General features: G+C 32.4%; 5 protein-coding genes, 1 long non-coding RNA gene and 1 other non-coding gene across 9 annotated transcripts; 6 read left to right on the forward strand and 1 right to left on the reverse strand.

Moving 5' to 3' along the window:
• The first annotated feature begins 2,518 nt into the window (after positions 1-2,518).
• On the forward strand, positions 2,519-6,641 carry LOC105340879 (mucin-2). The gene is made up of 6 exons (XM_011447127.4): positions 2,519-2,678; positions 2,825-5,210; positions 5,504-5,584; positions 5,681-5,812; positions 6,232-6,315; positions 6,478-6,641. The coding sequence occupies exons 1-6, from the start codon at positions 2,573-2,575 to the stop codon at positions 6,530-6,532; spliced, it is 2,844 nt and encodes a 947-aa protein (XP_011445429.3). The 5' UTR covers positions 2,519-2,572; the 3' UTR covers positions 6,533-6,641.
• A 1,311-nt stretch (positions 6,642-7,952) lies between these two features.
• LOC105340878 (galectin-4) lies at positions 7,953-15,330 on the forward strand. Its single transcript, XM_066076859.1, has 7 exons — positions 7,953-8,110; positions 9,820-9,908; positions 11,730-11,931; positions 13,270-13,464; positions 14,238-14,326; positions 14,443-14,662; positions 15,083-15,330. Exons 1-7 carry the CDS (start codon positions 8,078-8,080, stop codon positions 15,197-15,199), a joined length of 945 nt encoding a protein of 314 aa, XP_065932931.1. The 5' UTR covers positions 7,953-8,077; the 3' UTR covers positions 15,200-15,330.
• A 4,375-nt stretch (positions 15,331-19,705) lies between these two features.
• Positions 19,706-22,850, reverse strand: LOC117680443 (galectin-related protein B). Of its 2 annotated transcripts, none has more exons than XM_034448340.2 (4): positions 22,441-22,850; positions 22,050-22,132; positions 21,398-21,608; positions 19,706-19,845 (listed from the first exon to the last, which is right to left on the reverse strand). In XM_034448340.2, the coding sequence occupies exons 1-4, from the start codon at positions 22,705-22,707 to the stop codon at positions 19,729-19,731; spliced, it is 678 nt and encodes a 225-aa protein (XP_034304231.2). In that variant the 5' UTR covers positions 22,708-22,850; the 3' UTR covers positions 19,706-19,728. The 2 variants fall into 2 exon arrangements, with proteins under 2 accessions (XP_034304231.2, XP_065932934.1); XM_066076862.1 differs by having other exon boundaries at positions 22,050-22,172; positions 22,441-22,559.
• On the forward strand, positions 19,741-32,040 carry LOC136273052 (uncharacterized). 2 transcript variants are annotated; one of them, XM_066076861.1, is made up of 5 exons: positions 19,741-19,872; positions 27,609-28,046; positions 29,574-29,747; positions 30,253-30,432; positions 31,655-32,038. In XM_066076861.1, exons 2-5 carry the CDS (start codon positions 27,734-27,736, stop codon positions 31,921-31,923), a joined length of 936 nt encoding a protein of 311 aa, XP_065932933.1. In that variant the 5' UTR covers positions 19,741-19,872; positions 27,609-27,733; the 3' UTR covers positions 31,924-32,038. The 2 variants fall into 2 exon arrangements, with proteins under 2 accessions (XP_065932933.1, XP_065932932.1); XM_066076860.1 differs by lacking the exon at positions 19,741-19,872 and adding an exon at positions 25,289-25,802 and having other exon boundaries at positions 31,655-32,040.
• Positions 32,041-66,755: 34,715 nt separating this feature from the next.
• Positions 66,756-80,383, forward strand: LOC105317450 (uncharacterized). Its single transcript, XR_010711224.1, has 4 exons — positions 66,756-67,178; positions 68,917-69,090; positions 76,185-76,364; positions 79,986-80,383. It is a non-coding gene; the product is annotated as an uncharacterized protein (transcript).
• An 11,073-nt stretch (positions 80,384-91,456) lies between these two features.
• Positions 91,457-98,090, forward strand: LOC117681272 (uncharacterized). The gene is made up of 3 exons (XR_010711225.1): positions 91,457-91,791; positions 93,199-93,378; positions 96,269-98,090. It is a non-coding gene; the product is annotated as an uncharacterized lncRNA (long non-coding RNA).
• Positions 98,091-109,250: 11,160 nt separating this feature from the next.
• Positions 109,251-114,265, forward strand: LOC136273054 (CUB and sushi domain-containing protein 3-like). Its single transcript, XM_066076864.1, has 4 exons — positions 109,251-109,679; positions 111,790-111,963; positions 112,932-113,111; positions 113,601-114,265. Exons 1-4 carry the CDS (start codon positions 109,367-109,369, stop codon positions 113,870-113,872), a joined length of 939 nt encoding a protein of 312 aa, XP_065932936.1. The 5' UTR covers positions 109,251-109,366; the 3' UTR covers positions 113,873-114,265.
• Positions 114,266-122,330: the final 8,065 nt, after the last annotated feature.

Genomic DNA, 122,330 nt, shown 5'->3' on the forward strand with positions numbered 1-122,330 from the left:
TAAACAATAAAATGCTTTCTTTGCGTTAGTGGGTTATGTAATTTTTTTCTGCAATGATTGTTACCTCCATAACCCGCATGAATCATCAAAGAAATCATCTTTCTTTAAAAAAAAAAACCAAGTTGACAGAAAAAAATAAGTGAAAATATATATAACTAAATCATTGTTAATGTACATCAGTACATTAGATAAAAGAAATACATGTAGTCAGTTTGTCTTGTATGGAAATTGGAATCTTGATATCATCCAGAATTTTTCTTAGGTTGCTGAAGGTTTCCACCGATCGATAAACTGATTAGAACTGGATCGTGTAGATGTCAGTCTTGTCAGTTTCTATATACCTGTGAATTACAACCAATATCCATAGGAAATAGAGGGAATCAAACCTAGTGGATGTAGATATTTACTAGACTAAGTATACACCGATCGACAATATAGATCTATAAGGTGATTTTAGATATTTTGTATTTTGATTTTGGCCATGCATGAATAAGGATTGTCAGGCTTTCACGTCTCGTATGAACTTGTCTCATAAGGTTGATTACAATAGTAATACATTCATAGTACAATATGAGATCATATATTGAGCAATGCAAGATTTTCACAATGATGGTATTGCATTGTATTTTTGGTTACTGTATACATTTAAGGGTTGACCTCTCCGATAGGCGCCTGCCGAGGTAACTCTGAATGGTCTAGAAATCATTTTTTACACCTTTTACTAAAAGTTATTTTACGTCAAAGTTTCCATTCATTAATTTTTTTTTATATCAGATCTATTTTTCTAAATCAATGATCAGAAGATTGGCTGATTAAAAATGGGGTTAAATTCTGCTATATTTTAGTCACAGAGACGCAAGTTGCAATCATCAATTACACATGTACCCTATACTGTTGCGATGCTATGAATTAGGGGGTACGTTTTTATTGCAGTAGATACAAGCGCCTGCTGTGTGCGATTCCCCTCCTCTACTCCTGGAACACTCGCATAAAAAGGTCAGACTTGTCAGTGGCCTGAGCTGACCAGTGCACTAAAATTACCGGGAACTGCCGGTGTCACCTACGCATTCTATTCTTTATGTTTTTATTACATATTTAATAATAAACTATGCAGGCTTTACAGATTGTTTTGTCACACCAGATATATTCTCACAGTTAAAATAATGCAGCACTGTTGAATTTGCCGCTTCGGTTGTCTCCTGATTTACGTGTACTCTAGATTTGCTGCCATTTGCATTTTGGATAATTCATATGAATAGGTCGAAACCATGTCAGAATTTTTCGTAAGATATTAACTCTTACCAAAAACATAAGTCGTAAAAATATGATTTTTTTCTAGAAAAAAAATTAATATACAGTTCAGCTAGGCTGTACTACTCGTTTTACCGAAGCAACAGTCACAGATCCATATCAAACTTCCCGGGAGTGGGGTTTAACACTTAAAAATTGTCTTTCTAAAGTGCAAAACTATTCAGAAGAAAAAAATCGAGGAGGGGGGGGGGGGTGTTTCTGGGCCCATTGGAGGCCCAAAGAGCTTTTTTCTGTGTCATGGAGTTCAAGACGCGTCCCACGGTTCATATAAACGACGATTCTTTTCAGAGGTTTTGGAACGTTTTAGGCGTAAGCTGACGTTTTAATTAAAAATAGATAAAAGAAAATAGAAAAGAACCTCTTTAATTTTTAGTAAAGTTTTATAAATTTATTTGGTAATATACATATATTTACATGATACAATATCTAAAGAAAACAGAACGAGAAAAAAATCAATTTTTTAATTCCAAAGTCAAACATAAGATATGTACGTGTAAATTAAGTGTAAACCCTTTATTGCTATCCAACACGGAAATTTTCATATTAATCATTCTGGAAAACAGTTCATTTAAAAGCTCTCTGTTATTAGCAATAATATCAAGACACCTTGCAAGGCTTAATAATTTTGCATTAGAAAATTAGAATGCATTACAAAATAACGGAAGTCCGCAACGTAGGCTGCAGAACGTAGTTAAAAATGTTCGTGCAAAAATGATACTATACATGTACTTTGATATGTCTCAAAAGACTCGACAATCATATACCAGTAACTATTAATATATTCTTTTAAATCTTATTTTTGTATGTACGTAATACATGAACAGTTAATTTAACACGTCAACTATATGAACGCAGTACCAGCGGGTTTGCGTCATCACGCGTTGAAAGATGGCGACACGATGACATTAAACTTTCAGTAAAAAAGCAATAAATATGAAATACTGGACAAACACGTACCTTTTCCATCCAAATAAAACAAATTTAGAAGACAATAGGGTACTTTTGTATTTTGACAAAGATACATGTCTTTTACAACCGTTATCAAATTAATCCATTGACTAACATAGACATTCGTGGATCATTCTGCGTGAAGCCATGACAATACAACCAAAAAAAGCGTGCTAGAGTGAATAAATAAACATATTCTATAAAGTTCAAAGAAATCCTCGTAAATGTCAAGAAGGGATGTTGTTTTGTCTGGTGGTTCACGGGGCCCGGTGGACGAGGGCTGCCCCTTTGACGTGGCGGCTAGCACAGCCTGATGAAAAACTATAAAACTCTAGCCTATTTCGAGGTCCAGTCCATTTTACTGGTCAGTTTTAGCACTATGGCGCGTTGGACTACTACTTCATTCTGTTTGTTCTTGAGTGAGTTTCTCTTTCTTTTGTCTTATTTGTTATTTTAGAATACTCTTTTGTCAATATAAAGTATACTTAGTATTTTTAATAATTAATTTGATTTAAAAAAAAATCGATTCTATCGTGTTAATATATTGTGGTCTTTTTCTGTAAAGTTTTGGCGTGTGTAGAGAGTGGATTGATCCACACGGAATTTCATGTGGATGCGGAGCTTGCATTGAGTGTGGATCAAAAGGACAACGCCAATGATACCTCACCAATGATGAGAGAGTCAAACGACGCCTCTGTTGTATCAGAAACCCGAACAGACAGCAACGTCTCTAGCGATACTACAGCCGCGGACAAAATCTTGATTATCAAGAATGAAACAAAAGAGCTTTTTGAAGATTTTAACAAGTCTCTGGTGTCCTCAAATTCATCTCCAGAGACCTCTCTGTTTATCGGATCTGCTACAGGTGAAAGTTTGATTGACGCGAGCTCGAAAGGAAATGTCGCAGCCGTCGACGATGCGAATCTGACAAGTGATAAAACAACCCAGATCACCACGGATATTAAATCCACACAAACATTTTCTTCCCAAATTCCCCCTGACTCTCCCACGCCCACGTTAAGCTCCGTGACCAATTCCTCAGTGGTTGCCAAAGAATCAGTGACCAATGCCGAACAAATTACTACGGTTCCATCCGTCTCCTCAAATATGGACGTCACTGACGTTCACACTCAGACCCCGCCATTATCAAGTACTGAAGTCTTAGCGTCTGCACCGTCTGATGATGTTCAGGTCTCAGTATCCGAGACCACAGGGGCAGCAGTCCTTGATGCGACGCTTGAAACAGTTACTACATCGGCCCCTGCTGTAGGAGACGTCTCAACCACGCCATTACCTGCTGTAGCAGACGCAGAGCTTGTTGAAAATTTATCGATGCTTTCCAAAACAATGGATGGGTTTGATTTGATTATGGACAGTGCGATCGAAGCTTCGATCAACGAAAGTAAAGGTTTATTTGATACTACCGTGAGTGATACCTCTGCAGCACCAGCTAATCAAGAAATTGTATCCACTGGCGGCCCATCACTTGATTCAGGGACAACCGAAACTGTACTAACCTCAACTGGTAGTGTTTTTGAAACCCTTGCTATTTCCGCATCAAACAACATAGGTGCTAACGAGAGTATTTCTTCCTCTTCAAATATTTCAACAGACACAACAACAAACGGGGTTGAGAACGTTGATATGGCAGCGTCGATGTCAATAACAACAGCGGTCGAAACTCCAACTGAAACAACGACCTCTGCGGACAACGTTGTTAACGCACAGATTAAGACCACGGAAAAGTTTACTGAACCAGTCATTACACCAGTTGTATCAACAGGCGAAAGCTTGCAATCAACAGAAACTCCAACGGTTCCAACTCCAGTATCAGCGACGGTGAAATCCACAGACAGCACAGACAATGTTGTCACATCTACTGAAAGAGTGGTTATATCTTCGGACTCTACTGTTGAAAACCAAATGGGAACAATAAATACAGACGATCTATCTCCCCCTACTGTGGTTGTTGACCAGGCTACTTCTGATGTAGTAGAGACAACGGTAGAGACTTTAGAAAATAAACCAATAGAAGACACAACATCGGAGACCAATGCACAGCAAGATACAACAACCATGCAGAATACTGCAGAGTCGGTCTCAGCAACGTCATCAGCCTCATCAGGAACTGGAAGTACAAAGATTGAAGGCATAATATCAACAGTTTCTGACATGACTTCGCAAGTCGTCGAAGCAAAGGTGTCATCTACAACTCCACAAGCTAAGGAGGAGATTGAAGGCACAATATCAACAGTTTCTGACATGACTTCTGAAGTCGTCGAAGCAGCGGTGTCTGCAACAACTCAACAAGTCACGAATAAGAATACAATAGAAGTAGCAGTGCAGTCAACAACTGATAACAATGTGCAACCAACAGAAGAGGTTGCAACAAGCCAGGCAACATCAAATAACATTGTGCAACCAACAGAAGAGGTTGCAACAAGCCAGGCAACATCAAATAGCATTGTGCAACCAACAGAAGAGGTTGCAACAAGCCAGGTAACATCAGATAACATTATGCAACCAACAGAAGAGGTTGCAACAAGCCAGGCAACATCAGATAGCATTGTGCAACCAACAGAAGAGGTGGCAACAGATCAGGCGACATCAAATATTGTTGCAGATACAAACAATTCGGTGACAACATCTGTCGATCTGGCACAAACAGCAAATCTAGTCTCATCCACAAGTTCAAGTATAACTGGAACTGTGGATATGACAGAATCAATAACAACAAACAACCTAGAGACAACAGACGCTCCAAGTACAAATGCACCTACAACAACAACAGAATCAGTCACAACAACGACAACAACAAAAAGGACGACGACAACAACAACCACAGAGGCCCCCTCGACAGCAAGCACCACCCCGAGACCATGCCCTGTGTACCAAACCAAGTACAACCGGAACGACCTTCTGGTGACCACTGAGCCCGAGGGCTGTACCATGTTAGTATAAATGCGACACGCAATTTAGACTTTTGATCTTAATTAATTAAATATGAAATTCATTGTATCCATAGATTTATAACTACTGATAATTTTTACATTTTTCTATATGTTTGCAATAATTACAGTATGGTACATGTATTTTTAAACAATACTTCCATTTTTAAGAGAGTACATGTACATGTAATGTATAAGAGAATATTGTGAAAAGACGTAATATAATCCCATTTTACATGCAAATCATAGTTTGATTATATACATACTTCATTACTTTTTGTTCTTTTATTTCAAAGGATTTCAAAGATAGTGGACTTGAGAGGTCAATTTAGGGGGTCTAACCGCATGATATGGAGAAAAATGCACGCAGGCCTGAGGTACACAGAAACCGCTATGAACTCTCGTAGACATAAAGTACAGTACAACTACTTGATGTCGTAATTTTGCTGAATTATAATCCAATCTTTTTTCAGAGGACTGCGGTACCCCGATGTTTCCTTCAAATACGAGGGTGAAGATGGTGGAACCGACGAGAAGTGTCGAATGCCCACTAAAACAGTGGGGCCCTATATTGTTGTAGATACCATACCGGGGCGATGCCAAATGTATGTTCTTCTCCTACTGAGCAACAACATATAACATTCACCGATTAACATGATACAGCAGACATGTTTTATAAATATTTCTTTTTTTTTTTAAAAGATGACCAATGACATCTTTCGTTGCTTGAAAATACAATGCATTTTACTTGGCGCTCCATTTGTTTTCCATACGAAAAGCATCTAAATGTTCATTCTTTATAATCAATAGGCGTCGAGTTATACGAAGACGTTACGCTACGTGTATTATATTGACAGAAAGACATTCATTTTATTGCATTTGTATATTGCCGGTGCAACAAAACCTTTAAAGATATCCCGTTGTACAAAGGAGTTGAACAATTTCCTCCTGAACAATATATGTCATTAATATTCGTTGTTAAGATGTCTTTTAAATTGAGACATTATATGAATTATTTTTGCAGGGTGATTGGTTTGAGAAGCGTTAGAGCCCCTATCCAGATAAATAACCCACCCGGAAAGAAAGGGCCACCACAGCGCCTGTTTAGGTATGTTCAAGTTTCAAACAATTATTGGAAGTTTGTTAACAATTTTCTGTATTACGAATACGAATGTTTTTTTTATCATTATTAAATCATATTTCAAGGCAAATTTGCTTAAACTTTACAACCGTACAATTGTTCACGTACAGCTTTTCTTTCTGTTCACAGATTCCGATTAGTCATGCGTCCCGTGGTGGAATATTTAGAGGGAGACTTGCTGTAACTGGTTGGCGCCAAAATTTGTGGACATTCAGATTCTCAAATTTAGATGCGAAATACATGTAGTATTGTTATTTGTTGAAATCCATAAAATAATAAACAATTTCATACATTTTTGTGTGTTTTTGGTGCGTAAAACTGCGCCGTTAATGGCCTTGATTTTTTTTAAACAAATAAGGCAGTTATGGACATAAATGTTTCATCAAACAATATATATAAGGATACATCGTCTCAAGCCACGGGTTTTGTGTCCATTCTACATCCACATACCCGGTTTGTGGAAATAGAATGGACACAAAACCCGTGGCTTGTGACAATGATAAGGATAGGGACTTCCAAAATGTTTAATTCACCATTGACTTTCTCGATCAAATAGAAGTCATTCCTTCGGAAATCTTGTAATTTTATTTTATAGTAGGATTTCCCCAAGGGAAGTTTGGCTATATAGCGGACCCCCAACCCCGAGCACATTTTTTACTTTTTTGTTCATCTTTATATAAAGGAATATTGTCGTTTTGTGAATCTATTATGTATATAACCCCGATCATTGCTTTTAATCGTACATGTACGTATCAACTTAATTATTTTGATAGACCAAGACTATCGCTACCGGTATGTAATCGCAGGATTAAGATTAACATAATGAAAAGGCGCGAAACTTTTCTAGCATTATTTATGTTTTTCAGTAGTTATATTTTTACGACATTTTACACCATTTGCCGGTTCAATTTTAACTTGATTGACAGGTATGTAATCGCAGGATTAAGATTAACATAATGAAAAGGCGCGAAACTTCTCTAGCATTATTTATGTTTTTCAGTAGTTATATTTTTACGACGTTTTAAACCATTTGCCGGTTCAATTTTAACTTTATTGACAGGCATTTTAAATCGACACGTTTTCTTGCTATCAATGTTTTCTAAAATGCAATTGCAAGTATATATGTAATTTATATCATTAATGATGAAACCCGGATTACCAGACATTTTACTGAATTATTTTGCTTGGGGCGGGGTGGGTGGTGCACTATTTGTAATATAAACTTCACCAAAGAATGTTTCTCAGTGTTGCTAAATTATGGATTTTTTTCGATTAGGCAAAGGAATCATTACTCAAGAAGTTATAATCTTTATAAAATTGTTTTTGATGTCTTTGAATGTATTTGGACGAAATAACATGGGGGTTAACTCAGTGAATAGATGCTACTTTCAACAAGTTATTTTTTCAGAAACCAAAAAAATGGACTCATTACATGAGGATACTCCCCGAAAAAAATGATGTAATTAATTAAGAATTTACATGTTTATAAATGCATGTAATCTTATCACATGTAAGAGAAAGATTAAATTCATAAATAAATTCATAACTAAATTATGAAACTTGGGCGAATATTATTTTTAGTTTCTTTTCCCTCTTGGTCATTAGTCTGAGCCAAAAATAGACCGATATTTACGGTCATTAGTGTGGACAAATCACAAAACGAAAATAGAAATAGGAAGGAAATTCCTTGAAACTAAAACGAAAGAAGAATCTGCGTCTTTTATCCAACATGACACAAACGATAGGACGGGTTGACAATCCAGTAAGTTTTTCTTATCATCAAATAAGTTACACACACTATTGGATGGTGGGATGTTCCATTCTTATTCACAAGTTTTTACTGTTTTGTTTGTTCTCCTTACCAGCTGTTTTCCACACACTGATACAGTTACAATTATTCATCATCGCACAGGGACTTGTGTAGAAAAAAGCGGGTACCTCGGAGGAAACACAAGCCCCCGTGACATACAAAATTTACAATATTATTGCAATGAAATGCAGACATAAAATTTATTCTCTTTCTAGAAGTGGACAGGCATAGACATAGAGAATAACATTAACTTGAGCTACTGGTAGTTTTTGAATTATCTCCATATTTTTGTAACACGTACATCTTGTGGAAATGAACATTGTATGGTGCCAAGAGGGTTTGTTCATATCAATTTTATAAAATATTAAATTTTGGAAATTCCTGGTATATGGTGAATAAGTATTGGAATTGACATGATCAATGACCGCCCCCCATAATGCAAATATTATACTTAAAATATAAACAGTGTGACCTAGTGCTGTTTTTTTTTGGTTTAAAAAGAGACAGTACTGGCGTGCGACCAGTTCTCGCCGAGTACCATTTCTCGCCAGTACATTGTGACGTCATTATATCAACACATAATATTATAGACGAAAAATGACGTCACAATGTACTGGCGAGAAATGGTACTCGGCGAGAACTGGTCGCACGCAAGTACAGTTTGTAACTTAATTCTACCATTTCAATGTACACTATACACAACTGGATCTTTCAGCCTACTCAAATCGTGAAGAAAACTTTGCATGCTCAGTCTTCAATTATGACATTTTTTTTTTTTATGTAAGAACAAGTGTGACCTTGGAAATATCCGAGCTGAAGCTGATTCCTAAATTAATACTTGTAAAAATTTAAAATGGTTAAGAATTGAAATATGCTACTTTAAACAATATCTAAAACTTATTAACTTGATGTATTTGTTTTTTTCCCTTTAAATGTTTTGATAAGACATGTATGAAACAAGTCGTATTTCCTAATTAAAGCACTTTTGTAACTTACATGGTTTGCATTATTGATTATTTTTATCAAAATCACTTAAGATTGAATTCTTAGAAAGATTTTGAAAGAGTTTAGGGGCAATATACATCAGAGAGCGCCAGTTATTAATGATTGAGTTGACTTTGTTGAGCAAAATGGCTGCCAATATGGTGGTTGCAATGAGCTTGAAGAACATTTTTTAGCTGTTAGTAGTAGTACCCCTGATTCAACTTTCATTTTTCACTGATTTCCCCATATCTACCTGTTGCCATTAAGCCTCGCTTTGCAAGGCGGCTTGCCCACCTTTTGTTGCACTCTGTATTAATCGAGTGTGTTTGGTTCTTGGCCATTGTGATACAAAGCCAATAAGTTACATGTATGTCACTTGGAATAGATAATATTAGATTTGGCACTGTTACCTGGCAACCCCCTCCTTTTCTAACCCCCAACACTCAACCTTTTTGAAATTTTTGGACACAAATCAAGGAAAATAACTTATTAAGTCATAAAGTGTTGTACAGGAAAGTAAAAAAGTCAGTGAATTTAAAATTCTTCTAACCCTAAGGTTTACTACTAGTCTTCCACAGCTCTGAAAAAGGCGAAAATTATTACTGATAGTAATTGGAAAAAAGGAAAGAAAATATTATAAATACAACTAAATCAACATTTATTACAATATTTTTCAGCTCTTGCCTTTTGAAGGTGACATTCCAGGGGGACTACAGCCTGGAAAACAAGTTTTTGTGCAGGGAAATATCCCAAACCATGCTAACGGGTAAGCTTTCGAATCTCCCCTTTTTGTGTCCAAGTTGAGATGGAAGTTAATCAGGCATATAGAACCATTTTAACAAGAGCTTGGACTTTGGGTAGTTGTGTCAAACAGCAATGTGACATTACGTAGGCCTGTCTATTTCATTGCTGGCCACTCAGCCACTGCTCTTTGAAATCAACAAGATTTGTCTGGCTTTTGAGGCAGGACTATGAAATCGGTGCATATTTCGCTTGAAACCGGGTCATTTTTAACTTGTTTTGACGCAAGAAGTGAAGTCCAAGGTCTTGTTATAATGGTTCTATATTGTTACATGTTATTTGGTCTGTATTTTTGTTCCAACTGCATGGATTTCAATGTTCCTCTATACTTCTGAAGAATCAGGCTTATCATTTTTTCTTACAATATACAAGTTATAAACTTCATGTTTAATTGGACGGTATTTGTTTTTTTTCTCTCCATTTTTGCCATGTACATGTATCTATTAATTAAAATGAAAAAAATCATTACTTTTTCCATATTACTTTAATTTATGATAAAACAAATCTTCAACACCATTTTGTGTTGTCTTGAACATTCTTGCACCTCCAAATTCAGCACATGCAGTCTTAGCATAAACCTGGCAGGAAATAAAGAAAAAAAGGGCATTTTTATTCAGTCTCCACTGATAAGATAACCTGGTAACACTCAATAAAATGAGCACACAGCAGAGAACTTTTTCAACCTAAAAATCAATAAGATATTGAGGCTAATTTTTGAGAGAGAAAAAAAAATGCAGGTGATACAAAAACAATAAGGACACACAGCATCCATGAGTCGATAGCAGATAATGTAGATTGATCTTCAATGTCCGTCAAGAAATAGTATTGTACTAATTGAGCTGTACTTTTTCTGTGCACTGGATATTGCAGTGGTAAGGTGTCGAAATAGTGTATAGAGAATAACTTGCAAACTATATACTCATATATTATTCTGTAGTTATGCAGAATTCATCAGTAATTGATCTGATGCCTTTTTTCTAGCAGTCAGGACAATGTGTCACCTGCTGTTAATTTACAATGATGCAATATCACAGATACTTAACAAGCTATATTTTTTATTGATAATCGCTGGAAAATTCTATGTGATTTTTTTTTTACATGTAACTTGATGTTAAGGGAATACATCTATAATCAAAATTAGACATGTAAAACTACTCCTCTTAACAATATGCAATCCAAGATCTCTTGTATAGCATATAGAGGAGTGGTTTACAAGTCTTGATTTGAATTGTACACTCAGTTAAACCTCATTATCCAAAACTCCATGGTACTGAGAAACAATTCCAAAAAATCCAAGAATGCGAGATGTTGAGTTAAAATACGAAAATTGAAAGAAAAAGTGTTAAGGACTTCCAAATCGCTTTAACATATCCATTGTATTCAAGGTATCAGTTGATTGATATACTTAGTTCAACTAAAGTTTAAATTTGTGTATATACTGTACATTCCTAATTAAACGCAAGGAATAAATATCCGCGTAAATTCGTGAGAGGCACATCTCACAGATTTTAAAATCTCGCTGTTATTTTTCTGACAAATTTAAATTAAGGAAACTATGATAAAAATCTGGTGTTTGTGATTTCATATTTTCGCGTTTTGATGCAGAACGGTTGATTCGCGGAATTAAGTACTCGCGAAAGATAAGGAATTTACAGTATATCCTTGTTTTGCAGCTAGCTGTTACAAGTTAGCTGAAATTACACAGAATTGTCCTTAATGAGATACTAGTAATCAATTTCTTATCAAACTCTAGAAAATCTGTCCAATATAAACTTTACCATGTTAGATTTGGCATCAACTTTAAGTGTGGAAGAGGGGATGGAGCAGATATCGCCTTTCACTTCAACCCCAGGGTCAGCCAGGGCTGTGTCGTTCGTAACACAATGCAGAGCGGACATTGGCAGGCAGAAGAGAAACACGGAGGAATGCCTTTCAAGAAGGAAAAACCATTTGAAATCATCTTCTTGATTGAAGAAAGCCAATTCAAGGTATTTGTCAATGGGGGCAGAGGTGTCATTAGATTAAGGGTACTAACCTGTATACATCCAACCCAAGAGACAGTCAGTCAATGGTGCTTGCGCTTTTCACCGAAGCTGTTTCATCCCATTGTAGAACACATATATATTTAAGTATTGAATCCTTATTTTTTGAAAGATATAGTCTCATAACTGCAACGGTGTGTGCATACAAATTGAATAACGCGCGTTAGCGCGTTATGAAAATTTGTTTGCACACACCGTTGCAGTTATGAGACTATATCTTTCAAAAAATAAGGATTTAATGCTTAATATATTTACATTTTTTTACCTTCTTGCCTTGGACGCAAATGCGAATTATACCTCAAGTTACTGTATTATCCTATGGGTAAGTTCAAATTAATGGAAGAGCCACAGTAACAGCCACAAGCGTGATATTTGATTTTCGCTTGTGACGTTGTATTTATCAGCGTTCAACGTTTGTGACGTCACAATTAAAACTCGTGATTTAACCTTTTAGTACCCTGTCTGTGTTATGGTGCTATATCTGCAGTAGCTTTACATGCAAAATATATGTGGAATGTAAATATAAATTGATAACTGCAGATCTGTTGCTTTACAAGAACATTGGATTGACAGGCTGTAGTGTTTCAGCTACTCATATACAAATAAATTTATAAGTTATAACCTACACAAAAATATGTACTATATTGCATGGATTTATTTCAATTCGAACAAGTGCACTGTTGTTAGTTTCTGTTGTTTATTTATCTTAAGACCCTAGAGTGTAAGCTTTCATTATTAACAGTGATGTAACAGCATGCTGAATTTTTCAAAGACAATAATTAACAGTTATGAAGTTATTCATCTAACTTCATTTAGAGAGTTTGATACATTAATATACATGTACTCAAGGGTTTTTATTACTGCCTCACCTTAATTTCATATGGAAAGAGCATATCATTTGAAACTTTTAGTGAAATTCACATGAAAATGACCATACGTGGTATTCAAATGAATTTCTACATGAAATTCACTTGAATTTTGAGTGAAAATTTACTTGAAGTTCAAATTTCAAATTGAAAGTTTGGAGTGTAATTATTTTTTTCATTTTCTTGATCTTAATGAACATATCTTTATTTTGACCGTTCAAAGAGGTAGTATTTATATAAGGTCTAGAAAATCTGCGAAATGGTCTTGAAAAATCTTTTATTCTGAAGTAGAAAAGTCTGAGTAACCAAGATTTCATCTGTGTCCCAGCTGATTATCATTAGTCTAATGATAGTTACACAACATTTTTTAGTCTAATGCATATGATTATACCTTTTTGTTTGTTTATGACTTATACAGATTGCAGTGAATGGGAGGCACTTCACAGAGTTTCAGCACAGAATCCCGCTGCACAGAGTGAATACCCTCCAGATTCCCCCGGGGGTGTCCATCTTCTTCATCAGGTTCGACGCCCCGTACCCAGCAGCCCCAGCCATGAGTTACCCATCCAACAGCAGCTACCCTCCACAACTGCCAGCCCCAATCTATAACCCGGTGAGTCTCATTATTGTCTTAGGACCCTCTATATACTAATAAAATTTGATTTTAAGCTCACCTAAGCTGAAAGCTCAAGTGAGCTTTTCTGATCACTTTTTGTCCGGCGTCTGTCTGTCTGTTCCTCCATCTGTAAACTTTTTTACATGTTTTACTTTTTTTACTTCTTCTCCAGTGTAGATTCAAGTTATTCAAATCATGATCCCTGGGGGTTTGGTAGTGTCACAATTGGGGGTCGAATTTTTACATAGAAATATATAGAGAAAATTCTATAAAAATGTTCTTCTCAAGAACCAATTGGCCAGAAAAGCTATAACTTGTGTGGAAGCATCCTCAGGTAGTGTAGATTCCAGCTTGTATAAATCATGATCCCCGGGGTACGATGGGGCCACACAAGTGGTTGAAAATTTGATGTAGGTTTATATTTATATGAACAGTTGTTTAAGATCATTTTGAGAATGGCATGGTCAATATTTGATATAACAGTTACAAAAGGTGCCCAACATAAAAACATCTGTAAAAAATTTTTGAAAATTGTTTAAAATAGGATCAATTTAACTCATTCTTTATCCCGATATTTTTGATATGGCTTCATAAAGTTGATTTTATTTTGTCTAGTGTTGTGCAGGTGAGTGATGTGGCCCATGGGCCTCTTGTTTTTGTTATGAACTTGAGAAAATCATATTTATGAGCTAATTATTTGATACATGTAGTGCAGCTTAAGAAATGTACAATCACTTAAAAGATCAACTCTAATAAATTGTACTTTTCAGCCTATCCCATACGTGGGATTAATCCCTCCATATGGGCTTCAAGTTGGAAAACTCATCTTCATTTCGGGAATAACACGAGGAACAGACAGGTATTATAGTCAACTTTCTTTAATTTCTGTTAAATTGACTCAATTAAATTGTGTGCTGCATTTTAAATATACCACTAAAATGTTTTTATAGACATTTGAATTTTTATATTTTGAAGATTCACTGTGAACATACAAGAGAGTCCAGCTGGAGGGAGTGACATAGCTTTCCACTTTGATGTCAGATTTAACTGTGGAAACAATAATATCAACGAAGTTGTCCGGAACTCCATGAGTGGAAACAGTTGGGGATCAGAGGAGAGACACAAGCCTTTCTTCCCCTTCAGACCCCAGGCTAACTTTGATCTGATGATTCTCTGTGATGCTCATGTATTCAAAGTAAGGTCATCTTTGTGTCAAAGTTTTAATCCCTATACTGTAACAAAGACTGAAATCAGTCAAAGTAAGATCATCTTTGTGTCAAGGTTTTAATCGCCATGCTGTAACAAAGACTGAAATCATGAAGTCATATAAGTGTTACCTTTGTTACATTGTCACCAATATCAGCTTTAAGTTTTGATAGATGTGTGGTATCTGTTATTCAATATTTTTTTTTATAAATGTTGATGTTACATATAGCATATACTTTTTGAATTCCAAAAGGTTAATGATCTTGACCCCCCCTTCCCCCTCAACCTTTCCCCTCTAGATCTCCTTATGCACTTCTTTCATTTAGAAGCAAGGTACATGTATTCAAATTCAATAAAAGATATTCTATATAAAGAGTATTATAGACTAACTCTTTGGATTGGATTATAGGTGGCGGTGGATGGGAAGCACTTCATTGAGTTCCAGCATCGGCTTCAGCCCTTGGGTCGGTTCCAGTATCTCAGCATTACCGGTGACATCAGGGTCACACAGATCCGATACCAGTAAACGGTACGCAGGATGTTAACATCAGAAAGAAACAAGAGACACTTTCAGAAACTAAAGGCCAAGAGAATTGAGGGCCAAGAGAATTGAGAAGTGTACCAACGATTCATGATGATCAAAAATTGCTGTTTCATTTTGCTTCTTTGTGATTTAATTCGATTTTTTTTTTCGCTTTGTAAGGTAACAATAGCAAGGTTTTGTATGCTTTTATTAGTTTTGCGGCTATGGTATCAGGTGTCAAGTACATTTTGTACTTATAAAATAAATGGCTATAATAAATGATTCCTGATATTGATATATGATATATCAAAGAGATTTTTAATCCTGCTTGGTTAGCATCAATCATTCAACATACTACACACACAGATATACACATAAAATCAATGCAAAAAATGAGCAATACTCTTATAAGCACATGCGTTTTGCCACAGTTTTATTGTCCTTTTAATTATTATCTCTCTTGAACCAATGCAAGTAGGTTTCTACTTTTTTTTTTTGAAACCCCTGAGGTACAATTGTTGAACTCCACGAATTGTAACATATAGAACTTGTCAACTTAAAACATATATTCAATTCAATTTATTATCCTTGAGCTTTACAACTCATATGCATTCATGTATCATTAGATTCCACACACCTACACACATCCCATTTTCTGCTAATTAGTTCATAGATATATAATTACTTGTATGTTCATGTTTGTTATTAACAGTATGGAGTTATTGATTGTCCACTAATTAACCCCTTCATGGCCCTTCAGCAGGACAAATTAATGTAGTTATTAGTTTTTGTTGGCAGATAATTTATTAATGTTTAATAATTAAGGCATTTTTCAAACTATCTGTTATAATTAAGGCATTTTTCAAACTATCTGTATCTGTTAAGATCAGTATTGCAGATATACGTATTGTAAAACATTGTTTAGAAAACTTGTATTTTGCTTTTTTGATTTTTTTTGTCCTTTTTTTTTTTGGGGGGGGGGGTCATTTTTGCTGTTGGTATTGAATTTTTATTTTGAACTTTTTTTAGAACAATTTTTGGCAAGCACTGAAATCTGGCTAACATTTTAATCACAAAATGTGGAAGCTTGTTAAACAGCTCAGAAATGACATCAGTTGGGATTGAGAAAGTTGTGTGATAAACAATTTGTACATACCATAATTTTCAAATGTATTAAATCTAATTCACTGTTCATAACAATTGACATCTTTAATCATTTGGTTCAGAAAATTTATCACTTGAATTTTGTTATATAATTGATCTAATTCTACATCATATATAGTTTTACCTTTCAATCTCTTCTTTGTCTGGAGATAGAAAAATGCTACGAAATGGCCCCAATCACCCAAGTCTCATAGTTGTATTTGAGTGAGGGTTCTTGCTAGTAGGTGTATTTGATATCCTTTTTTCAAACTACAGTAAATGTATCAAAATATATTGCATCACACTTACACGTGTATTCAGTTAGAATATTTAGTTCAGTGCTTTTACTAGTCTTTCCCTCAAGATTATGTTGATAATCCTTGTAATCTATCGCAGCAAAAGTTGTGCAATGGTAATTAATCAAAATAAGGTTGTATTGTGATTTATTTTAACTTGCCATTCTTGCCCTGTACTTTCAATGCTATAATATATTACTTTGAGACTCCCTTAATACCCTCACCACTCACAGACCCACACCCGGGATGATTCAGTCACCACTCACAGACCCACACTTGGGATGATTCAGTCACCACTCACAGACCCACACCCAGGATGATTCAGTCACCGACTCTCTATAAGTGATTAAAATGGCTGTATTTTCTGTGCACTGTTATTCTTGTAGAAATCTCAAATCACATAGTATGTATTATTGTTCTGAATATATTAAGACCAAAAGATGCTTTGCTTGTTTATAACTTAGTTACTTGCTAGTCTTACTTGATGTCTTTCTAGATACATGTACTTGAAGTTAGCCAGATTAACCTAATGAATTACTAATAAAGTATCTTGCTTACTACAGTATATATATGTATTTTAGATAAGTATTTCACGTATACAAGAGCATATTTTTTGTTATTAACCCATCATCTCTTTCTATGAGGGAGCTTTTTAAAGTCATACAATAATTTTTTGGAGGATATTTCGTATTACTGTATTAATTAAGTGCAGTATGATTAATTTTTAATATTAGTCTTTGAAAATATTATTGTAAAACATTTTGAATGCATTCTTATAATGATTAATTTTGATAGTTAAATTTTATATCTATGACTAATTGAAAAAAAAAAATGAAATTACATGTAAAATTCATGTATCCTGTAAAATACCTAGCATTAATGATATGTTTTTTTTTTTTTTTATGTTTTTTCTCTACTGTCAAAGACAGTTATTGTTTTGTCATATGTAGTATTAATAAAGTTTGCATGCTACACTCAGGTAGTCATTTGTTATTTTTAACATATAAGCTGTGAGGTCACAGTTGTCTTGAAGATTGCAGCTATCATATGGAAATTAGTTGATTCTAAAATAAATAAAAATATTGACTAATTACTGAGAAGAAAAACAAATTTTGGTACCCCATTAATTTGGCATATTGCAGTTTAAATTGGCATTCATTAACTAACTCTGAATAAATAAGCTACATAAAGTGCATGCTTCTTTTGATGCCATGTCAATATATAAATACACGGTCAGCTTCAACATGCGAGCGAGTCGTGCTTACTCGGTTTCTTGCATACATGTAGTTTATATACCGAAGGAGGATGCTGTCTGTAAAAGCAAAAATGGCGAGAGTTTTGATAATAAGGCAAAGTAAACAGAGAATCTTCCATTTGGGCTTGGGTTACGTGTAATCAATGGAACGATTCGCATTTATATTTGAATATTTGTACATGCAAAAGTTAAAAAAAATGTACATATTGTTCGATAATTGTTCCTTTTTCTAAATAATTTAATGAACGAAGGACTCAACTCAATAAACGTATTTAATATACACTATATTTACATCTACCAAGTACATGTATTATTTCCTCTATTTCTTACGGAAACTTATAGTTAATTCATAGCTCTATAGAAACAGCCAGACTGAAATGTACACGCCCCATTAAAATTTTATCAATTGGTCCAAATCTATAGCGACTGAAATTGACAAGATACTGACAGGACGGAAATTGACACGCCCTGTTTATCGATTGGTCGAAACCTACCGCGACGTAAGAAAAATCATGGACTTCTCGAAATAATCATGATGATATCAGACTCAAAGTCTGACAGGAGACGATTTGGCAGTTTCTTTTAGCTAAAGTACGTACTTTAACAGTAATTAAGTGAATTTTACTAACTTTTCACAATCAATTTATTCATTAGTTAAAAGAAAGATGTTGATATAAACAATAGAATGCTTTCTTTGATGATTCATGCGGGTTATGAAGGTAGCGATCATTGTAGAAAAAAATTACATAACTCGCTAACGCGGATTATGTATTTTTTCTGCAATGTCACTACCTTCATATCCACAGGGGCCAAGCCCGTTTTAACATTAATTTCAATGTAACCTTAAATAAAGAAAGTTTATGGTTACATTGAAATTAATGTTAAAACGGGCTTGGCCCCTGTGTTCATATCCCGAATGAATCACCAAAGAAAGCATTCTATTGTTTAATTAGAATTAGTACTCGTAAAAGAAGTTTAACTGAAGTATGAAGAATTTTAAAAAGAAGAGTAACTGTTGTAACTCAATAATTAAAAAGATGCTCTAATTCCAAATTATTCATGTATACTACAACAACAACTCATATATATATTGGTATACATGTATATAAATACGGATAGATTATTTATTTTTAAATCAATAAGCATAGATTTTAAATTTAATTTGAAACCCTCTTAACTTTGCATTGTTCAACTAAGCCTATATTTCTGGTCACATTATTTGAGGAAGTACCACATGTATGTTTTAGACTAGGTTCGAATCCAATATTATGTCTCTAAACAAAATTTGAACCTATGTAACGAAATTGAATTCAAAATATTGTGAATACTCCCTCAATAGGAGCAACTCAAAAGTTTACAGTTGTAATTTGTGCTTGCGTGTGGTTGTATTTTCTTTACCTATTATCCCATATTACGAAAAATTTTACAACACGTATGTATTTCTCATTCTCTTTTTCAAGATGTTGTTCGATAGCATTCATTTTATTGAATAATCATGCAATTGTTAAAAATAAAGAGAGATGGCCCTATTGGTAACTAAATGCAAATAATATAACGCAGGTTATGAATTCTGAAGTAAAATCTATACATATGGTCATACAAATATTTTAAGTTCACAATGGATTGGTCGAAGTCTATCATATAAATGCAGCTATATGTACGAGGTAATGAGTTACAAAAAATAGGTCTTCGTTAGACTGATGATGACAAAGGACGCCTTGAATTCTTCAACAATCTTTCTTTTCAGTGTGCCTACAAGTTGATATCCTGAAGTAGCACACCCGAACATCAGAAAATCAGCTGTAGATAATCCACGTCCATTTTCAAGGTAGTCTCTCTTATAAGAACTTCACGTGACAAAGCCTGACGTCACCTTCTACAACCAATGTTTGAAACTTTTCTGTTGGGAGGAGACGATGAGGGAACTCGTACGTCTGGTGGTTATTGACTACAATCTGAAATAAAACCATGAAATCCATCGGGTAAGTATTGCTTGTCGTGTGAAAGTTTAGCTATTTGATTTGGTTTGTGGAGGAGATGTTGATTTGCCTTATAGTTAAATGCTAATTAAGGAAGTTCGTTAAAACTGATTACTGTGTTTATTTCATTTCTAGACACATGATTTATATACTCATTGTCAATATTTACATGTACTTTAATTGTAAGTCTGAAATTTTGAAATATGTTTGGACAGGAATTGAACAACATGGTCGAATATAGACTGCCTTTGATGTAGATTTTGATTAACAATTATTTAGTTAACCCACATAAAATATTTGATATCTTTTGACCAAACTAGAATTGTTTCGATCATTTGGGTATAGAGAATTTTCTGACTCGAGACCGATGGTTGATGGAAAGTTTTAACGAGGAAAAAAATGCATAAGTTAAATTGTGTATCATACTATACTTCTGAAGATAAATGTTATTAAGATAAAGTATTTCAATTATAAAGTATTAATGTTGAAGTAGGAGGGTAAATCTGGGGCATTTTTGTTTCAAGTATGGATATATATTGATGACCCTGTGTTATCAATTAATGAGCGGTGACTTTATGATGCATTTTAAGAGAAATAGATATGTTGTAAAAATGACCATCAAATCTTGAAGTTCTCTTTTTTTATCGAAATAAGACTGTAATTTTAAGGAGTCTTATAATTTTTCGCAATATCGTTATGCTTTCAAAGCTGTTAATATCATTCTGTGATTGGATTTTTTGATATTGCAATCGTCAAACCAGCAACAACAAAAACCATAAAAGAACTAAAAAGAAAAAAGCCAAGCTCTCTCTCTCTCTCTCTCTCTCTCTCTCTCTCTCTCTCTCTCTCTCTCTCTCTCTCTCTCTCTCTCTCTCTCCATTGTGCATTTATAGTAATATTCACAGTTTTGCTATAGTAACATTAGCGATTTGCCTACCTACAGTCAGGACTTTGCTTTCTGCAAAGCCTGGCTAAAATCATTTTTTTCATGTTAATACCTTCTTCAAAATATTCATATAAGATGAGAACTTAACTGTAATGTATTAACGCTGTTTCGGTTTTATCTAACATAACGATGAAAGAACCGAGAAGAAAATAATTTCTGACTTTTATCCACATTTTCTCATGCCATGCAATTGTGATTATTTATTCAAAAAATATACAAAGTATGCCGGTTTATTGGTATGTACAGCTACGTACTAGTTAAGGAAATAACTAGCTTTAGGAGACTTAGGGGGAGGGGGGGGGGTGTCAACAAATTACCAACCAGATTAACATTAAATTTTTAAACATGTTGTTTTTAGATATAAACTATAATTAAGTAAGGAAAATTTTACATGTTTTTAACTTTTAAACATTTATACCGATATACTGGTATTTTCCTAAATCTTCATACAGAGCTCTTCTTTTGAAAGAGATTTATAAAGTCCAAAAATTGCCTTGGATCATTCAGTCTTCTTAATTATGTCCCTTGATACAAGAAACATTTGTAACACATAAAATTAATCTTGATTCCAAACCTGCATACTTCATATTGATCCTCCCGAAATATGATTTCAATAGTGAACTTTTCATCAGCTTCGAATGGGAAGTTGTCTTTTTCTCTAATTTCGCGCCCCCAGGAACCAGAGCAGCGGATGTTCAGTACAACAGTACCGGAGTCCGCGCCCCAGTGTATGACAGGACTAAGGAACAGGCCCACGTCGACCTGGTACGAGTCGGTCAGCTGCACAGAGAACCTGTAACAGACAAATACGCCAGTGTACAATTTTTGTTTAAAAAAATCTGGTGTTTGTACTACACATACATGTAATTATGCATGTGTATAATATTATCGTGGAGTGAAATATTGGTAATATTTATTTAATTCAGGACGTTTTAATTACATTTAAATCAAGTTATCATGGAACAAAAATGAATTATCTTTGAATCAAGATATTTTGGGGTGATAATTTTCAAAACAGGTTGTAACCTTCTTTTCTTTATTTTTTGAATCAAAAATAATGATTGTTTCTAAATCAATGCAAACGCATGTACATTGTTTTAATATTTGCAAGTTATATCATAGTGCTGACCATAAACATACATCGGTTTTCTCAAGATAATCTCACTTTTAATATATATATAATTAACTGACATAGAATTGAAACATTCCATTAAGTATATGGAATGGGTCTTACTTTTGCTGACCTGCCACGCCCTCTATAGAGATCCGTCTTCCTACTTCCGCTCCACCGGGGATCGTTGCTGACAACGGCATTGCCTGGAAAGTCCCAGAATCATACATCCAAACTGCAATCGCTCTTTTGATAAAGTTTAGTTTCTAATGCAAACGTGTTTTGTATTTTTCTTAATTAGATACCCCTCCCAAATGCACATTTTTTTAAACCCGGTACAGGCTTTACGAAATATTGATAAAATATTGTAATCATTGTATGACAGTCAAAGTGTCATTAAAATTTCAGTAATACAATATTGAAATACATTACTCTTTAACTCAGAATTCACCCAAATGTGAATGCATTATGACCATTGTAGAACTTTGTCCATTAATATCTATATGATATTTACCGGATTGTATATGTGAGAGGAGTGACTCTTCTCATCTGGACGTCTGGGGGGTCGCTGGTAGTGCAGCTTGAATCCAGACGCCGGGTATCCATACGCCGAATCCAAGGGAACCGGGGATAGTGGATATGAAACATCCGGGTACCCGTCATCCGTCGGCACTTCCGAAGAAAGGTCCTCCTCGGTCTGCCATCTTTCCGGAAGGTCGTCGCTGTCGTCAAAGTCTTGTACTTCTGGTCCATCCAAATACTGAGCTTTCTGCTTTCTCATGTTTCACCTTATCACACGGGTCATTTTCAAATGTCATCTATGTGATCTTAAAACGTATCCTCTGAGATTTATTTAACTTGTGTATCGTCACTTGTGTTCTGAATAGCGGCTATCTCTATTAAAGATTCAAAGGGTGACAGAATTAAATATTTACACTGTGAAGTATTTTAGTACGTATAGCTGGCATTGTCTGCCATTGTTTGTGTCGATGAATGTGCATCTGAATGGTTATATAAAGAATGACAGGCAAAAAAGATTTAAAGATGATTGTAGTGTGGAACTATAATCAAACTTATCAGAGCAAAGTTTAAAGATATAATCGTGTTTCAATAGCCCAAAATCGGGTTCTATTATAGTGAAATTTTGATGCTCTGTAAGCACCAGGTCTCACAAGGCAACGAACAGAAAGTGTCAGCACACGCTCCTGCGTTATTAACATTCGGTGATAAACAACTTGTGTAATAATTGCATCACAAATCAGAATGATCACTATACAATTAGAAATTATGGATATACAATTAAATAACAGCTTTAAAGATTAAAACTTTCTTTAAAGGTCGGTCGAGAACGTTGTGAGGCGTTTCAGTTTTTTGCACACCTGAGCTGAACCCTCAAGTGAATTGATGATATGTTCGTCGTCGTATGAGTTTTGTAAATCTGTACACTTTCGACTTTTTCCACAAAGCCATTAGCCAATTGCAACCGAACTTGACACAAAGTATCCGTAAGGGTTTTCAAGTTTGTTCAAATGAAGGGCTAGATCGAGTAGGAAAGAGAAAAATCATAATGTAGAAGTAAGTTATTGTTTAGAAGTTCCATGATTATATTTTACCTCAGGGGACAAAGCGATGAACAACGGGGTCCAATTTTACAAAACGCTTTAGGTTTTTCTTTAGAAAATGGAAAATACGAAGCTTGCCATTATGAAAAATTGGTGATTGGATAAAAGCGAATTATGAATTTTTAACAACACCCCCCCCCCCCCCAAAAAAAAAAAAAAACAAAACAAAAAAACAAAAAAACCTCCAAAAACCAAAACCCCACTCATCTATAACTTCACCCAAAGTTAGAGGGTCAGAGAGAGAAATTCATTTTGAAATTTCATTTAACCTCGTAAAAAGTTTCTCTTAAGACAGCAAATGAAGTCTTTTATTTTTGAAAGCTACAATTTATTTTTATTTTTGGGGAAAGGGGATTATTGAATCAACATTGAATGAAAATTTATATTTCAAACCATGCCTAAGGGCAATTTATTGATGATATATGTGTTTGAGGTTCAAATTTTTAACACAGAAAATAAAGTTTAATTTGTTATATGGTAGCAACATTTGTGTGAAATTATTATTCAAGAAAGCTCGCAGTTTTAAAAGTTATTTATTTCAAGTTCAGTTTATTCACTCAAACCAAGTAATTTGGTACAAGAAGAACAAATATACAGAATAAACAGAAATACAAATCGTCAGAGATATACATACATTGTCATACAGGAGAAATGATTGTAAAAATAGACGTATGAAAGAATCAATCTTTGGAATAAAGGATCGGGTCAGAAAACAACTAAGGAGAACAGACAGCATCGAACATATTTGAAGTTAAATTAATACACACAACGTTCTCAGAGATGATGATTTAGAATTATGATTTGACACGAGTTCAGAGAAATTTAAAATATTTGGTCCTTAATAATACATGTATTTCGTTTTTGGATATTTTTTCCTCATTTAATGAAACTCTCTGCAGGTAGACAATGGTTTGATGTTCGAAAATTTATTAAGTTTTTTCTTAGTACTGAGAAACTTCTCATAGCCATAATTACAACGAACTGTCCATATAGAACTTTATTTTTTGTAATTGCACTTGTTCCTCAATAGTTTTATATCTTATGTTTTCTTAGACGGCTTACCAATATTTATGAATTAATTGTTGACAAGATACTTCTGTGTAATCTTATGGAATTAAATATTTTTTAGACCACACACATAAATAATATGTGTACACTATCTTTCAAATTTTTGGTCAAGTAAAAAGATAAACTTGTGAATCTTTTGAAGAAGAAAACAAGAGAAAAGCTGTCAATGTGACAGAAAGCCAGGTGTTTCTATTGTGTGAATGGTATCTATTGTCCATCTGTCCACCCTGAAGTGATAAACACTACCTAACCACAGAAATGGGGTACTCTATATGCAATATTTTGAAAAATATGACCTTAGTACATGTAATTTCAACAGCTGGTATTTTTCGCAAAAAATCATCAAAAATTAAGTAATATGCTCATCTCTGATATACCGGGTATGTACAATTATTCTGCAAAAAAAAAATATTCTATCTTGAAAACTGTAGGAGGAGTTATCCGTACAATAAGGGAACCTTATATGCAATACTATGCAAAAATGACGATATTCAACAGCTAGTAATTTTTGCTTAATCATTAAAAAATCAAAATCCAAGTAATCAGCACATCTCTAGATATAAGCAAAATTGGTCTGCAAAACATTAAATTCCTATCTTAAAAATTGTAGGATGAGTTATTCGTACAATACGAGTACCCTTTTGACAGTTACCAGCTCGCCCTTTTTTCACCATTTCATAAGCCGGATTTATCCTTTGGAAAACTTATTAACACATTTCGAGATTTATGGACATTCCTAAGGTCTAATAATGGACTTCAACGATTCATTTTAATCAATAAGTTTAGTAATTATTTCAGTTTACTTTGCGAAAAATCAATTTTATACATCGTTAGACTGCTTAATTTCTTAATTATCACGGTTCAAAATTTAAGGTAAAATTTTTCTTTGATGGTGGATTTTTTTTAAACCAAATAACATCGGACAGTAACTATAGTAAGCATTGATGACGTTTCAAAACATGGATCTTATCATCCGTATCAGTTCATAATATTCGTTGCAATAGATAAAGAATTTGGAGCATAGGATGACATTCCACCAGTAAGAGGAATACAATATCATTTTATTTAAACAAAATACTGATTGGATGAAAGACAGATGTTGGAATAGGAAAAAAAATGTTACAAATGCAAAGGACATGGTCAGTTTATATATACATCTTCATCATTGGTTTTGGACACATTTATGGTAAGATACTTGTCTAGTTTGAATTTTGACTTTTTGGTATTTGCTAGAATTGGTTTATATATAATAATTTAACAATATAAAGAATACAATTGAATTTTGTTTTGTTTTGATCTTTAACAACGCATTTCACCCTAAACTGACTCTTTTATAGAAGAAAGTTCAAAGAGGTTGGTAAAAACTACACCAGACAATGTCAGATATGAAGTTCTTTCGATTGCAAAGAACTCTATCATTTTCGCAAAATACCATACAGTTGAAGTTACGTTTGGCAAACTTGCGAGAACATAAGCGTGCTAGAATTTAATGTGGTGCATCATGGTTTTAAGTATAAACTCCATGAAGTTAATAAATATTGCTCTTCTAAGCATTATAATATTTCAAAAAAGAAATGATTTAATTATTCATTTTTTTTAATAATCGCCATTTTATGAATTTCATTGTCTTATTGTTTTATTATTTTTGCAAACAAAAGAATCGTCTAGCTGAGCATAACTGCATGTCATGTAGTCACTAGATTTTCCAACGCGTCCTTGTTGTTTGAGTTTCATTTGTGCGTAGAAATTACGATTTGGTAAAAACTTATCTTTTAACCAAACGCACAGAAAGTCTGTGAACGATTTTCATTGCTTCATGCACATGTCATAAAGTCCCATCATATCCTCGTCATCGCTTGTGTTTACACTTTATATATAGATATAGATATAGATATAGACCATGAGTTCATTTTTACTAAAGTAAAGCGTTGAAAGTATAATTTTTCAGCTAAAATTGCACATTTTGTGCCTATTTGACTTATAAACTTCTTATCCATCATGCTATTTATCATAACCAAGTAATTTTCTACCGATTTGAGAATGTATTTCGGAATGAAGTGAGCCACTTTTACTAAGCCATTGCTTATTATTGGACATGTAATAACATTTAACATTGCACTTTAAAAAGTAGGACTAAACACCTGCCTACATAAATAAATGAAACTAATCAAATTTGGAAGATGAATATTTGATAAACGCAAATCGTTAATCACACAATCTCAATTTATGACCTGTGAAAAAATGCAAGTTATTCACAATTTTTTTGTGTTTCATTTATTTTTTAATTAAATTTTGTTTACACAGCATTTTGATTTATGTATTTGATATATTAGCACTTGTTTTACTCTCAGTAAATTGTATAAGATATTTTTAGCGTCATTAAATGATTTATGAACTGTAATTTGAATTGTAAAAGCCTTACTTGATGCAGTATTTTAATTCATGAAACGTTTCACATATTAAATACCAGCAAGCAAAAGAAAGGGGAAAATAATGCGAATCTTTTAAAAATTGTTTCCTCAGTTTATAATGAACATGGATCAGTATATTTTTAATTATAATTAAAAAAGAATTAAGATTTATAAACAGAAAGGTAACTATTATAAATATATATAAACAATTTTATCAAAATAAAAAGAATGCCTATATATATGGTTTTGGGGAACAACTAGGGATGTCAATTTTACTGGAAGAGGCTGATCGATTAATCGGATGTTATAGTTGAAAGGGTTAATTATAATATCATGCTTTTATTATGGAAGTTAATATATTATTCAAATTAAACAACCTTAAATATGAATGTAGAAACATTAAAAACAACCTATTTTTAAATGAACTTTAAGAAGTATAAAGAATACACATCTAAAAGAATAAAAATAAGAACGAATGCAACTGTGATGAATAAATAACAACAAAAAAATTAATCCTGTGACACAGGTACGAATGTTCTTTGACATGTTTTATTTATGGTCACCAATCTGATGTATTTTAGGATACGCTGAAATTTCTTCAGACTTTGAGACCTATATCCAGCTTAGTACTTACTGCATACAGGCGACAGGAAAAACTTACATAGAGTTTTCGATCAAAGCTTTGACTGATGTTCATGTTGCATTAATGACCCAAGACCTTTCCACACCACGCGACGATTGGAGCCAGTTTTATGAAATCGTCATCGGTGTATGGTCAAATCAAAAGTCGTGCATTCGGGCACTAAAGGAATATTGTGCATATATTGAATCTCCTGGAATATTAAACAGTGCCGGTTATGTACAGTTGTGGATCAGCTGGGATAATGGCGACGTTCAACTTGGAAAAGGACCCAAAGCGGATGGCGTCGTAGTTGTCAGTCATCCTCAGATCATTCCATATGACGTCAATTATCTTGCGGTGATGACGCATTACACTAGTTCGTGGAGATTCTATGAAGGTGGGCTTCTCCACGTAATCTAGGTTTTTAAGATCATTCATTCTATTTTAACAAAGTTTTAATGATTTGATGAATTAATCGCGATGATTTTTAAACTCATTATTAGTAGTAGAATTTTGATCAAATTTAAAATACATCTTTTACTCTAACGTCTAATTTACTATTGAAAGAACATGCCAACGATTATAATAAATTCTTCCATATTTCTACTTTGTAAGGATTCCATTGAAATAAAAAAAATTAAATGATTTTTTGATCAATTATTAATTAAGACTTTAAGTGATGTTTTGCCCCTGACCAACCTTTCCTTTTCCTTATCTCAATATCATAAGCGCACAACTCCAGTTCTGGCCATAAACTTAAGAATATACCACGCTCTGAGCAATTATTTCATCAGTACACTTTTTAATTTGTCAAAAAGCAAAGTAGACTAGCTGATTAAATGATTTCTTCGAGTATAAACCTCATCTACCTTGATGTATTTATTGCAACAAAAATTTGTCATACAAGTGTATGGAGTAGTAGTATATTGTACTAAGACACAAACATTTATTCATTTTATATTTGTTAACAGCACGGGGATACATACCAAATCGAAAAATTCTGTTATTGGGTCGAAAGTGTTTTCAATAATGCCTCAAACATTTTAATAAAACCTAACCCAACTATTGACTAATCAGGATGTGTCAAATGTTATTACTTTTGTGTAAAAACATGCAATTAAAATCATGATATATTTTTGGTAGAAATATTAAAGATCATATAAACTGGCATTACACCTTTGTTGTATTAACTGATTTCTACTCTATGATTATTCATAAATTCCTAAAACGATTGCATTTTAAAGTGATGTATGATAGCTTTGTGTATCTTGTAAAGAGACATTTTTTTGTGAATATATCTATCCCAAAAAGACCTTGTGATTACGATTTTATGTGTTTTATAAGGTGTAATAGTACATAACTTTATCCAAACTAAGATCAAATTTTAATCAGTTGCATGGGTACTATAATTAATTTTCAAAATTTTAGATGTTTCGTGATAAGTATCAAATCGTATTACAAGTAGAAGAATGATTACTTTTTTCTGAAGTAAAGATGTATTTTTCGCGTTGGCTTGTCGAGCCGAATTGAAATTTGGAAAGAAAACCTTAAAAAGGGTAGATATATAAAAAAAATAAAATATATTATTATCATACGGGAGTTAAAAAATACTTTCTAATTAACAATATGACTTTATTGTACTTAATGTCTATTGCATATATTTCGTTAAATTTTATTTGTTGTATTCTGCCTATAAAAAATATAGGTTTTTTTCTTCCAAAAACATGCTCATAATAAGTCTCGTTCAACCAAACTCTCTTTGGGCAAATTAACAATGAAGAATTTAATAAAAAGACTTTAAAACATGGTTTAAATTTGAAACAATTCTAAGGATGTTATTGAAATCAAGTTTTACATCAATTTTGATCATATTACTAATAAAAGTCCTTCGTTGGTGATTTGCACTCTTTATGTTTTAAAATAGAGACAGATTGCAAATTTGAAGAATTCAACAATACTTACATTGTAACAAATGATACCAGATGCAATGGAGTAACAAATTATGCATGCGCAAGCGGATACAACCTAACTTCCGGGAACCTCTCTCGGCTTTGTGGGACTGGACTAGAGTGGATAGGTGACCCTCCGTTCTGTTCTGGTAAGAAATTTTTATTACTTTTTTTAGATTAATTTTATAACTCATTATCTAAGTATTGTTTTTATGGAATATCGTCTAATCTGTTATATTAAAGGCTTTATAGGCAACTGATCGAGTAACGTTTTTCAAAGTATTAAATTTTTACGGATAATTTTCTATTTGTAGCAGTGTTTTTCTTGGGTAATGCCTAGATTACATTTATTAAATTTAATAAAATGTTACCGATGGAGAAGGAATTGAGGGAGCAAGCAACTTAGCCCTTCTTAGTCGCTAGAGTTTTATTTATTTTCATCAAGCTTAATTTGAACATAACGCAGGTTTTCATTTGCTAATGTAAAGTTCTACACCAATCCAATAACGTATCACTTTTGTTACGTTTTTTAAGCTGTCCATTTAAAGTTTAACCCCAGACTTAACAATACACAGGAAAAATAAATCCTTCTAGAAATTTGAAAATTAACAGTTATACACATTTCAATTGTTAACGATTTATATATTTTCACAGCAATTCCATTATGCCCTGAGATACTTTCAACCTCCTCTGTCATCGTATTAAGCCAAAACATAGAGATTGGTGGGACTCTGTTAATGACATGCGCAAAGCACCATGCATTGGTTATCGGTAACCTGTTTAGAACTTGCCTTCCTAATGCAACATGGGATGGCCTGGAACCTGTTTGTGAAGGTTGTATTTGATTTATTATTTTTCATTTTAAAATTACGACATTTACCATAATCAAGAGAGCTGAATATGGTTATGATCATTTAAAAACTATATTAATCTTATTTTGAAGGGAAGCCATGTATAAAGATGAAGAAAATACTAGTACATGTATTAAAGAAACACTACAGCTCAGTTGCGCAAACACAGTGAAATGACAATTTACGAGTTTAAAATTATATGAATGTTTTTAGCAAAGTTAACTATGATAGAATCACACTTTGTAAAATCTGAAAATTCTCAATTTATGGCTAAAATTATTAATTAGTAAATATTGTTTGCCCAGCCTTTCGTTCAACAGTATATGCTCATCGATTGCAAACATTTCGGCGTAGCTTTCAGCAAGAAAGCGTCATGTTCACACGATCCTGTATATGAGTTATTTTAATACATGTTTATTTCTTTCAAATTACCTCAAGTTTTCCATTGACAATGACAACGACTGTCATTGAAAATCACGTGTTGTAAATAAAATTTTAAAGTTTATAATTTTGAATCTCCGGAAAATTTTGAACACACAATCGCGACTATTATTGCATTAAAAATGATTCAAACTTTACATGCACAACTTCTATTCTTTTATTGACGTGTGTTTAAAAAATAGATAACCAAGATGAAGAAAATAAGCTGTAGTATCTCTACGAAAGTTAAGGAATTTTTCTTTTTTGTTTCAGAGCTCGAATGCTGTTCATAAAAATGTAAACGAAAGACTCCTTTGTGTTAACATACATGCACATGTAAACTATATATAACATAACTAAATTAAATATATTTTGGTTGATCAAACTTGAAAATATAAATGGTCATGTCTAGAATACAATAACAGTTTTAATTTAAGTCTTCCATATTCGCCCCAATATAACAAGAGGGCGCATTGTATCTGATGATGTATGGTTTTATCTCCAAACTACTTTCGTAATTAATATATAAATGCATTTATCGAAGCTTAATTATATTTATATCTAATAAGTACAACGTCTATCGAGTTTATTGGACAGTTAACACTTTTTATACACTGCTTCGCAGTTTATAAGGCAAGAGCCTCTTAAATTGCAAGCATCGTTTAAAGTAAAAACAAAATGTTACTTTATTCCTTATAATTTTGGATATATAACGTTAATTTTTGATGAATGCACATGTAAAATGTCTATGAATCTTTTAACTCTATATTTGTCATTAATTACAGGTTGCATTTGTCCAAGCGCTGGTGTAGGATATCAGTTTAACACGACAGAAGAACTCATCAAAAGAATAGAGGAAATGAAGAAAAAGCTAAAAATAGAAAGGGAGAAAACGAATGCCTTTATCCGGTCCAAGACCAGTGTTAAAGACAGCCGTACCTCCTCCACAAGAATCGGTTTCGTCCTTGGTTGGGGTATAATAGGGTCCTTACCGGTGGCTATTTGTTTGGGTGATGCCGCTTCCCTGTTACGTCATATGAGGCACGGCGTTTAATGAAAAGATGAACATCAATATAAACTTAAGTCATACAAGACATGATCTTTTAACTCTTTAACCACAACTTCCGGGCTATAAAGCTTAGATGATCTAATGTTTGATTTCGTTTTTACAAAACTAAGGCATTTATTTTGAACAGTTTGACAGATCTTTTTTTTTTTTTACCAAAACGTTTCCGACGTCAATAAAGTTTGTTCATTTAAGAAATGGAAATAATAAATTTTCTACTGATCGAAGTATCAAAGAAAAAAATGACCGGAAAACTTCATCAATGCGCGAAATTAATTTCAATCGTTGTTGTCTTATTTTATCGAAATAATTGATGAAAAGACAAATCAAATGCGAAATTTTGAAAATTTCACATTATTTTATTTCGTTTTTTTCTTCAAATTATTCGATTTATCAGGGTGAACACTTCCGTTTGAACAAAACTTATTATTTGTTCACTTTTCTAATATTTGTTTAAACAAAATATCCGTTTTCGTAATTAATATTAAAAATATTTTTTTTTAATTTCATGCTTCACTTAACGTTTGTACAAGATTTTCATTGTGTTTGTGTTATTCTATGATTTATCTACTAGTTTGTATGTTTTATAAAATATTGTATTGTTTTAATTTGAAATCCTTGAATAAAGAAAAGTGTTGAAAAAGGTTACGCATGTAATAGTGCATAAGTTGATTTATCGTAATTAACTGATAATAAGACATGTTACCTGTATTTAGGGGCAATAACTAAGAAGGTTGGATGATCAAAGCAATTTTAGGCTAGTATATAATTCTCCCTGAGAAGATGATCTCTGTATAAAGAAATAAGAAAATACCGGTATTTAAATGTGAAAAAGTTATTAAGATGGCTCAATACACCGTGAAATATTTTCTCAAATCAGCAGAAAATTACTTGATTATGATAGATATTATAATGGATAAGAAGTATTTAAGTCTAATAGGCCAAAAAGTATGCAATTTTGGATGAAAAATTACATTTTCAAAAATTTAATTCAGTTAACATGAACAAAAGCTCCAGGCAGATTCGAACTCATGATCTGCGATTCAGAAGCCCAATACTTTAACCACTGAGCTACGACGATATACAACCCAATTGAACGATATAAACAGTTTAACAAAACATTTGAATCGCCATCTTGTGACGTTGTTTCTTAAAAAGTATAAGTGTAGTTGTAGTCACTGTGATGTACCTTAAGATCAATTCTATGTAAGAATCAAAATACCTATATACAAAGAAGGGTAAAGGACGAGTGCCCTTATGAGCCCCGGTAAAAAGTGAAAAAAATGAAGATTCAAATTAAGCATAATTTTTTACCTAACCTCACCTATTGATATCTAATCAATAAGAATCAACAAGTTTTAGCGCTGAATTTACTGTACATAAAGCGCACGAAGCTTTACAACATAGTAGGGGTCAGCCGACATTCGTGATTTTGTAAAGTAAATCGAGGACGGGCATTCATTTCAAAGCCTTTGTTTACTGTCAGCCTAACCGAGTACAAACTTGTGGAAAAGATAAAATACGCATTTTACATTTAGAAAACTCCTGTGAAAATAAGAAGTTTGTAATACCTTAGGCTGGTTCCTAAAAAATGAAAAACGTATGAAAATTTCAAGGTTTATACTATAGCAAGCGAAAGCTGTTACCTGCGCGACCCATGTTTGAACGTGCATATAAATCAGAAGTATCCATCAGTGCTTAAATATTACGGAAAAAAGCAATTTGTTGATATTTTCTACATAAAAACGGCACTGAAAAAGGGCCCATTTTCTATAGCTTTAGTGCACTTGTTCTTTGAAAACTTTAACAGAAAATGGTAGAAATTGTTATTTCCTTCAAAGTAATTAGCTGCTTAACATTTAGAGTCCCCCCCCCCCCTTTTTCTTCCTTTCCTTTTGAAAATCCTGATAGTTTTTATCACATTTAATTGGAATCCCAGACAGGAACACATAGTTACAACATTTGTTGTTCTGTTTTAATTACAAATACTCAGCCTTTATTTCTGGCTTCAGTCTCTTATCTAATATTAAAATACTTTCCTTTTTAACATATTTCTACAAAACTTGATTAGTTTTATATTAAGTAAAGCAATGTTATTCATTTCAGGTGCACTCTTTCCTCTCTTCATACCTTTTACCCATCTGATTTCTCTTCTTTTCAATGATGTTTGTACAAAATGTTCACGTGAAAGTAGATTTATCTTTTATTATTCTTAATTATCAAAACTATCTCATGATAAATGATAATGATAAACCCCCGGGGACCATGATATGTATAAACTTGATTCTACACTATCTGAGGGTGCTTCCACACAAGTTACAGCTTTGCTGGCCAAATGCTTTTCGAGAAGAAGATTTTTGGAAAATATCACCAAATTTTCAATGATTCCTAATTATATCCCCTTAGAAGAGAACATGACCCTTTATTTTCACAAACTTGAATCTCCTTTACCTAATGATGCCTTGTGACAAGTTTGGTTGAAAATGACCCAGTGGTTCATGGGAGTCGAACATGTAAAAAGGTTATAGACAGACAGACATCAGACGGAAGGACGGACGGGTGCCGGACAGAAAGTGATCAGAAAAGCCGACGTGAGCTTTCAGCTCAGATGAGCTAAATTCTTTAAAAATTTTCTAAAGAACTACTGGGTCAATTTTTACGTTATTTAGCATTAATCTTCCTTTTCGAAAGGGATCGAAATATAAATTGCCAAAATCAATGGCTATTTGTGTTCCAAATTTGAGCTAATTACGAAAAAAAATAATGAAGCGGGTTCAATCAGTAAATAAGTTTAGGTTCGTTATTCCACATCTCTAAACGAGGCTCTTTGTTTGAAGCAGTCATTTTGTATGCATGTTAAAGGGGTTAATCTGACCAAGATCGATTTGTTTGTTGTGCAAGAGTTAACATATGATAATGATAATGACTATCATTAAAAAAACCGTTTTCACACCCCCAGTTAACCCCTGTTGTGATTAATATCTCGCGACTGTCTTAATTATCTTTAGAGGTTATGAATACGGGTGATGCAACCACACACTGTGCATTGAAAATTGCAACCGATATTTATTACATTTCGTGTTGATATTACAATAGTTGGCAGCTTGTAATTTTTAATAATCTGGGCCAAATTTATGCTAAAGTAATACTAAAATTGTTTGTTGAGATTTATCTTCAAAGTTGTAATTGGGTCAAAAGGTTTGACTAATACCTTCAGAATGCACAGACGTACAGAGAATAATTTCAATTGTCATTTAACTTACACAAATTACAAAAGCATTTTATCTAAAAAATGCATGAATAAATTAAATAAATGTTTGACCAATTTAAAAAAAAAAAATGCGTTGTTTTTAATTTTTTTTACTTGCTTCTATTCCAATTCAAATAAACAAATGGTTGAATCTGTGTATATCATCAAATTTTAAGTTCATTTTTTTTTCTCATAAATACCAATACACCACACAAAAAATCTTGCAGGTAAATGGTCACCACCTTATCCAGTATTTTCATCATATAAACTAGATAATGATTGAATAACCTCTGAGTCAGAAACTAATGAAAGAAAATGTGGGCATCCTCTAACTGTGCAAATTCAACTTGTTTAAATTATGATTACACGTTATAAGGTAGGTCCACAATAGGTACTGATTTTTAAACTGGTATACATCTTAAAAAATGTATGAACATGTTTATCTTTAAAAACTGCAGAAAAAAAGTGATAAATCGCAATATATTTTCACCCCATCCCTCTATAAAATATTGAATCTTACATCAGAAAAAAATATGCTACTTAACTTTGCTAAATATTATTTTTTTTAATAATTTAAAGTTAAAGTAGTTAGCCATTGTTGCTCAGGTGAGCGATGTGGTCCGTGCGCCTCTTATTTAAATGTATTGTATAAAATTATTTCGGGCTGTGTAAGGTGGAGAATTAAAATTGTATTATTAAGATTATCTTATATTTGATACACAGCTGGTTTTCTTAAGGGTAGATTCATGGGTAATAACACTCGATTTATTTATGATGTAGTGTCCTAAACTGAATTTTAAAAATTCCAGGTCTTTTAGTACTTAAATTTTTTGAAAAAGCCTTCGACTCATTGTTTTGGTCATTTATATAAATATAAAGTTCTAAAGTTTTTTTCGGTTTTGGAGAGTATATTATCCAGTTAATAAATGTTTTAAAAACAAATTCTAAGACCTCTTTTATACAGGGTGGCTTTCTATCAAACCAATTTTATACCGTAGATTCCTATTTTACGCGAGTACATAATTCCGCGATTCAGCCGTTTTTTATCAAATCGCGAGAACAAAATCGCAAACGCTGAATTTTTAACATTGTTTCATGTAGTTTACATATGCTTTAAAATTCGCGAGGTATTCTTCTCGCGATTTTACGTGGATATTAATTTCTCGCGTTTAATTAGAAATCTACAGTATACAATCAAGATGTAGAGAAGGTGACCCGGGTGCTTCTTATTTTATTCTCTGTGCTGAAATACTTGCAACGCTGATTAAACAAACCGAAGACATAAGATTCCGGAAGAAAAATGTAAAAACAATAGTCCATATCTATACTCTGTGAAATGAATTAATCATTCAATTGAGTCTTTATTTTTCAGAAAGACTTCTAAAAGGATTTGATTTGATATGCTAAATATTATTTTAAGTGAACTTCCATTGAACTGCTGTAGCTAAATTATTAGTTGTATTATTTTATCTATGAAACAGTATTTATTTTCTTGTGTGATGTAAAACAAGGTGTCAAACTTAATTAGTTTTCTTCGTCATTTAAAGGTAACAATTAATGTTGAAAAATATACTGAAATCCAAAGTTTCAAAGTGCATAAACTTGAAAAACAATGGGATGTTTGGAAATATATATTCGACTGATTATTTTCCTTCATCTTTTTTATCGTTAATATTACAACACAATTTCTTGTCATTATTTCGTGTTTTTCTACTTCTGGTATTTTGTATTAAGGCAAGTAGCCACAGCTTAGCAATATCATTACATGAATATAATCTAAATGTTATTAAAAATATATCTGCGTGTGTGAGAGATAATGTGTTTGTGTGTGTTTTTTTTTGTGTGTGGTGGAATTGTGTGTATAATTGTTCTTCAAAAATAATAAATTATTCTAAAAATGCCCTAAAATTACCCTTCTACCTTAACATTAACCTTATATAATTGAAACTCTCTGTCATAATATTTATCTACAGACGTTTAGCATGATCAATAGTTTAAGGTTTCCGTTGTTTAAACGGAAAGCAAAGCTTAACCTATTGATCATGCTAAACTTCTGTAAATTTTTTCTTCACCTAAAAATGTGTTTCATCTACAGAAATGAATCGTGCTTTTAGTTACTCAATAGTTTATATACAATTTTTGCCACTTTAAAACTTGCCCTTCAGCCAATGCTTTCACAAAAATGTGTTTTTGTTCATTCAAATGCCTCAATACTTTAATGTTAAACAGGTGCGTTTCTATGTCTTGGAATGTAGAGTACTCCCATCAGTCCTTATTGGTTAGTCAAAGAATTCTATATACCAAAACAAGTTCAGATTAAAGCATATCAAATATTCTATCTAGGTTAAATAAACACGAAATTGTTAATCTAAAGCATATTTATTTTACCCCTGTTGTTTTGTTCGATTCTTGCCCAACCATATTTAATAATTTATTTGTGACGTACAATATATAGTACATGTAAATATTGAAGATTATTATAAAACTTTGTTTAAAAATGACATTTTTGCTTAACATTTTTAATAAAAGGGCAAATCAGCATCCCCTCTATAAACCAAATAAATACTTAGTATTTTATACGACAGGTAATTATACTTACCGGTAGTTTTCATTGTTTATTTCAGATTAAAGTCAATAACCACCAGACTTACGGAACTCGTAAGTCTGGTGGTTATTGACTTTAATCAATCGTCTCCATACAACAGAGAAGTCCAAACATTGGTCGTAGAAGGTGACGCCAGACTTTGTCACGTGAAATTTTTATAAGAGAACTATACTAACCATGAAAATGGACGTGGACCTTCTACATACTCCTTTTGAATGTACTAGATACTCACTTCAGGGACATTTACTTCAAAGCATACTGTAGAAAAATACCATTGTATACTTCTAGCCGTTCCATTTTATCACCAGTTCATTCAACATATTTTTTAAACAATTTTCAAGCCTAGCAATGTGTGAAAATATTACTTAGATGCAAATATATACAATACTTTGATCAAACAAAAATATAGTTGTTATTTTCGAATCATTTCGTTATGAAGTATATTAAATTATTATAGGAATGTAATACATGTATTTATAAGATTTATTCCAGACTTCATAGTCTGTATAATCTGATATGCTTTTAGCTACCTTTATTTATCATTTTTCACATATGCAGGATTGCTAAATACATTGATAGCTGTCGAACAACATCTTGTTTTGTGTTCTACTTATACCTAGTCATAAATCGGCAAAAATATAATATTTTACACTGCTATACAGGAAAATTATCTAAATAACGTTCACAATTGTCTATTCTTTTCTAAATTAGCAATTATTCATCTTATAGCATCCACTGTACATTGTATTGCTACAGCAATTCTTAATGGTTAAAATATTGTAGAAGAAACAGTACAATATTTCTTGCACACGGAAAGTAAGATCCTTTGACCAAAAAAAGTAGGCTTAAAATGTTGTATCATCGCTGAAACATTTAATTTAGGCAAATGAAAGATTATCCCCATATCGTGTTATTACATTGTACGTAGAGTCCACGAAGAACTTTATGTTTGTAATTACAATTGGTTTTCATGAGTTAAATATTTAATTTCTTTAAATCGCATACCCATAATAATGAACTAATTATTAATTAAATATACTTCTGTGTAATGTAATGGAATGTAGCTTTTCATGACCACGCGCATGATACAAACATGTTCATCACATCTCCGATTTCAGGTAAAGTTAAAAGAATTAAATTTTTGTAATAAAAATAATTATTTAATGCTCCCAGAGATCTTTGAATATTTGTATGGTGTAATTTGAGTTTATTGGTTTAAGGTTCTTTTTTTAATATCGATAAGGTTACCCATTATTTTGATTTGCTTTCCAAAGCAATTTTGTTTATTTGTTATATTTCGTTAAATATTCCTGCAATCTTAGATTTTTCAAACCAACTGAGCATCCGTATCAGTTGATATGAAGTAAGAATTTAAATTTTATAAGTGAGACGAATACATTAGATAGCTCAATAAAAAAATATTGAAACTTTTGCAAGATTAAGGTAAAAAGCGTGTCTTTTTTGGATCACGACCCCCCTTGTTCTTTTTTTAAATTTTACATTGACATACTTAACCTTAACCCTTTTGGTGCCTCAACACTGTTTTTTGTTGTTGACGATATTATTGTAATTTTACAACACCTTTGATCAATACTGTTAGAACCTGAGAACTATTAAAATAATATTCATCACTGAAGCTGGTTGCAGTTATATATGTTCCATTCTCTTTGAACAAAAAGTACTGTTTGGATGATAGACACATATATTGGAATTGAACAATGTTCCAAATGCAAAGGACAGAGTCAGTTTGCATCTTCATCTTCATAATCGGTTTTGGACACATTTATGGTAAGATTTACGTCCAGCTTTATTGACTTTCCGTCGTTGTGCGTTAACAATTTTACATTTTTAAAATCTGCTTGAAAACTACAAGGCTAACTGTTACAATTATTAGTGTAACGCATTTCTATGGTAGGAGACATCTAAATATTACAGTTCATGACTTAACCAACCCGGGCCTCATGGGGAGGGCCAAATATGTAAAAAAAAAAAAAACAAAACCATTTTCAAAAAATCTTTTCTTCTCCCACACTTGTTGGGAACAAAATTAAATGCATGGTTATGATGCATGGTTATGAAGTCCACTACCAAATTGTGAAATCCGTGGCACCTAAATCAGGGGTTCACACCCTAAGATTGGGCCCATATTGCCATATAGTAAAAAAAAAAATAATATGACAACGTTCTGATGTTAAATTGTGAAATTCACTGCCAATGCCATTGGACAGAAAATAAGGCTTTTTATTGGAAAAAAGGGGGAGGGGGGTGATAAATATGCCCATATATTGAACATGTATGTTTACCTAGGGTAATTGCTGTGTGTCATCTAATAACAATTTTAACATCATCTTGAAAACTATATGGTAAATTGTCACTTGGCAATATTGGATTAAATATGCTTTAAAAAAAGCGAATCTACTTTAATATCATATACATTGCATACTAGTAGAAATAAGCTGTGTGCATTTTGTGTTCATTATCAATGTTACTGTGAATATTATAAAAGATTGATTATTAAAGGCCTGGCATGTCAAATTAAGAACTATATTACCCAGGTGACCTCAAGGCCTGTAGGCCTCTTGTATTTGCTAGAATTGGTTTATATGATTATAATAATTGAACAGTACGAAGAACACAACTGAACTTTGTTCTTTAACAACATTATTACCCAAAACTAACTTATTAAAAAGTTCTACGAAGTTAGTAAAAGCTACACCAACTCATCATTTCAAATGGCGTCGGGTGACAGCACATTCAAAAATCGATATGAAGTTGATTGATTGCACAGATCTTTACGATTTACGAAAAATATGATACAATAGATGTTACGGTTGGCGTTCTTGATAACATCAGAGTGCTAGAATATTATAATTTTAAGTATTAACTCAATGAATTTGATAAATATTTCTGTTATAAGCAATAACATTTCCAAAAAAAAGACATACTAGTAACGTAATGGCTGATTTACTAAATACTGTATATAGAGAGATATTTTTGTAGCAGTGTAATTCTTGCCAATCTTCAGCCAATAATTTTGCTCCGTTTTGAATTCGCCTAGACACAGTTGTGTTCTATGAGATATACTCTGAGATATTCGAATTGAATACTAAGTCTTCAATTCGCTCGCTTAGAACATGGACATACGGGGCGAAAGTAAACTGGGACAAATATTTCTCACTATACACCATACGTCATTTCATGAATTTTATTGTCTTATTGTTTAAGTTTTTGCAAACATTAGAATTGTCTGATATTAACGCATATTATGTGGTTATTGATTTGTCAACGCGTTTTTGTTGTTTGTACTACCTTTGCACGTAATAATCATTAACCAAACATTAAAAAAAAAGACAGTGAACGATTGTCATTGCATCAAGTACATATGATTATGGGCATAAAGTCCCACCATATCCTTGTCATCGCTAGTGTTTATGCTATATGTGCTTCTTTGAAATCTTAACATGTTTGTATATTTAACTTAAAAAAATAATTTTGTTCGATATTTTTAACCGAGATATCAATGTATAGTAAAAACTATTAAACATAACTTTACAATTAATACATTTCATTATGCTCAACAGTTTTAATGACTAAGATTAAATTTTAATCATTGTATATTAATTATAAAATCTTGTTTAAACAAGCCATCGCTTATTATGGGTCATGTCATAGCATTTGACTTAACACTTTAAAAGGAAGGAATGAATAAATAATACAAATTAAATTCACGATTTGTGTGAGGATTTTTTCACAAATTTTAGTGTTTCATTTATACCAAACTGCATAGTATATATTTATCATAAAAATGTGTATGAACTACTCACAAAATATGACCAGGGTTACTTATCATATCATTCTTTTATTATAAAAGTATATAATTTAAATTAAACAACCGTAAATATAGATGTCTAGACATTAAAAAACTACTAAGTTTTATAAGTTCTTTTATTTGTATAAAAATTATACGATATCAAATTAAACAAATAAAAACATATGAGTAAAATTATTAACACCTGGATAGACTATAGTCATCTTGCATGTACGAATGTTTTTTGACATGTTTTATCTATGGTCACCAATCTGATGCATTTTAGGATACGCTGAAATTTCTTCAGACAATGAGACCTACATTCAACTTAGTACTTATTGCATACAGGCTACAGGAAAAACTTACACAGAGTTCTTTGTCAAATCTTCTGAGGATGCTCATGTTGCATTAATGACCAATGACCTCTCCACACCACGCGACGATTGGAACCAGTTTTTTGAAATCGCCATCGGTACATATTCAAACAGAAGGTCGTGTATTCGAGCACTAAAGGTTGCATGTGAATATACTGAATATCATGGAATATTAAACAGTACCGAATATGTACAACTTTGGATTAGCTGGGATAATAATAACATTCAACTGGGTATTGGATCCATAATTGATGGAGTAACAGTTGTCAGTCATCCTCTGACCATTCCATATGACGTCAACTATCTTGCCGTGATGACGCATTACACTAGTTCGTGGAGATTCTATGAAGGTGGGCATCTCAACGCATACGTAGTATAGATTTTTAAAATCAATCTTTCTTATTTCTAAATAAAATACGTAAACTATTATTATCAATTTTATTGGTTCAGACGATGTTCATTTAATAGAATAACAAAATCCCTAATATCACCCCTTTGAAACGCTCCCTCTAGCTTGGGAGGTTTCAATACACGGCCAAAAATAATAAGAGGCCCAGGGGCCACATCGCTCACCTGAGCCACAATTGCCTTTAACTCTGATCAAATTAGCATTGCAGTATCAAAATATCTCGACAACTAAGTACAGTAAATTTTACTTAATTTTTTTTTAAAAAATCTGCCGATTTCTATCGACATATTTTTTGTGGTAAATATCAAGCTCCTTTTGTTGTTGTTACTGTTAGAAGATTTTTCTCTATTCCTATATAACCCCCTTCCTCCTATTTATGGCCCCACTTTTATCTAGGGATTCATGGTTTGATCAAATTTTAATCTGCACAACCCATGCTTTCACACAAGTTACTGCTTTTTGGACTAAAAACCTTCCCAGAATATATTTAAAGATTTTCTCTATATATTCCTAGGTAAAAATGCAACATTCCCCATTATAAATCTCCGTAGGAAATCTATTTTCGTTCCTGTGAATTTTTACGAGGGGTAAAATGATGTAATGATAATGTAATTATCTTGAAAATTTTTCCTTTTACCAAATTCAATTTGCACTTCTTTCACATGTATGTGTATTTTTATTAGAAATCATCCAAATGTGCAGCAAAAATATCTTGGGACTAAGTATAGTTAAGACTTAGTAAGTAATGTTTTGCTTCCGACAAACTATGCCTTTAATGATCTCCCATATTAAAAGCACACTATACCAGTTCTGACAATAAACCAAAGAATTTATCGCACTCTATCTGATTATATCAAAGCTTCTTTCATCAATGCTATTTTAACGTTGACAAAATTAAGAAGACTGGCTAATTAAATGATATTTTTTCGATTAGTAGATTATCAACCTCATCTACCTTGATGTTATTAGTTCTTTAAAAATTGTCTTACTAATATATCGTATACATGTATGATCTGGCACTGAGACCCAACCATTAATTCATATTCTATTTGTTAAATAAAATCTCGAGGTTATAAACAAAAACAAAAAATTCTGTTATTGAATCTAAAATATTATCAATAATGCCTAAAACATTGCAATAAACATTGCAATAAAACGATTTAAACTGTTGACTAATCAGAATTTGCCAATATTTATTGTACATGTATTCGCTTTTGTTTAAAATAATCAAAAGCGTGATAAAATTTATTGAAGGGGTAGCTGATATGTGAGGTGAAATTTCCTTCTTTTAAAGCAGGTATAAAATACCCCCTTTTAAAGCGCTTTTTTCTGTTATTGTTTATTACAACAGTATATAAAAATGTCAATACGCTGTTTTTATGGTGCAATTTGTAAACCATGTTTAGGTAGCTTAATCATACAGTTCACTTTACCTTAATCATACGAGTTGAGTAGATATTGAAAATCTGAAGGATTTAAAAAAAAAAAGTTAATGATATTTTTGGCATACAAAGTATAAAAATGTGGAAATACACTTTTAAGATAAATTTTATGATTTCAAAGACATTAAAAGTGCTTGACATTGTTTTTATATTTGTCAATCTCATTTAAACATCATGAAAATTTAAATGGTGGGGATTTTTTCTCCATGTCTCACTACAATAATTCATGTATATATATACATATTAATAGTTGAAACACGAATAGTTAAATAAATGCCCGACCTTCATTCAGACTGGTATTAATTCAATATCATTTTCCATTAAGATTATTACATAGATTTGCTCCAATCGCTCAATGATGACAGTAAATAATTTCTCTAAATTAATCAGAGGTGTAACTAGTGCAATTTAATTGATCAACACAACAGCTAAAATATCAAGCTTTTTTTTAGAGATAATATTCTGTATTTTGCCTCATCTCCTTCTTTACAGTTCTTGTTACTTAATTTTTATACAAACTATAAAAAGATCATACAAATCTGCATTACACTTTGTTGTATTCATTAATTACTACTATATGAATATTCATTATCTCTATCTTATGAATATTCATTAATTTCTACACTATACATAACACTAGATGATACCTGGCACAAGTGCGGACATTCACACTTAATACATTCATATGATAAAATGTTAAAATGTTGAACCATATTCTTTTTTCATTGTTGTATATACTATGTCCTAATTTTTTCTTAGTTGAATTCTTATCTTAAATATCTTTAAAATTGAAAAAAAAACCCAGCTGCATGGCTGGATATTTAGAGGAGGGAAAGGGATGAAAAAGAAATTGAAATGAAATCGATGTTTTATATATTTGTACATGTACATGGCCTTAATTCTTTTTGTTGCAGAATTGGAAAAAAAATCTTCTTTATAAATTATTTCAAACCAGTGATGAGGTATTTAGTGAATCGTATCTCTTTAATTTGTTCTTCTTAAATTATGATAATATTAATTATGTCATGATAAGAATTTCAGATAAAAGATGTTTTGAAAATAATGTAAAGCGACCCCCTTCAACTTCCCAGTTTTTGAAAAATCTGTTTATTGTCTACAAATTAATGTGTAAGGTTGACTACCGATCTGTCTAGGTATAAAAATGTATGAAATAATTTTTTTTTAAAAACCTGCTAGTGTAGGCATATTAATCTGCATATTTTATGCAAAAAGCTGGCGGATCTAAAGTATCTACCCGATTGTTAACTTACGCTACACTTTACGCCATGACGTTAACTGACTTGGATCCGCCAAAGCGTGTCCACAACCTGACTCTCGTTTTTAGCTCACCTGAGCTGAAAGCTCAAGTGAGCTTTTTTTTAAATCACATTTTGTCTGTCGTCCGTCTGTCTGTCCGTAAATTTTTCACATTTTCAACATCTTCTCAAGAACTACTGGGCCAATTTCAACCAAACTTGGCACAAATCATCCTTCGACAAAGGGAGTTCAAAGTTGTGAAAATTAAAGGCCACACCCCTCTTCAAGGGAAGATAATTAGAAATTAATGAAAAATTTTCTTCTCAAGAACCATGAACCCAGGAAAATTGAAACTTGTGTGGAAGCATCCTCAGGTAGTGAAGATTTAAAATTGTGAAAATCATGACCCTTGGGGGTAGGGTGGGGCCACAATGGGGGTTCAAAGTTTTACAAATGAATATATAGAGTAAATCTTTAAAAATCTTCTTCTCAGAAACTAATCAACGAGAAAATCTGAAACTTGTGTGGACATATCCTCAGGTAGTGTAAATTCAAAGTTGTGAAAACCATGGCCCCCGGGGGTAGGGTGGGGCCACAATGGAGGTTCAAAGTTTTACATAGGAATATATAGAGTAAATCTTTTTAAAAAATCTTCTTCTCAGAAACTAATCAGCCAGGATAGCTGACACTTGTGTGGAAGCATCCTCAGGTAGTGTATATTCAAAATTGTGAAAACCATGGCCCCCAGGGGTAGGGTGGGGCCACAATGGATGGGTGTTTAACTTTAACATAGGTCTATATAGAGTTAATCTTTAAAAATCTTCTTCTCAGACACTAATCAGCCAGGAAAGATGAATCTTGTGCGGAAGCATCCTCAGGTAGTGTAGATACAAAGTTGTGAAAATCATGATCCCCGAGGGTAGGGTGGGACCACAATGGGGGGTCAAAGTTAACATATAGGAATATATACATAGTAGATATTTAAAAATCTTCTTCTCAGAAACTAATTAGCCAGATGATTCTTCATAATTGTTAAGACTTTGACCCCAGGGCAATTCTTCGGCCTCAGGTTCAGAAGGTTCAGAGTTTGATGTACTAGGTTTATATCCCATATATAAACAATTGTTAAGGATCTTTTTGAGAACTGCAATACTCAACATGTGATATGACTATAAAATCATCCTGTTAAAAAAGGGACTAATGATTATAAACATAAGAATATCCAGGGAGAAAAATGGATTTTATTTATACAGGATCTACATGCATTTTTGTACATTTTCCAGATAGTTTGTATTATGACTCCATTAAGCTGATTTTATCATACCTATTGTTCCTCAGGTGAGCGATGTGGCCCATGGCCTCTTGTTTGCTATTTCGAGCTTGTTTATCGAAAATGAAAGGAGGTTTTTTGAAAAATTAATTTTAACAATAATAACTTATCAATTACTATCAATCACTTATTAAATTATACAGGAAGCTTACGGACACACGTTTGAAATACCAAAAGTGTAAGCAGCTATATAATTACTCTGGTGCAGGCATTTTGAAGTTTATTTGCAAAATGTCTTTATTTTTAAGTATAGATTTGCATTTTTAAGGGATGCATAAAAGTTTTGTATATCATATAAAGAGACATTTTAAATGTGACATATTTGTTCATCTTAATAATACAGCTATTAGGTGTTTATAAGGTGTAATACCACCTAACTATAAATGATCTAAGAAGATCCTTGTGGATTGGGTACTATACATTTTTATTTTTATAATCAAAGATGGTTTGTAAATTCAATAATATTTTTGTTAAATTTGAAACTGGTATTTTTGGTATCAACTCGTTCTACAAGTCAAAGAATGATTACTTTTTCCTAAAGTAAAACGCGTATTTTCTGCATCGGCTTGTCGAGCCGAATAAAATATATTTTAGGAAAGAAACCCGTTAGAAAGATAAATATGTAGACTTGAAGAAATAAAGTATATCACAAACATTATAACACGCGAGTTTAAAACAATAGTTTATAAATACAATCATGATTTTCATGTACTTAATAACTTTCGCATATATTTTGTTAAATTGTATTTGTTTTTTTAACATGTATTTAAAATGCATTTAAACACCAAAACCATTTTTCTGCTTCAAAATAAAATAGTTTAAAAAAACCAAAACAAAACATGCTCATGATTTCTCGTGCAACCAATGCTCTCTCTTTTGGCAAGACTTCGAAGTTAAGTAGACAGAGTCTGGTTGAACAACTCATAAAAGTTCTACACAGTAATATATACATGTATAGCACAGCCCATATGATAAAAGCATTGTGAAGTATGCTTTTAATTTCAAAGAAATTTTAGGTTGTGAGTAAATCAGTTTTTACATCAAATTTGACCACATAACTAATGATATCGATAGTCCTTCGCTGGTAATTGCACGCCTTATTTTTAAAAATAGACACTGACTGCAAGTCTGAAGAATTCAACAATACTTACATCGTAACAAATGATACAAGATGCAATGGGGTTACAAATTATGCATGTGCAAGTGGATTCAACCTAACTTCCGGCAACCTCACCCGAGTGTGCAAGATTGGGCAACAGTGGATAGGTGATCCCCCAGTTTGTTCTGGTAAGACATTCCTTTAATTATTTTAGTAATTGTGTAACTTAGGATTAATAAATGTGTTGTTTTGTCTTTTATATCGTCTACATTACTGCAAATAAGGGAGGGCCCAACATACATATAAAAATTAAAAAGGAAGGGTGATGTAATAGTAACATATTTTAGTGTCAATGTAACTTTTCTTTTTATAAAAAGCGATTAAAATTCTTTAAATATCGGCTGTGTAAAAAAAATTAATAGCATTATCATATGTGATAAGAAATAAAAATTAAAGCGTTGTTCAGCTTGATATCAGTGATTTATTGATTTGCCTCTTGCAGGCCATTAACATTTAGCTTAAGATATCAAATAAATATGCAGGTGACTGGACAGGCATTATGGACATAAGAAAAACATAAATTGCAATAAATATTTATTCATTGTTTTTTTCTTCTTATATTTATGGTGTCTTTAAGGAATACACTAATAATGGAAAATTTTAAAATTAAAAGCCATAAATGATATAATTCGATTATGTGTAAAAGCCATGACATATTTTTTGCATTTATACGACAATTTTTGTCTTGATTAATATTTTCCCCGTATGATTTAACTTCTGTGGTAAAATTTAATTAATTTAAGAGTTAAGACGTACATTTTGTCATACCATTGGTTTGTAAGCAGAGAGAGAGAGAGAGAGAGAGAGAGAGAGAGAGAGAGAGAGAGAGAGAGAGAGAGAGACGATACTCTTATTTGTCAAACTATATTATAATGATATAATTTATTTTAGCACCTTTTGAGCAGGTAATAGATTTGTAAAGTCCAGAGTATATATGTCATTGATGAAGACCATGCTTCTTACTCATGACAAGGTCAAAGAAACAATTTCACCGAAATTGGACGAGGCATGTGTAAGAAACTAATTCAACTAAGATCTAACAGAAGTAAACATAGTGCAGACTATATTTTTTTGGCATTCAGAACTCGGTCAAAATCAAAGTACTTATATGAAACTTGAAATTAACAGTTATGCATACTAATTTCCACATATCTATACGTTTGGAAAATTGAGTGCATGAATACATGTATTACATCCGATTTTGCGCATAAGGCAGGCTATTGCACAGTGAAGATTTCTCTTGAAAAATACGAATGTTCATTTTAAAAAATTGATTTGAATCTCAGATATCTTGTACAGTAAGCATATAACGGTTGATGTACATATTTCTTGTCAGTATAAACGCATTCTCACTTTCTGTGATCGATGTTGTTCTAAATAATTTCAAATGAATACGTATTTGATTGAACAATAATTAAATGGAAACTCAACGAATTGAAAAAAGATTACTAATATATGAACATTTGCCTACATTTGTTCAGTTTTTAATATGCCGCGGCGTGCAAGGACAGCTTTCAATAGCTATGTTTTTCTTTTTAAGGCCATAGAACTAAGAAGCATTCTCCCCAGCCTCTAACGATGCTCTAAATATCACTCGGAAAATTGTATGCAATTGAAAGCTTAAGAAGTCTCAGGGTCCCCTTTACTACTATACTAATGTTAAATTTTACTGACATTATGCCTCATACATGTATGTTGGGATGGATGAAATATTTGGACATGAATATGAAATAACTGAATGTGTAGCGATAGGGGTTCAAAAGATTATTTTTGGAACTAAAATTGCGTTATTATGAATTCATTGCTATTAAAAAAACCGCTAAAAATTTAAAAATTAACAACGCATTTCAATTGTTAACAATTCATTTATATTTTTGCAGCAATTTTATTATGCCCTGAGATACTTTCAACCGCCTCTGTCATCGTTTTAAGCCAAAACATAGAGATTGGTAGGACACTGTTAATGACATGCGCAAAGCACCATGCATTGGTAGTTGGTAACCTATTTAGAACTTGCCTTCCTAATGCAACATGGGATGGTGTGGAGCCAGTCTGTCAAGGTTGTATTTAATTTTGTAATGATACCCCATTTTAAAGTACCGTATTTATTGAAATTAAGAGGGCTGACTGGTCGTGACCATTTAAAACAATGTAAATCTCATTTAGAAGAACTTTATAAAAAAAGATGAACAAAATATTAAAGAGACACTACAGCTCATTTCGCGCAAATACAAGGAAATGATAAATCATGAAATATGAAATTTCTAGCAAAGTTAAAAGTTTGACCTTTAAAAAAATTACGCTTTGTAAAATCTAAAATTCTCCACTTATGGCTAGAGTAAATTTTTTTACATATAGTAAATATTACTAGCCGTGCCTTTCGTTCAACAGCGCATGCGCATCGATTGTCTCAAGAGATCTTGAGTGGAAAAGACTCTGAATTTCGACAAATTTGGCCAGAAATGAATCAAATAATTAAAAGACAAAACACAATTGCGAACTGTATATCTTGTAAGAGAAAAAGAATAATAATTCCACTTGTGTTATCAATATATTATTTTAATATAAAAATATTTTAACATCTAGATCCGCCGAGTATATCCATTTCCCTTCTTCATCGGGTGCCTGATTTGAAATAACGTTTTAGTCGTACCAAGTGTAGAAATTTCTAAACACTTAAGGTTAAGACGCAGTATTTGTCATATGCATGATCCTGTATATGATTTTTTTTCAATACCTGTTTATTTGTATAAAATTACTTCCAACATATCATTGACAACTGCTGTCATTCAAAATCACGTGATGTAAAGAAAATTAAAAGTTAGAGTTGATATGATATAAATTTTGAATTCCGGAACATCTTTAACACGCAGTCGCAAGTTTATTATTGCATTAAAAAATTCAAACTATCAGTACCTGCACACATTCAATTCTTTTATTAACCTGTGTTGTAAAAAAAAGAAATAAACAGGATGAGGAAAATTAGATGTAGTGTCTCTTAAAAAGTTTAGGAATCTTTCAATTACTGAATAAAAGTTTATGGCTTTTAAAATAGTATCTTCAATTGTTGGGTAATTTTAATGGTTAATTTGTTGACCATCCAGCCTCATAAAACCATAGCATTTCAACATCCATTATAGTAAATAGTATGTAAAAATGATTAAAATTAATTATTATCCTTCTTTTTAAAAACAAAATCTTTGTAATATTAACTTAATCACAATGATGTTATTTTCGATGCCGTGTAACTTACTAATTAATTTTTTTTCTTAAATGATACTGTCGAATTTATTTTTTTAATTAATTTAAATGTTTTGTAGGAATTCCCCATTGATTCTAGAAAGGGATTCCACTCTAAAATTGTAGCCATAGTAGAGCATGAAGCTGATAAGCTGTTTGAATATAAAACACACATTTTAACGATGTCAGAAAAGTTATTTTGATAATTATCTTTTAATTTTATATTTTCTATTAATTACAGGTTGCCTTTTTCCGAGCGCAGCTGTGGGATATCAGTTTAACTCGACAGAAGAACTCATCACAAAAATGGAAGAAATTAAGAAAGAGCTTAAAGTAGAAAGGGAGAAGACGAATGCCTTTATCCGGTCCAAGATCAGTGTTAAAGACAACCGTATCTCCTCCACAGGAATCGGTTTCGTCCTTGGCTGGGGTATCATAGGGTCCTTACTGATGGCCATATGTTTGTGTGATGCTGCACCCCTGTTGCGTCATATCAGGCATGGCGTTTAATGAAACAATACACGTATTTTTATTAACATCAATAAATGTATAGATTTTAATTATACAAAATAAGAACTATTAAACCGCACAAACTAACAGTTTCCCGGGCCATAAAGCTAAGATGAGCTAAATTTTTTTTATCTCTTTAAAAAAAAAAATGAAAAACATAATTGTTGAATAGTAAGACTGAGATTAAAACTGAGCCTTAAAGCTAACGTATTCATAAAAGCATTTGGTCGACATATTGGTTACGATCACTTCACAACTGTCGTATACATTTAGATCAAAACAGTCACACCTTCGTAATGATATTTTAACAGCTATAAATACGTTTTTCTTTTTATTGAAATACATTCTCATCCTGTACCCAACAAGCAATCTTCTGTGGCTAAAACACCTGTAACGGTAAAGAAAACTAGGCATCGCCTTCTCGCATACGAATTTCATATCAAAGTTATGTCTTTTTTTTCAAAAATAGTATTGAATAATACTTTTCCTAGATATTCAGATGATGCTTGTATGTTTAATTTTTCATAGCTGTTAACGTTAAACTGCATTAAAATAGGAATTACGTAATATATATAGATTTCGAGACCATTAGCATTAATAATATATTTTCTTCAGATATTCTTTAAAGTCAGACATACATGTATGTGACATTTTAAGAAAAGGTTGATTTACCTTGTAATCTGTGAAATTTTTGGTTTTGGTAAGTCGCAGAGTAACAGTAGAAAAAGGTTTAAATTCATATAGCGATTTCTCGTTCATTTAAATCTGACTTTGTAAATGACCTCAATTTTACCATTGCTGAACATTGAACCCCTTGTGACCCATTATTAGTAAGGTTTACATTCTGACCTATAATTATTGAGTTCTACATAATCCATAATAAAAAATTTAGTTTTCAAAAACTTTACGTCAATATAGACTGTTATTGGAATTCTGATTACGGTTTGAATTATGTATTGCATTTATTAGAGTATCGTTGCATTTATTAGAGTATCGATGCATTTATTAGAGTATCGTTCTCTTTAGCTGATATGAATTCATAAATTCATTTGGTCGACATAATAGTTATGATCTCTCCTCAACTGCCACTGGGGTCGGTCGAGAAAGTAACGGCCGATTGCTTTCAGATCCAATCATTCAGGTTGCACGGACTTCTAAATGCACATTGCAGTGAAATGTTTGTAAAGAAATTAAGGAAACTGCAATCAATGAAACACAGAGCATGTTTAATATTCTGTTTTTGCACAAATAGTGCTACCGTACTTCGCATGTACATCGAACACGTGTGTCGTTCATAGAGAGTGCATAACGTCTGCATCATTTTAAAACCCCGTTGGCACTACATCCAGCAGCGCAAATAAATGATAGTTAATCCAAGAAAGAAACAACATAACAAAGTTTCTATCGAATTCTACAAAAAACACCCCGTCTCTAAAATCCATGCAGTTATTGACATTGCTCGATCTACCATAGTATATGGATTGGGCATGTACGATGTTATAACATACACAAGAAAACGTTCTACTATTATTGAGGATTTTTGAAATACGTGTGCCTGGATTTCAGTCTTTTTCGTCTTTTATTGGATATTCCTTACCAGTGCGATGGTTGTCACATTGTTTTTGTTCATAACGTGTTTCTACCAGTCTTTTTGCCAATTGTAACGTGTTTGGGTAAATGAAATACCTGAAATCGATGAAGCATTAATAGTGCTATCGGCCTTATATAGAGGTTGTGAAGCGATGAGCAGAACAATAGAAATCGACAATTGATATGGCGGTAGTCCGATATTAAGGGGAATAAAGTGTTTTTATGAATTAATGTCAGCTTTAACAAGGGGAACCAACTGAATGGTAGATGCATGTGTTGGATTAGAAAATGTTCCGATGACTAGGGACACTATTATCATTTTATATCTCTATCTTTGTCATGTTTGGTTTAACTTGTGTCACTTATTGGGATTGTAAGGTACAAATACAGCTAACAATTTAACAATTACTCGAGACAATTCTCTCAACAATACGTATTCACGTTAATATTTAATACGACTCTTTTAAATTATATATATATATATATATATATATATATATATATATATATATATATATATATATATATATATATATATATATATATATATAATATAACGGCTTTATATTGAGTAAGTACAGATCAAGTTTGAATTTTGTTGAGATTGATCAACAGATGATAAAGAAATAAATTTTACACCATTCTTTTTCTAATCGGGTTTGACTTTAATGTTACTTATAATATTAATATTGCTTAATATGTAATACTCTAAGAACGGGTTTTTTTTTTATATTATGAAACAAGCACTTCAAACTATTTGGCCGCTTTCTTTTACCAATACGTGCCTTTAAAACACACAATAATTTACAAAAGAGATGAAAATAATCATTAACGTTGTTTACGTGGTGAACCATTTAATCATACTTATTATTTAAATAATAAAATAAAATTTAAATATTAAATATTTTACAGATCACTTCGAATGCTTTATAATATTTGCCTTACATGTATTTTTCTTTTACTCTATGTCTATTATTTTAGTACTTGTTTGTAAAAAAAAATCCATTTTCGTAATTTACATTTAAAAATTTGTTTTATTTACTTTCATGTTAAAGGACGACGGACCCAATTTTTTTCTACAATAGAGATTTTAATGAAAATTTTATATTAATTAAAGTGATTAAAGATTTATAAAAATCAACAAATAAACACAATAAAAATGGAAGTAGATTTTCCGTAGGGATCATTTCAAAATTTGTATTTCTTCTGTTTTTCAATTGAACATAAGTGGAAAAAACGTTCTTGTGAGCGAAGGAATAATTTTTTAAAATAATTCTGCAAAAACATTTATAGACAAATTATATATGATACTTACATGTATATGATGTTTTCGAATTAATTTCATTTGAAAAATGACCATGTCACCGAATTCGTTTTTCTGGGGGCCAAAGTGCGGGGTGCTGTTATTTTTCTTAAACTCTCCAAGAAATGTACTTCACAAACTCCAAGAAAAAGGTTATGTACAACATTTCAAAGGTGATTTATGAAATAGAACAACTATCAGAGTGTGCTAAATATTTTTATGATAAGAAAACTTTAAAACCTTAGCATAGGAACGGTTTTATTCTATTCTTAATTGAAGAGTTATAGCAGAATGTATTGTTAAAGATTTGTTCGCTGGCACAATTTTAAAAAAAGGGTTTTTAGCATGTTGGATCATAGCATGGTCAGTCAATACTCGCACAAAACAAAAGTTTGTATTAATGACATAGAACAGCTCTATATTGTGTGATAAACGATTTTTTTAGTTATTGTGACATAATATTGAGAATTCGATGTTTTTAACAATCACTTCTTTTAGGTGCATGATATATATCTGTGCACAGAGAATTATGTCCGTCGTCCTTAACTTAACGTTTGTTTAAGATACTCTTTGTGTCTGGGTTATTCAATTATTATGTAATAGTTGGTGTATTTTGTAAGATATTGTAATATTGTTTTAAGTTTTAATTTGACACCCTTGAATAAACAATAAGTGTTGATAAAGGTTCTGCATTTTTCTATGAAATTCGGCGATGTAGACAGCAATTAACCACTTTTTAAGTACTACTGAATAAAGTGATTTATTGCGATTGATACATCGGACAAGATCAAAAGTTCGAAGAATAAACAACAGCTCACAAGCTAAAGTCAACATTTCAAATTAATTCAAATAAAAATATATTGAATGCCTTAATAATAAAACGATTGAGGTCAATTGCCTAATTAAATTAATTACTTTATGTAAACTACAAATTTTGTGACTGAAATAATGCAAAATGTCAGTAAATAATTTCTTAAACTCAATATTTTTTCAGTTTTTGAACAGGGGTCTAATTTGCCTGCAAAATTAAATAATTATAGTCAAGGGCCGACAGTCCGTGGGACACTACTGTAAACTCTACAGATATAATAAATCTTTGACTGGGGGATAAAATAAATCTTCGACAGTCTCGAGACATTTGGCTTTTTAGTTTTAGTCTACCTTATTATCAATCTTTGACACAAAAAAACTTCTTGATATACAGATTTGGTTGGTTTTGATTTAATTACCATAGCCTTTTCGGTTTCTCTGGTATGTACATGTATGTGCGTTCATTATTCAGTCGTAATATATGCATAGTTAGTTGCTATTAACTTAAAGAATGTCTTTTAAGTATATTACGTATATGTAGAACTTAAGCTTACGCACATTCTTAAGTCCTTACCTGACCCTGCAGTCAAAAATTTTCAACTCGATTTCAACTCTTAAGGCAAATCTCAGATTAAAGGCTGGGTGTTCATATGAGAAACGTTAGTGACGGCGAGGTCAGAGCATGGTTAAACAATCTCAATAAGGTCCTAGTTGAAAATAAAATAAATTTTTAGTGTTGATCTATGTTTCAATATATCAATTTAAAAGAATAGTTTATTATCTAGATATATGAAATCTAGATAAATTTTTTGTTATCAAAAAATGAACTAAGTAGTTTTACATGTATAAAGAATTCTTATTTAATAAAATAAAATAGTACAAGGTATAGCATTTAACTAAATTAAAACAAGTTTCCAACATTAGAAATGCATCTGGTACATGCACAAAAGGAAAAAGATTACCATGTTTCAATAAACTAGACATGATTTTATACCATTGGCATAACTTAAGAAGGATATATAATTATTCTTTCACAAAATAACAATTTTTATGAAGAGTACCGTCATGTATTTCGAAACTAATCAATCGTGAAGTCTACCTGATAATATATTTTCAGAGAAGAAACTCATAAATTTTCTAATCACTATAAGTTAGAAAGAACCAGTTTCCCAGTCGAGTTTCCCAGTCTTACGAATACCATACGCACAATTACAAATCAAATGTTCCTGACCTTGAAAATTTCAGAACTTCAGTTCTTTGATTTTATATTAATCAGTTTAACAGCTTACACTCCATGGACTCCAAAAAAGAAAGAAAACATGTATACTTGTTAAAAAAATGATTTTGACAGCATTGAAAGCATATGGTTACTGCGAAAAATTAGAAGACCCCTTAATATTACAACTTTTTTGCAAATGAAAAGATACTATTAGATGGTCATATTTTACAGCCATCTTCGCTAGCCAAGGTTTTCTGATTCTCACCGCTTCTCACAAACCCTTAGCATATCGTGCTATCAGAAGTTGGGATTTTTTTCTTAGATTTTGATTGGGGTTTACTGAAACCGTTCGACCAATCAAAAAATGCAAAGCATATCTGATTTAATCAACAATGGTTTCCTACTGTTTACGAACGAGTGTGTCTAACACGAATAGCCCAAAACCCTTATTTTTCTAGTCTTTCTGTTTGAGCTTTCATGATGCATGTATCATTCAATGGTGCAATAACAAGTACACCCGATTCTTTATCAACAGAGGCATGCACTCGTAGAATGAGGATTAATCAACTGTTAACCGCTTCCAATCTTTCACCTTCGGAATGATTTGGATCTATATGTAACATTTCACAATATTCGTATTTATTGTATACACTGGGCAAAAAAACGTTCTTCCAACTTGTCAATATCAATGTCGACAGAGGCTGCCATTTCCGCACCAGGAACGTATTTATTATTGGTACGGCATCTTTCAAAATTTGGCTGATTTAACTAGAGGTACTGTGAGCAAGCTCACAATTGATACCCCGCTAAGATAAAAATCATAATGCGTGTATTTTTCAAATTATAGAAAATATTGGATGAATCTATTTCACCGTCCATTTTCTTTAAATAACAACTGCTCTATTTTTTTTAAAACTGTTGGTCATAAGCAATATTTGTGTGAAGTAAGAACATTCAATGCTTCTGCATAAAAAAGATAATGACCGGACACGAATTTTACACTTTTTCTGCCAGTGACCTTGACCTTGCCCAAATGACCTTGGGTCAAGGTCATGACACACCCTTAGGTCATTATCAATCTTTGTGTGAATTAAGAACTTCCAATGTTTCTCCAGAAGAGAGATATGGACCGGACACGAATTTTGCACGTTTTCTGCCAGTGACCTTGACCTTGCCAAAATGACCTTGGGTCAAGGTCATAACACACCGTTAGGTCATAAGCAGTTCTTATAATAGAATGCACACATATTCCTGAGATTGGTTTATGTCAGCCTCATAATAATTTTAAAATAGATGTTCATTATAGTTCATATCAAATAAAGTTGTTAAATTACCTCAGTTATGGATGGACTACCTTAATACTCATCAATAAATGAAAAAAAAGCCTTAGATTTACTTTACTACATTACCATTATTACCATTAAATTGAAATAATCTATTATGATAACATTTGTCTACAGAAATATAATATGATACACATTTAAGGAGGCCGGGTTTTGTTTTTATCTGGAAAGTACAATTGATTTTATCTGGAAAGTACAATAGCAAAAAACTCTTCTTAAATTACATCCAAGTATTTCTTTCTAAATTAAATATATAAGTTTTATTCAAAATCTTCATCAAAGACATTTGGTGTGTTAAAGCGTAAACGATCATTATGATTATAACGCAAATCAAAATGTGCTTAATAAACCCCATAGACTACCTAAAATTTCACACGACAGGTAAGTATACTCACCTGGTGGTTTTCATTGTTTTATTTCAGATTGTAGTCAATAACCACCAGACTTACAAGTTCCCTCATCGTCTCCATCCTACAGAGAAGTTCCAAACACTGGTCGTTAAAGGTGACGTCATACTTTGTCACGTGAAATTCTAATAAGTGTGACTATACTTACCTTCTACATACGCTTTTCAGTTCTAGATACCCATCTCATCCACTGTACAATGTATTGCTGTAACAAATCTTAGTTGTGTCAACCCCAATGCATTCATTCTTGCACTCGAACACTATTTCGGACTAATTACCTCCGAATAGAAAAAATCCTAAATTTTCAAATCATATCATATATTCATAGTTTTTATAATTACCCTGTGAAAAGTACGCATATAGGGACTTGGGCACGATTTGACTTTAAATTTTCAAATTTTATTTTTCCATTTTCAATGTTTATACTGATAAATATAGAAGTTTATAATGCTATGTCAAAATTTGAAACTCAAATATCAAGTTATAAGCAAGATACAGAGTTCATAAATCTTTGTTTTGTAAACAAAGCTTGAATATTGTCATTTTTTATATATTCGTTGTATTGGTGTAAATTTCAATCAAATGTAACTTTCTTTTGTTGATAATAGTATTTAAGAAGATATTGAATTAGTTTAAATTGTTTTTACATGTCATTTTGTCTAAGAAATGGTTATTCTCTACATTACATTTTTGTAAACAACTATAAGACTCGAGCTTTGTTTACATAACTATCAATTCTTACCTCTCGCTTGTAACTTGACTTTAACATTTAATATTTTGGTCAATCATTTAAAATGCACCAATAAACCATTTTATACATGAAAAATAAAAATAAAATGTTTGATCTCAAATCCTGTCCAAGTCCCTTTAAAATAGTATTTTATCGCTGATACAATTTATAGGAGAAAAGAAAAGAGTATCTACCGATCATGTTATTAAATATGTTCATACAGTCCCTGATCATGAATACTTTATGTGTCTAATTACACGTAGTTCTCATTAGTTTATATCTTATCTCCTATTGAATGGCATATATCAATATTGCTGAGTTCATTGTTAATAAAGATACTTCTGTGTAATCTCATACAATTAAAGATTTTTTTGCTTACACTCATTAATAATTCATGATCACTTTTATATTTCTAGTAAAGGATAAAGCATTTGAATCCTTTGAAAAAAAAATAAATAATGAACCCAGAGATCCACGAACGATGTAAAGTATATTAACGTCACTAATTTATTTTCATAGTTAGGTTTGTAATTATCTTAAACCTATTTTTTTAAAATTACGAATTCCCCTTGTTTTCTATTTGAATCATCATGCTAACCTTTAAACCCTTTAAATGCGTCATCTTTTGTTGTCTTTTTCTTTCTGACACTATTGTTGTTTTCAACTGAACCAAATGCAAGTTATAGAGCAAGTTTTAGAACACTTTTGATCAATACTATTGAAATCATGTTACGATTTAAATGAAAGTTTATCACTGAAGCTGTAGGCAGTTATTTAAGTTTCTATCACAGTGTATCTAAATTAAAAAAGGACTGATTGGATGATGTACAGATATTGGAATAGAAAATTATTGCCAATGCAAAGGACAGAATCAGTTTGCATTTTTATCTTTCTCATCGGCTTAGGACACATTTATGGTGAGAATCTTTTTCAGTTTGAATTTTAACCATTTTAACATTTATTAGACTTGATTGATACTTTATCAAATTACTGAACGAATATTACATTTGAACATATATTGTTTTTCAGCAAAAAGTTTTACTCTATACTGACTCTCTAAGAAGTGCCCAACAATTTTTAGTAAATTCCACCAAAATCCTTACATTCTTTAAAATCTCCACTGTTACTTTCTTCATGTATGTGTTTTGCAACTAAAGATTTAGTGTTGTTTCAAACGTATCTGAACGATTTACGCAAATTACTTTAAACTAATGTCTCATTCGTTGTAAAATCAGCGTCCTTGATTTCATTTCGGGGTTCAAGGCTTGTAGAATGCATCACAGTATTTAGGTGGCTCACTAAACATGAAATATTTTTTTCAACTCAGCAGAAAATTACTTGATTGTGATAGATATTATAATGGACAAGACATATTTAAGTCAAGTAGGCATAAATGTGCAATTTTGGATGAAAAATTACATTTTCAAAAATTTAATTCAGTAAACATGAACAAAAGCCGCAGGGGCCCGTTTCACTAAAAGGCGTACGCCCGGCGTAACCTTACGCCTGTCGTAAGTCCGGACTTAAGTCAAATATTTGGACTAAGGTCCGTTTCACTAAAAGGCGTAACTTTGCGCCCACCTTAAGTTAAGACAAAAATCTACGCCTAGCCAAGGGTAGTTGTAACTTATGGCGTTAACAGGAATTGACTGCTAATTCTGTTGCTGAGAATATCGGTGCTGACTGTAATGTTAAATTGTACAATTTGTCATGTAAATTTTATTAATTTCATATGAAATTAAGAAAATAGAGAGTTTTGATAGGTGGTACCAATTCTCGAATAGAAACTTACTTACCATGTTTTTTTGCACATTCTTTATATTTGCACTTGCCGTTTACATGTTAAAATGACATATTTAGACGATCGATATTTAGTTTTCATTCGATTATTTTTATTCAATAATTTGATTTACGTTTCATTTATTTTTGTAAATTAGGCAATGAATAACGCAGAAAATATACATACATGATGCACATGTAGTACAAAGGTATATTTGTATAAGAAATGTCTAGCATTTCAAGCATTTCATCCCCCCCCCCCCCCCCAACTTCCACGCAAAATATGTGTGAGCGGGATATTTTGAAATTTTAAACTCACTAAGTGAATTATTGACTTTTATATATTCCTATTTTTAAATTTCATTTTTGGTGAGTAAAAGGTGTTAGCTTAGATAGTTAAACAAAGGTAAATCCTTTAATAAGACTAAATATGTATGTATATTTTATGCATTATTCATTGCCCAATTTATACAAAAATATATGAAACGTAAATCAAATTATTGAATAAAAATGATCGAATGAAAACTATATATCGATTGTTTAAATATATATATATATATGTCATTTTAACATGTAAACGGCAAGTGCAAATATAAAGAGTGTGCATTAAACATGGTAAGTAAGTTTCTATTTGAGAATTGGTACCACCTATCAAAACTCTCTAATTTCCTAATTTCATATGAAATTAATAAAATTTACATGACAAATTGTACAATTTAACATTACGGTCAGCACCGATATTCCCAGCAACAGAATTAGCTGTCCATTCCTGTTTACGCCATAAGTTACGACTACCCTTGGCTAGGCGTAGAGTTTTGTCTTAACTTAAAGCGGGCGCAAAGTTACGCCTTTTAGTGAAACGGACCTTAGTCCAAATATTTGACTTAAGTCCGGACTTACGACAGGCGTAAAGTTACGCCGGGCGTACACCTTTTAGTGAAACGGGCTCCTGGTGTAGTGAGGTACCTTAAGTATAGACTCAATGATTCTTTTATAATAATATTGCTCTTATAAGCAATACCCTTTGCTTAAAGACATTGTAGGATGATTCCACTTTAATGACCTCAAGTTTCCAATTTATTGCCCGTGGTTTTTCAATGATGCCTGCACGGGTGTTTTTAATGGTAAATGTTAAATGATTAATCATTTGATTTATCATCTAGGTCAACTTTAACTTTTACAGGATGTACATGTATAGGGGACAAATTATTTAAGTAAAAAATAAATTTACAACATTTCAGAGTGCTTTATTGAAATCAACTGTACAAGTACAATAAACGTAAAAAAGAAAGTTCAATTTTTATTCCGTCACTTTTAATTCGCATACCAAAAAAATTATTGTATTTCAGAACACTGTTGACTGTTTATCAAATTACAGTCTTTATCAATCAAACCCTGATAAGTTAAATCATTCAATCTAGAAAAAAAGACCATGCGACAAAATGGTTGTTACACGGTTGTCTCGGTCGCGCCTAGTGCGCTCTTGTCAAGCCGTGTTACAACCCTTACTGATTTGTTCGATATACGTCATTTCATGACTTTTATTCCAATGTATTGTTTTATCATTTTTGCAAACAAAAGAAACGTCTAAAAAAGCATGAACGTTTATTATTTGATTGCTATATTTGCCAAAGCGTCATTATTGTTAGCGGTTTTTTTTGTGCGTAAAATTAAAAATCAAAATTGTTTATAAAATGTATCTGATGATTGCTTCCAGTAATTATGGTAATATATTCCTACCTAATCTTGGTCAATGCTTGTGTTTACGCTGTTTACATTTTAAAAATTTGTAGTACACATGAATGAATAAATAAATGTGCTTTTTATTTTTTAGCAAAAATAGTATGAATGAGTGAAAACTGTTAATATAAAAGTATGATTGTTTATCATTGCACAATGACTATTAAATTTAACTTAGGTAAGCCTTCGCTTTTTATGACCCATGTGACAGCGTAAGACCTAGAACATTTGTAGGAATTGACATCTACTTACTCAAATTAATGAAATAAGTATAGATTTTAAAGAATAGCATTTGACAAATGCAAATCGTTCAACTGCATAATTTCAATTCCTGACTTGTGAACAGATAAAAATTATTGACAATTTATTATGGAACGCAATAGCTGCCTTAAGGTCATTTTCATATTATATGAATTGGTATTTCATTTATATGCAATAATTATATCATTATATGCAGTGGTAACATCATTATATGCAGTGTTAGCATCATTATATACATTGCTAACATCATCATATACTGTGATTACATCATTGTATTCAGGGGTAAAATCTTTATACGAAATGTCATTATCATTACATTATGTCGTCAAATCATTATGTACAGAAATTTATTCATTATATGCTATCAATAAATCTTTATATGATATGAAAACTCATTTCATACAGAGATGAACTCATAATGAACTATTGTTCAATCGTTATGTTTTGTGGTACTCTCTTCATGTGCAGTTGCAAAATCCTTTTATGCAGTGCAATTTCTTGACATTAGGTGATTAGTTCATTATATGCAGTACTAACATCATGTTATAATGTATTAAAACTATCATGTATGGTGGTAAAACCTTATTGTATTGTGGTGAAAGCTTTACATGCAATTCCAAATCCTTTATATGATGTGACAATTTTATTATATATGCCGTTGTTGAGTCATTATATTATTAGGTCAGTTCTTTACATGATGTGAGCATTTCATTATATGTAGTGGTAACTTCTTTATATGCAGTCGTAACTCTTTATGATGAGGTTGTAAACTGGTTCTTACTGAAAAGTTTAATGGGGAAGAGGTCCAGTTTTATTTTGAAAAAGATGCCGCGTTCATTGTGACGATGCACATTTCCTTGTTAACTACAGAGAGAGAGAGAGAGAGAGAGAGAGAGAGAGAGAGAGAGAGAGAGAGAGAGAGAGGAGAGAGAGAGAGAGAGAGAGAGAGAGAGAGTTTATATGTACTTTAAACATTGATATCATAATATCACTCATTGAACCCATTTTGTGTGAAAAATCAAATGTATTATAAGTAGAGTATGCTTTTAATTTTAGAGTAAAAGAAATTACAAAAAATGAAGCAAGCGTTTTAAAATCAAAGTGGAAAGACCTTTGTTTCAATGTACCAGGTAGGTGCTGCTTCTCGCTGTTCAATGCCTCCAACACAAAAGGAATAGACAGATTTTCATTCTTAGACATGAATAAAAATTAGTTTTCAATTTTTAAAATAAATTTGATTTTTTTTTTAAATAATAAAGAAATTGGTTGGTCTTAACCCCTTTTTATGGTTGTTTCATCCACTGTTTAAAATTTAAGCTCACCAGGTATGTGTTTTTGTATTTTAATCCTACAAAGAAGGTGTTGCAGTTCCTGTGCTATTTTCCATAAAGCTGTTGCAGATATCTTCATATCATTTTTATAATACCATCTTATACGCGGATCCAGAAATTTTTTTCGGGGGGTTGGGGGGGTTGGGGGTTCCGATGAATACTGAGTTTGCCGAAGGGGTGGGTCCTAAATTTATGGAAACTTAAGAAAATTGAATTTTCCTGGGGTGGGGTCCTCCCCGCGACTCCCCCCACCCCCGTTCTAGTCACCCATGCATTAAACAAATTGTAAAATGGTTACACTAAAAATGTGAGAATTTTCATGGCATATCCGAGTTTTGTTTCAAAGAGGCATATTTTTAAAAATCAAACTGCGAAAAAAACCCTCTGAAGTTAAGGTACCTCACTACACCTAGACGTGTACTTTTTAAGACACCACGTCACAAGATGGCGATTTAAATGTTTTGTTAAATCGTTTATATCGTTCGATTGGGTTGTATATAGTCGTAGCTCAGTGGTTAATGTAGTGGGCTTCTGAACTGCAGATCATGAGTTCGAATCCGCCCAGAGTTTTTGTTCATGTTTACGGAATTAAATGTTTTAAAATGTAATTTTTCATCCAAAATTGCACATTTTCTTCCTATTTGACCTAAATACTTCTTATCCATTATGATATCTATCATGATCAAGTAATTTTCTGCTGATTTGAAAAAAAAATATTTCAAGGTGTAGTGAGCCACCTTATAAAACGGTGTATTTCAAGGTGTAGTGAGACACCTTATAAAACGGTGTTTTAAATCTTCGCAGACTTCATCGTGTCTAGTATAGCCGAGTGGTTACGCAGGATGGCCGAATAATCACCGAGACTAACTGCTTGTTTTTTTAAATTAATTTTTAATAGCATGAAAAGGTAATACCCGTTAATCAATATAATCAATGTCGGGATAAATAAGTTTCAAAACGCTTGTCGTTGTAATATTTTACATGACTTTTGTGTGCTGATTTTTTTTTCAACGTTACCGACCTTGTTCACATTATAAACATGAATTGTAAACATCTGCTGCTAAACGAGGGATTTTAAAACAAAGTAACACATCAATCGATAAAGTTAATGTATTTTTTTTTGTAAAAAATGTCCATTTCAATAATATATGTACATATTGTTCGACATCGTTATAAGCAAGCCGTGCAATAATGCATGAACCAGCGATGTACGGACAAGTTTGTTCCAAGCGCAACGGTTTATATGGATGCTATTAAAATGATTTTAAAGAGCAAAGTAGCTCAATTTAAACGTTTTTGAAGAGACAGAATTAGATTTATTAATTAAGCTCCGAAGAATTACATGTATATTTAAAACACGGTAGCAAGAAGAAATCAAATTTTTCTATGTTAACATCAAGATACATAAAGTTATCTCCCTAACTGTATGCGCGGGTCTAGAAGCAGAGGGGGTATTAAATTTCTACAGGGTACAATCATTTTTTGAAATTTATTTTACTTTTTAAATTAAATGCGTACTCTACTAAAAATTTATTCCATTTATCACACATCGATGTATCAAGAACAGAGAAACTCTCTCTCTCTCTCATGTACACTATCACAATGAATGCGGCATCTTTTTCAAAATAAAACTGGACCTCTTACCCATTAAAACTTTTCAGCGAGAACCAGTTTACAACCTCATCATAAAGAGTTACGACTGCATATAAAGAAGTTACCACTCCATATAATGAAATGCTCACATCATTTAAAGAACTGACCACATCATATAATGACTCAACAACGGCATATAATAAAATTGTCACATCATATAAAGGATTTACCGTTGCATGTAAAGCTTTCACCGCAATACATAAAGGTTTTACCACCATACATAATGGTTTTAATACACCATAACATGATGTTAGTACTGCATATAATGAACTTATCACCTAATGTCAAGAAGTTGCACTGCATAAAAGGATTTTGCAACTGCACATGAAGAGTGCACCACATAACAATAACGATTGAATAATAGTTCATTATGAGTTCATCTCTGTATGAAATGAGTTTATCATATCATATAAAGATTTATTGATAGCACATAATGAATAAACTACTGCACATAATGATTTGACGACATAACGTAATGGTGTTACCACTTCTTATAAAGATTTTACCCCTGAATATAATTGTGAAATTACAGTATATAATGATGTTATCACTGCATATAATGATATTACTATTGCATATAAAAAATATACCAATTCATATAATATGAAATTGACCTTAATGCAGCAATGGCGTTCCATACCTGAAGACTAAACTGACGCAGCATTTAAATTCATTTAACGTTTCAATAAATCTAATACCAACAAACAAAAGGAGCGAACTGGACTATACAATACAGAGTTGATTTGTAGTGGGGTTTTTTTTACAGGCAAAGACAATGAAAAGGCATATAATGCTTAAAGTTTAGGATGACTAAATTAATGCAAACCTTTTAAAAACATTTCTTGGTTTATGGTGGACATGAATCTGTTTATCTATATAAAAAAGGACTATAATTTATTAACGAAAATGATAAATATTATAACAGATGTGATAGTGATATAATTAGATTTTTGTTAAAATAAAAAAATGTATACCTGTGTTGTTTTGAGTAACAATCAATAAATTTCGTATTAATATATTTTTCTAAAAACACCAAAAATGCGTAGTATTTTTAATCAAAAAATGCCTTTGACACCGCCACAAAAAGGGACTAGGGTTAATTGTCATATTATCGTTTTATTTTAAAAAGGAAGATACTATTAGATATTAAAGAACACTCAAAATACTTGTATATGAAAGAGCATTAAAACTACATGTCCATATACCAATTTCCAATTTGTTGACACATTTTTAACAATCTGATGGCTTATACATATAGGATACATTGAAATTTCATCAGACAGCAACTACCTCCAACTCAGCACATTTTGCTTAAACGCTGGTGGAAGAGGTTATGTAGAGTTTTGGGTCAACGCTTCGACTGATGTTCATGTTGCATTAATGACCAAAGACCTTTCCACACCACGCGACGATTGGAGCCAATTTTATGAAATCGTCATCGGTGGACAGTTGAACCAAATGTCTTGCATTCGTGCATTAAGGATGACTTGTGAATGGATTGAATCACCAGGAATATTAAACAGTGCCGATTATGTACAACTGTGGATCAGCTGGTATAATAATACCATTCGACTAGGAAAAGGGTCCAGAGCTGATGACATTATAGTTGTCAGTCATCCCCAGAGCATTCAGTATGATGTCAATTATCTTGCAGTGATGACGCATTACACTAGTTCGTGGAGATTCTATGAAGGTGGGTCTCTCACTAGTATAGATTTCAACAATCATCCGTTTTGAGAATTAAAAGAATGCATGCATTTCATTACCAACCTGCTCTTTATTTGAATACATGTACATTAACAATATTTTAGACTTAATTCTCCAGACTAAGAAAAGTTTAATATAGTTCACCGATCAACAATTAACATTTTTTTTTACTTTTGTATGTTTATTTGGTTTTGGAAGAATGTTGCCCTTCTTGAATCACTAAGAGATTTTATTTCAAATTAAAAGAAAAAAAATTAACACTCATCCACTTCAAAGTATTTAGAGAGCAAATTCCTAAAAAAAATCTTGAAAAAGAAATATTTGTCATTTATTACAATCATGGAGTTTTTTGCATATGTGCATAATAATAAGATAAAAAAGGTGATGTAATAATATCATTTCCCGATAAAATTTAGTTATAGAGAAGATAAATGTGCAGAGAAATTGGTATACATACTGTTGTGTAGAATAATGGCGAAATAATCATGATAATAGCATTATATAAATAGTGCCTGTTTGGGAGGGTAACTGTTGAAATTGACGGACGCGAAGCGGAGGTTGACAATGGTTGTCTCGGGGTGTCAATTTCAACAGTTACCCTCCCAAACAGGCACTATTTATCTTAATATACTGAATGTCTTAATTTTAAAGACAATTTTACTGCTTTTATATAGAAATGAAGTGAATTCAACGGCGAACTGTACGCGCATAATTTACGGGCATGTAGCAATTTTTTGTGTTACCCGTTGCCAAGTGTGTTGCTAACGCTGATGGTAATAGAACGGATTACCAACTGCGTCTAAACCAATCACATTTCAGTATTTAACATGAAAGTATAATAAAAGTACATGTATGCGTTCGTTTATTTTAGACTTAGTAAAAACGATGGGTCAAGGGTTTCTGATGGAATGTACTGCAATTTAAAATCGACTATCTTTTATTTATTCATGAATTCTAAACTCCAATCTAACTTGAAATGGTATCTTTTATTTTTGTTGTTGTTGTAGCTCAGCAGTACCTGAGTTTAATGTTATAAAAAGGAATAGCAGGAATAAGTCAGTCTTGTTTTAATGTCAGTCTTGTTTTAATGTTATTTTATTGTTAAATTTTAGTTGCAAAGAATGTCCGTGAAATTTAGCATTTTTTTATTGTTGCATTTGGGACCGGTTCAGCTGTGGCTGAACAAATGCCAATTCATTCTTTAAATATTTACCATTAGTTTTCAATTAAGGGATAAAAATGGTAAACAAGTTAACCAATACCCCCATATATTGTTTTGGTATCTCTAACATACACTGCAAAAATACTATATGAAGTACTCAAATACATCTTTAACATCACCATCTTAAAGTTATTGACTATAGCAAGCTGAAATCTTAAACCTGGTATGAAATTCTGTCTATTTTTTGTTAATTACAACTTTGTTTGGTTTAGTATTCATTATTTTGTTCAATATAAACTGATCATTTGTATTTTGCAGTAATTAGACTGCCTATCTTTGTCCTCTTTATAAGAATTCTAACGGTATTTAACGGTAAATAATATTCACCTCGAAAAAATAATGCCTTACTATCTTTTTTAAATCCATATTGGGAAATTAAAAGATGGTTCTGAATTTATTCAGCAAGTTGAAAATAAAATGAAAATACAAACACAAATTTTAATCACAATATTTTTCCTTGTGCTTTGATAATGGTTTGCATGTTGTTATTTTTTAAACAAAGAAACAGACTGCAGATTTGAAGAATTTAACAACACTAATATCATAACAAACAAGACAAGATGCAATGAAGTTACAAATTACACGTGTGTAAGCGGATACGAGCTAACCTCCGGTAACCTAAACCGAGTGTGCGGGATTGGACGACAGTGGATAGGTGACCCTCCCGTATGTTCTGGTAAGAGCCTCATATTTTTATTTTTTTAAACAATAATTCATAATCATCATTTTTTTTCCAATTTCGTCCAACATTTATATGCACCATGTAGTACGGAGAACTAACCCTGTCTCTTTATTGGATGCTATTTATAATTTTCCATGACCACATATTTATTATCCTCTTCGTATTTGTAATTATCACATAACTATCGTAGTTTTCAAATTGATAAAAATATTTCATTTATATTCAGAATGTGAATAAAAGAATAAAAATTCATCAATAACAGTTTAGTGCGCTTTGATGAAAAATACAAGAAACGGATCATTTTCTATAACGAAGGAATGGGCTGAATGAAATGATACATACAAAAATCATAGCAATCGTTAATTTTTTTTCAACATTAAAATACTTCGATGAATTTTAATGACGCTCCGCCATTATCTGCATGTACTTAATGAACACTTATGTACAGTGAACTGACCTTTAATGAAATCAAACAAGCCACTATTTCCTGATGATAAAGAAATGTATTATCCTTTATTAACCCCTATTCAACTATATTAACCAAATGAACTTTTAAAAAACCTAAACTCCAGTGAACAACAAATCAAGTTAGAATTAAAATAATGGAACATTAGAAATAATATCAAAGCTATAAATGGACTTTTTTTTTTTACTTCTGATTACACTGATAAAGTACCACCAGATACATTAGTATCTAAGTTTGATTCTGAATTAACTCTCTCCACAATACTAGTATTTGGCCAACAATACAGAAACAGAGAAAAAAAATGTAACAAAAGGAAGTATTTCTTTTCAGCGAAGGCGGATGAGAGTGGGGTTCAAAGCACCTAAGGTCTCAACATAAGAAAACTTATTTCAATCCTTTCTTTTTATTTCATGCTGCTTTTTGATTTTATTGTTTTTGTGAATCGTTGAAGAAACATTTCATACTATTGGTATTTAAACCATTTTATTTGAATTTGAATTTAGTTTTTGGGTACGTTGGAATAAAGATACCGTTTGGTGGGGTTTATGTGTATCATATCATTTTATAAAATATACAACATGTTATCAACAAAGAACTACTATCTATATAAGATTACTAGCACTACAGAATTGTCATTGGGTAGTGAAATTTCATTTTTTTAGTTCCTGTTAGTTGATCAAATCTTTAGCTTAACCGATAAAGCAGTAGAATGTGATTTATGAAAAAGACAGTTAAAAATCAATACTGTTCATGCATATGTAGTTCATTTTGCAAACTCTATTTTGTTTGTAATCGACACAAACCGACATTAACTGATCATTTAAAAAGAAGTCTTAACCGATTCTTTCCAGAAACAATAAACGGTTTTTTTTAAAACAATGAAGAAAATCATTCTGTGGGTAAAATGTTACGATTAGCTATTCATATGCACAAGTCAAATCCAATAATACAACCCAGAAAGAATCAAAGTACTGAAGAACTGACGGGAGTTGATTTTCTCGAAGTTTATTTATTCAAAAACCAATGATATGTTATTTTGCATGACAAGTACATGTAGTTTCTAATTTGTATTTGAATTACGCATATTTTTATCATATGAATTTTTGGACTTTTTCCGACAAGAATGTCGAGAAACCCCATATGAATCATGTTAAATAATATTTAAAGATAAAATTAATTCAATCAAACTATGTATCAGTAATGGAAATATTTCTCGAAAATTGTATGGATCCAAGCAAGATTGAACTCTAGTCTCGTTCAACCAAACGCTCGGCTGACACCGTAAATTTCCGACAAGCAAGAGAGACTCTCTGCTTGTCGGAGATTTACGGAGACAGCCGAGCGTCGACTTGAAGATACTATATTGAACTCTGGCGTAGGAATACATACGACTACAAAAAATATCTAAATTGTTCGTACCATTTAAAATCTGACTATTTTCAAGGTATTTATAAATAAGTTTCCTTGAAAAACAATGCTTTAGCATTCATTACATCGAATTTATCAATTATTTTCAAGAACTAATGCTGAGGTCCAAACACTGTTTCACTTTCGGTTTGTCCGAGTAACTGCATAGGAGAGTTGTTTAAAATCAACTCCCAAAAATCAAACGTAACGTATGTCAAACTAATGTATTCTTAATAGCAAAAATAATTTGATAATGATCAGACTATTAGGGAATATCAAAAGCATTATAATCCTTACTACTATATTAAAATAATAAACTCGAATTTTTGGGCTTTAATTCTTAGAAATCAGAAGAGTACTGTCCTTTGTTTTGTATATTTTAAAAATCATTCGTACTTCAAAATTACCAATTTATTTTTATTTTTTTTCAATCAAGCTTCGCTAATTAATAATCAACGAAAATTTCTTTTTAAAAATTTAAATAATCATCTGGGTTTTTTTTTAGATTTTACTATCTTGTGCATGCATATTACCTTCACGCTAAATCACGGGCAACTCTTTAAGTCTTTCCACCTTTCAGGTGAAAGACCTCTTGATTTCTTTATGTTTTTTCTTCTTCTTTTTTTCTAATTAGCTCGGGGTGACTTTTTTATTATTAGAGTTATCCAAACACTTTAAACTTTATGTAATTGCTCATTAAAATTTATGGTACCAATTGACCCTGTGTCAAAGAACTCCCAGAACTAACAGAGTTAATGCCCTTTGAGAAGGAAATGCTTGTCATCGCTATTCCTCTGAAATCATAAGAGATAGAGATTTGGAACTTTTACCAATGTCTTCATTACACTTAGAGGGTTCTTCAATCTATTCATACCAAAAGGATCTGAGGCCCCCTTGTAGTAGTTATTGCCCCTGAAAGTATTTAAATTTCCATAAAATCACTTCCAACTTTTTTATTATTTAACATAGAGACTTTGGACCACTTGGGATGGAAGTGTTTACCTTGGCCGAACAAAATGACATAAAGGTCAAAGGTCAAGGTCATTTGAGAAGCCGTAAATTAATGAGTTTTTATATCTCTTTTGTTTAGGTTGGTAGAGAAAAACTTTTTTATGGATGAAGTAGGACATCTTAAGACATTTTAAAATATAGCCCCTTGGCTTATACCTTTGAATAATTACAGAGTTATAGCCCCTATTGTACGAAATGCTTGTTATCGCTACTCCTCTGAAACCATAAGAGATAGAGATATGGAACTTCTACCATTGTCTTCAGTACACTTTGAGGGTTCTTCAATCTACGCAGCATTTTTAAGGCGTCCCGATGCTAAAATACGGCTGGAAAACGATATTATTTGAATCATGGCAAAAATAATTTTACCGGGAGTATTTCTTTACATCTATGTTACATTTATTGACATCGATGTTAAACATTATATTTGATGCATTTTTGTGACGTCATATGTACTTCGTAATCACGTGACAGGCGAATCCTAATATTGCAAATGATCTAGTTAAAACGCATCGGCGCAGGTGATTAATGACATTAAATCATACATATTTTTAAGAAAAATCCTTTGTTAAGTCATAAACTTTGAAGTTCTTGCTTGGGAAAGAAATAGATATTTCGTTTATAGAAGATATTGCTGAAACATTCCACAAAATCATCAAAATAATGCACATTTTTACTAATCAAAAGCGATTTACAAAAAAATGGGGTAAATCCGTAGGTTTCCGCAGCACGATTCACATTGGTACTTATATTCTCTACCAATTTTACGTAAAATATTCTAAAATTGTGTTGATCTTTCACCTGCGCCAAGCTGGTTTTACATGCATTAAAATTTCTTCATTCAGTTGTTTACACGTAGCAGGGAGAGTCTCCAAACCACTAGTTTATAAATAGTCTTTAACTTAAAACGAAGCTTTAAAACTGCCGATTATTTGATACTGGTTTTTAGTATGAATGAATTCTGTACGTCTAGAATTAACTGCAACATCTATATAAAGGAAACATGCGGTATTATACTGGTTTGATATAATTCACTTTTAACGTTAAGATACATTCCCTGAGAACTATCGACAGGAATGCAGATCGTGACGTCAAAGTTAATTATGACGTCATATCGTATGAAGTACAGACAAGTGACTTTCTACATATCGCATCGGGAAGCCTTAACATGCCCGCGTATCATACCGAAAAGATCTAAGGCCCCCTTCTAGGAGTTATTGCAACTGAAAGTATTGAAACTTTAATAAAATCACTTTCAACTTTTTTTTACTATATATCATAGAGAGTTCTGACCACTTGCAATAGAAGCGTCTACCTTGGCCTAACAAAATGACATAAAGGTCAAATGTTATGGTCATTTGAAAGATGGTTAATTAATGAATTTTCATATCATTTGATAAACAGAATTATAGTAAGGGTTTCAATAGCTTGCTGGATTGCGCAATAAGGCATTCAATTGGGTCAGCCAGGTATCACATCAAGTCCTGTGGTTAATCAAGTGGAACTTGTTTTTTACAGGCAACCCATTCATTTTGTACAAAGACAGCTAGCCTCTAGAGCACTCTATTCTATTGTTAGCTTTACTGTTTATATGATTGTGTAAAGAATATTCAATTGGCTCAGTTTTGTTCATAGTGGAAAAAAATTCAGAAATGTAATTCAATAAATCTTAACGATATATACAACATGGAATTCTTAAACAAATGGCTTAAAAAAAAATTCTTTAAAAATCATTTATCATTTTATGGCTTTGTGGTTTTCCCATTTTATAGTACAACATGTATCATAGGTAGAATGATTGTTTTGTATACCTTATTGAGCAATCTAGCAATTCATTAAAAATATCAAGGTGGAAAGACCTCTAATTGTTCAAGAACAATTAGCCTACTAGTTTGTTTATGTTTCCACAATATCTCATTTGCATGGATAAAATCAGAAACGATATTACAAGAACGTGTAAATTTTCATTGAAAATTTGTAAATTCTGTTCATCAAAGGAAATACGGAGATAACTCTAACTCTGCATTTAATATGAAAAATCCCGAAAGTTCCGAATGTCAACATGGTGTTTTAATTCGAAGCGAGTAAATAACGTTGGTGTTAAAGTGTTGAATTCTTCATTAATATGAATTAAATTTTAAGATGAAAGGTATTTACAGCCTCAAAATGGTTTGTTATGAATAATTTCACTATTATTTTCAATGCAGCTTCATGAATTTTCTCCAAAATTGTTTCGGAGCGCTTCTGCAATTTTTTGATACATAACAGGTATATGAGAGACATTTTAACTGGTGAAGGTCTGTCCCGAGACACAGTTAGATTATTCTAACTAAGCAGAGAGTAGTGAATGTAATAGCATTATTATAGGCTGCTTAAAGTTTGGTTATTAAAATGTCAACAATACTGTGTGTCGATGTATCTATTTCGTAAATGTTCGATATCACATGCAATGTTAATCCGTGCACAAACGGGTCAACGTCTGGCCTCCTTTTGAATGACCTCAGGTTAAAGAAAGTGTTTTCAAAATTGTTTAGAAATTGCATATATATTTTATCTTTTGATGCCATGACAAGTGTTTTTTCATGACAACCCATGCTTAACCTAGATATTGAATTAAAGTCTCTGGTTTGGCTTCTGTTGGAAAGACTTGTGATTTGTATATGCTGCGGTTAGATTTATCATAGAAAGGCATTTTTTTTTCAAATCGATAAATTCAGAGTTTCTTAATACTTTTATCTTTCAAAACATATTATTTCATGTATGATATGGTTCATTCTTATACTGTTTAGCCTTTGGCAATGCATCCATATATACATCTTTGGAAATTAATTGGTTTTTTTCTCATTACATGGAACATTACATTAATTTGCAATTAGAACTTAGCATACAAATTCGATATTTGCATTTAACGAATTATCTCTTTTATACATGACATCCGCTATTTCGTATTTTGAAGCGGAAATCAAATTCATGCATGTAGTAAATAATTGCAAAGTGCAGAGCATTGAGCGAAAATGAATCTAGTCAATGCATAACAATAGTCTTTTGATAGTCAAGATATATTATACAAACATACATTGTAATTCATGTGATTTGATATGAATTGCAAATATTTACTGGTTGACGTACGTCAATTCATTTATGTCAGCGTAAATGGACCCCCCCCCCCCCAAAAAAAAAAAAACAAACAAAAAACACCACATTATATTTTGTGTGGTCGATTTATTATCGATCAAAACATTTTAAGCATAAAAACTTCGGTGATCGAACAGAAAAAAGGGATTTCACAGATAAAAAGCGCGACTGCCTTCTTTACTTTTTTAAATAACATACGGGTTTTCATTACCTGCCAATTAACAAAGTACAAGGCTAATCGATAGCCCTATTGCATATGTGGTTAACGAGTTTTCCTTTTGCAAAGGGGTTAAGAGTTAAATGCCATTGAATATTTTTTGAAAAATTAAGAAAAAAGCCTTTAAATTTTCACTTGGTTGTGATTTTCTTGACTGTGAAATTTTTACAAATAATCAAACTCTCGAAAATAAAATACAGTTTATGAATGGCAGAGTCACTAAATAGATACAAAGCATAAGTTTTTGGTAATAATTTAAAAAAAAAATTCCACTTCGAATTTCCTTTACCAGTTTTCAAATTCCTACCCATTTTCGATGAAATTTACCAAAAAAAGTAAATCACAACAGTATAAAATTTATACTATTGAACTGTTAGTTTTTATTGTTTTTGAATATAAGGATTTATCAATATTTTTTAATTGCGTGCCATACAATTATCTTAATGAATAAATGAGAAAAAACCAACAGAAAATATGCTATATTGAGTAACAATTTTTTAAACTGTTTTTATAATAGTACTGATAAAAAGCTTGAAAATTTTGTCTGTAAATCCTCTGTTTTGCTGTAATCCGTCCGTAATTATGGTTTTGAGCCTAATTCGATAATTTAGTAGAGATATCGAATGTTATGTCTACAATAATTAATTTCATCAATAATCTTGGTGTTAAGAATAAAATTCACTAATGACATTGAACCTTATAACAACCCAAATTTGACAACTCAAAGCATGAGTAAACGACATCCTTAAGAACTAAAATTGTTCTTAAGATTCGAACAGTAACAATTTGACTACATTTTCAATTTTAAACAAAGAACTTTAATACTTGATTTAAATATAATTATGTTCACAGCAATGCCATTATGTCCTGAGAAAATGTCAACCTCTTCAGTCACCGTGTTAAGCCAACACACACAGATTGGTGGGATACTGTCGATGACATGCGCGCCGCACCATGCATTGTTAAATGGTACCCTATTGAGAACTTGCCTTCCTAATGCAACATGGGATGGCACGGAGCCTGTTTGTGAAGGTTTGATTTAATTTAAATACAAAAAAATTATAAAAGTTTGAAATGTAATCTATTCTCAATATGATTTATAATTACAGTTCCACTGAAATTTATTCTAGTTGGTATTATTTCAAAAATATTAACTTCATAACTTAATTGAGGCTATTTATAGCTGTTCATAAAAATACTACTATTGGAGTTAAGAAAATGAAATCCGGGTTGTCTGTATCTATAGGTCACATATATTATACAGGTCTGTAAGATTTTTTCCAAACTTTTTTATATCGTAAATAGAGGAAATACAAACGATACCACCTATGAAAGCCAATAAAGGTTGATGAAATGTTACACGTTTAGCCCGATTGTAAAGGGTGTTAAGAAAGTTCGTTCCGTGATTTACTTACTATTCATTAATAAACAACTCCTTCGTAAGTTTTTTGATTTTTAATAACCAGATAAACCACCTTTGTTTTTCAGTACATTTTTAATTCTGTTTGGCATTGAATGAATTAAAGAAATCAAATGTTTCTGAGGTATCTCCTTTCATGCTCGTTGAAGACGGCGGCGTAATTGGTCCATGGATGTCGGGCGCGGATCCTTGCAGGCCTCACAGTCCAGAATACTCCAGAGATTTTCTATGCAGTTTAGATCTGGGGAATTGCCATTCTTCTTTCGAAATGAAGTTTGGTAAATTATTTTTACACCAATTATGTGTTACTAGGACAGTGTGAGGTGTCGCACCATCTTGAACAAGCTTAGCGTTTCCTGGATATTGAACCAACTTTTGTTCATCAATCCTGCCAGTGTTTTTTTGTCGATTCAGTGCAGGTTTAAGTTCTCTTTGAAGAATTTTATCCACATAATATTTTGCATGTATAGTTTTGCCGGATGGAACAATGTGTATCTTTAATTTGACAAACAGTTAACTTCAATTGCACCCCAGATCATGACTTTGGCGCTTGACTTGACGCAGCTGACGTCGGGTACCTCATCCGACTGGGACCCCCACACAACATCGTCTTGTTGGTTCGGAACATGAAACAGATATTTTGAAGATTCGTCACTGAAGATGTAGTTCTCCCAGTCTTCAGCTGTCAAGTGCTTGTGATCACGAGCAAATTTCAATCTTTTTTGACGTTGTGTTTTCGTCAGAAGCGGATTTCTTGATCGTTTAAATGCCTTCCATTTTTTAACTTTCCGTAAATAATTAAACACAGTCACATGACTCACATTAAAGCCCGAGTTCCTGAGTTCCTTGCTGCATTTTCTTGTTGATTTTCCTCTTTTGTATTTTATGTTCTCGACTTTCCTTTTTACTACGCCTACTATTTTCGACGGTCAGCCCGATCTCGGTTGGGTGGCAGGGGATAGTTTCGAAGGAAAGATCTCGGTTGGGTGGCAAGGGATAGTTTCGAAGGAAAGACCCGGTCAAAATTTTGAAATAAAGGGAGAACCTGAGGTTTGGCTGGTTATTTGAGGGGTATAAATTGCTAGAATATTTACTGCATTCATTTTGTGGACAGAGGAGCTCATGTCAATTTCAATAATATATGACACTTTAATACTGGTAGCACTTTTCATCAGATATGGAATGAAAATGCGAAACTGTGGCCAAAATCTCCACTTTACGTTTTGTGCTTGAAAAGTAGGGTGGGTTCAGAACACAAAATGTCACTCGAAAAGAAGGTGATTGACCCCCCATCAATTGGTGATTATTTGCATGGGTTTACATTAAGCTACCAATCCTATGTTAGTTTATGGCAGTTGCTCGGGACTGGAGCGTGGTGCTGGACCCGTGAAAACGTGAAAAAGGGCAATTTTTCAGAAAATGTGGAGACCGTCCCTGGCTATTCTATACAGTGCTATATGTAAGTTGTACTTGTTTTATTCTGAAATGTTTAAAAATTCTCAAGAGTCGGGACCATGTGTCACCTGCGTGCAAACCAATTTTAGCAAATTTAAAAATCTACTGAAAAATTAAATCACATATATGAGCACTATCTGCCTCACATTTCCTCGACCAAAATAACTATCCCTTGCCACCTTGGTCGGTGAGCTGTTTATTTTGCTCTAGCCTGCGTCTCCACTTTGTTACCCATTGCTCACTTTTACACAGTTGTTTAACCACAGCCTTCACACCGAATCCTGCATCTAATAAATCCAAAGCCTGGGCTCGTTCGTTGACAGTATCGACACTTGTGCAAGACGTCTGCTTTTTCACTGAACTCGTCATTTTGTTTGATGACGTAATAGATATAAATGTTTACATCACTCTATGACACCACCAGAGAGTGCACATAGGGGAGGATTACTGATGATATGTTGAGAGAAAATCCAGTGTGAATTTGAAACAGAAATATTGCTTTTATCAATTTATCTTTTGTCAATTTACAACCAGAACGAACTTTCTTAACACTTTTTAAATGTACGTGTAAGACAGTTGTATTGAAAAGACAAGTTATGATATATTTGATTAGAAAGACAATAAAAAATATAATAAATGCACATCCATTCACCATGGCCAGTCAAAGCAGACACAGTTGTGTTCATCGCTAAATCAAGGTGGATCAAATCTTGAACAACGATTACAGATATAGGGAAAAGGAATGTCTGCATAATTATTAAACGCATAATAAAGAAATAAAAACATACAATAAAGAACAAAAATATACAATGTATGTATCTGATTACACCTGTCTTGTCATTATTTTCTTCTCTGACAATAACAAATTCGTTATTCAGCACACAATGTTTCACCTTTGCCGTGAACTGAACTACAAATTCTTTTTTATGTTTTGTTTTTCTAGTCATTTTTCCGCCTGATGACAACAAGAAAGATCATTTAGTTCCTATCACATTTTTTGTCACTACATAAATCCATTCATTATACCTTCTGAAAAGTACAGTGCCAATCCCTAGCTTTTTTAGACAGGTTACACATGTTTTAGTGTGCTTCGCGATTAACTTCCTATGAACGGTCATTTTATTGTGCCAATCCCTAGCTTTTTTCGACAGGTTACACATGTTTTAGTGTGCTTCGTGATTATACGTCCTTATATTACATAAATATACACATAATTATATGAACGGTCATTTTATTCCTTGTATATGTTATTGTCACCTGTATATTATCATGTAAGAATATTTACTTTTTACATAAAGGGGCATGGTCGCGATTTTGGTCAAATTCTATTTTTAAGTTTTTATTATTTACAACGCTTTAGAAATGCATTTCTAATGGTCAAATTAAATTTAAGAGTCATTCGTAGAATTATAAGCAAGATACAGAGCTCACAATTCTTTATCATGTAAACAAGGCTCGTGCCCTGTTTTTGTTTACATAAGTTCAATATACCAGTAAAAATTCTTTTTCCAGCTTATTTGTCAATCTTTTTATTTATCTTAAGCATAGATTTAAAACTGAAATTTTTACTTCAACGTTCAAAATATAAACAAACGCTTTGTTTACATAGCGAAGAATTTCAAGCTCTGTAACTCGATTATAACTCAACAAATGACACTCAAATTGCGTTTGCCTATTAAATATGACTTTCTGAAACATTGTAAATATTAAAATCGGAAAAATAATTTTTAAGCAAAATCGTGACCATGCCCCTTTAATATTTCCATTATTTATTACAGCTTGCCTATGTCCGAGCGCAGCTGTGGGATATCAATTTAACTCAACAGACGAGCTTATCATAAAAATGGATGAAATGAAAAAAGAGCTAAAAGTAGAAAGGGAGAAAACAAACGCCTACATCCGGTCCAAGATCAGTGTAAAAGACAACCGTACCTCCTCCACAAGAATCGGTTACGTCCTTGGCTGTGGTATCATAGGGTCCTTACTGATGGCCATATGTTTGTGTGATGCCGCACCCCTGTTGCGTCATATCAGACATGGCGTTTAATGAATCAATAAACATATAAATATCGATATAAATTTGAATAATTTCAAACCGAGCACAAACACAGTTCTTCAGGCCAAAAAAGTTCTAATAGATGATCTTATTTTTTCAAATTCCTATTACAAAATTTGAGAAACTCATTGACTGAGATCAAATCTCAGATTTATGGGTCTTAACCTGATCCGAAAACTTTTTTTTTTAACCAAAACGTCCTTCAAGTTTTTTCCAAGTCTTGACCCATAAAAGCCAGGATTTGATTTTGATAGGTCATTAAAAAATTCTTACGATTGTTAAGAGAGTAAATCTAGTAAAAAAAACATGTATGAACAAGATACAGAGTAGATAAAACAGAATTTGGTCGTACATACGATATCATGAGTTGTAAATTGAATCGAACGTACGTAAAAAAAAAAACCGCGTCATTATTACGAGAGACATAGTCTTATCATGATCGAGATACTAGTACTACGCCAATCGTACGAAATATTTTCTTTATCATTATCTCTTAAGACTTCATTATCTGGTCTATATATTATTACCTCGCCGTCTATGAGACTTATCGATCCGATATATATATATATATATATCTGTGGTCAGTCAGTTACAAACCTATCGTAGTCTGTTCCAAGATATTTATACAACATATTTCGACGAGTTTTAATACCCGTGAAAGACGTACAATGAAAATCGACGAAAGGAAAAAGTTTCATAAAAAGATATTTTCATTGACATCATTTTTCACTCAAAAAAACCCCACCACGATAGAAAACAGATTTCTTTCGGAGATTTATAATGGGGAATGTTTTCAAAATGTGAATCGAGAATATCTTGGCACAGAGTATAAGTACATGTAAGTAACTTAAATGCACATTTATATGAAGATTTCTTAAATGAAGACCCACTTGCCAGTATTGTGGTAATTCAAAGGAAGATACTGAACATTTTTTTCTTTCTGGTACATATGCCATAAAAAGGGAAATAATGTTACATACTGTACATAATTTTATCATACCAGTGTCTGTAGAAATTTTATAACATGGTACATATTAATCAATGTAACTTTACTGTTAATAGACAAGTATTTGATGCTGTGCACATCTTTTTAAAAAAAAATTCCAAACGATTTTAACAACAGTATAATATTTATATGCAACTAATATTTAGTTAGAGCATAAAGAAAAAGACAGTGGATCGTATTGCGAATTTATTTTTTTATAATTTTTTTTGTATTTTTCCTTTTTCATTCATTTATTGTTGTTGTCTAGGCATCTTCTCATTGAACATCATTTATTTTCATGCACCATTCTTGTATTAAATGGATTAATATAATTACACAATATTATCATCATGATCTTGTTTGTAAGGAAAGGACAAAAATAGGCCATGCCTGCTGTACAATCCTATTTCATTTTGAAATTAAATATTGTTTAAACTAGATTATAAGTGTTTTGAGCAAATCGAGACGCTGATATATTATTCTTCTCCAGATACAACAAAGTGACTTAATTTCAAAGGGTAACTACTCTAATTGAAAAATAATTTCAAAGGACAACAACTCCAAATTTTCTAAGAACTTACGAAAGGCGATTTATATAGTAAACGATATGGAATGTGGAAGTGAGCAGGGGAAGCGTCAGCCATATTGCCGAATATTAGTTCCTCCCGAACGGACATAAAGATGTATCTGGCAGTCAAGTCTCATGTTTAAACCAATTTAAGTGTGACATTTTAGTCCGCAGTGAAAGCTTTCAGTTTCGATCGATTAAACTCTTAACGCAATTTTTTGCATTTGAGTGATAAATAATTTTTTTTTCTCTTAATTGTGTTTTATTTAAAGATTTTATCTTTAAAATGATTGATTTAAAATCGATCGCTGTTGAACAACATTTTGTATTGTGTTCTAGTTTTCTTAACACTGAGTAGTACAATTTTCTCTACATATTTTTCAATTTTCCAATCACACATTATCTTTTGATCATAACTAAACTAAAGCTTGTCTGATATTATCAATATCTCTCATATGCCCTAAATTTTCTCTGCTAATCTTAATTCATGGTTATCTCAGGCGCTCAGCCTCTTATTCAATACTTATTCATTCATCTCTTAATCTAGTGCTTTCAGTTATTCAGTTCTTTTACCCATATTTCTAACATCAAATCCCAACCACAATTATTTCAATTTTTTAAAATGATCACAATATCCAAGTCTTCACCCGTACGTTTTTTCTGATATATAGTTTAAGATCCAAACTGTCATACCTATGAAATAGTTTTTTTCTAAATCTTTAACATGTCCGATTTTTTTTATTATACGTACAAAAATATCCAGAAGATTACATTCCCTATTGGTAAGATTTTCAACGGCGAAAACGAAAGAAAAACTTTTTCGTGCGCTTTTAAACGACAATTTGCTTCGTTTGTGTATACTTGTACCTATAATAATAATAATCAGTTAAGTCATATTTCGTTGATAAATGATATTTAATATTTGTTTTCAAACAAACGTAACATAAACGGGTATCGCGTTTTTCGACCTTTATTAAACTCGCAACTGGCGTTGAGGCAAAAATGTTTGTATTACGATTTTGACATTTTCTATAATTAAACAAACATTTAAAAAATGTTAGACAAATAAAAAACAAATGTGTGAATATTTTCAACTAATATATCTGAAGCTTATAATCGAAGACTGGAATCTGGTTGAATAAACTTAACCAATCGGGACACGAAACGGTTCCTTTTTCGTCATATTTTCTTTGTTTATTTTGTGTTTTCATACAGGAATTTTAATTATCTTTGAAGAGAGACCGAATCTGCTGATGTTAATAGGTGAAAGTCATTTACTCTCCAAGAAAATTGGTTTTTATGGGTTTTTTTACACTGTTATAGCCCCCCAAAAAATTGAGCCAAGCAACTTTAAGCATTGTCTTCTTGCTCATAGAGTCCAATCTAAACCGGTTACCTTTTTCGAAAATAGTATAGAATGCAATTTTCATTGATATTCAGATAATGGTCGTATGATAAATATTTATTATTATCCTATTTACCAGCTACCGGTCGGACCACGAATGAAGGTTAATTGCCGATTTGTTTACTTGCGGCTACGGATAGTCTGTCGTGGCATCATATGATGTAAATATAAATATATATCATATATCTCGAGCGTCGAGAGAAGAATAACATTTGTTTCTCATAAATTTTGTTGACATTATATCTGTGTTAATAACATGTTATAGAGTAAACGGTCATATTTATTAATAATTTATATTTTCCTGATAATCTGTGAAGTCAAACATATATGATTTTTTAAATAAAATATTATTTGCTATATACATGACCCAATAAATGCTTGCAAGCTGTGGTTTGTTGTTTTTAGTTGTAACACTAAACTTCGATGGTTTGAAATTATTGATAAAAAGGTTTATAATTATTTGATCTGTTTTAGGAAAATCAATGGCATATCTCGTTATTTCAAAAAATTATGAAGTTTTAAGAGACTGCGTCTTTGTTTATTCAGTACATTTCAAGTTTAGGAACAGTTTTTCTTGTAATATGTGATATTTTAGATTTCGGAAAGTCACAAAATAACAGACTAACTGTTGGAGTTTAAATTTATAAAGTGATTTTTTTTATATTGACATGCTGACCACTGATTCCCTTATTGTGCCCTATTATCAGGAAGTTTATTTGCCGACTGGAAAAAATAGTTTTCAATTACTTTTGATCAATATAATTGAAATTCTGACGATGATTTAAATGATGTAGTCGCAATTATTAGAGCACCGTTCTTCTTAACAATGGGAACCAACTGGATGGTAGATACACGTGTTTGATGAGAAAATGTCCCGAATACAAAGGAGACTATCATTTCATATCTCTATTTTAATCATAATCAGTTTTGGATACATCAATGGTAAGATTATTGTCTCACTTGAATTTTGACTTTTTTTTGTTAAACATATATTAATAGTGTAACTGGAGGGTACAACTTTCAAGACTGACCATTTAACAATTATTTGAGACAATTCCTTCCACTATACGTTTTCACGTGAATATTTGATACAGCTATAAACTGACTAATCTTAAAAGTTGGGCAAGTAGTGTCAATGTTTAAAAGAACCAGACTAACATAATTTATCTTGAAATAAAAATATGGTTTCTCTCTTAATTTTCAGTTACATCTTCTAATGAGTTGAAATTAAAATGTGAAGTTGTAAAATTTAAATTTCAACGAAATGTACTACACAAAATGGCAAATACTTATTTTAATGCAAGTTATTCATGTCGCATAGATTGACCTACTAGCTCACTTCAGTAATTTTGATTTTGTTGCTACGCTGGAATGATTTAAACAAAATTGAATAATGTCTTCGATTTTTTGAACACATTAAGTACAAGATTTACAAGATACAAAATATTAATCAGCTAAATTTTATAATTAATACTCTTTAAGCAAAACCACTAAGCAAAAGGCACACATGTAATGACAGTTTTGTCTTTTTTTTTACACATTGTATTGTATTATATTGTATTTTGAAATATATATGTAAAAAAAGGCCAATTGGAGTAAAGGTATTCCATGTGCTCTTTAATTTCAGTTGCAAGCGTATCTTTACTGTCTCAGTTGTAGAAATTGCGATTGTTATGCGATGATGAGGCAATTGAACAATTATCTTTACAAAATGCCAAAAAAAAAATAATAATGATAATGAAAAAAAAAAATTTTAAAAATAAAACAAGAGAGACCAGCAATTCTACTTTTATTCATTGCTCTAAGTATTTTTATTTTAAGTCATACATTGACTTTGGATGCCAAAGCATTGGGAAACAATCTTATTTTAATTAGCTCTAACTGAATAAAAATGTATTCATATTAAATTTTGTTAAGAGATGAGTTGTGTTATAATATTTAAAGAAGAACTAATAGTAATTATGATAACAATTATATATACTTTAGTTATTTAAAAAAAACTATCTATTAAGTATAAAGAGAAAGTATAAACACTTATTAGTTTTCAACCTTAGAGATGATTAAGATACACTCACAAAAAAGACCACGCCGACCAATAACTCAATATACACATTCACTTGACTTTATACCATAGGCAATTAGAAGCAAAGTGGTAAACTTTGATCATTTGTCTTGCTGCGTTTTAATTGTGATATATCTGTGTGTTATGTGAACGTCTTCATCGTTATGACACAGCACCTGTACAGTATTTCTTACTTCCTGCAGAATAAAAATGAATCAAATCTCATGTTTCACAAATACAATAGATACATATTCAATTATTTCTTTATTATACAGTATATTACAATCGCTATGAAATGAACCTGCAAATGCGTCGAAACAATGCGATCATTTTGTCTAGAAGATGATAAATTTCTAAACCAAAAAAACAGTTCAAAGCACCATGAATTAAACAACGTATTGTTGTACTGAATTTACATACTTTGTAGGATTATAAACCCCCTCCTCCTCCTCTCTCTCTCTCTCTCTCAGTATATTTTTTTTCTATGTATACATTTGCATAGCACGACTCTAGTGCAGTTGCAATACGTCTTTTTATTTATGGTCACCAATCATGCATTTTAGGATGCATTGAAATTTCTTCAGGCGATTAAAGACCTACATTTAGCTTAGTACTTACTGCATACAGGCTACAGGAAAAAGATATGTAGACTTTTCGGTGAAAGCCTCGACTGATGTTCACGTTGCATTAATGACCGATGACCTTTCCTCACCACGTGACGATTACAGCCAGTTTTATGAAATCGTCATCGGTGGGTGGAACAACGAAAGGTCTTGCATTCGTGCACTCAAAGAGTCATGTACAGAGACTAATTCATCTGGAATACTTAATAGTCTCAAGTTTGTACAACTGTGGATAAGCTGGGAAAATGATGACATTCGATTTGGAAGAGGACCGAAAACTGTACATGGAGAACCAATTGTTAGTCATCATCAGAGCATTCCATATAACGTCAACTATCTTGCGGTAATGACACATCTCCCAAGCTTGTGGATATTCTATGAAGGTGGGCTTCTCAAAGTAATTAAGAATTTAAAATAATTGGTTTTGATAACTAAGAATATATTTCATCATCAATAAGGTTTTTATTTAAAGAAATCACAACAATTTTTTTAACTTCTACACTTGATAGTAAAATCAATTCCATTAATCAAAAGTTGATATCTTCCAATTTCCGTTCTTATTAGATATAATAGAACATACACTTTTTGGATTTTATGCATTCCATATGTCTACTCAAAATCGCCATGAAAACTTTATTTCGTATGAAAATGATTTTTTTCTTGGGTCTCAATTTTAATTAAAGAATATTAACGAGGGTTCAAAGTCAGCTAGATGTATATAGTGATGTTTTAAAACCAATTAGATACAACTTTCATCAGGAAGAATAACAACAATCGATTGGAAAATAATGACAACAATAAGAGAGGGCAGCACTGGTGCAGACGTCATTTAGACATGAAACATGCGCTTATCAAGTTTACCCGTTATTCGTATAACGAATTTCAAATAATCAGTTTACCGCATATGATAGCCAATTACATGTAGTATTTTCTTACGATAATATTTGTGTAGTATTTGTTAGGTATTAAGAAAATATCATGAAACTATCAAAGTAGAAATAAGACTTATTTATATCATGCACCTAAGCAGGTTGTGATGAGTTGATCTAACAGGTTTTCGCCGAAAGGCGTAAAAATCGGCATCTCCTGTAAATCTGTTGAAGCGTCTAAATATACAGTTAAATGTAGTTGTAAAATACAATGACTGATAAGGAATTATGAAGACAATGAAACACCTCTTTTGTATAGAAACCAAGATGAAAAAGGTTCTGTCGTATCTTTGATTAGCCTTGTGTATGCGTTTCTCGCGAGTTATTTTTTTTTTGTTCTGATAAATCCCGACGCCATAACCAGCTATATACGATTACAACAATTATAATGATTCTTTGAACATGGTTTTGCAAGTTTTTAATATTCTTTTTAACATAGATACCGACTGCAAGTTTGAAGAGTTTAACAATACTGACATCCTAACAAATGATACAAGATGCAATGGGTTTACAAATTATTCATGTGCCAGTGGATACACCTTAACTTCCGGTAACCTCTCCCGGGTATGTGGGATTGGACGACAATGGATGGTAAGAAATTTTTTTAATTATCAAGTTACTCGGAATTCAATAAAATTTGACATATCTTTAAAAAAAAGTTTATTCTTACAAACTAAATGATATCCCGCGCAAGCGTGGGAATTAACACTTTACACATAAATGTGATACAATGTTTTAAATGTTGAGCCATTTTTTTTTTGTTCTTTGTAATATATACTGTGTCCGATCTTTAATATAACCCCCAAGCCCCAGGTTCTACCCTTATTTAAAAAAAATTACCGGGTCTTTCGAGCAAAACTGTCCCCCCGCCACCTAAGTATCTGCCCTATGGTTAACTAGCCCTACACTCTTCGCAATTAGTCAGCTTGCTTTCCTGGACATCCCATTCTTCTGGGAGAGTTCTTTACATTAAAATAAAATCGCATTAAATTGTTCTTATACTATTTTATTTATTAACTTTTTGTATTAACCAGAGATGTTCGATCCACAATAGCTGCCCAAGATGGATGATGAAATCGTCCTACACTTTTCGCTAAGATGTTAACTAGTCAACCAGAGTTCTTGGTAACTCTGGAAAGTTGTATCCCTTTCTCTTACCACGTGAATTCTAGTCATGAAAGCTAAAATCGCGCATTAAATAAACGAGTTCGAAAAGTCTCATTTTATTTATTCAACATTTGTCAAATCTCATCTTCTATGTATATAAATAAGTTCCCTGTAAAGATATTCACTCTTTACATAATAATTAAATATTATTTCATTGCAAGTATTTTCTGATGCAAACTCCCAATGATTTGGATCCGCCAAAGCTTGTCCACCACCATTCTTTCATTTTTAAGCGCTAAGCGCTAGCGCACCGAATCTCAAGATCTTATTATAAGTGCCACCAAGTGATCATGCTGACTGACCGCTCGTAATGTAAACTTTAAAATAGCAAGATCAAGGTATCCTTTAGTTTGTATTTAGATCCCACGTTTTGCAAAAGGTCTATTTAATAAAGATCAGAACAAAATGCAAACTTTCACAATATCATTGAAGTCTGAGGGTGGATTGCCGAATACACAACTAAACTTGTCTGAAGACATTCCATGCTGCTAATATTAGACGAATGTTGGGTGACAGCTGTGCAATGTAAACAAAGGATGGCCTGTGATGTAGATCTCGGAATGTCAAAAAATGCGATCAGAGATAATGCCTTGTCTTTTTACTATATCTAATAATTATTGTAATTGTGTTTGTGCCAATAAGATATTTGTATTTGTATATTAAAAAATTAAGACCCTCAAAGGCCGACAAATTTACAACATGATATTTCTAAAAATATTTGTTTGCAAATTTGATCTGTTGATTCATATCGTGGTTTTCTCATGCATTTTGTCGATTTTAAATTCAATGAAATTTAGTCTTATTTTACAGTCAGCCAGCGGAATATCAATTTTAGATCAAACGTGAATACACAATATAAAATACAAGTTATATAGTTTCCAGATGAATAATATTATGCGGGTGTACATTGAGTTTGCACGCTTTGCTTTAATGACTGTAGGGTACAGTGGCGTCGGAAGCAAATTGAAAAGGGGGGGGGGGGGATAGACTAATCATCATATATCTTGACAATCAAAGAAAAAAAGCCTTATTCCCAAAATCCCATAATCATAAAATTTCTAATCGGGGGGGGGGGGGGGGGGGGGGGTGCGTAGTATACCTATAACTCCCAAAAAATCTTACCTAGGAAGAAAAAAAAATGCCCAAAATCATGAAATTCCTAATCCTTGGGGGGAGGGGAGTATACCTATAACTGCAATATAACTCATTATCACTAATATTTCTTTATTTTTATTTCAATTCCTTACATTCTACCAAAATTGTCCGGACGGCAGCTTCCTGATTCTTCTAAATATTTTTGGTAAATTTAAGCAATATTACGTTTCCTGCAAGAGGATGTAGGGGGGGGGGGGGCTGGCCCCTTCCTGATGCTATGTGCCTGATGGTCAGGTCTAACTTTGCTTACCAACCCCCATCCCCCCCCCCCCCCCCCAGGTTCCGACGCCTATGGGGTAGGAGAAAGGCATGCAGCGGTACAATGTATGACTGCCAACTTACTTAATAAATAGACCTTTAACTTTGCAAAGATTGCTTGCTCTCTGAACTTCATGGTTCCGTTGCAAACCACTGTCAAAATATATCTTCACAAATTCGCGAAATATATATATGCTCACATGTATATGGACTCCGGGACCATGGCTGCACACGATACCCAGGTACAGTCTGGTGTGCAGTTTCATTTATTTTAAAACCAGTTTTCTTTCAAACGGATTGTTTTATTTCTTCCAAGAATTCCAATGTACACAAGCGCAATCGAATTTTCATCCCAATTTAATTACAAGTAGTCAGTTCTCGGGCTGATTACTCAGTTAATTTACATTAAATACTCCTCTCTTCAAATTGATTGAAAAATTTGAAATAGTATGGTCGGGCTCCGATACAGGTCATGAATTTTCATAGAACCTTTATTTTAACTTTATGTATAATTATGATTTTAAAATATTAACATTTGAGGCTTGCTTACCGCCTTCCAGTACTTTCAGTACTTTGATTGCTATTTCGGGCTGGTTACTATATAGAATTATTAATTATAATAGGTTTTTAGGTCACTTGAGTAAACTCAGGTGACCTATTGCTATCCGTTTTCATCCGTCGTCATGCGTTAACAATTTACATTTTTTAACTTCTTCCTAAAAACTACAAGGCTGATTGTTACCATTTTTGTTGTGAGGCATCTCTATGGTTAGAGGAATCTAAATTGTGAAATTCATGGCTTTACCACCCCTAGGGGGCCACATGGGGGGGGGGGCAAAATATGCCCCCCCCCCCCAAAAAAAGAGCTAAATTTCAATAAATCTTCTTCTCTACTCCCACACATGTGAGGAAAAAACTGGTTGCATAGTTATGATGTCCATGAGGCCCTCTACCAAAATTGTGAAATTCATGGCCCCTGGGTCAGGGGTTCTTGCTCTAGGGTGGGGCCAATATGGCCATATAGTAAAAATGTATTAAATCTTAGAAAATCTTCTCTACTCCCATATATATTTGTTAAAAACTAAATGCATGATGTCCATGAGGCTCCTACCAATATTGTAAAATTTATGACCCCAGGGTTAGGGGTTCAGGCTCTAGGGTGGGGCCAATATGGCTATATAGTTAAAATGTATTAAATCTGAGAAAATCTCTTCTCTACTCCCATAAATATTTGTTAAAAACTAAATGCATGATTATGATGTCCATGAGGCCTTCTACCAAAACTGTGAAATTTATGACCCCTGGGTCGGGGGTTGAGGCTCTAGGGTGGGGCCAATATGGCCATATAGTAAAAATGTATTAAATCTTAGAAAATCTTCTTCTCCACTCCCATATACATGCATATTTGTTAAAAACTAAAATGCCTGGTTATGATGTTCATGAGGCCTTCTAACAAAATTATGAAATTCATGACCCCTGGGTAAGGGGTTGAGGCAAATATGGCTATTTAGTAAAAATGTATTAAATCTCAGAAAATTACTCCCATATACATTTGTTAAAAAACTAAATGCATGATTATGATGTCCATGAAGCCCTCTACTAGAATTGTAAAATTAATGACCCCTGGGTCAGGGGTTGAGGCTCTAGGGTGGGGCCAATATGGCCATATAGTAAAAATGTGTTAAATCTTAGAAAATCTTCTTCTCTACTCCAACACATGTGGGCAAAAAACTGAATAAATGGTTATGATGTCCACTAACTCCTCTACCTAAATTGTGAAATTCATGGCCCCTGAGTCAGGGGTTCAGGGCATGAGGTGGGGGGGGGGGGGGGGCAATATGGCAATATAGTGTAAATGCATATAATATTTAAAAATTGTCTTCTCTATTCTCACACATCTGTATTAAAAACTGACTTATAATTATGATTACCGGGAAGTCCTAAACTGAAATTTTAACTTTCATGTCCCCTGGAGTATGGGTTTTGACTCTAGGGCAGGGCCAAAATGGATGTATAGGTGTCTTAATGCTTTTAATGTTAAAAAAATATCTTCTTTACTCCCACACACTTGAAAGGAAAACTGAATTCATGATTTTGTAGACCAGATCTTTCAGTTTTTCGCCAAAATTATAGGTTTCATAGTTCTTTTTGAAAGATTTCAGGCAGGGAGGTGGTCCTCATTATAAATTCATAATTGTTCTACTCCAGAATGAAACCTAATTAATTAAATGCATATATGAGACTCCTCGACAAGTTTGCGTATGGGTTATATGCTACTCAGGTGACCGTTAAGGCCAATTGGCCTCTTGTTATTACTTATCAGGTAAAATCCAATTGTAGTGTACGAACATCATCACGTCTTAGAATACCAAAGGTGTAAGCAGTTACATTGGTGCAGGCATTTTATAGTTTAATGGCAAAATGTCTTATTTATAAGTATAGAAGTAAGGTACATGAATAAGTATATGCAAATCATTTTTGCAACCTCTCGTTTATAATTGATAATAAAAACGATTATTTCTATTGCTTCTCTTTGATTTGAAAATCAAATGACGTTATCGGATCCTAACCCTTGTTTAACCTTTTTCTGACTATGAAATTATTGAATTTTATCAATATTTAGAATAAAAGGTAACGTCATTAGTTAAAAACATACAACAACAGAACGTTTTATTCTTACATGGATTAAATTATCAACATTGGCACTAGAAATTCATCCTTTGTGAAGCCTGATGTTTGCACTGAAAAATGCACTGAGATGAATTATAATCTTTAAATCAATACATTAAATATACCGGTATCCGTTTTAAACAGACACATGGTCGTCCACGCGTATTCCAATTAATGACATTTTTTTGAAATTGAAGGTTAAGCTGACACTATATTGGTATTAAGCATCTTTACTCAACAATAAAATATTTTCTAATTAAAACAGGAAAAAATAAACAGTGGTTACTGACATATTCAAATTCTATATATCACATATATACAGTAAGAATTGATTCGAAAGTAACGTTTGTCAATGCAATTTTTTTGATATCCGATAAGAATGCAATAATGATTCAAACGAAAACAAAAAATAATTGCATTCTAAATTCGTAAATATGAAATAAAAATAATTAGTTTTACTGGAATACCCATAGCTCTTTATTCTCATGTTATATCTTGAAGTTAAGATCAAATATAAGTATGCATGTACTGATTTTATGAATCTAGTCAACGCATATGAACATTTTTTGGGTAGATACATTATACATGCAACATTTATTTGATTTGATAGGAATTGCAAATATCCTAAAAAGAGCTTATTGTATGATGTTGACAGCGTAAATGGATTCCGCGAAAAACACAGCATTTTTTGTGGTCTGGTCGATAAATCAAAATGATTAAAGCACAAAAACTTTGCTGATCGAACAATAATTGAAAATGGTTGCTTAAATAGAGCAAGGTGTGAACACGAATGAACAATGCACTGCTTCTGTAAAACAAAACTTCTATTCAATCCGATATCTGTCCGACTTTTGCAGTTAACAAAGTTTATGGGTAATGGGTAGTCATTTAACATTTGTCTAGTGAATATTTACTTTCCTGCCTACTACAAGTTAGGGTCACTCTTTCCTTCATGAAAACTGGAGAAGTTTTCCGAAAAAAAAACAAACGGGTACCCGTTTGGCAACCGCCCACCCGCCAGCCGAAATCTTCATCATTTCAAAAACCTTTCTTAACTTTGGAAACCCCGTTAAAAAGGAATAGAGAAATTAAAATTAATGTATATTTTCTCAGCAATTCCATTGTGTCCTGAGATAATGTCAACCTCTTCAGTCATCGTGTTCAGCCAACACAAACAGATTGGTGGGATATTGTCGATGACATGCGCGCCGCACCATGCTTGGGTGGCTGGTAACCTAACAAGAACATGCCTTTCTAACGCAACATGGGATAGCGTGGAGCCAGTCTGTGAAGGTGAGGTATTAATTAATTCATATAATCAAGATCGAAATATTTACATATTAACTATCTTTAAAATGATACGATAGACGCTACACTAAAACACTACAGTATTTTTTTTTAAATTTCCCGACGTGTACGATTTTACATTTTCCCGCAAACATTAACCCACCGTGAAAATTGTGCATCAATATTAATTATAGTTTTAACTTGTAACTGTTTATGTGGTTTCAGTTAAAAGGGGTAAGGACGTTTTTTTAACCTCACAACTCTGCTTATAGAATTCGTTATTCTAACTTCAGTAATACATAAGGCAAAATAAAAAAAATATGTAATTCGGTAAATTTTCAATTCTCAATAGAAATGTATGTGATGAAATAACAGAAACATCGATTATCGGTGAAATTAAAACCATTGTGAAAGGTAGCAACACAGCAAATCGTAAAATTTTAGATACGAGGAATTAAGACTTTGACAGTAAGTCTGGCTAGTATTATGGCTTAATTATTTAATTCTATATTCTGTTAGATTTGTCGGAAACAAACGATGTAATTGCGGATTACGAATGCCCCGTTTTGCCCTAATTGTGATTAACGAGATGCAATATTTGCTCTCCATTCTATCATAACAGATACTTTATGCAAACATAAACGATTGTATTGTGCATTTATCGACTTCAAGAAAGCTTTTGACTCGATTGATAGATCTTAATTATGGTTAGAGTTATCTAAAGTTGGCATCCAGGGAAAATTGTTAAATGTTATTAAAGCTTTTTATAATGTATTTAATCTTTATTGTCGTGAATGGGCGCTAAAACGATTATTTTTGTAACAATATCGGTTTTATGCAAGGTGAAGAGTTATCTTCGATTTTGTTTATTCTCTATGAAGATGATTTTGAAATGAATTTTCTACAATCTGGATGCGTACCCCACGAATTTAATAATTGTTGCATTTATTCCTACTAATGTATGCAGATGACATAGACTTTTCTGTGAATCAATAGATCAATAGCTTCTCCTAAATGAACTCTCAAATTATTGCAAAACTTGAAATTTGTTATAAATGCTGAACAAAATGTGGTTTTAAGAGATGAGGGCAAATGAAATTAACGAAAAATGGTTTATTGGCAATAATGAATTAGAAATCGTGAAACAATTCACTTAATTGAGAATTATATTTCAGTATTATACTTAATTTACAAAGGCTAAAAAGCAAATATCTGACAAGGGTAGTAAGGCAATGTTTGATCTAATGAAAAATATTAGCGGCATGCTACTTAATCATGAAATACTACTATCGCTTATGATTATTACGTTTATGGTATTATCAATCATGCAGCAGAAATTCAGGGCTTTCAATAATGAAAAATGTTGAAAAGCTGCACCTTGATTTTTGTAAGCAAGCCTTGGGTGTGAAATAGTCTCCATGTTTAATAACGAAAATGTAACCTTTATATGTATGTATGTACTAGGGTATCCTGTGAAACACCCTTTTCTGTACTTTACTTTCTTCTTAAGTATTAATTTGTGTATTCTGATAAGCTGCAAATTAAGCTTAAGGAAATAAAGAATGAACTAATGATTTCACTGGAGTTTTATCCTTCTCTTAATTGTTTTGAAAATTATTTTAGCTGTTTAATTATTGAAAACGTATTAAGGTTGAGGTTTAGGGATTAGGAATTGTGAAAAGTATCTCTGTTAAATTATGGTGAATGTCTTTTTAAAAATAGAGTTACGATTATTTGTCATCACTAGTATCTCAGTTTTCATCAGCCAGTGTATGATTCCAATTTAAACTTTGGCAAAAGTAAATTCTTAATTACAACAAAGCCTGAAGAAGATCAAATAATAAAAAAGTTTTCCTTTTTACATGTACTAACAGAAAAAGAATATCAACATTCATTAACGTAATATGGAAAGTCATAATAATAATAAGACAAGAAAAAGCTTTTCATGAGACGCTGAACTGGGTTTTCTTTTGTGTAAAAGTATCCAAAATCCATTTAGTCAAACAAAACAATCAATGTATGATGCTTATCTCTATGGTGAATATTTGAACAATCAAAAAGCAGATAAATTCCTATCTTGAAAATTGTCTGGACAAATAACGCATTTTGAGTGCATTGTTATAGTACCATTTTCAATAGCTAGATTTTCCACATGAATTAACGAAAACATAATACCGGTTTTTAAACATTTTTTTTTTTTCATATGTTGAACAGCATAACAAAACATTCTTGAAAATTGTGGAAAAAAAGTTCTCAAAACAAATGGTGGGACTTTTATGTAACATTTTGTCCTAAAAGAGTAAGATAAACAACTATTATAATATTGTCCTCGTGTTTTATCAGAAATCAAAATCATCTTGAAAAGCTTTGGGAGGGGTAATCCGTACATAAGGGACACTCTATATGCAAAAAAGTTAAGTTCAGCAGCTGGTATTCTTCTCATTAATTATTTTAAATCAATATACAAGTAATATAAACATATCTGATATATGTACGATTGATTTGCAAAACAATCATTCCATACCTTGAAAACTGTTATCTATATAAAAGGGGTACCGTTTTTGCTCCGGAAAAACCCTGTAAAAAACAAGAGGAATTTTGTATTTGATTTCTGACTATCATTGCTATGCTATCAGTTTACAATTGCATTTATCGTTCTTTCTAAAAAGAATAGCTTCAACCTCGTTTTTAAATCGATTTATTATAATTTATTTTATTACATTGCTTAGGAGTTTATAAGGTATTAACATCCCCAAATGCAAGTTAAGGTGTATAGTAAAAACGCAGTAAAATGGAAAATTTATTCTCGAAGACTCATATCATTAATTATGAACTGTATGAACTTGTTAGCTTGTGTGTGTATTTTTTAAATGAAGATAATGATCATTAATTACAGCTTGCCTTTGTCCCAGTGCAACTTTGAAATACAGATTCAACTCAACAGAAGAGCTCATGACTAGACTGGAGGAAATGACCAAAGAGTTAAAAGTAGAGAGAAGGAAAACGAATGCCTTTATCCGCTCCAGAATCAGTGTAAAAGACACCCGTATTTCCTCCACGGGAATCGGTTACGTCCTTGGCTGGGGTATCATAGTGTCCTTAACAATGGCTGTTTGTTTGTGTGATGCCGCAACTTTGTTACGTCATATCAGACATGGCGTTTATTGATATAAAATGATTTTTAAAAAATCAAAATCAACTTCAACAAATTTAAAAACTAAAATATAAATTATATAAGTCACCTTATGTGTTTTTGACTTGCTTGTTCTTGCACTTTTTTTTTTTATTAAAGAGAGGATATAAGGAAATATTTAAAATATAAACACCGGGATCACCTAAGTTAAAAAGTAACAACACATATATATGAATATCAATTGTTTTAAGTTAACAAGCTATACGATGTTCAAAAACCTCTATTTGTTTTACGACGATTCTTTATTACATATTGAAAAACTAAATATATAAAATAATGCAATCTACAAAATATAAATTCTGTGTCCTGTCGAGTTTCCCCTCCCACCTCCATTTTAACAGTTATTTGTTTATTGAGATTGTTGATTTTATCGATTACATGTATTATTTATTTTAGAATCAACTATAATGTTATTTTGCATGGCAAGTGTTTTCTTATATGTATTTGAATTACGCACATTTTTTATAATATGAATACTCGGACTCTTCCAAAAAGAATTTCGAGAAAACCCCATATGAATCATGTCGTGTAATATTTAAAGATAGAATTAATTCCATCAAACTATGTATAAGTAATCGAAATATTTAAAAAATTGTATGGATCCAGGCAATAATGAACTCTAGCTTCGTTCAACCAGACGCTCGGCTGTCTCCGTTTATCTCCGACAAGCAGGAGAAATTCTCTGCTTGTCGAAGATTTACGGAAACCACTGATCGTCTGGTTGTACGATACTATAATAAACTCTAGCGTAGGAATACATACCACTACAAAAAATGTCTAAATTGTTTTATACCATTTAAAATCTGACTATTTTCAAGGTATCAATAAATATGTTTCCTTGAAAAATAATGCTTCAGAATTCATTACAGCGATTTTATCGATTATTTCCGAGAACTAAGTCTTGTCAGGGGTGATGATTTGTGCTAAGGTCCAAACACTGTTTCACTTTCGGTTTGCCAGAGTAACTGCATAGGAGTGTTGATTAAAATCAACTCCCAAAAACTATATTTTTTAAGAACCAAATTAATATGGAAAAATAGACATTTTATAAAATGTAACAAAATTTGTTTAAGGTTGTTGTAAGATATAGGTGTCTTAATGTTGTATGATATGTAAATATGTTAATAACATGTACGTACGATATTGGAAATAAATAAAAAAAACTTCCAGGAATGCAAGCGTTACTTGTTCTGAGAACAAGATCAACGAACTGTTACTACTACGTATACTCAGGTATAGTTTGTTTATCGAAAGCTTTCTACATTGTATCCGTATTGATGTATATTTAGTGCAAGTGACCTCGTTTTAATCGTCTACATTTTGTTCTACCATTATTGAGAAATCGTGGTTCAGAGGATATAAACCTTAAAAGATCAATTGCCTCATTGATTGAAATGTTAAAATTGTTTCTAATTACGGAATGGTTTGCAATGAAGTGGAATTTTTAGAGGGTGCACTGGTCTTTAAAAAAAATTTCTTGACTTTTGCAATAGGTTCAATTTGAATTAGGCCGCAGTGCAAGAATTAAATAAAAATCGGGAAATATTGACTCGTTTACATCCTCAGCTTATCATAACAATCAAAAATAAAACCTGATGTTTACTAGTTTTAAATACTGTAATGATAATGGAAATTTTAGTCGATATTTGATTCTTACTGTTTTGTATTCTAATTCTATTACTTTTATGATAGATGTCTGAGCTAAAAACGTCATGAGTAAATATTTAAAAAACAGTCTTGATCGATACTTTTCTACAAAATCATGTTGAAGATTTAAAAGGATGATCCACTGATGATCGTCCGAAACACTCGGGTATCTTTAACCTTTAGCGAGGAGTTGCATTTCTGATTTTTTTAAAAATAGAAAATGGCACGGATATACATGATCTTCTCTGTCTGTATCATTATCTTAATTGGTTTTGAAATTATAGATGGTAAGTACATGTACGTAGTGCAATTTTTGCTTTATTTAGATTACCAAGCTAATTTAATTGTGAAATGAACAGCAGCGTAAATAAAATCAATGGTCGCGTTCTTGATCAAATAAATTTATCCCAATTGTCATTTATATTGCTTTTAGGAAGACTTCGTTAACGTACAAATCAAGTTGCAAATTAAAATTATAACGATACTCAGCGGTGCTATAATTATTAAGTATTAAAATAAAACCGAACGGACTGTGCAATATCTTGTTTTGACAGCAATAATTATCAAAATCGTTATGATAAAATCTCCCTAATCTCAATTCTGCGGGTTTTTTTCTGTCGCCAGATATCAATGCTAAAGAATTACAAAATCAAAATAGTTAAGGAAAATCTTATAATAATCAAAGTACTGAGAGTACTGATAGACGGGATCTTGAAAGTTTGAATTTGTAATTGTCCTGGATTTCCTCGAATATGCTTCCAAAATTAATGAGTTTGAATTAGTTGTTACAATCTATGTTAATTCGGCTTTTTTGCAATTGTCTGATACTTTGTCTAAATTTTACTCAATCCCGGCCTTCATAATTAATTGTAGAAAATTGACGCAACGGTATATTATGTAAAATAAGACCCCAAGAAAAAATTTTAAAATTACTGCTAACCGGGAAAATCAAACAACTATATCAAAGTAAATAATTTTAATCGTTAGATTTATTCAATTTTGTGATCCAAGGGAAAATCCACAAGTCGGACGGTATCCGTAATACAAGTTTTATGAAAACCCCGAATACTCTAAAACTGCTGAATTAACAAACAAAGTGAACATTTGTATACCGATAACAAACACGGGCACCTACGTTAGAAATATTTTATTTACAATAAGATTCCAAGAACTTTGACAATAAAAAGATTTGTCACGGTCGCCATTTTGATTTTTAAGACCGACTTATCTGACACGATTTTCTTCCTTTGCGATTCGTGCAAAATTAATAGGTAAAAATAAATCCGTTCGCCGCTTACTACTTTTTTGTGTAAACTCGTGCATCACCTACACGAATTACGATACAACCGTTCCTTTCATTAAAAATCATACTCCGAAAATCAGAGACATAAATAACAGAGATTGTCAACTCCGCCATTAGCGTGTAAATGTTACGGGACCAACCTTACTTTGATAACTACAAGTGCAACAGCAATCTTGTATAAGTCATTAAATTTGAACCTGATAGTGAACATGAACATGAACCTGTAAATATTTTAAGCATGTTTTATATATGAAATATGTACAAAAAACTCTTTTTTTTAGTTTTTAAATTACTTTTTTAAAACTTATTGACTGTTCACAAAGTAATGGTAATGCATTACTTTACTCATGTAATGGTAATGTAATGCATTACTTCAAGAAAATTAAGTAATGGTAATGGTAATTTAATGCCCTAATTCATGAAGTAATGGTAATGTAATGCATTATTTTACAATGTTATTCACCCCAAGCCTGATTCCAACTAAGCCGGAAAACATGAACATTAACAAATTAACTTGGTTCTTCAATTGATAAGATTGTATATATTATATGATGTATAAGTCTTCCAAAATGTATAATCTATTACAGATTTTGCTTACAACGCATTGTTTAAAATTTAATTTCAGTTTAATCAACTAAAGAGCTAACGAACGAGAAGGCAAATTCAGACTTGTTTTTATTTTCTTTGTACAAAATTCCTTTAGAGACGAACAGCAGTCATACCGAAAGTAGACTGGAAGCCAATGAACCACCTATTTAATTTGTAAAACATCTGTGTTTAACCCGTCCCGATTTTAACTTCGGCTTGCTCATGAAGTTTGGTTGTATTATGGTGAAAGATTTCAAAATAAAATTCACAACTTTTCAAAAATGGCTTATTGCGTTTTGGAACTTTAATTTTAATTCCACCATCAACCTCTTCTATTCAAAAATAAACTCGTACACCAACTGAATCTTCAACGGCGCTGAGCATTCAGATACGTAACTCATTTCACATTTGAAACCGAGCAAGAATATTTTGATCAATAAAACTATTTGTTTATTTTCTAAATAGAATTTTGTTTATACACAAAGGACTTAAACAGATTTAATGCGTGTTTTTATAATACATATTTACTGAAATGCATGAAAACTTTCTGCACTATTTTCTTACGCGTAGATTCAATTCATGTGTTCTACGCGTGCCTTCCGGTTTGAGACTTCGGCTGACAGTAAACCAATAGACGGGGTCACATGACCCCGTCTAAGAAAGATTTCTGAACTTTATACGACTAACAGATTACTTATTGCTATCGATTACTCTAGTTCAAACTAGTTAACTTTAATTGTTGTTCTTAATCATAAATGAATTAAACATATTATAAAAAAATAAACTTCTCTTTGTTTTAAATAAATTGTGAAAAGTTTCCTCTAAACGAATCTAAATACTAACAAACAATTGCAATGGCTCGAAACGATTTTATAACACATTTAATTCAAAATCATAAATCTGATATCATTTAACACTAACTTGTATAATAACAAAATCACTGTTCAATTTCTCTTGTCTGCATTGGTGTTCTCGACGTCCAATCTTTGTATATTTTGACTATGTTTTGTAGATAAAATGGACATACAAATCACCTATCGTCAACGGATTCATTTTTTAAAAAATATGAATCTGAGAATGCCATAATTCACAACTTTCGGAACCCTACTATAATTTGTGAAATATCAATGAAGAATTTTGATGCCAATATCAAATTTAAAAAAGGGCACCGCAAAGAGGAGTATCCCCTCGCGACATGACTTGTTGTAGGGGGAAATGCATTATTTAGGAAAATTCATGTAAATGTTCAGATCAAAGTTTATCAGATCAAAATAAATATGACACAAGTATTTCTTAAAACAACTTTGAATTCATAATATATATATTATCCTTATCCCCAAGCTTTGTGGTGTATAAATTGGGGGAAAGGGGGGGGGGGTTAGATGTACGTTGTTGCACAGTTTTTCTATTCCTAGCTCATTCCTACTCAACACATGTGCACATATGCTTTAAAGTTAAAGCAATATAAGCTGCAATTTTCAGCTAAAATGTCTTTTTACGAAAAGTGTTATTTTCTACTAAATCGACAAAAATATCATGGTTTTTAAAGTTCTGTTAGCCATATTTTTATTGGAAAAGCCGTAAAGAAGCCTTAAATGAAGCAAAATTGAATTATTGTCGTCCTGTACAAAAATTGATCTGCTATATATTCCTTAGAAGAAAAATCTTTCTTTTGACGAAAATTAAAGATTCTTTCAAACCTTTTTTATCATAAGAGTTTAATTTACATGCAGACTTATCATACTAGCAGGTTTTTGCAGCAAAATAAAATTCTAAAAGATACAGCTCATATTGCTTTAAATAATTTAGATTCATTAAGTGACATTCTTTTTAAAATAAGCATACATTAACGATCCGTATATATTATAAAACGTAGCTGAAGATCTAGCGATCTGTAGTCTGCTCTGATAGACAATTCTAGTTGCTTGTGGTATGTCAACCCATTATGGTAAATATGCAGCTATTATTAATATGAAAACAATCTTCGCGTGATAAATGTGCAATATCTGTGAAAGTCTCCTCTGAATTTTGGACTAGGTCTATTGTAAGTAATACGGGAAAATTTGTCCGAAAGTTGACTGCTTGTTTCGATGTCAACCGGATGACTTTAATTTCTTGCCCGCTTCAACTTTTACCTATGGGCAATCTTCTAACCCTCCAATACTACAAAACGTTTGTTTTTTTTTTTTTTTACCTTTACTAGATTAAGTAAAGTAAGTAAGTAAGTAAATATTTTATTATAGTGACATGTGTATGTCATGAGTATAAAGTACAATACAATATTATACATTATCGAATTACACCCGGCCTGTTGGACCTATATGGCACTTTGAAATCTTATAATATACAAATATACATTTCTGAGCGCATGAGTTTACTTTGATTCAAAGTACTTAAAAAACAACAAATCCTGGCAGGGTACTATAGACCCGGGCGCGGCTAACCCGGACGGGTGATAATCAAATTGGAAAAAACTCCATCCGACAAGTAAATACAAATAGGGGAAGTATGTGGATAAAGCAATAACAGTTCAGATTAAAACATTGTCAAATACCGGTATATATTCATGTCGCTGGAATATTTACTGGAGGAATTTAATCGCCGAACAGGCATGTGTCCCGATTTTTAATCAATTTCATTCATCTTGAAAAGACATAACTCGCGTGTCTTACTAAATGTACTTTAATCAATTAGTAATCAAGTATGCATAGTGTTTCTTCGATTAATTTCTTCTAAAACATTCAATCTAAAGAATAATTTATACCATGCTTTGACCCGTGCGTACGCGGGTTGACATTGTATATGATATCGGATATTTACCATATAGATACATCGACACACCATATTGTTGACATTTACATAACCCAGCTTTAAGCCTAAAAATATGCTATAAATTTCACTACACTCTGCTTAGTTAGAATAATTTAACTGTGTTTGGAGACAGGCCTTCACTACACTTAAAGCGAAGCTTCTCGTATACCCGTAATGTAGCAACAAATTGCAGAATCGCTCCGAAACGATTTTGGAGAAAATTAATGAAGCTGCATTACTTTCTTATACTTTCATCTAAAAATTTTTATTCGAAATCGTTGACAATTAATAAGCGAAGCTTGATTGTGAAAAATAAAAACAAATTGGTCTTCAGGCACAAATGTTGTTTGAAATATATAAAACAAATCACAGTACTCTTCCGATTTCTCGGACAGGGTATTAAAGCCCAAAAAGTTAACACCTTTGAGTGTTAGGTAATTTTAAAACCAGGACTTCGCGCGATAACTTCACATGAATTGATAATTTTTGCGTGCCGATAAGTGGACGGGATCAAGAGAATAAAGCTTTTTGCAGCTTTAAAAATATTTGAAAAACAAAAACCTTACTCTCCTATGGTTGGAAATGACAAAAAGGCCTTTGATTTTCCATCTTAATATAACAAATACAATTTAACTGCTTTATCTTTCAAGCTAACATGCAATTATTTGATACATGTACATTTCAAAATAATTTGAAAAAATGAAATGGATTAATTTCAAATAACATACACGTATATGCTCAAGCTATAGATCGAAGAAAAAGACTGAATTTTCTACTTAATTCTGCAAGTTCCGTTTAGAAATTTATAAACAACAGCGAAAATTAAAATTCATGTCATTAGATACGGTTGCCCTTGAATTATTTTGTTTAGTCGAGCAAGCTTTTTGCAAAGCTATTATTTGTACATCTTACACTTCTGTCAACACTGGAGAAATAATATGTCATGCTCAAAACATAAGCAAGCACATGGTATTGCTGTTTTCATTTTCCTGTCTTATCATCTTAAAGAGAGGACAAGAAACGGCGAAGACATTGTGGGCAAGTTTTTAAGATTATAGGAGTTGACATTGCTGCTGATTTCTATTAAACTAGCGATGAATCGGGAGCGGTCCAAAATTGCCCTCTAAATTATGTTTTTTAATTTTTACCTCGGCTAAAAAGCTCTTACAGTAACTTTGTAAGAAAGATGTTCACATGCATTAAACATTTAAATTGATTTGTTTATTATCATGCTTTTAGAAAGAAAAAAAAACTCCATTGATTTTAAATACATTTTGCCCATCGTCTCAGTTTGTACATTAATCTTTTAAATTGGGCGTTGACGGAGATGCAAGCGAAACTTGCGCAACACGACCTCTAGTGAGAGAATGCAAACTATTATAATGATGATGATATATAAATTTATATAGCATGAAACATATTTAATTTCTTACTGCAAAAGGCAAATAAATAATGTATAAAATATGTCTTTATTTACATTATATACCAGCACATCCTTTCTGTAATTATTATTTGAAGAACATTATCAATACATTTCATGACGTCATGACGTTATTGGTTAACTGGATAGCTATAAACGATGCTATGTTTAGATAACTATTATATGGAAACGGTACAAGATATTTAAAAAAATCAAACTGTTTTGAAACCGGTTAATTCTCCAAATATTTCACCTAAAATTTCATTAATTTTGAAAACAGGGACGATTTTGCTGTTTACCGTACCCAGTTCTTTGTCGGTATTTGCTTAAACTTGAACTTTTTACTAACTGGGTACATGAGAGTTTTTCTTTGTATCTATGTGAGTTTCCTCATTTTCCTCTGAGTATTCAATTTTGCATTTGTAGTCAAACATCAAAATATCATGGTCTGGAATACGACATCTGGATCCAAGAAGGTTTTGCAATTTCCCTACTTCTATTACATCACTGCAAGGTTTTATTCTGAAGTTATAACAATTTCCCAGCTGATCATGTGGAACACAAACATAATCGACAACAGCCTTTCCTTTCACAGAAACGGAAGTGAATTTATTTGAGTTTTCCCCATATCGCCCATTCAAAACACAGAATTTAGAGTCCAATAAAAATTCAGAAAATGATTGTCCATGTAGATTTTGCGTATGGTCAGTTATGTCTCTTGATCTGATGTTGTCAATATCAACACAAACATTTCTCATTTAGCCTAGACGAGAATTGAAATCACCTAGCAAGAATATTGCATCCGTTTCGCTGTTGAGATAGATTTGTGATAGTAAGTGCGAACAAAATGCAAGTGCATCTCTACCCCATGGTGAGTTTTCTGGTGGTAGATAACCAACAAATGCAATAAATTTAAAATCTGTGATTTTGTCGTTAAACTGAATTCCCAATATACCATCAATGCATTTGTCCATAATGTTCACATCGTATTGCTTCATTATATCAGTTCTGATAAGAAAACCCACACCCCCAGACGCTTTGGGGGCGTCTTTCTGAATGTGTGTTTGGTTAAACCCATACCATTCATAGCCAAGTCCTTTAAATCAAGTCCCATAACTCCTGACAAGTGCGTCTCGCAAACACTTACAATATCTGCCCGCATAGATCTGATCACCTCACGCCTAAGATCATAACTGTTTATAGTCCATCCACCCACAATCAAATGACAAAAGGATAGTGAATGTTCAATGAACCGGCGCGAGTCCTATCCATCACTGTTGTCGCGATGCTCCGACTGTGGTCTATCTGGTGTTTTCTTTACAATCCGCCCGTTTGACGTAATGCGAAAGTCTTTTCCATGCGGCAATTCATTCAGCAGAGTACGCGCATTAAGCTCCAACAATCTTTCTGTGTGAGTTTTACTTCCACGCAAAAACACATTTTTGTATTTTTCCACCATTTTCAGTTGTTTTTTCTCTCTCAGAATCAGTATTTTATCCTGCACTGACGCAAAACTAATTTTAACTAAAGCTGGCTTTCCAAATTTCCGATTTCTCAGTCTAGCAGCAGCAACCACATCCACAGATTCGCTTAAGGTCAAGATCTAGTAAATGAAAGGTGCCTATAGGTTTATAAAATTTAAGATATAAAATCTTTTAATGATGCTTCATAACAATAGTTTTGTTTGATAGGGTGTACCGGGGCTAAACGTTTTGGTAAATACAATGAAAAATCATGTTTTAAACAGTTATTTTTAATGAAATATGAAGGAAATAATGAAAATTTTTCGGAGTTTTGTCCATTTTTGACTAATAAAATGTATCTAGAATGCCTACAGTCTCCCAAGAAACGGAATTAAACAAGCTCTTGAACTCCTCTTTAAAATGATATCAAATTGAATATAGGTATCGGGATTACTTTTCCCATGATTTAACATAGAATGTCAAGAAATTGTTTAATTTTTACATAATTCCTTTAAAGCCGGTAAGTACGGGAAAAAGATTCTTCAAATCAATTATGACGTCATAATGGTTCTAGCTCCAAAAAGACTCTCTGGAATCATTTACTAGATCTTGACCTTAAGGTGTTGTTAAGTTCCTTAGATATTTCCAGTATGTTTTCTTTGAAGCAACGATTGTTATCTCCGCGTTGTTCAGGGGGTTCCTATTGTTTTCAAAAAACGTGTTCGATTCATCTGGTGACCTATATATTGAATGTAGGTGTTCTCCGTTTTCAACCACCTGTAGCCTTTCGAGTATAGACGCAACAGACTGTGACAATAACTCAATTTGCGATTGTTGTTTTCCTATTTCAAGATCAAGGTCAGTACGGATTGCTTTCAGTTTTTCGTCAATGGACGACATGAACTCGTTTCTAAACTTGTCTAGTTTGCTGTTAAACGCTGATTTTAACTGATTCTGTCCATCTTGAAGGCCTTCTATTGCTTTTGCAATTATAGTCATTTGGTCAATCATTTTAATTTCAAAACTTTCGGACTCACCGTTTGATGCAACAGAGTCGGCCATCTTGAACATTTTGCTCGGTGGCTTGGGTGTTTGGCCATTAGACTAAAGTCTTCTCCTCTCCGACTCGGACATGTTGAATCCTTATAATAATCCTTATAATAACACATACGCCAAAGAAAACCCACTCCATACAGTTTTCAAAGTTTTCACAACACTATAACTGCTATTTCACAAATATTTTCACAAACTTTATCTGTTTTTTTCAAGAGCTCAAATTTCGTGACCACCTTTGTTCACGCATGCGCAACTATATCGCAAATATTTGAACTGCATACGGTAGCGATTAACCTAAAGTCGTACATAAAATTACTGCAGATGTCTATTATCAAGTCGTACATAAAATTCATGTTATAACTTCGCTTCTTTACGATAATTTTAAAAATATTGAATCAATTGACTTGGAAATCAATAGGTTTATCCTTTTACCATGCCAAATAAGTGTACAAAGTTTGATTAATATTCATTAGAAGGTTTTCTTAATATTTTCCTAGAGGGCTGAAAATGGACACACACACATACATACACACCAGGCTTGGGGTGAATTATATTGTAAAGTAATGAATTACATTTCCAATACTTCATGAATGTGGGCATTAAATTACCATTCCCATTACTTTATTTTCTTACAGTAATGCATTACATTACCATTACTTGAGTAAAGTAATGCATTACCATTACTTTGTGAAAAGTCAAAAATATGTTTTAAAAAAATAAAACTAAATAAAGAGTTTTTGCAAATGTTTCAAATATAAAACACTCTTTAATATATCTACAGGTTCATGTTCAGTATCAGGTTCAAATTTCATGACTTATCCATTGTGCAAGATTCATTCTTTATTTGCTCAATATAAAATTATAATTATGGCATTATGAACATCTTATCACATAAGTAAATTGATATTTAGAGACATTTGATATGGTACAATGTCAGGTATGAATTTAAGATACAGAAGTACATGCATAACAGAAAACAAATTATGGGATAACGTTGCAGTTATTAAAATTAAAAGCTAAATAGAGGTATTTTCCCAGATTACACAAATCTTTAAAAATTTTGACATTAAATTGTATTAATTTATGAACAGAGGGCTTGTACAGTAACATTTCTAAATATATTTTAATCGGATTTCTTTATACTGAGTACACTTTAAGACAAAAGATTGCTATTGCACTTTACGATCATCAAAGTTTCAAAGGGTTCATCTTTCAAATGCATCCTGTTAGGTTTGAAAATCTTCCCAGCTATACTAAATAAACGTTCTGAAGGAGCTGTTTAGCAGTTGAAGCTGGGACTGAAAGATTTTTTTGCAATCTTTATCTTAGGATATATTAATTGGAATAATAGAAAGAATACATTTATCTTGTATTTTCTATCAGTCCAAACTAATATTAATATGAGAGAGAGAGAGAGAGAGAGAGAGAGAGAGAGAGAAAGAGAGAGAGAGAGAGAGATTAAAAATTTACAAATGGGTTATAATTTGGAAGTGATTTTGATTTCATTATGGATGGACAGTGCATTCATGTTGTTTTTAAAGGTGCATCTCTTTCCACTATTCTATTGGAACATAGCCAAGGGAAGGGGATTGGGGTGTTTAGCACTTCTTAAAACAATAGATTGCTTCTAAGATTATCCTTGGGGCATAGTGTGTTGTTGACACATTCTTTATTAGGTGCAAACTAATTGGAAGTAAATTTCAAAATGGTTTCTAACTCTTAAAAACAACACTCTTAAAAAGTTTATTAAACTGTGTTGTTATATCTATTGAAATTAACAATTTAAAAATGAATTTTTTAACATCTTTTTTTATTACATGTACAACTAAAACATTTTTTTTTCTCAAAAATTATTTTTTTCTCTTCTTTAAAATAATTTCTATCAAATACAATTTCAGTTATTCATACCATTTTTTTTTAAAGTGAACATGCATAAATAAGCATAGTAATGCAAAGTAATGCCATGTAATGCCAGCATTACACTAGATTTTGGAAAGTAATGCTAAATTTGTGGCATTACAAATTACTAGCATTACTTTGAAAACATGTAATGCATTGCATTACCATTTCATTTAGCATTAACCCAAGCCTGATACACACACACACAGCAGCAGCAGCGATGCTATATCCCCCTCGCAACAAGTTGCACGAGGGGATAAAAACCCGTGGACTTTAATTTGAAATAGAAGATGGATAATCTCCTTTACATGTAGCTTATATTTCAGAAAAGGCATGCATGTAGTGTATGGACCATGTACTTATAATTTGTCAATATGCAGGAACATTTTATAGGGAATTTCAGAGAGAGAAACGTACAGTGTCGAATTTTAAGTATTCATTGTCATACTATTTCATGTTTTATATATTTGTTTATCTATTAATCTATTTTAGGATATATTCAAGTTACTTCAGGCAGCAGCTACAGTCGGCTCAGTACCAACTGTATACACGCGATCGGAAAAAGTTATTTCGAGTTTTGGGTCAAAGCTTCGACTGATGTTCACGTTGCATTAATGACCGATGACCTTTCCACACCACGTGCCGATTACAGCCAGTTTTATGAAATCGTCATCGGTGGGTGGAACAACGAAAGGTCTTGCATTCGTGCCTTAATGGAGATTTGTAACGAGACTGATTCTCCAGGAATATTAAATACGAATGACTATGCCCAACTGTGGATCAGCTGGGATAATGATAATATTCAACTTGGAAAAGGACCAAGAGCCGACAACGTAGTTGTTGTCAATCATATTCAGACAGTTCCTTACAGTGTCAATTATTTTGCAATAATGACACATGAAACAAGTTCGTGGAGATTCTATGAAGGTGGGCTTAAACTGACATTATTTTGAATCGGGATAACGTTTTTTATTTACTGCTAAAATTCCATAAACAATTTTTGTTACCCTTGACTGGTTTATTGGCAAAACTGTCAATTTGTAAGAAAAGAATGTGGTCAAAATTTTACTTTTCAATAAATAATGTTTGTGGAGCTCACAAAAGAAATTTTTAATAGTCCGTAAAGATTTTACCGTCAGTTGTCGAGTTATAATCGAGACAGGGACCCCACATTTCTTTGTTTACAAATAAAAGCTTGTGCCTTCTTTTAACATATGTGTAATAAACATACAAAAGCTTAATCATTTCTTTGAATTTTCCTATCTAAAAGTTTTTTATGACCATATTGTAACATTTTCTAGTTTTATCACCTACTTTTGATTTGGTTATTGATGATAGATTTTCATTTGAGCAACTAGGATGTTAGGAAAAACATGGCACCAGCCATGTTTACAAATCAAAGAATTGTGGGCACTGCATTTTGCTTAAAACTTTTTTATTGATGATGATATTTTGGCTGACGCTTTTAAATACCTTTGTGACGCATTGCAAGTTTTAAATTTGGAGCAATCGCAACTTCTCGGGCCTTTCCAGCAGGCTCGGAAAAACACCTCGAATACATTACCTAGGCGTCCACGACAACCCCCCTTTTTATAGAACTTCATATAATTACAACACATTTCATGATCTGTTGAGATGTGAGCTATACTTCATTAAAGTAAACGATATACTCTAATATATAACACAGAAGCGACATACAACACTGTTTAGCAGATACTTATTTTAATGGGAAGCGACTCCATTTTGTATAAAATTCTAACATCCGGTGTTGTTAATACATTCGAGGTGTTTTTCCGAGCTTGCCGGAAAGGCCCGAGATGTTGCGATTGAAATTTGGAGGGGTAAAAAAGATGTGAGGATGTCGCTTTTTAACTATGAACTATGAACTTCAGATAATTCTGAAAGAAAAAATTTACTTAACCCATAGTATACATATTTTCCTTTTAACATGTATCTGCTGTATTACTATAACACCAGATACTAGTATATCTAAGCTTTGTCTTATGTCCTTTTACTTATATAATCAATATACTTATTAATTTTTCGCTGAATAATGGAGAGGCTAGATTTCTTTAATATTAAAGATCCAGAATACCTTATTAAGATTCCGTTCGGTGGCCGCCCGATTATGACTAATTCTTTTTTCATCCATCCGTCTGTTTGTTCTATTCTCAATTTAAAAGTATATTTTCTCTCTCTTTGGTCCATTTGTGTTCAAAAATCACTCATAGAGACATCAATGGTAGTAGGTTTGCAGTGACCTTCAACAAGATTTATAGTACTTCACTACCCCTAGACTTAAACTTTTTAAAACACTACGTCACAAGATGGCGATTTTAATGTTTTATTAACCTATTTGTATCATATCAATTCAGATGTATATCGCCATAGCTCAGTGGTTAAAGAATCGGGCTTGTGAACTGCAGATCTTCATTTTTATCCAAAATTGCACATTTTTTTGCCTATTTGACATTAATTTTATACTGCTTATCCATTATGCTCTCTATCATAATCGGGTAATTTTCTGCTGATTTGAGAAACTTTTGAAGGTGTAGTGAAGTACCTTAACTTCTTTCTTTGGAAAGTTAGAATGGAGGTATGACAGAATGACTATACGACAGAAAGAATAATTATTCCTCCGGTATCTTCCGATTTTGGGGGTATAAAAACCTAACGATTATTATTGACTCCATTAACTCCAATTACAATAGATAGGATTACAAAGAGATGTTTGGTCTTTAATGAAGAAATTAAAGTTAAATTGGTTATCATCTATTTCCATTTAAAGAAATACAATACAAAATTAAGGTGATAAGGGGGTTGTATCATGCACTGCATTCTTACAACTAACTAGCTTGAATATCAACATGCGATCATGCTGTTAACATTTTTAAATCAACACGTTTTAACAAAGTCCACTCTGATGAAGTTAAGGGGAAAATGCAACATGTTAAAAAAATAAAAATTAGCAATTACAAATTAAATTGATAAAATTGCACATGAGGTAGGTTGAAGTTCTTTTGCTATTCTTAAATAGATACAGACTGCAGTTACGAGGAATTTGTAAACACTGTCATCTTAACCAATGATACTAGTTGCAACGGAATCACAGAATACGCTTGTGAAAGTGGATACCGCTTAACATCCGGTAACCTCTCTCGGTTATGTGACATTGGACAACAGTGGATAGGTGATCCTCCTGTCTGTTCTGGTAAGATAATAATTTTAATTAAATAGTTCGTTGTAAATATTATTTTTGCATTAACAAAAATACAGCCGATATGCACATTTGTCGTAGATAATCGTAGAAACTAATACATTCCTTATCTCGCCTTACACAAAATGCTTTTTCTTATATAAACATATTGTCAATTTTAGTAAACTTTAAGAAAAAAACCCCTATATATTGTACCTTTTGGATACACTTTTTTAATATAGAGCTTTTCTAATTAAGCAAATCGATAAAGTATTTAAATAACCACGACCATTGACCCCGAAAATACAAATACTGTCAAAGAAGTAAGACTGAAACGATAAAAGGGGTAAAATCAATGCTAGATAATAATAAAGGTGATATGATCAATTATTATATACCCTCATGTTAAATACTGAAATCTGATTGGTTTAGGCGCAGCTGATAATTCGTTCTATTACCCTCAGCGTTACCTCAACAGGTAACACAACGAATTGTTACATGCGCGTAAAGTATGCGCGTAGGGTTCGCCGTAAAATTCATAACATTTCTATATAAAAACAGTAAAATTTTCTCTAAAATTAACACATTCAGTATAATAAAAATAAATAGTGCATGCTTGGTAGGGTATCTGTTGAAATTGACACCCCTCGAAAACCATTGTTAACCTCCGCTTCGCGTCGGTTGACAATGGTTTTCTCGGGGTGTCAATTTCAACTGTTACCTTCCAAAACAGGCACTATTGAAAAAATATAACTTGTCTGAAAACATAAAAAAGAAGTCGGTCATTTTGCACCCTAAATCTTTTTTTCATGAGAAAAGGAAAATGTTAATATCTGAAAAATTTATGCGATACATTAAAAGTTCTTTTTTTAATAAATATAGTTTCTGCATATTTTCACCATATCGTTTAGGCGTTTGTCATATGTAACTTTTTGTTGTAGGTAGATTTTTTTATACCACCCTCATTACAATTCTAATTGCAGATACATCATCCTGTTCTGAAGTGTTTTCATCCAGTACGGTCACCGTGGTTAGCCAAAACACAACGATTGGTGGGATACTGTCGATGACATGCGCACAGCATCATGCTTTGGTAGTTGGTAACTTATTAAGAACATGCCAAATTGGCGGAACATGGGATGGCGTGGAACCTCTTTGTGAAGGTTTTATCTTAAAGACAATTACATTATTTAGAGATTGATTTGTCACAGTGAAAGTTGTTTAAAAAAATGTTAGCAAATGAGCAGATAGTACACGATGTTTGTAATAACGTGTGATGAGCAAGACAATATAATCTCTTACTTTATTATGGCCTCCTTATATGACAACAAATAGGAAAAAAGCCGGACATCACATATCTGTTTCATGTCAATTATTGTCCAAATTGTGTTAATGTTCCTCCCTTTACAGCCATATTTATTCGCTTCCTTTACGTATTTCTCGTTTTTATATTTTTCCCCTATGCGTGCAGAAACGCATTGGGTGCAGGATTGTTCAAACTGAATCGTGTTTTTCTTTCATGTCTTTCTACTGATATATTATATAGAGGTGTATAATGAGGTGATTTGGTGTTTATCGAAAATGTGGTATCTGTGAATATAAACTAAATTAACTATGGTTTCATTTACTTTATACAATAACATTGATTTCAGCTTGCGCCTGTCCTAGTGCAGCTATGGCATACCAGTTTAACTCAACTGAAGAGCTCATGGAAAAAATAGAAGAAATGACGAAAGAGTTAAAGGTAGTAAAAAGGGAAACTAATGCCTTTATTCGGTCCAGGATCAGCGTAACAGACCAACGACCTTCATCCACTAGCATCGGGGTCGTCCTTGGCTGTGGTGTTATGGTGTCTTTACTTGTGGTCATAGTTTTGTTGGACGCTGCCACCTTATTACGCCATATCAAACATGGCGTCAGATAATCTGTATATAATTGCGTTTGTTGATTAGAAAAAAGGTTATCATAGCATTGTTATAAGGAATATTTTTTTTATTTAAATCAATTTAAGAAGTAACCATTGATGCCCATAATCAAATTATCAACCTCAATTAAAGTCCACTTTTTAAAAGGCCATCTAATTTAATAGGCTGACCTAGTAACATTGTTTAACATTAAGTTCGACTAAAAAATTTAATCATAAATTAATGCACATGTACCCTATGTCTAAGAGGCATTGTAAGAGTAAAGCATATAACATATTACAAATGGAACAGTAAGTCAGATATTCATGCACACAATTATACTTTCTTTTTGGTCTTAAACATTACATTAGTTTGTCTTAGATTCATTTATGCTATTTCACCATGCAACTCGTTGCAAAAGGGATATAGCATCGCTGCTGTGTGTGTATGTGTATGTATGTATGTATGTATGTATGTGTGTCCACTTCAGACTAATGGGCAATATTCAAAGAAAACCCTCGCACGAATGTTTGTCAAGTAAACTTCGTACACTTCTTTTGCTAGTAAAAGGACAAACCCTGTTAGTTTTCAAGTTAAATATTTATTAAAAATGATCATTAATATAACAGCATTTGAACATGCAGGTCATTTGCGTATGACTTGACAACACCGACTTCCGGTTCACTACTGCGAAACTAAGGATCAAATCAAGAAAATTCTCATCGAATTATGCCTATATGCCTACAATGTATATTATTCCTATAGTCTGTCTCAAGATATTCATGGAAGAAGTAAAGTTTTTCTATAGAACTTGTTTAGAGAAATCAGACTCAGACCTTGTTGATGTTGATCTACAACCTATTAACCAGCTTTCAGATATTCCAAAACTAGAAAATACTACAGCTGATTTTCTATATAAAGATATCAGTGAAGGTGAAAAGTTAAATGTTTTAAAGGGCCTGAAAAACAAGACAACAGGAAGTGATGGCTTAACTGATGAATTTTATAATTTTCTATGGAATGGTCTTAAAACATACAATACAAATGCTATACAAATAAATTATGTTTAGAAGTGAATTTCATGCATGGACACTTGACAGAGTTTCAGAGACTAGAAATTATATCATGTCCGCCAAAAGGTGATAAACCAAGGGAATTTTTTTAAAAGCTGGCGTCCTTTTACTGTACTTAATGTTTTCTAAAAGCTAATTTCAGGATGCATCAGTTATAAGATAAAATCTACTTTGGACTTATTTATTTCAAATACACAAACAGGTTTCATACAGGATAGATATATTGGAGAAAATACTAGATTTATATATGACCTGATGTCTTGCACAGAAATCAACAATATGCCACGATTACTCATGCTTATTGATTTCGAAAAGGCTTTCGATTCTGTTTCTTGGTCTTTTCTATTTAAAGTGCTATATATATTTGGAAATGTAAACAATATTTTTAAATGGGTTAAAATTCTAAATATAAATTTTAAAGCTTCAATCCTTAAAAGGGGCTTTCTATCGCAGAAGTTAGAAATACAGAGAGGTCGTCGTCATGGTGATCCTGTAGCCTCATATATATCTTTTTTTCTATGTGCAGAAATTTAAGCTTTACAAATAAAACAAAATAGTATTATGACAGGTATTTTTGTCTATGATAAGGAACACAAAATTTCCCATTACGCCGACGATACGATGATTCAGCTTCTTCTTTGTTTAATGCTCTTAAAACTTTAGAATCAAAGGAAAGATACAATCATTTTAAACCGGTTTTTCAACGGAAAAATCCGGTTATTAAAATGGTAAAAATGGCTACAGTTTTCAATATAAGTTGTTCATTTGCAGATCAATTGTACATATTGCTAGGATTTTGATTTCTAATATTTGATGAAAAAAAAAATACCAGCAGATATTGCACAAAGGGTACCCTTATTGTACGGGTAACTTTTCCGACAGTTTTCAAGATAGGAAGTTGTTCTTTTGCAGATCAATCGTACATATGAGAGGTGTGCATATTGTTAAGATTTTGATTTCTTATTCTTTATGAATAAAATTCCAGCTTTTGAACTTGTTTTTGTTAAAATATTGCTTATAGGGTCCTCCCTTTCACTGAATACGATGGGTAGTGTTTATTAATTTGGGGTTGACATGGTTTATGGATACAGTTCACATAAAAGAAATCGGTTTGCCGTCACATTGACAGCTTTCATTTGTTTTTAATATGTTTGGAAATCCAATTGTGACAAAGTCAAACGTCAAAACGTTTGCACTGGAGGTTTTAAAATGTTAAACTTTAAAAATGTATATGATTTCTGATAAATGCTCTCGGATCAAAAGAGTTCTACAAGGGGACAATCATTGTTATGTGTTTGGTGACATAGTGGTTGGTTTTATAGAGTTTCTTACGAAAGCCAAGAAGCCTCATTCGAGATTCAGAATACGAGATTAGAAATTGAATATCTAAATGAACAAATTAAACCAAGGGTATTAAAACCTGTATCCTATCGATATCAAGTGCATCAGTACATGCTCTTATATACAAATAAATGCTATGTTCTCCATATCTTAATAATTATTTGTTTTTATTTTTACTCAGAATATATATTTAGACTAGTAATATTATTGCAGTGGTCTACGTGATTTTGTTCGCCCTAAGTGCATTCCTACACTGATTGGGATATCTCACCATTAATAGTTTAAACCCGGGATTTACTCACCATTGTTTAATATAAATGCAATTATAGTAGCTTCATAAACGGATCCAGTTTTTTTTGTCTTAGGCCTATTTTTAATGTTTTGATATTAACATATTTTTATGTAAATTTAATAAGCTTCAATTTTCCCGAAGAGGGGGTGTTCAGATCCCCTGACCCCCCTGCCCTTTAAATCAGCGCAGGAAAATTAGTGTATAAAATGTTTTAATCTAAAGATAAATAACCAGTCTGGTTTCACCAATGAATTTAAGCAATACTTATCTTTTTATGTACACAGTCTTATAATATGATTATAAACTAATCTTTGATATGTTAGCACATCACATGTAAATATTAATTGATATAAACATTTTCAAAATGTTCGGGTCCTTTACTAAGTACATGTACACAGCTTATTATGAGTCAAACTTTTGGCATTGTTTTCAATATAGAAGGATACATATTCTTTACCATCAAAGGTAAGGATAATAGGTTGTCGATTTGTTTACATTGCCGATTTCAAGTGTAGAGAACGCTAAAATTTTAACTTTAAAAATTTGATGCATGAATTTATGTTGTAGACACTAATGTCATTTTTTGTATATGACTTGTACATATTTAATAATCTATGAGGAAGAACGATGCCTTCTCAGGAATTATCTGAGCCTGATCATAGCATTACCTAACCATCCCGACCTTCTACGCCTGCAAGTCAGCCCTTTACCGTCAACGTGGGAAGGAAATTCCAAAACTCCCGATCACACCACAGGATATCGTCTTGGAGAGAAAATGGACCCGTACTAACGCTGAAGACAACTTCCTTGTGGCAGAGGACACTGAAGACTTAAGAATTGTGATCTTTGTAACAGAAAGCAACATCAACTACATTTTTGTACCTCGCCGCTAGCAACAGAGTCTACATGGATGGAACATTCTACTCTTTACCTGGCCAGTTCTACCAATAGTATTCCATCCGTGAAGAAATAGCGGTCGGATATATCCTCTAGTGTTTGGACTGCTCCCGAGAAAAGTGAAATCATCTACCAGCGATTTTTCACCTCCTTATGAACTACTGCGGAGAGATCAACGTTGTGTTCCAGCCACATATTGTGATGTGTGATTTCGAAATTGCAGTGAAGAATGTGTTACAACGAGTCTTTCCTGATGCCATAGTGAAGAGATGCTTCTTTCATTTTACTCAGTGTATTTGGAAGAAGACTTAATCTTTGAGATTAGCCATCATGTACCGCAACAACGATGGAGTGGAAGAAGACTTAATCTTTGAGATTAGCCATCATGTACCGCAACAACGATGTACCGCAACAACGATGGAGTGGAAGAAGACTTAATTTTTGAGATTAGCCATCATGTACCGCAACAACGATGGAGTGGAAGAAGACTTAATCTTTGAGATTAGCCATCATGTACCGCAACAACGATGGAGTGGAAGAAGACTTAATCTTTGAGATTAGCCATCATGTACCGCAACAACGATAGAGTACAACGACTAGTGAGACGTGTCGCATCCATGTCCCTTTGCACCGATCAACGCATTAGAAAATGATTTTGGAACACAAGGTATTTTTGGTGTTCCAATAATTCACAAAGACCAATACTATACAATTCTGACATAATAAATGCTGTCCAATTGTAGCATGACCTTTGGCTTTGCAGTTAATGATAAGATTTACATAACAGGATTTTAAAATACAGTTTGTGGTTCCAAGTAGTTTTATTCAGTACTTTATCATTCTAATAATTTGTCACAGACCGAGACATTCCAATTCAATGATAACCACAGCATTGTTACACTTTGATTTAAATTTGATATAACTCGTAATAAACGCCTACAAAACTTTATGAAAACTTTGTCATTATCATTTGCCTTGTGTGATCCGCAAACTTCGCAACCATAATATAAAATGCTTTTTACATATGTTTCGAACAAAGACAACATTGTTTCGATATTCAAATACAAATCTTTTGTTTTAGAAAACATTGTAGAGACACTTAAGTTCTTGTTATGCTAACTTTTTTTACGTTTCTAAGATTTTACAATTATACTTAAATATGACACCTAAGTAAGTATAGCTATCAACAACAGCTAGTAACTGTCTATCGTATAACCAGTGTTCATTCATGTGTAATTTACCACCATTTCTAAAAACAACAATTTAAATTTTTGCCACTTAGTAGACAGTGTATTCATATAAAAAAATCGAACATTTCTTGTAAACCACCTTCAGATTCTGAGAAAATAACCATGTTATCTGCATATAGAAGTACACACAGGTTTAAATTTTGAATAAATCGATAATGTCACTACACAAGAATTCATTTTCAAAATCATTGACATAATTTTCAAAATCATTGACATAGAGAGAGAACAGAATAGGTGAGAGAACTTCACCTTGCATCATACTTTTATTTTTTTCAAAGTCTTCTGTAACCATTACCAAGTTCCGATGGTCTGACATAAGCATACATAAATTTGATTACTAGCAGCAATTTACCACGTATTCCAAGTTTTTAAAGTTTGTACCACAAATAACACATATCTATGGAGTCGAACGCTTTCTGATAGTCAATAAAACAACAATATTACCTTTACTTTGGCTTATTGTAGAATTAATAATTGAGTATATACTAAAAATAGCATCTGTTGTTCCTGACATGGGTTTAATAAAGCCAAAGTGGGCATTAAGATATAACTTTTTTCACTAAGACCATTCTAATAATCTAGATTACAGAATAAATGACAATTTTTTTCTAAGGTTGCTGATCAGGCTGATACCACGATAGTTGTTCGGGTCGGAGATGTTGCCTATTTTATAAATCGGTACGATGAAAGCTCTAGACCAGTGATGGGAAAAACATTGTTTAAACTGTTCTTAAATAAATAATGAAGAGATGGCAACAGCAAATCCATCGACCATGTAGTACTTAAACGTTTCAGTTAAGATCATGACAGGACCACAAGTTTTTCGTGTTTTTCACTGCGTTTCGAATTTCCTGGAATACAATTTCTCCATCCAATTTTTCAATTATCGAATCTTCGTCCAGTTCTGGGTACGGGTCTTCTGGAAGAGTAGTCCCCTCTAAGTATTTTGAAGTGCTCCAGTAAATCGTTTGCCGTCACAGCAGGTCTTATTGATTTGTGTTTAGAAACTTTTTAGTAAAACAGTTTAGGGTTTGATTTTTTTAAGCACAAAGTGTATCTCCTCCTCGTCATACAAATACTGAAGCTTTGCGTGGGTCTCGTACGTTTTGTACATATGTATAACAGCGTGGAACTTAAGCCTTTTATATTCAGATTTATTCTTTTTTAATTGGACAGGTGTGTAAATATAACCCCGGTCCTTTTGTTTACACATGTTTGTGACCCAGGGTTTATCTTCCAAATAGGCCCTGTGGATATCTGACGCTGGGTATTAACTTGTGTTCGCAGGTGTTCTTGTTGCATGAATGCAAGAGCTTAAATTCTAGATGAGGGGTCAAAACTTCCTGCAAAAAATTGGTAAAGAACTTAACACATAAACTCTGAATTTAAAAAAAAAATTAGATTTGAACAAATTTATGCAATATAACTGCATAATTAAAGTTGTTCGAAAATTTTTAAAAGACATAAGAGTCTACTCTAAACTAATTTTGAAGGATGTGTTTAAAGTATGTTCCAAAGTTACAACAGATACTTCTGTGCAGTGGCTTCAATATAGAACTCTATAATTAATTCTCCTAGGAAACCATATCTATATAAGAGGCCAATAGGCCTTAACGGTCATCTGAGTAGCATATAACCCATACACAAACTTGTGGAGGAGTCTCATAAATGCATTTAATTAGGTTTCATTCTGGAGTAGAAAAAGTATAAATTTGTTATGATGACCTCCCTACCTGAAATCTTTCATAGAGAACTGTGGAACCCATAATTTTGGCGAAAAACTTAAAGATCTGGTCTACAAAATCATGAATTCAGTTTTCCTTTCAGGTGTGTGGGAATACAGAAGATAATTTTTAAACATTATATGCATTAACACTATAACAATATATCCATTTTAGCCCTGCCCTAGAGTAAAAACCCTTACTCCAGGGGACATGAAATTAAAATTTTTAGTATAGGACTTCCTGGTAAACATAATTATAAGTCAGTTTTTCGTACAAATGTGTGAGAATAGAGAAGAAGATTTTTAAACATTATATGCATTAACACTATATTGCCCCCCCCCCCCCCCCCCTTGGGCAATGAATTTCACAATTTAGGTAGAGGAGTTAATGGACATCATAACCATGCATTCAGTTTTTTGCCCCGCAAGGGTGGGAGTAAAGAAGAAATTTTTTAAGATTTAATACATTTTAACTATATAGCCATATTAGCCCCACCCTAGAGCCTGAACCCCTGACCTAGAGGCCATGAATTTCACAATTTTGGTAGAGGGCTTCGTGGATATTATAACCAGGCATTTAGTTTTTACATATATATATATATGGGAGTAGAGAAGAGGATTTTCTAAGATTTAATACATTTTTACTATATGGCCATATTTCCCCCAACGTAGAGCCTGAACCCCTGACACAGGGACCATGAATTTCACAATTTTGGTAGGGCTTCATGGACATCATAATCGTGCATTTAGTTTTTAACAAATATAAATGGGCGTAGAAAAAAAGATTTTGTGAAGGAAAGCTCTCTCTCTCTCATTCCTAATTAATACATGTATTTAATATTTGACTAAATAATACTTGCATGAAAACCGTCATTCGGAAAATAATCGGCATAAATATCTTGGAACAGACTATAAACTAGAGGTACTGTGAGCAAGCTCACAATTGATACCCCCCGCTAAGAAAAAAAATCATAATTCATGTATTTTTTCTATTATAGAAAATATTGGATGAATCTTTTACACCGTAAATTTTTCTATATATAACAACTGCTCTATTTTTTGAAACTGTTAATGCTAATATTAGTACACAAACCAATTTCTATTCTTTAAATTCCATTTAATTTCAAGTGAAGCGTTAATGCATGAGGACATTTGCATCCTTTTGTTAACAAACATGACTCGAATCAAAACGAAAATCCACATGTCAAGGAGCCATTTAATATAAACATTTTGAATTATTGGTATACTGAGCCCGATTTTTTTTCGAGTAAAAAAAAAATAAATTAATCAAGGAAGGCCATTTTCAGAGAGACAGAGATGAGAATTTAAAAAATAATTTTATGTGGCCTGGGACAAGCAAGCTTTGTGTCAAATTTTAGCTTCTAATTATTTCCATTAATACAACACATGACACAGACAGGAATATAGCATTTTTTAAATAATGACCTCGAACTCTCTCTACTGACTTGGGAATCCTGCATTGCGAGCTTTTTCATCATGATTATTCAGTGACTTCCTCAATGCTACTGAGACTGAGGCATTGATCTCTTTCCATTCTGCAACAAACTGAGCAACAAAAAGGTACTCGATATTTGATGCAAAGTTGCTATTTTGTCAAGTAATCGCTTTTGGAAATATTTCTTTGCTGACAATTTAACTTTTCTCTCACAAGTGTAACCAAATTGTCCAGTTGGAAACAGTGTTGGAAAGCCGAGTTCTTCAAAATTTGAATCTTGAAGGATAGAAAGAGGTTTTTTACCCTCTCGAGGATAATAAACATAGAATAATAGACATAATTCTGCTTGCATCAATTGGTAAATCTGAAGGCTGGATACAAGTTTCTAACTAAACATTTTGTGATTCATCGCTGGTTATTGGAACAATTTCCTCATCTTCCTGTTC

This window comes from Magallana gigas, chromosome 2 (assembly GCF_963853765.1).
Source record: "Magallana gigas chromosome 2, xbMagGiga1.1, whole genome shotgun sequence".
Taxonomy (NCBI): Eukaryota; Metazoa; Mollusca; class Bivalvia; order Ostreida; family Ostreidae; genus Magallana; species Magallana gigas.

Coding starts and splice junctions, on each gene's coding strand:
- LOC105340879 (XM_011447127.4), top strand. CDS start 2,573: ATGAAAAACTATAAAACTCTAGCCTATTTCGAGGTCCAGTCCATTTTA. Junction 2,679..2,824: donor TTCATTCTGTTTGTTCTTGA/GTGAGTTTCTCT, acceptor TTTTCTGTAAAG/TTTTGGCGTGTGTAGAGAGT. Junction 5,211..5,503: donor GAGCCCGAGGGCTGTACCAT/GTTAGTATAAAT, acceptor TTTATTTCAAAG/GATTTCAAAGATAGTGGACT.
- LOC105340878 (XM_066076859.1), top strand. CDS start 8,078: ATGACACAAACGATAGGACGGGTTGACAATCCA. Junction 11,932..13,269: donor TTGAAGAAAGCCAATTCAAG/GTATTTGTCAAT, acceptor TGACTTATACAG/ATTGCAGTGAATGGGAGGCA. Junction 14,663..15,082: donor GTGATGCTCATGTATTCAAA/GTAAGGTCATCT, acceptor ATTGGATTATAG/GTGGCGGTGGATGGGAAGCA.
- LOC117680443 (XM_034448340.2), bottom strand. CDS start 22,707: ATGAGAAAGCAGAAAGCTCAGTATTTGGATGGACCAGAAGTACAAGAC. Junction 22,133..22,440: donor CCTCTCACATATACAATCCG/GTAAATATCATA, acceptor GGGACTTTCCAG/GCAATGCCGTTGTCAGCAAC. Junction 19,846..21,397: donor TTCGGGAGGATCAATATGAA/GTATGCAGGTTT, acceptor GTTTTATTTCAG/ATTGTAGTCAATAACCACCA.
- LOC136273052 (XM_066076860.1), top strand. CDS start 25,733: ATGTTACAAATGCAAAGGACATGGTCAGTTTATATATACATCTTCATC. Junction 29,748..30,252: donor TGACCCTCCGTTCTGTTCTG/GTAAGAAATTTT, acceptor ATATTTTCACAG/CAATTCCATTATGCCCTGAG. Junction 30,433..31,654: donor CCTGGAACCTGTTTGTGAAG/GTTGTATTTGAT, acceptor CATTAATTACAG/GTTGCATTTGTCCAAGCGCT.
- LOC136273054 (XM_066076864.1), top strand. CDS start 109,367: ATGACCGATGACCTTTCCACACCACGTGCCGATTACAGCCAGTTTTAT. Junction 111,964..112,931: donor TGATCCTCCTGTCTGTTCTG/GTAAGATAATAA, acceptor TTCTAATTGCAG/ATACATCATCCTGTTCTGAA. Junction 113,112..113,600: donor CGTGGAACCTCTTTGTGAAG/GTTTTATCTTAA, acceptor CATTGATTTCAG/CTTGCGCCTGTCCTAGTGCA.